At 45.5% G+C, this 121,896-nt stretch overlaps 1 long non-coding RNA gene across 2 annotated transcripts; it reads right to left on the bottom strand.

The window, feature by feature from the left end:
* Positions 1–55,753: 55,753 nt before the first annotated feature.
* On the bottom strand, positions 55,754–118,972 carry LOC136624725 (uncharacterized). 2 transcript variants are annotated; one of them, XR_010792405.1, is made up of 4 exons: positions 118,952–118,966; positions 118,799–118,859; positions 68,675–68,755; positions 55,754–55,923 (listed from the first exon to the last, which is right to left on the bottom strand). It is a non-coding gene; the product is annotated as an uncharacterized lncRNA (long non-coding RNA). The 2 variants fall into 2 exon arrangements; XR_010792406.1 differs by lacking the exon at positions 118,799–118,859 and having other exon boundaries at positions 118,952–118,972.
* Positions 118,973–121,896: the final 2,924 nt, after the last annotated feature.

The following is a 121,896-nucleotide window of genomic DNA, read 5'->3' on the forward strand; positions in this document are numbered from 1 at the left end:
AGATGTTTAGGGCTGCCCACACAACTGCCCGATTGATAGGGTAGAATGCTGTTGAAGCTCTCTGTCCAATCATTGCAGCTATATAGTACTGCGCACTCCTCTCTGTTGTCCCTGCAGTCTTCTCTATGATCAGAGAAGAAAATAGGCAGCTGAATCATCATATTTCACCTTCCTGCTATGGATCAGGGAAGGTAGGGATGAATAAGGAGCAGTCTGGGAAAGTAGAGGGAGCAGCCTGTGAGAGGGGGGAAGACCAGTAGCCCTATTTATAGGCTGAAACACTAGATCCACATGAGGAACATGGCAGCCCCATGATCATGCACTCTCATGCTTTTAGAATCAATATCCGTATAGCTCCCCAAGAGGGGTGTAACTATAGTGAATGCAGGGATGTGGTTGCACCCGAGCCCAGGAGTCTAACGGAGCCTATGAAGCCTCTCCACTCCATATAGAGAGCCAAGTACTATGAATAAAGCATTATGGTTGTGGGCCCTGTTACAGATTTTTCATTGGGGCCCAGAAGCTTCAAGTTACACATCTGCTCCCCACCATTCATGGTGCTTGGGACAGTACATCCTCAGTGCCATATTGGATTAGGTATGACCAAATTAACACCAATACCCATCCCAGGGCCTCTGCCAGGGTGTGTACCAAGGAGAGCACTTTGATTTCTTTTTCACAAGCCTCTGCTTCAGTGCTGTCATGTTCTTTGGCATATTTAGCATAAATTGTTTGCTCCTCACCAAGCAACTGATCAAACTTCCTTGGTTTCTTCTCCAAGTTGGACATAATCTGACATTGGAGATCAAGGTCCACAATAATGTCTAATTCTGCTCCCAGTTGTCTCCTCAATTTTTTTTCATATCTGACACCCGAGCCTAAAGTGTTGAAATCTGATTTGATAGGATTTTCTTGGTTTCTCCCTCTTCTTTTAGTTGCTTAGGGAACACATTCCTCTCATCTTTCATTCTATTCAGGTGTGCACTAACGCCAAGCCTCTGGCATGTTTCTTCTTGCAACAGTTTCTGAGACTCTTGGATCTGAGATTCCATTTCCATTTGAAGTCTATTTGCCTTCTCAGACAGCTCTGTCTGTAACCTGTCGCCTTCTGCGATTTTTACTTGTATCTCTTGAAGCTGCATCTCTACCGTGTTTATCTTGCATTCAGAGTCACACTTGTCCTGCAATAGCACCTATACCTCATTGATCAACCCAGTACATTTACTTTCCAGTCTGTTTGATGTTTTCCAAGGTTTCTTTCATGTTTTCAGTTTGCTCTAGCTGTTCAGTCAGCTCCTTGATTTGGGCTTCATATACTTCGGCTTCCTCATTCAAGCTTACCTGTAGCTGGTTTGCCACTTGCTTATGGAGTGCTTACTGTGCGTTGTTGTGAAGTCCAGTATATCTTCCAAGAACTCTGATTGTTTTTTTTTTTTTGCCTGGCCGCAAGCAGCTTTCTCCAATTCCAGGTGTTCCTTAAGTTCACTTATCTGAGACTCTAGTTCACCATTTTTCTTAAAAGTGATAGTCTGGTGTGCAGATAATTCCTTTACTCTTACCAGAGCAGTATGCAATTCTCCTTTCTTCTTAACTAACTGCATTTTCAACTCTGCCATTTGTGCTTGCAACTCTCTAATTTTATTATGCAAATATGTAGAATCTCCCCCTAACTTGTAATTCATGATCTCTAACTATTGGGCTCTCATTTGCATTTTGGGATCTTGCATTCTTTCATGGGCTTTTGAAAGATATTCCTCAAACGTCTTTTTCTAATTTTTTTTTTTCAAAGTCCTATTCATATTGAGCAGCACTTCCAGACATAATCTGCAATCAGCTTCATCTTTGGCTACATTTCTGAGGTTCTCATTTTCTTTCCTGACAATCTCAATTTCTGTTTTGAGTGGCTTCTTTGAGAGCACCAATTCATTCTGGAGTAGAGATGAGCGAGCACCAAAATGCTCGAGTGCTCGTTACTCGAGTCGAACTTTCAGTGATGCTCGAGAGTTCGTTTCAAGTAACGAACCCCATTGAAGTCAATGGGCGACTCGAGCATTTTTGTATATGACTGGTGCTCCGCTAAGGTTTTCATTTGTGAAAATCTTAGCAAATCACCAAAGTCATGTAAAAAAACACAGAAATAGATAGGGCAGGCGAGGAGCAACATGCAGGGCTGCATTTCGGGCTCCGAGGTCTCACTATTAAGCCACAATAGTGGCAAGAGTGAGACACCCTCCCCCCCCCCCCCCCGCATTGTCAGCATAAAGATCGTTCTCCTCTGCCACAGCTCACAGCTGTAACAGCTGTGCCAGAGAAGAACGATGTTATCCCATTGAATTCAATGGAGCCGGCAATACAGCCGGCTCCATTAAAAGCAATGGGCTGCCGGCGAGCGCGGGATGAATTTTCGGGAAGGGCTTAAAAATATAAGCCCTTCCCTGAAATTCATCCAGACATGTGTAAAAAGTAAAAAAAAAAATACTCACCCTGTCCCGGCAGACGGAGTTCAGCCGCGGCTGGCAGTTCTCCTGAACTGCTGTGAGTAGTATTCAGCAGCCAGGGATTTAAAATCCCCACCTGCTGAATGAGCTGCCTCTGATTGGTCACAGCCTCACCAATCAGAGGCAGCTCTCACTCACCCATTCATGAATTCATGAATGGGTGAGTGAGTGCTGCCTCTGATTGGCTGAGCGCAGGGACCAATCAGGGGCAGCTCTCAGCTGTCATTCAATAGCTGAGAGCTGCCCCTGATTGGTCCCTGCACTGAGCCAATCAGAGGCAGCACTCACTCACTCATACATGAATTCATGAATGGGTGAGTGAGAGCTGCCTCTGATTGGTGAGAGCTGTGACCAATCAGAGGCAGCCCATTCAGCAGGCGGGGATTTTAAATCCCCACATGCTGAATACTACAGAAAGCAGTTCAGGAGAACTGCCGGCCAGACGCGGCTGAACTCCAGCTGCAGGGAAAGGTGAGTATAAATTTTATTTTATTTTTTTACACATTTTAGGATGATTTTCAGGTAAGGGCTTATATTTTTAAGCCCTTCCCGAAAATTCATCCCGCGCTCACTGGCAGCCCATTGCTTTTAATGGAGCTGGCTGTATTGCCGGCTCCATTGAATTCAATGATCAGTGCTCGTTTAATCGAGACGAGTACCGCGTGGTGCTCGTCTCGAGTAACGAGCATCTCGAGCACCCTAATACTCGAACGAGCATCAAGCTCGGAGGAGTATGCTCGCTCATCTCTATTCTGGAGTCTTCCTGTTTCCTCTTCTACCTCTAGAGCAGAGGTGTTTCTTGGCCTCTCTTGTAGACATAAGCTAGCAAATTCCTTTTTCAACTGCATGTCATATTTTTCTTTTGCAATGTGACATGCTTCTTCTGCAAACATCTTAGCCTTGAAAATAATATCTATGCATGCTTGCATCTGTACAAAGCCCCTTTTGAACTCTGAACAACTGTTCACTTACTTTCTCATCTTGGGCCTCAGGGTCTGCACTGACTACATCTACTACAATCAGACAATCAATCTCTCTTTTTCTTCTTCTTCTTTCCCTTTGCAATTTATCGGTAGTTCCTGGAGATAGTGGGCTGCTACTAGCAACTGCCTCAGTTTCACAGGAAACTACACTATCCATAACCCTCTCTAGTTTGCTTTTAGGACTACATGCCTTCACAGTTCCTATGCTCTAACACCAGGGATACGCTTGGGCTAATCCCCACTTGGGCTGTAACTGAGCTTTTTGTATCACAAAGTTCATACTTGGAAAACACCTGTGCAAACTGTGAAATACTTTCACATATCAATGACATTTCATGCACAGAACAAAACATTTCATCACATAATGATAGTGTCAGTTTCAGCAGAAAACATTTCAATCACATTCTGGTCAGTGCACTCTCCAGACATGTCTCTCCTGTACACCAGTGCACACTTGCCAGTTTCCATCACACCAACCTACATTTCCCATGATTTTGGCTTAACATTAACCTCTTGTCTCTTGGTGTTGTTTTCAGTATAAGCACTTGCAGCTGACACCACCTGCAAGATGCTTGCAGCTTTGTCTTTTTCTGCAGTTTTTAGGTTCCGACTGCACCCCTTAGGCCTCGTGTCCACGGGGAAAATCAGGCCCGCAGCGGATTCTTCATGGAGAATCTGTAGCGGGTCCCTCCTGCCCCGCGGACATGAGGCCAAAAAATAAGAATAAACTCACCTTTCCGGACGCTGCGGTTCTTCCTTCCCGGACGGATCTTCTTTCTTTGGCCCGGCTGATGTGCTCAGCATGCCCGCAGCATGCCACGCGCATGCGCCAGGCACATCCGCCGGGCTGAGGAAAGAAGATCCATCCGGGAAGGAAGGGAGACCTGCAGCGTCCAGGACAGGTGAGTTTTAATTATGGTACGGGTGTTCCACGGATCCGGATGGCTTCCATAGGCTTCAATAGAAGCCTGCAGGAGCCGTGCCCGCAGGAGACCCGCACTAAAATCGAGCATGTCCGGATTCTTTCCCGCACGCGGATCCGCGCTTGAAGGGAAAAATTACATTCGCAGGTATTTAACTATGAGGCCTTAATGAATCCTTTTAACACTTCCAAGGCTGCCTATGTAGCACTGTAGCTCCTCCAGACTTGGACACAGTTCACTAACCTTTTCCAGGCTCTGCTGGCCTCCAGGCCGGAGGACGACCAGGTGTATATGCCTCCAGGCTGTAGCACTAACACAAAAAAAGTCCATGACTTGTTTGCAACTGTCTTCCTCTGCACAATACATCCATTGCCCATAGCAACCACACTTTCTGGCCTACTAGTCCTTTAAATTTCCACAGACTTCTCAACAGCAACTTTTATCCTTGCTGTTTTCATCACATTCAGCATTTCTGGCTCTTTAACTGCAACACAGCAACTTTATCAGTGGAAACAATTACATTCCACACTTCCAGCATCTTTCTGTGCCATTTTCTGCCAGTGCATCCTCCACCAACTGTGGTAGTTTGGGGATTAGTCACTCTTGGACCGTCATTTTTCCTTCTTAAGATGGGTGGCAACACATTAGAAATTCCCTTCCACACCATATCTTTAGTACAAAACTGGATTTACCAACCTATTATTCCAGCAGTTCAGCAGTATTCACACTGCTGTAACAGACATCACAGTGCACTTGTCAAAGTACACACCATCATCAGCAGTGTCATTAACTCATGTCAGCATAGTGGTTGTCAGGCACATGGCAGTCACAGCCCGGTCCGCACCGGACTCCAGGCCCGCAGCTCTTTTTGAGCTATGACTAATGGAGACATCTTTCTGATCTGCTAAAAAAAAACTCCCTTTTGTAGCATTGTGGCTGGGAATTTTAACTCCTCCAACCACATCCCTACAGCTTTCCTAGCTAATTAGCATTCAGTCTGCCTGTTCTTCATCCCCGTACAGGCTAACTCTGTGTACTGCATTACCCCAATATATACACTCATTGTCCAAAAAATTCCATCCACTAGGAATTGTCGGAATCGAATGAAATTAGTAATTATAGTAGCCACAGGAGTAATAGTGCCCCCCCCCCCATAGTGACCCCAGTAGTAACAGTGACCCCCATGGTGGCACCAGTAGTAACATTGAACCCTGCGGTGGCCCCAGTAGTAATAGTCAAACCCTAAGTGACCCCAGTAGTAAGCGTCTCCTATATTGGTGGCCACAGTATTAATAGTGACTTCTACAGTGGCCTCAGTAGTAATAGTATCCACTATATTGGCTCAAGTAGTAATAAGTGACCCCCATAGTTGCCACAGTAGTAATAGTGACCCCTTATTGGCCTCTGGCCGGGCAGCATCCCTAAAGGCATTCCACTCACCCAGCCTGCAGCTCTGGTCTGACAGCAGCAGTGCAGAGTCTGTAACCACTGACCTCTCCCCTCTGCGTCTGCGCTGTGTATAGGACGACAGATACAGATGCCAGGGGGAAGAGGTCAGCGGTCACAGACTGTGCTCTGCCACCATCTGACCAGAGCAGCAGGCTGGTTGAGTGAAATCCCTGTTAAGTCGCTGCATAGTCAGTGAGCCACATAAAATGAGGTTGCAGGCTGGATTTGGCCCATGGGCCTTATGTTTGCCATGTGTGCTCTAGATTGTGCAAACCCATAGGGTGTCAAAGTTGTCATCCGAAATTGTCCTATACATGTTCTATTGACCATAAACCAAGAAACTGGACAGGCCACGGAAGTGTGACAATGTTGTGGAGGCATTCACGTGACACTCCTGCTGTGTGCGGATGAGCATTATCCTGCTGGAAAATGCCTTTTGGAAGCCCACGTTTGGCTGCAGGATATCCTGAACATATCACTGCGCTGTCATTGTCTCTCATACCATTACTAGAGGTTCCACTTCATAACAGTCCAGTTTCCTTGTTCACAACACCATTGTAAACAGAGGCAATAGTGGGTGAGTGTCAAAGACAGTACATGTAATGAGCGCTGTTAGACCAAATATTCTTCAGCCAAGCACCTGAAAAGGGTTCTCACAGACACAGGGGCCTGAAACTGTGGTAACACCAGTCTCTGGATGGCGGACAACAAAACAGCTGATGCTGCGAGTGCTTGTTGGATAATAATAATAATATTTATTTGCATAGCACCAACTTATTCCGCAGAGCCTTCAAAATCAGATGACCCTCTCTACTGCTGGTCTGTCGAAGGCATACTCAGCCCTGTCACCTTGTGTGTGTACCCTCACGCATCCACTGGTCACAACACTTTCTAAATGTCTATTCAGAAGAGTCCAAGTGGCAGGCAATTTGTGGATACAACTATCAAGCTTCTTGCATTCCAATGATGCGCCCCTCTCAGACTCTTGTAATGGTGTGAAATCTCTTTGCTTGCATCGTAGAGGCGTCTAGTGCTCGACAAGCTCTACACAAGCAGAAGAGGTCACTACATACAAGGAGCCTTTGAGAGCCTTTTTGTAAGCCAAGATTGGAACCACTTTCAGGGCCTCAAGTGACACGATCGTTCATCTAATCTCACCACAACTCTAATCATTTGCATATCTGCCTAAGATGTAACTGCATGCCGAGTTTTGCAGCCAAATGACAATTCCTTTTAGGGTCTTGTATATACAGATAGTCCCCGACTTGCGAACGTTCGAGTTACGAACTTCACAAGATGCGAACTATCTGTCCTGCACAGTATGATGTAATGCTATGACATAACATAATACTATGCAGGGACCGGACAGGCTTCTATCAAGCCTGATAGAAGCCTCTCTGGTCAGATCGGGGGACACTGTGCGGTTGCTAGGCTGCCTGCGGCCTTCTGAAAGGCCCTAGGGCTGCCTATGCAGAGTGCCTATCAAGCTTTCAGAAGGCCTCAGGCTGCCTAGCAACTGCACAGCGTCCCGCGATCTTATCGCAGGACACTGTACGGGCCCCCTGATCATCATGTGTGGGCTGTTCTTACAGCTGGCACCCGGCGGCAGCAGTTCCGACGAGCCACGCCGCTTGTCGGAACTGTTAACACTTTAAATACCACTCTGACAACGGTATTTAAGTTGCTAAACGTTCTGATGAGAGGCGCGGCTTGACGGAACTGCAGCCACCGGGTGTCTGCTATAAGAACAGCCGGCACCCAACATTGTATAGAGGGGGATCCACCCGCGAACCCACTCCATACAGACATTTGTTCGGACTTGCGAACAGGTTCCTGCAACGGAACCTGTTCGCAAGCAGGGGAGCATCTGTATATATATACTGTACATAGTATATGAATACCGTATTCCTTCTTTAGCTTAGCTAAACCAGAGTCAGAGTGTGGTAGTAGCCCTAGTAATTGTGAGACATTTTCTGTTACTAGCTAGTACTACTACTCTTCACTGATGACTCCACTCTTGGGGTACGTTCACACATAGTGGAAATGTTGCAGATTTTCAGCAGGGAAAACTCTACATCAAAATCTGCATCATTTCCACTACCTGTGAATATACTCTTAGGCCAATTTTTGAAAAGCCTATTACGAATGCATTTGTGTACCTATAATATAGGATTAGTGTCCTGGACGAAGTTCAGGTGTACTGACCAGAACTTACAGCATCATAGAGATCTATGATGCTGTGGGTTTTGGTCAGTATACCCGTGGTTAGGACAGGACATTCATCCATGTTATAGGCACACAAATGCATCTGTAATATAGAGTTGTCAAGTCACTCATATATCGTGGGAGACACCCAGATTTAGGAACTCTTCTGTAGTCTTCACCTGGTCCCCTCTTCCTGTAACCCAATTTGCTACCTTATCCCCCATCAGCTGTCAAAAAAGTATGTTTACCTCTCTCTCCCAGTTGCTTTAGTCACTGTCCAACTGGGGAGAGGCTGGAGTGGAGTGGGCTGAAGGAGGTTCGAAGTCAGAAGGTTAGCTGACAGTCCCCAGTCACATGACTCTAGGAGAAGCTGGCCCTGAGGAGACCAGTATTTCCAGAGATCTCTGTAGAAGATGCAGCCTATGGTGAGCAGGTCTGGAGGTGCAGGGGCTGGAAAAGATGGTGGCATTCAAAATGGCTGTCATGTTGGTGACATGGCCTAACAGGTTTTCCTCCTTCTCCACAACTTGTATGCAAAATTGGATCACCGTTGATGGACCCTTTGTATTCCTGTAATACAGGGTGTCGCAAAAGTTTTTCCACTTTTGAGATACCCTGTATTACAAAAATACAAAGGAAGCATTAGAAATACCTGCGAACGATCATCTGTGAATAGGATTGTTGGAAATAGAGACTGTATATGTGTGTTTGCCTGTTTCTAACATTCCCATTCAACTCTATAAAGACCGTCTTCACATACCTGTCCTGCTCTCCAACTGGGAATCAGGAATGAAGACCATTAGTTCTTTGAAACAGTGAAGGTCCGAGTGCCTGACCTATCAGACTGGAGGGTCATAAAAGTAAAGAACTTGCCATGGCTCAACCCTTTTTAGACCATAAAATAGCTGCAATCACTGCATTAAAGCAATATATCCTATATATAGAGCCTCATGTGGCGCAGAGTGCTAAGGCAGCAGAAATGCATTCCTAAGCTCTTGCTCATGACCTGAAAGTTGCAAGTTCATCCCCGCATGTTTCAGGTAGCCGGCTCAAGGTCAACTCAGCCTTACATCCTTCTGAGGTCGGTAAAATAAGCACCCAGCTTGGTGGGGGGTAATAAATAAATTACTTGAAAGCGCTGCGGAATAAGATGCTGCTATACAAATAACAAGATTTATTTCTATTTTATGTATCTTAAAACTACAAGGGCTTCTGTTAGAAAAGATTCACAACTGTATGAAAATCTTATTGATTCTTAAAGATCACTTAAATGTCCATTATAATGAACATTCAAGTGATCGTTAAGAATCAATAAAGATTTGAAGATATGAATCAATAATGGATATTCTACACTCGTGAATGAACATCATAGAGATCAAATAAAAGCACTGATTTGCTTTTCTGCTACTAAATATGCTTCCCTCACCACCTTGGCTGTTGCAAAGAAATAAATAGCATGTAGCTTGGTGGGGGAAGCAGTTGTCAAACAGAGTCTGGGCCGAAATCAATCTAAACAGAATGGGAAAGCTAGCTAGAAAACACTTGTTAGAAGACTTTAATTAAAATGCCAACAAAGCCTGGCTTCAGAGAATAGATGAAATAGATTACGAAGGTTATAGCAAAGCGGGAACATATTTTGCCTCCATGAACCCCTTCAATACCAGATAAATAAGTGATGGGGAGAAGAGTAAAGTGTTTTTATGACTCAAAGTATACTGCACTCACCTGAAATGTGTAAATTCTATTAAAAATGTACACTGTGATAAATGTACTCATTCTCCTTCCCTGATTTCAAGGTAAGCTATGCTACCAATACATGCTGCTACAACTGTTTTCAGTAAAAAGACGTTCCTTTCTATATTTAACTTTAACCTAAATTTATTTGACCGGCATGGCTTACATGAAAAGATCAGACTACTAATCTCTACTGTACAAGTAAGCCAAAGAAATATTAAGGGAGCCTCTTTCTATAATTAGTGATGAGGTCTTATTGAATTAATCAAGTCTGGATCAGCCCAATTTTCTAAAAATAATCAAAAATCCAGATGACCCGATTCCGAATTCTTTTTTTTGCTGTACTACTATTTTTTTTCCAATGATACAGTATTTAATTCCTTTTAATTATTTTCTGCCAACATCTTCTGACAGCCATAGCTTTTTTATTTTTCCATCTACATAGTTGAGCAATGGCTCATTGTTTGTGTGACATTCTTTAGTTTCTACTGGCACCATTTTAGAGTACAACTTTTTGATCACTTTTTTTACATTTTTGCTTGGAGATGGGCTGACCAAAAAAAATGCAATTCGGGCGTTCTTTTTGCCTGACGACGTTCACCATGCATGGTAAATGATGCAGTACTTTCACAGACCTGACTTTTACGGTCACAGCAATGCTAAATGTGTTTCTGGGTTTTATTATATGGATTCTTTCTTTAGTTCCCTGTTAAGTTCTTTTGCAGCTAGTTGTATTTTTCAATGACGTCGTTTTGGGATATATATATATATATATATATATATATATATATATATATATAATGAAATTTATTATTTTTTTTCTTTTGGAAAAAAAAAACATAGTTTACGTTTTATGGATGTCATTTTTTTTATGCTCAGGGCTCAGTCACACGGGCGTTTTGACAGCTGCAGCAGGGGATTCTCTGGATGTGAAACCCCTGGATGCTGTCACATCCAGGGGTTTAACTTTTGGTCAATGGAGCCAGTGGTAGCAGCGTCGGCCCCATTAACAATACAAAGAACATTGCGATCCTCTGCCAGAGCTGTGACAGCTGTGGCAGAGGATTTCTTCATCTACGCGGGAGTCCCCTTGTCACTGAACACTGTGACAGCAGCGCCAACCCCATTGAGAACATACAGTGATCTCGAACCTCTGGCACAGCTGTGGCAGAGGAGCGGGATGTTCTCCCATTGAATTCAATGAAGCTGGCACTACAGCCGGCTCCATTGAAAGCAATGGGCTGCCAGCAAGCCCTGCAGTGATTTTCAGGGAAGGGCTTCAATTATAAGCCCTTCCCTGAAAATCATCCCTAAAATTTGTGAAAAATAAAATATATATATTTTCCTCTGTGCAGCTGCTGGGGCTCAGGCGCATCCAGCCGGGTCTTCTCCTGAACTGCTATGAAGAGCTTTCAGCAAGTGGGGATTTAAAATCCTCGCCTGCTATAAGGGATGCCTCTGATTGGCTGAGCACTGTGACCAATCAGAGGCAGCTCTCAGTTATTGAATGACAGCTGAGAGCTGCCTATGATTGGTCCCTGTGCTCAGCCAATCAGAGGCAGCAGTCACCCATTCATGAATTCAATAACTATAAGTAAATGTGAGCGGAACAGTGATAATTAATTAACTTCAATTGCTGCTATGTACAGCATATTATGCAGGCGTACAACGCATGCATGATGTGGGGTGAAATTACGCTTGTAGGAATCAGCCCTTAAGAAAAGAATTGCACTTTCATGATACCGTTATGCAAGCCTGACTATGACTAACTAAGAATGATCACTACTATTATGTGCATACTAGGAAATAATAATATTTCATACTTTGTATTAGATAATAACAATGCTAGCCACACACTGAAAGTAAGATAAATTAAACTTCCACACAACCTATTATAGCAGCAATGGTGGCTAATGTGCATAATTCATAAATAACATGGGCCTAAACGAATTTGTGTAAAAAATGTCAATCTCACCCCATGCATTGTATTGATGTGTTTTGCAACGGGCAAATCAGCTCTTGTCCAAATGTAGCTCTGATGTTTGCAAATCCTTTTTCCTGAGCTTCTGTATCATTTTTCCAACATATACTTAAGGATAGGGGCATACAGCCGAATATATTACCACATGGTTTCTACATTTAATAAGTTGTTTGATGGCATACAACGTTTTGTCCAAGGGGTTTTGAAAAGTTGTTGTATCCATCACTACAGGGCAAAAAGAGCAATTGCCACAAGGGTGACAGTCCACAGCAGATGCTTGTGAATTAGAACCTGATTATTATGCTAATTGGTAGGGGGTGTCTGAGACTCCAGGTTAAAGGGGTTGTCCCGCGCCGAAACGGGTTTTTTTTTTTTTCAACCCCCCCCCCCCCCCCCCGTTCGGCGCGAGACAACCCCGATGCAGGGACGTACAGAAAGCTTACCGGAGCGCTTACCTTAATCCCCGCGCTCCGGTGACTTCTATACTTACCTGTGAAGATGGCCGCCGGGAACCTCTTCCTCCGTGGACCGCAGCTCTTCTGTGCGGTCCATTGCCGATTCCAGCCTCCTGATTGGCTGGAATCGGCACGTGATGGGGCGGAGCTACACGGAGCTACACGGAGCCCCATAGAGAACAGGAGAAGACCTGGACTGCGCAAGCGCGGCTAATTTGGCCATCGGAGGGCGAAAATTAGTCGGCTCCATGGGAACGAGGACGCTAGCAACGGAGCAGGTAAGTAAAAAACTTTTTATAACTTCTGTATGGCTCATAATTAATGCACAATGTATATTACAAAGTGCATTATTATGGCCATACAGAAGTGTATAGACCCACTTGCTGCCGCGGGACAACCCCTTTAAGGCTTCCAGGAAGTGCGCATTATATAGTTAGTGGTTCTGCGAATCACAATTGCAGCAGGAAAATTCCAAATGAGTGGAATTCAAGATTAACAAAATAAGTTTTTGTTAAGGTATATCATTCGGGAATTATATTTGTGGTTGCAGAACAGGGATGACCCAGTGTAGGTCATGCTCAATTATCTAACCAATTACAGATGCTATGGGAGTGCCAAAAGAGAGACAAGTATGCCAAAGCTGGGATATCTGGATGTGGAAAAATGAAGAAAGTACGAGAGTGAATGTGGAGGCTGTAGAGAAGATGGCAAAAAGTGTATGCTGAAGGTTACAAAGAAGTTGAATTGCAAGAATGTTGTCTGAGACAAAGGAGGAGAATGGGGCAGCTTTGGTGGGTATTGCCTAGGCTTCATCTCTCTATCTTCCACTGACTACTCACAACGGATGATGCAGCAGAGCTGAACTTGTACTAGAGCCCTGTTGTCTGAATATGTGGAGAAGAATAATGTAAGGACCCCATAGCTAGCTGGGATTTAAGATTCTCTCTTAGCCCAACATATTCCCTAAAAATACTTGCAAGTTCTCTTATTCCTAAAATTATGTGCTGTCATGCATCTCCTGTATATATACTTCTCCGACCCTCAGATCTCAGTACATGCCAGGGATGGCTGTGTTTTAAATACGGGGGAACTATAGTGGTCTGGTAGGTCCTACAGGGTAGTCACCCAATCTCCAATCCTGTATCACCTAGCTATGTGCTCCTAGGAGACATAGAGGGTGTCGTACGCCAGAAAGACCCTATCTTTCCCCTTTCTTCACAAGCTTAAGCTAACTACATGGTATCAGCTGGCTGCTGATTGTCTGCTTGTCATTCTATCTCTGATTGGTAGAGAGGGAAGGGTCAGAGCCAAGAGCGGGGAAGTGATCAAGGCGAGGCAGGATGTTGGGAGGAGTTTTGGAGAAAGTGTGGGGGAGAGAAAGGAGGTGAAGGAGGAGTTAGGGCAGTAGTGAGGAGGTTACATGAACCCCTGGTAAAAGTAAAAGTCAGGGAAAGTGAAATTGCCCATATTTAATCTAACTTCAGCAAAAAAGAAAAATATGGGCTCACCTCACCAGCAGTATCTTCCAATGTTGCAGGGAGATCTGAATTTCAACGGGAGCTCCGTCCTCAAACAGCCGACGGCAGACGGCTAAATTCCATATGCAGAAAAATAGAAGTGGAGAGGAGCTACTACCGTTAAAAAAAATTTTTCATACTTTATTGAATAAAAAGCATACAGCTCACAGGTTTTTAATCTAACTTCGTCAACTGCATAATCGTCTCCTAGAAGTCAACCCTCAGATAACTAGGACTGTGGGGATGCTACTGAGTAACCTTTCAATGCACAGAAAGAGAGAGAGAGTGTGTTGAAGTTTAACTTGTACTAGACTGAAGACTTGGAGCAACGTTATTTAACCCCTTAGTGACCAAGCCTGTTTGCGCCTTAATGACCAGGCCAAATTTTGCAAATCTGACACATGTCACTTTAGCATGGAAAAACACCAGAAAGGTTTTGCATATCCAAGCGATTCTGACAATGTTTTTTCGCCACATATTGTACTTCATTTAGGTGGAAAAAAAAGACCGATAGAATTTGTGTTTATTTATTAAAAGCGCCAAGATTGGGAAAATTTTGAAAAAATCGTCATTTTTTCACATTTCCAACTGCAATATCTCAAATATGTGCAAACATAATATAGAAATTTTTGCTAAGATTTATATTTCCATCCGTTTACTTTATTTTGGGCACACATTGGAAACACTTTCTTTTTTTTTTTAACCATTTAGGAGACGTACAAATGTAACATTACTTTTCAGCATTTTGAGGAACACTTTGTTTTCCTACACCAATCCAAGATTGGAAAGGCTCATAGGAGTCAAAATGATAGATACCCCCACAAGTGACCCCATTTTAAAAACTACACCCTTTAACGTATTCACTGAGGGGTGTCATGAGTATTTTAACCCCACAGTTTTTTTTCAGGAGTCAATGCAATTTAGAAAAGAAAAACAAAAATTTCATATTTTTGCAAATATGTCATTTTAAAGACAGGACTTTTTTCTATAGTACACATGAAAATTAGGATTTGCACCCCAGAATAGATACCCCTGTTTGTCCCGTGCTCAGAAACATACCCATTGTGGCCCTAATCTTACGTTTAGATGCACAATGGGGCCCAAAATGAAAGGAGCAATCGGTGGCTTTCGGAACAGAAATTTTGCTTGAAGGAGATTTAGGCCCCATTGCCCACTTGTAGAGCCATTGAGTGACCAAAACGATGGAGAACGCCCACAAGTGACCCCATTTTGAAAAGTAGACCCCCTAACGAATTTATCTAGGGGTATGATGACTTTTGTGACTTCACAGTTTTTGAATGAATCTAAGCCAAGCCGAAGGAAAAAAATTACAATTTTCATTTTTTTGGTAATTCTGTCATTTTAAAAGCAGTTTTTCTGTACAGCACATATATGAATGAAGACTTGCACCCCAAAATGGATACCCCTGTTTCTCCTGTGCTCAGAAACATACCCATTGTGGCCCTAATCCTATGTCTGGATGCACAATGGGGCCCAAAATGAAAGGAGCAATCGGTGGCTTTCGGAACAGAAATTTTGCTTGAAGGAGATTTAGTCCCCATTGCCCACTTGTAGAGCCCTTGAGTGACCAAAACGATGGAGAACGCCCACTAGTGACCCCATTTTGAAAAGTAGACCCCTTAACGAATTTATCTAGGGGTACGATGACTTTTTTGACTTCACAGTTTTTGAATGAATCTAAGGCAAGCCGAAGGAAAAAAATTACGATTTTCATTTTTTTGGTAATTCTGTCATTTTAAAAGCAGTTTTTTTGTACAGCACATATATGAATGAAGACTTGCACACCAAAATGGATACCCCTGTTTCTCCCGTGCTCAGAAACATACCCATTGTGGCCCTAATCATACGTCTGGATGCACAATGGGGCCCAAAATGAAAGGAGCAAGCGGTGGCTTTCGGAACAGAAATTTTGCTTGAAGGAGATTTAGTCCCCATTGCCCACTTGTAGAGCCCTTGAGTGACCAAAACTATGGAGAACGCCCACAAGTTACCCCATTTTGAAAAGTAGACCCCTTAACGAATTTATCTAGGGGTACGATGACTTTTTTGACTTCACAGTTTTTGAATGAATCTAAGCCAAGCCGAAGGAAAAAAAATACAATTTTCATTTTTTTGGTAATTCCATCATTTCAAAAGCAGTTTTTTTTGTACCGCACATATATGAATGAAGACTTGCACCCCAAAATGGATACCCCTGTTTGTCCTGTGCTCAGAAACATACCCATTGGGGCCCTAGTATTACGTCTATATGCACAATGGGGCCCAAAATGAAAGGAGCAACCGGTGGCTTTCGGAACAGAAATTTTGCTTGAAGGAGATTTAGTCCCCATTGCCCACTTGTAGAGCCATTGAGTGACCAAAACGATGGAGAACCCCCACAAGTGACCCTATTTTGAAAAGTAGACCCCCTAACGAATTTATCTAGGGGTATGATGACTTTTGACTTCACAGTATTTGAATGAATCTAAGCCAAGCAGAAGGAAAAAATTATGATTTTAATTTTTTTGGCAATTGTGTCAATTTAAAAACTGTTTTTTTTGGAAAGTGTACATAGGAATGAAGACTTTCACCCCAAAATGGATACCCCCATTTGTCCCGTGTTCAGAAACATACCCATTGTGGCCCTAATCTACTTAAAGGAAACATAGCTAGGCCTATAATGGAAGGAGCACCCGTTGGATTTCAGGGTACAACGGAATAAATTCCAGTCCCCATTGCCCACATGTAGAGCCATTGAGCGTCCAAAACGATAAAGAACCCCCACAAATGACCCCATTTTAAAAACCAGACCCCTTAACAAATTCATCTAGGTGTGTACTGCATATTTTGACTCCAAAGTATTTGAATGAATCTAAGCAAAGCAAAAGGAAAAAATTACGATTTTCATTTGTTTGGCAATTTTGTCAATTTAAAAACTGTTTTTTTGTACAGTGTACATACCGTAGGAATGAAGACGTTCACCCCAAAATGGATCCCCCTGTTTGTCCCGTGTTCAGAAACATACCCATTGTGGCCCTAATCTACTTACAGGACACATGGCTAGGCCCATAATGGAGAGAATGCCCGCTGGATTTCAGGGCAGAACTGAATAAATTCCAGGCCCCATTGCCCACTTATACAGAAAAAAATTTGACTTCCTAAAAATAATCCCCCCCCCCCATCCCCCGGCCATCCCCATTTTTTGGCATTCCCTAAATATTAGATAAAGGCAATAATATAAACTGCGTTTTATGTCCGAAGACAGGGGTAATTACGGAGGCTGGTTGGGTTGGGCACATGGGGCAAAAAAAACGGGTATCCCCCCCCCTCCTCTCATGTATTTTGGGGGGTATTTCGTAACCTCAGCGGCGGGGATGGGGTGTAGAAAGTGGCGCTGTGAGGCTTTGTAATCTTGCTGCGGTGCAGCGGTCTCACAGAGAAGGCGCTCAACAAGCTGCTCCTAGAACTGCAGGAAGACGAACGTTCCCGGGGCTTCTTGTAAATTACGGATTACAGGTAGCGGTCTGAATAACGCCGGGCTCACGTAGCCGTAGGCGGAATCTGCTTGCGGAGGCCCGCAGCGGATTCCAGCTGTGAGCCCGGCTGTGACCCTGCGTACGGTTGCGTAATGTACTGCGCATAACTGCCTACTCACACAGGCAGTTTTTTGTTTGCATTTCCCGTGCCGTCGCTTAGAGATGACCCGGGTACCCGCAGCCCGTACACAATGTATTTGCATATGGGCTGCGAGTATATCCACGGTCATAGAGCACAAAGGGCTCTAGGTCGCAGATATTCGTGGTAAAATATAGCATGCTGTGTTCTGTTTCTGCGAGTGGATTACGTAATTCCGACCCGCTAATTGGGGGGAATTGTGTAATCCAATGCATGCGATTGATCCGTGGATTACCACTGATCAAGCGCATGCAGAACCTGTAATTCCTCTCCGGTCACGCGTGACCGGCCTAATGTTAGATCGCTACTTTATCACGTGACCGGGGACCGCTCAGCGAGACCACCGTTCACTGCTCCAAGCACTCAGTGACCATTGGATCCGATCCATGAGGGGAGGTGAAACTTTTCTTTTTTTTACACTTTTTTTCACTTTTCCGCGATCGTCGTTATCCATTGTATAACGGCGATCGCGGTACCGGGGACCGCTCACCGCGGTCCCCGCTGACATCTCCTGCCTCCCGGCTACCTACAGGAGCCGGGAGCCAGGAGATTTAAAGTCTCCCGCGCCGCCGGGCCTTCTGCGCATGCGGCTGACGTAATGCCGCCTGGCGCGCATGCGCAGAAGGACGGCTACGGCGCCCGGAGCATCGGGACAGCGGGGAGTCGTGCGGAGGACCTCCGTGAGTAATTTCAGCTGCTCCAATGGATCCGATCCATCAGAGCAGCTGAATCTTTAACTTTTATTGCACTTTTATTTACTTTTTTGCGATCGGCGCTATCCATTGCATAGCGCCGATCGCAATGTCGGGGGGGCTCCGAACAGCCCGGGATGACAGCTCCATGCTGTCAGCTACCTGCGGACACCGACAGCATGGAGCTGTCCCGTCCACAGCCCGAGGGGCATTATTCTCTGCAGGACACATGTTTTTACGTCCTCAGAGAATAAAGCCCACTTCGGGAGGACGTAAAAACACTATGGGCTGGTCTTTAAGGGGTTAATGTAAAGCAATACTTCTGCACATTGATGAACTGTACCTGTTGTTGTCTCGAATGTTACAAAAGCTGAAGTAAACTGAGTACCTCCAGTTTGCAAACCAAAGCTACCAGAACTTGTGTTAGTTATTTCTTCACTAACTCTGTGAGTCCCTTAAAGAAGAGGTATTGGTGTCACGTGACAAACCACCGTTGATAATTGCTAACCATAGTAATCCCTTTTGCTACTGTGTGTGACTGAGCCACACACTTTGCCACCATTGCAGGGACAGATCACAGAGCCACCCATGACATCTATCTTGTTTACCTGTGGTCCCCCCCCCCCCCCCCCCCCACATTGGCATACCCCACTCGGACGCTGCGTATACTGTGTATTTTTTCACTTGACCAAAAATCACTTGAAAAATACTCAGATGTATGAAATTCCACCCATGAGGATGAGCCCTGAGAAGAAAATGTTACTACATTTAATTATTACTTATGCATCTCCAACATATTCAGCCGTACGGAGCTCATCATCATACACATCAGTCCCGCACCGTACTAGGCTCACAGTCCTGTCTCAGACATAGATAGGGAGAATATCAAAATTCTGGAACATTTCTTTTGAGAATTCTGAATTGTTCTTTTCCTTTGTTGTTCTACTAGGAATTTATGAATACATTGACAACTGAGGGTGAAAGGGGTTTTATGGGTAATATCTTTTGATGACCCATCCTGATGATAGGTCAGCAGTTAATCACTGGGGACACGCTGCTCAGAATTTGCAGCAATCACCTGATTACCCAACCCACTGTCATAGGGGACGGGAGAGGGAGTGCCCTAGCTTTGTTCACTCCCATTGAAGTTAGTGGGAGCTGAAGCGATAATTACACCTCTGCATCCCTACACAGTGTTGGAAGTGCTGAAAGTATAATAGCCGCTTCAACGTCTGTTGATTTCAATGGGACTGAAGTTAACTAAGACACTTACACTTCTGTCCCTTATAGCACATGTCCCACCCGCTGCACTGACAGCAGGTCATGCAATCAGCTAGAATAATTCGTTTTTGCCTGGAATACCCTTTAGGCAGTTGGGGCCAGGACTCATGTAACTAGCAGTCAGTCACTGTCCAGTAAGTGTTGACATAGGACCTCTGTATATGGACCCACACCTTTGACAATGAGATACATAAAATAAAAGTAAAAAGTGTTTAGCATATGATGGTACAATACATGTGATTCAGTAAGTACTGAGTGCAGAATACCGCAGAATCATTGACTTCTTGGGATGGACATGCTAGTTAATATAGCAGCTACTTGGGGGTGGAATCATACATCTACAATAATGACTACACTGCAGGGAAGAGCACTCTGTTACTACTTCTCAACCACTTCTTTGTATTGTGTGTCACATTTTTGAAGACCTTTTCTCATAATTTAGAATTGAAAGACATATTTTAATATATTGAGAACATATGACAAATGTCAGCTGAGCTAGCAAACAACATTTGTCAAGAGTTCATTAACCCCTTCCTGCTGCAGCCCTTTATGTTTTCTTCTTTACCATTTTTGCTACTTTACTTATTTTCCATCATTACTATTTTACCTTTTTAGGGCTCAGTCAGACAGGCCATTTTTGTTGCGCATTTAGTTTAGTGAAAAAAACACAAACCACATGCGTCAACAAAGTCGCGTGACCGAAGCAGGTGGCACAGTTTAAAAATCGCACTTGGGTGCATTCGAAATTCGCACATAAAGTGCGGTGTCATCGCTATCCCCTGCTGTGGCTGTGACAGCCCACAGCAGGGGATTCCTTGGATGGGAAACACCTGGATGCTATCACATCCAGGGATTTCACCTTGTGGTCAAGGATTTCTTCATCACCGTGGGGATTCCCCTCATTACTGAACACTGTGACAGCACTGTCACAGTGTTTAGTGACAAGGGGCTCCCCACGGAAATGAAGAATTACCCTGCTACAGCTGTCACAGCTGTGGCAGAGGAGCATGATGTTCTCCCATTGCTTTCAATGGGGCCAGCGCTTCTGTAGCCCCATTGAAAGCAATGGGCTACTGGCAACCCCTGCAGTGATTTTCAGAGAAGGGCTTTAAATATAAGCCCTTCCCTGAAAATCATCCCTAACTGTAGAAAAAGAAAAAAAACAAAAGGAAACTCACCTAGAAGAGCTAACCGACTCTTCACTCCTTCACCAGCAGTGTTCTTCTCTCTTCTGGTGGCCAGGGATTGAAAATCCCCACCTCCAGAAAACACAGCCTCTGATTAGCTGAGCGCTGTGACCAATCAGAGGCAGTGCTCAGCCACTGAATGACAGCTGAGCGCTGTCTGTGATTGGCCCCTGCACTTAGCCAATCAGAGGCGATGCGCAGCCATTTATTGATTTCAGCCATTCATTGAATTCAATCAATGACTGAGTGCTGCCTGTTATTGGCTGAGCGCAGTTACCAATCATAGGCAGCGCTCAGCTGTCATTTAATGAATGGCTGAGCACTGCCTGTGATTGGCTGAACGTTTAGCCAATCAGACACAGCCCTTTCAGCAGGTTGGATTTTAAATTCCCGCCTGCTGAAAGAACTTCAGAGGAGTTCAGGAAAACCAAGTGGCTAGACACGCCTGAGCCCCAGCAGCGGCGGAGAGGTGAGTATGTATTTTTTTACACATTCTAGGGATGATTTTTAGGGAAGGACTTATATTTAAAGCCCTTCCCCGAAGATCACTGCAGGTGTTGCCGGCAGCCGATTGTTTTCAATGGGTCTGCAAAAGCGCCGTCCCCATTGAAAGCAATGGGAGAACATTGCGCTCCTGTGCCACAGCTGTGACTCCACTGGCAGGGGGATTCTTTATCCCCGTGGGGAATCCCCTTGTCACTAAACACTGTAACAGTGCAGTCACAGTGTTCAGTGATGAAGGGACTCCCTGAGGAGATGAAGAAATTCTCGGGCCACAGCTGTCACAGCTGTGGCAGAGGATCGTGATTTTCTCTGTTTGTTGTCAATGGGGCCGCCACTGCTGCTGTTGGCCCCATTGACCACAAGGTGAAACCTCTGGATGTGACAGCATCCAGGGATTTCACATTCAAAGAATCCTGATGCCGCTGTTAGTTACATTTTGCAATTCGCTGTCCTATTTTTTTACCGGTGAGTATTTTTTGCACAGGTAAGGGCTCCCACACACTTGCGATCGCGTTTTTTGTTAACGTGATTGTCAATGGGACTTTCTAATGTTAAAAATGCAACGCAATGCACCAAAAACGCAGTTGCGTTGCGTTGCATTTTTTACATTAGGAAGTCACATTGACAATCGCGTTAACAAAAAACTCAAACGCCAGTGTGTGGGAGCCCTTAGGCAACATGTCTACACGAAGGCTTGTTTTTACGGAAGAAGTTGTATTTTCCAATGGTATCATTTAACCCCTTGAGTGGCACGCCTGGAAATTTTCCGGGACGAGCTCCACTGCTCATAGCGATATAGCCGGGAAGATTTACGGGCTATGTATCACTATGGGAGCTGCAGAGCACAATGCCACAAGCTGTAGCATTGTGCTCTGCCTGCACAGACCCACACAGAACAAAGCAGGACACTGAGAAGCAGGAAAATATTGCCGATATGCCGGCAATCTCCTGCTTCTAATGTCCTGCTTTGTTTACAGGTTGCTATAGAAACCATCAGCTTGTCAGAAGCAAGCCGAAGGTCTCCGTTGCAGGGAGAGCTGGTGCTTGGCTGTCAGAGGACAGCTAGGTACCAGCTCTTACAGCAGAGATCAGAGATAACCTCTGCTCTTTGCTGTGTTAACCCTTTACATGCTGCAGTCTATGTGACTGCAGCATGTAAAGGGCTGTCACCATGGGACCCCCCAGAATGTGATCAGGGAGTCCTGAAGAGTCTCTGTGGAAGTCCCCTAAAGGGGCAAAAATGTAAAAAAAGTAAAAAATTATTTAAAAAAATAAAATAAATAAAATTAAAAACACTTGTCTCTCTTTACTTTGTGAAAAATTAAAAATAAAATCACACATGTGGTATCCCTGCATCGTAATGACCCAGAGAAGGAAGTTGGTACATTATTTAACCCCTTAATGACACGGTCCCTTTTTTTCTTCTTTCCCCATTTCTTTTTTTCCCCGCCCTATTTAAAAAATCATAACTCCTTTACTTATCCATCAACGTCGCTGTATAAGGGCTTTTTTTTTGCGGAATGAGTTATATTTTTCAATGGTGTCATTTAAAGTACCGTATAATGTACTGAAAAACTTTTACAAAAATCTAAGTGGAGTAAAATGAAAGAAAAATGACATTCCACCATCCTTCAGTGCGTTTTGTTTCTATGGCACACAAACTGCAACAAAAATGACCTGATAACTTTATTCTACGATTACTACGATACCAAATGTGTATACTTTTTTTTACTATAGCACTTGTATTTTTTTTAAAGACATTTAATTTTTTAAAATTATTTTCTGCTGCATCTTCTCTGCGCAATAACTTTTTTATTTTTCCATCGACGTACTTGAGCAAGGGCTCATTTTTTGCAGGACGTCCTGTAGTTAACGTTGGTACCATTTTGGAATACATACGACTTTTTGATCGCTTTTTATTGCATTTTTTCTGGGAGATAGGGTGACTGAAAAAGTGCATTTCTGGCGTTCTTTATTTTTTTTTCGGACTACGTTCACCGTGGGGGGTAAAAAATGCACTATTTTGATAGATCAGACATTTATGGACGTGGCGATACCAAATATGTATTTTTCTTTTATGATTTATATTTTTTTTATTATAGATATGGCAAAAGGAGGGTGATTTAAACTTGTATTACTTTTTTTCCCCTGATCTCCCTACAAATTTTTTTTACAAAAGTTATGCAATACATTATATATACCCAAAGATGCCATCAAAAAGTACAACTTCTCCAGCAAAAAACAAGCCCTCACATGGCCGTGTCAATGGAAAAATGAAAAAGTTATGGCTCTTGGAACGCGACTGCAAAATTAGTTGAAACTAAATGATTGGCCCATTTAAAAAACCTGCCCTGATGGGCACGACAGGGGGGTAAGAAACCCGCCACTCAAGGGGTTAATGTACCACATAATGTTTTAGAAAATGTACAAATTTCTAAGTGGGGCCAAATGGAGAAAAATGCAATTGCACCATATTTTGAGGGGTTTGTTGTTACAGCATTCATGGTGTATTTTTCAGGGATACCATAAAAGCACAACTTTTACATTGTGTATTTTTTTTTTCAAAGTAAGCAGGAATAATAATGAATTATAATAAATTGAACTTTTATATGTGCAGCAATTCCAATTTTTAGAATTTTCAAAAGCTTTTTTTGATTCTTTTGACACAACAACTGAGAAAGGGGTAGGGTTAAAAGTAATATTTTTTTAAATTTTTTTGCAATACTTAAAAGGTGTTTATTTTACTAATATTTAGGTTTTTGTTTTTTCAGTCGCTTGGGGACTTATGATAGTTTGGGAAATCCTGCTGCTATGGCAGCCAGAATAATGTCAGATGCTGATCGGCCTTATACAGACCAGCTAGGGGGAACTTCCTCTATTTCTTCTCCCTCATCAGCTTCCACAAGTCCAGAAAAACAGCAGCCCAGGTTGTCACCACCTCTCTCCACACAAAAGAACACCCCTATTCAGGAAGATCCCATAACAAATGTCCTTGCATCCAGTCCCCCAGCTACAGAACATCAGGAACATGATATTGGCACTGAGTGGTTCTTTACAAAGTGACTTAAACCCCTTTTCCTCAATATTCAATTCCTCCTTACATGAAATAGGAGAGCAAACCAACCATATAGAAAACAAAATGGAGGACCTCACTACGTCGCATAATAATCTGATAGATGAGCATTACGCTCTAGAAGAGGAAGTGGCCTCCATGAAAAATAAGATCTCGAAGATAGGAGCATGAGGAATAATGTAAAGTTTAGAGGGATTCCTGAAAACGTTGCCTAATCCAACTTAACAGACTTTTCAATGAAACTTATAGCAACTCTATTATCAAACAGCTCAGAATAGGAACATACAAATGATAGAGCGCATAAACTGCCCAAACTGTGTTTTCTTTCAGAGGCAATTCCACGATATGTTATTGCGAGAATTCATTTCTTTCACATAAGCAAAGCCTTAATGTACTCTGCCCGCAAACTTGCCAATTTGCCTAGTCCATATTCTACCATACATCTATATGCTGACTTATCTCCAACCACTATCCAAACCAGAAAGACCTTCTCATCCACTATTCAAGCTCTAAGATCAGCGGGAACTCCATATAGATGGGGTTTCCCCACAAAGCTGCATATACAAAAGGACAATACACTCCATATCATTACAACTCCTGAACAAGGTGAAAAAATGTCAAAAACATGGAACATCCCTATTCCAGATAAAGCACAATTTGTAAACTCGACATGGCCTAAAAACACCCCAAAGAGTGGGTCATGCAATGTTACCACATAAAAAGTTTCCAGATGAAGTATTTGATTTTTGATCTAAACAACATTCAGCTGCTAATTTTAAGTAAATGCAACTGAATAAGAGGCTGTCTTCTGCCAGGCGAACTCTTTTTGATACACCCAAAAATATGCAGGTGTTAATACCAGATCTTCTAACCATCTGTTTTGTGTGTTCTGTTTTTCAGGCTTCTATGCATATTTACCTACCGTCTCTAGCAACTTCAGTGATAGATAATTGCCTTATCTTGTGTTCATTGATTGTTAATATTGTTTTTCTGTGTTCCTTAAGCACCACCAGGTACCTGATTCCTGCTTCAACTCATTCTGCTCCAGTTAAACATGTTGATTAAAATCTTATCGCAAAACACGAAGGGGCTCAATTCCCCTTTTAAAAGAGTCTAAAGTGGACGTGCTTAGTTTGGAAGAGACCCACTTCACAACATCAGAATGCCAGAAATTTATTAATAAAAAATTCCCTTAAATTTCTATGTCATGTGCTTAAAAAAAGAAGCAGGAGTTCTAATAGCAATTAGGGGGAATCTTAATTTTGTGATGTTAGAACAAGTTTTAAACCTGAAGGGAAGATACATTATTTTAGTGGGGACTCTGAATAGGAACCCAATAACATTAGTATACTTATATGCTCCAAATAACGTCCAAAACTACTTCCTAAATAAATTATTTAAAAAATCCAAAAAGGGAAATTAGTAATATGTGGAGATTTCAATATTATACCAGATAAAATGGTGGACTCCACCACCAGCAACAGAACCTCCCCTAATTAGAGATGAGCAAGCACCAAAATGCTCGGGTGCTCGTTACTCGGGACGAAATTATCGTGATGCTCGAGGGTTCGTTTCGAGTAACGAACCCCATTGAAGTCAATGGGCGACCCGAGCATTTTTGTATATCACCGATGCTTGCTAAGGTTTTCATTTGTGAAAATCTGGGCAATTCAAGAAAGTGATGGGAACGACACAGCAACGGATAGGGCAGGCGAGGGGCTACATGTTGGGCTGCATCTCAAGTTCCCAGGCCCCACTATTAAGCCACAATAGCGGCAAGAGTGGCCCCCCCCCCCCTCCCAACAACTTTTACTTCTGAAAAGCCCTCATTAGCAATGCATACCTTAGCTAAGCACCACACTACCTCCAACAAAGCACAATCACTGCCTGCATGACACTCCGCTGCCACTTCTCCTGGGTTACATGCTGCCCAACCTCCCCGCACGACCCAGTGTCCACAGCGCACACCAAAGTGTCCCTGCGCAGCCTTCAGCTGCACTCATGCCACAGCACCCTCATGTCTATTTATAAATGCGTCTGCCATGAGGAGGAACCGCAGGCACACACTGCAGAGGGTTGGCACGGCTAGGCAGTGACCCTCTTTAAAAGGGGCGGGGCGATAGCCCACAATGCTGTACAGAAGCAATGAGAAATATAATCCTGTGCCACCGCCATCAGGAGGTGCACACGTGGGCATAGCAATGGGGAACCTATGTGCCACACACTATTCATTCTGTCAAGGTGTCTGCATGCCCCAGTCAGACCGTGTTTTTTTATAAATAGTCAGAGGCAGGTACAACTCCGCAATGGGAATTCCGTGTGCACCCACAGCGTGGGTGGCTCCCTGGGACACACCGGCTGTACATAAATGTATCCCATTGAAGTGCCCTGGACAGCAGAGCTAACGTCAGATTAAATGCAGGTGGGCTTCGGCCCACACTGCATGCCCCAACCTGACCGTGGTTTTTAATTCATAGACACAGGCAGGTACAACTCCCTATTGTGAAGTCCCTGTGGACCCACAGCATGGGAGGCTCCCTAGAACCCACCGGCGGTACATAAATATATCCCATTGCATTGCCCATCACAGCTGAGGTAATGTCATGTTAAATGCAGGTGGGCTTCGGCCCACACTGCATGCCCCAGTCAGACTGGGGTTCTTTAGAAGTGGACACATGTAGGTTAAACTCCGTGTGCACCTACAGCATGGGTGGCTCCCTGGAACCCACCGGCGATACACAAAAATATCCCATTGCATTGCCCAACACAGCTGAGGTAGTAATGTCGTGCTTAATGCAGGTGGGCTTCGGCCCACACTGCATGCCCCAGTCAGACTGGGGTTCTTTAGAAGTGGAAACAGATGCATTTACAACTCCCTGTGGACCCACAGCATGGGTGGCTCCCTGGAACCCACCGGCGGTACATAAAAATATCCCATTGCATTGCCCAACACAGCTGAGGTAGTAATGTCGTGCTTAATGCAGGTGGGCTTCGGCCCACACTGCATGCCCCAGTCAGACTGGGGTTCTTTACAAGTGGAAACAGATGCATTTATAATTCCCTGTGGACCCACAGCATGGGTGGGTGCCAGGAAGCCACCGGCGGTACATAGAAATATCCCATTGCATTGCCCAACACAGCTGAGGTAGTAATGTCGTGCTTAATGCAGGTGGGCTTCGGCCCACACTGCATGCCCCAGTCAGACTGGGGTTCTTTAAATGTGGTTTCAGATGCATTTATAATTCTCTGTGGACCCACAGCATGGGTGGGTGCCAGGAAGTCACCGGCGGTACATAAATATATCCCATTGCATTGCCCAACACAGCGGATGTAACGTCAGCTGTAATGCAGGTGGGCTAAAAATTCATTTGATTACACTGTAGGCGAGGGCCCACAAAAATTGCTGTATCAACAGTACTAATGTACATCAGAAAAATTGGCCATGGCCAACCAAGAGGGTAGGTGAAACCCATTAATCGCTTTGGTTAATGTGGCTTAAGTGGTAACTAGGCCTGGAGGCAGCCCAGTTTAACGAAAAATTGGTTGAAGTTAAAGTTTCAACGCTTTTAAGAGCATTGAAACGTATAAAAATTGTTTAGAAAAATTATATGAGTGAGCCTTGTGGCCCTAAGAAAAATTGCCCGTTCGGCGTGATTACGTGAGGTTTCAGGAGGAGGAGCAGGAGGAGGAGGAGGAGGAATATTATACACAGATTGATGAAGCAGAAATGTCCCCGTTTTGGATGGTGAGAGAGAACGATGCTTCCATACACGGGTGCAGCCTACGTATTGCTTAGGTATCGCTGCTGTCCGCTGCTGGAGAAGAGAAGTCTGGGGAAATCCAGGCTTTGTTCATCTTGATGAGTGTAAGCCTGTCGGCACTCTCTGACAAGACACTAGCCGCAGGACAAGCAAGCACCTCCAGGGCATACAGCGCGAGTTCAGGCCACGTGTCCAGCTTCGACACCCAGTAGTTGTAGGTGGCAGAGGCGTCACGGAGGACGGTCGTGCGATCGGCTACGTACTCCCTCACCATCCTTTTACAGTGCTCCCGCCGACTCAGCCTTGACTGGGGAGCGGTGACACAGTCTTGCTGGGGAGCCATAAAGCTGGCAAAGGCCTTGGAGAATGTTTCCCTGCCTGCGCTGTACATGCTGCCTGATCTCTGCGCCTCCCCTGCTACCTGGCCCTCGGAACTGCGCCTTCTGCCACTAGCGCTGTCGGATGGGAAGTTTACCATCAGTTTGTCCACCAGCGCCCTGTGGTATAGCATCATTCTCGAACCCCTTTCCTCTTCGGGAATGAGAGTGCAAAGGCTCTCCTTATACCGTGGGTCGAGCAGTGTGTACACCCAGTAATCCGTAGTGGCCAGAATGCGTGTAACGCGAGGGTCATGAGAAAGGCATCCTAACATGAAGTCAGCCATGTGTGCCAGGGTACCTGTACGCAACACATGGCTGTCTTCACTAGGAAGATCACTTTCAGGATCCTCCTCCTCTTCCTCCTCCTCAGGCCATACACGCTGAAAGAATGACAGGCAAGCAACATGGGTACCATCAGCAGTGGGCCAAGATGTCTCTTCCCCCTCCTCCTCATCTTCTTCCTCCTCCTCCTCCTCCTCCTCCTCCTCACCGCGCTGAGATATAGACAGGAGGGTGCTCTGACTATCCAGCGACATACTGTCTTCCACCGGCTCTGTTTCCGAGCGCAAAGCGTCTGCCTTTATGCTTTGCAGGGAACTTCTCAAGATGCATAGCAGAGGAATGGTGACGCTAATGATTGCAGCATCGCCGCTCACCACCTGGGTAGACTCCTCAAATTTTCCAAGGACCTGGCAGATGGCTGCCAACCAGGGCCACTCTTCTGTAAATAATTGAGGAGGCTGACTCCCACTGCCCCGCGCAAGTTGGAGTTGGTATTCCACTATAGCTCTACGCTGCTCATAGAGTCTGGCCAACATGTGGAGCGTAGAGTTCCACCGTGTGGGCACGTCGCACAACAGTCGGTGCACTGGCAGATGAAACCGGTGTTGCAGGGTGCGCAGGGTGGCAGCGTGCGTGTGGGATTTGCGGAAATGTGCGCAGAGCTGGCGCACCTTTCCGAGCAGGTATGACAAGTGGGGGTAGCTTTTCAGAAAGCGCTGAACCACCAAATTAAAGACGTGGGCCAGGCATGGCACGTGCGTGAGGCTGCCGAGCTGCAGAGCCGCCACCAGGTTACGGCCGTTGTCACACACGACCATGTCCGGTTGGAGGCTCAGCGGCGCAAGCCAGCGGTCGGTCTGCTCTGTCAGACCCTGCAGCAGTTCGTGGGCCGTGTGCCTCTTCTTTCCTAAGCTGAGTAGTTTCAGCACGGCCTGCTGACGCTTGCCCACCGCTGTGCTGCCGTGCCGCGCGACACCGACTGCTGGCGACGTGCTGCTGACACATCTTGATTGCGAGACAGAGGTTGCGTTGGAGGAGGAGGAGGAGGAGGAAGGTGCTTTAGTGGAGGAAGCATACACCGCCGCAGATACCACCACCGAGCTGTGGCCCGCAATTCTGGGGGTGGGTAGGACGTGAGCGGTCCCAGGCTCTGACTCTGGCCCAGCCTCCACTAAATTCACCCAATGTGCCGTCAGGGAGATATAGTGGCCCTGCCCGCCTGTGCTTGTCCACGTGTCCGTTGTTAAGTGGAGCTTGGCAGTAACCGCGTTGGTGAGGGCGCGTACAATGTTGCGGGAGACGTGGTCGTGCAGGCCTGGGACGGCACATCGGGAAAAGTAGTGGCGACTGGGAACCGAGTAGCGCGGGGCAGCCGCCGCCATCATGCTTTTGAAAGCCTCCTTTTCCACAAGCCTATACGGCAGCATCTCTAGGCTGATCAATTTTGCAATGTGCACGGTTAACGCTTGAGCGTGCGGGTGCGTGGCGTCGTAATTGCGCTTGCGCTCAAACTGTGGCACTAGCGACGTCTGGACGCTACGCTGAGAGACAATGCTGGATGGGGCCGAGGACAGCGGAGGTGATGGTGTGGGTGCAGGCCAGGAGACGGTAGTGCCTGTGTCCTCAGAGGGGGGTTGGATCTCAGTGGCAGGTTGGGGCACAGGGGGAGAGGCAGTGGTGCAAACCGGAGGCGGTGAACGGGCATCGTCCCACCTTGTGGGGTGCTTGGCCATCATATGCCTGCGCATGCTGTTGGTGGTGCCTCCCCAGCTGATCTTGGCGCGACAAAGGTTGCACACCACAGTTCGTCGGTCGTCAGGCGTCTCTGTGAAAAACTGCCACACCGTAGAGCACCTTGACCTGTGCAGGGTGGCATGGCGCGAGGGGGCGCTTTGGGAAACAGTTGGTGGATTATTCGGTCTGGCCCTGCCTCTACCCCTGGACACCGCACTGGCTCGGCCTGTGCCCACACCCTCACTTGGCCCTCCGCGTCCTCGGCCGCGTCCACGTCCTCTAGGCCTACCCCTACCCCTCAGCATGCTGGATTAGCAGTGATTTGATTTCACAGGCAGGAAAGAAATTGGCGCAAGCCTGCAGGCCAAATATAATTTTTTAACTTTTTTTTAAAAAGGAAAGGCCCACTGCCTCTAGTGAATGAATAATAAGTTTAATAACTGTGTTGCGGCCCTGCAAAAGTGTCACAGAACTTTACTGTTGCAGAGTTATTAACTGTGGCAGAGCAGGTATTTCCCAGGCAGGAAAGAAATTGGCGCAAGGCTGCACTCAACCGTAGCTGGTTGCGTCTGATTTTTTTACGTTCTCCACGCAGCACACACGTACCCAGAGCCCTTAGGACTGACAGAGGCAGGGCAAATATACTTTTTTCCCTTTTGTTTAAAAGGATAGGCCCACTGCGTCTATTCACTGAATAATAAGTTTAATAACTGACACTGTGTTGCGGCCCTGCAAAAGTGTCACAGAACTTTACTGTTGCAGAGTTATTAACTGTGGCAGAGCAGGTATTTCCCAGGCAGGAAAGAAATTGGCGCAAGGCTGCACTCAACCGTAGCTGGTTGCGTCTGATTTTTTTACGTTCTCCACGCAGCACACACGTACCCAGAGCCCTTAGGACTGACAGAGGCAGGGCAAATATACTTTTTTCCCTTTTGTTTAAAAGGATAGGCCCACTGCGTCTATTCACTGAATAATAAGTTTAATAACTGACACTGTGTTGCGGCCCTGCAAAAGTGTCACAGAACTTTACTGTTGCAGAGTTATTAACTGTGGCAGAGCAGGTATTTCCCAGGCAGGAAAGAAATTGGCGCAAGGCTGCACTCAACCGTAGCTGGTTGCGTCTGATTTTTTTACGTTCTCCACGCAGCACACACGTACCCAGAGCCCTTAGGACTGACAGAGGCAGGGCAAATATACTTTTTTCCCTTTTGTTTAAAAGGATAGGCCCACTGCGTCTATTCACTGAATAATAAGTTTAATAACTGACACTGTGTTGCAGCCCTGCAAAAGTGTCACAGAACTTTACTGTTGCAGAGTTATTAACTGTGGCAGAGCAGGTATTTCCCAGGCAGGAAAGAAATTGGCGCAAGGCTGCACTCAACCGTAGCTGGTTGCGTCTGATTTTTTTACGTTCTCCACGCAGCACACACGTACCCAGAGCCCTTAGGACTGACAGAGGCAGGGCAAATATACTTTTTTCCCTTTTGTTAAAAAAGAAAAGGCCCACTGCGTCTATTCAATGACTAATAACTGTGTTGTGGCCCTGCCTACACAATTCTGTGCCTGTAGTATCAATGGAGGGTGCAATGCTCTGCACCGCCGATTTTGAGGAAAAAAAAAAAAGCAACACAGCTAACAGCAGCCTGCACAGTACTCCACACAGTTAAATGTGGCCCTAGAAAGGACTGTTGAGGTTCTTGAAGGCTACACTCACTCCTAACATTCTCCCTGCCTAAGCACCACTTCTGTCCCTAATACCGGGTGCAATGCTCTGCACTGCCGATTTTGAGGAAAAAAAAAAATTTCTCCACTGCTAACAGCAGCCTGCACACACGTTGATGTGGCCCTAAGAAGGACCGTTGGGGTTCTTGAAGCCTACACTCACTACAAACACTCTCCCTACAGCAACTCCAATAGAACAGCACTTTCCCTCAGCTAACTCACAAGACATCTGAGGCGAGCCGCGGGAGGGGCCGACTTTTATACTCGGGTGACATCTGATCGCCCCAGCCACTCACAGCAGGGGGGTGGTATAGGGCTTGAACGTCACAGGGGGAAGTTGTAATGCCTTCCCTGTCTTTCAATTGGCCAGAAAAGCGCGCTAACGTCTCAGAGAGGAAACTGAAAGTAACCGGAACACCGCGTGGTACTCGTTACGAGTAACGAGCATCCCGAACACCGTAATATTCGCACGAATATCAAGCTCGGACGAGTACGTTCGCTCATCTCTAGCCACAACCACTTGGTCAGACTATTCACTGATTTATTTGAAACTTGAGCTAGGCATTCCCCAGGGATTTACTAAAATTTGGCGTAACAACTAGAGATGAGCAAGCACCAAAATGCTCGGGTGCTCGTTACTCGGGACGAAATTTTCGCAATGCTCGAGGGTTCGTTTCGAGTAACGAACCCCATTGAAGTCAATGGGCGACCCGAGCATTTTTGTATATCGCCGATGCTCGCTAAAGTTTTCATTTGTGAAAATCTGGGAAATTCAAGAAAGTGATGGGAACGACACAGAAACGGATAGGGCAGGCGAGGGGCTACATGTTGGGCTGCATCTCAAGTTCCCAGGTCCCACTATTAAGCCACAATAGCGGCAAGAGTGGGCCCTGTCAGCGTAAAGATCGTTCTCCTCTGCCATAGCTGTAACAGCTGTGGCAGAGAAGAACGATGTTTGCCCATTGAATTCAATGGAGCAAGCAATACAGCAGGTTCCACTGAAAGCAATGGGCTGCCGGCGTGCGCGGGGATGAATTGTCGGGAAGGGCTTAAATATATAAGCCCTTCCCTGCAATTCATCCAGAAATGTGTTACAATAAAAATATATACCGGCGTATAAGGCGACGGGGCGTATAAGACGACCCCCCAACTGTCACCTTATACGCCGGCAATACAGTGGAGCAAAAAATAAAAATCATTACTCACTTCTTCTGACGTTCTGCGGTGCTCCTGCAGGCTGTCGCTCCCTCCTGGTTCCCGGCAGAGCATTGCTTTCTGGACGCAGGGCTTGAAATCCCCGCCTCCAGAAACACAGCCAATCACAGCCATTCAATGACATCATTGTCATTGGCTGTGATTGGCTGAAGGCACATGTGTTTCTGGAAAGGTAGCGATCTACCTTTGGCCGGTCTCACATGACCGGATAGGAATTACAGATTCTGCATGCGTCTGATCCGCGGTATTACGCAGATCAATCGCATTGGATTACACAATTGCGCTCACATTAGTGGGTTGGAATTACATAATCCACTCGCAGAAAAGAGAACGCAGCAGGTTCTATTTTACCGCAGATATTCGCAACATAGAGCCCATTGTGCTCCATTGTCATAGATATACCCGCTGCCCATACGCGACTACATTGTATACGGGCTGCGGGTACCCACGTCATCGCTAAGCGACGGTGCGGAAAATACAAACAAAAAGAGAAAAGTACTGCGAATGACCACCTGTGAGAGTAGGCAGTTATGCGCAGTACATTATGCGGCCGTACGCAGGGTCACAGCCGGGCTCACAGATGGGATCCGCTGCGGGCCTCCGGAAGCGGATTCCGCCTACGGCTGCATGAGCCCGGCGCTATTCAGACCGCTACCTATAATCCATAGTTTACAAGAAGCCCCGGGAACGTTCGCCTTTCTGCAGTTCCAGGAGCACCTTGTTGAGCGTCTTCTGTGCGAGACCACCGCACCTCATCAAGCTTACGGAGACTCACAGTGCACCACTTTTTACACCCCATACCTGCACTGAGGTCAAGAAATGACCCCCAAAAAGCATGAGAGGAGGAGGTATACACGGTTTTATTGCCCCATGTACCCATCCCAACCAGCCTCCGTAATTACCCCTGTCTTCAGAAATACCACACAGTTCACATTATTACTAGAGATGAGCGAGCACCAAAATGCTCGGGTGCTCGTTACTCGGGACGAACTTTTCGCGATGCTCGAGGGTTCGTTTCGAGTAACGAACCCCATTGAAGTCAATGGGCAACCCGAGCATTTTTGTATTTCGCCGATGCTCGCTAAGGTTTCCTTGTGTGAAAATCTGGGCAATTCAAGAAAGTGATGGGAACGACACAGCAACGGATAGGGCAGGCGAGGGGCTACATGTTGGGCTGCATCTCAAGTTCACAGGTCCCACTATTAAGCCACAATAGCGGCAAGAGTGGGCCCCCCCCCCCTCCCAAAAACTTTTACTTCTGAAAAGCCCTCATTAGCATGGCATACCTTTGCTAAGCACCACACTACCTCCAACAAAGCACAATCACTGCCTGCATGACACTCCACTGCCACTTCTCCTGGTTTACATGCTGCCCAACCGCCCCCCTCCCCCCCATAGCGCACACCAAAGTGTCCCTGCGCAGCCTTCAGCTGCCCTCATGCCACACCACCCTCATGTCTATTTAGAAGTGCGTCTGCCATGACGAGGAACCGCAGGCACACACTGCAGAGGGTTGGCACGGCTAGGCAGCGACCCTCTTTAAAAGGGGCTGGGCGATAGCCCACAATGCTGTACAGAAGCAATGAGAAATAGAATCCTGTGCAACCGCCATCAGGAGCTGCACACGTGGGCATAGCAATGGGGAACCTATGTGCCACACACTATTCATTCTGTCAAGGTGTCTGCATGCCCCAGTCAGACCGCGGTTTTTAATTCATAGACACAGGCAGGTACAACTCCCTATTGTGAAGTCCCTGTGGACCGACAGCATGGGTGGCTGCCTGGAACCCACCGGCGGTACATAAAAATATCCCATTGCATTGCCCAACACAGCTGAGGTAGTAATGTCGTGCTTAATGCAGGTGGGCTTCGGCCCACACTGCATGCCCCAGTCAGACTGGGGTTCTTTACAAGTGGACACATGTAGGTTAAACTCCGTGTGCACCTACAGCATGGGTGGCTACCTGGAACCCACCGGCGATACACAAAAATATCCCATTGCATTGCCCAACACAGCTGAGGTAGTAATGTCGTGCTTAATGCAGGTGGGCTTCGGCCCACACTGCATGCCCCAGTCTGACTATGGTTCTTTACAAGTGGAAACAGATGCATTCATAACTCCCTGTGGACCCACAGCATGGGTGGGTGCCAGGAAGCCACCGGCGGTACATAGAAATATCCCATTGCATTGCCCAACACAGCTGAGGTAGTAATGTCGTGCTTAATGCAGGTGGGCTTCGGCCCACACTGCATGCCCCAGTCAGACTGGGGTTCTTTACAAGTGGACACATGTAGGTTAAACTCCGTGTGCACCTACAGCATGGGTGGCTCCCTGGAACCCACCGGCGGTACATAGATATATCCCATTGCAGTGCCCAACACAGCTGATGTAGTAATGTCGTGCTTAATGCAGGTGGGCTTCGGCCCACACTGCATGCCCCAGTCTGACTGTGGTTCTTTACAAGTGGAAACAGATGCATTTATAATTCCCTGTGGACCCACAGCATGGGTGGGTGCCAGGAAGCCACCGGCGGTACATAGAAATATCCCATTACATTGCCCAACACAGCTGAGGTAGTAATGTCGTGCTTAATGCAGGTGGGCTTCGGCCCACACTGCATGCCCCAGTCTAACTGTGATTCTTTACAATTGGAAACAGATGCATTTATAATTCCCTGTGGACCCACAGCATGGGTGGGTGCCAGGAAGCCACCGGCGGTACATAGAAATATCCCATTGCATTGCCCAACACAGCTGAGGTAGTAATGTCGTGCTTAATGCAGGTGGGCTTCGGCCCACACTGCATGCCCCAGTCAGACTGGGGTTCTTTACAAGTGGACACATGCAGGTTAAACTCCGTGTGCACCTACAGCATGGGTGGCTCCCTGGAACCCACCGGCGATACACAAAAATATCCCATTGCATTGCCCAACACAGCTGAGGTAGTAATGTCGTGCTTAATGCAGGTGGGCTCCGGCCAACACTGCATGCCCCAGTCAGACTGGTAATATGTACCTTAACAGTAACCGCGTTGGTGGGAAATGGCCTCGCCGCCATCATGTCTTTGGGAAGCCTCTGTTTCCACACCCCAGAGACATACCATTAGCAGCGGTATAGGCAGAGCCCAGAATTAGTAACATTTCAGCCGTAGCATTAGCGACAGGCCCCACTAACATATCACTAGCAGCATTATAGGGGGAGCACACTCTTAGTTCCATTTAAGTCATTGTAGCAGCCTACACAGGCCCCAGGAACAATTCCGAAGCAGCAGTATAGTGGGAACGCAGTCTTAGTTCCATTTCAGTAGCTGCAGTATAGCCAAGGCCCAAGTTACATTTATGTGACTAAAGTGTAGGCCAACCCCACACACACTTCTGTACCATGAGTGCAGGCGAAGAACATACAAATTGCTATGATTACACTGTAGGTGAGGGCCCCAAAACATTGGTGTACCAACAGTACTAATGTACCTCAGTAAAAATTGGCCATGCCCAACCAAGATGGCAGGTGAAACCCATTAATCGCTTTGGTTAATGTGGCTTAAGTGGTAACTAGGCCTGGAGGCAGCCCAGTTTAACTAAAAATTGGTTCAAGTTAAAGTTTCAACGCTTTTAAGAGCATTGAAACATATGAAAATTGTTTAGACAAATTAGATGAGTGAGCCTTGTGGCCCTAAGAAAAATTGCCCGTTCAGCGTGATTACGTGAGGTTTCAGGAGGAGGAGCAGGAGGAGGAGGAGGAATATTAGACACAGATTGATGAAGCAGAAATGTCCCCGTTTTGGATGGTGAGAGAGAACGTAGCTTCCCTCTGCGGGTGCAGCCTACGTATTGCTTACGTATCGCTGCTGTCCGCTGGTGGAGAAGAGAAGTCTGGGGAAATCCAGGCTTTGTTCATCTTGATGAGTGTTAGCCTGTCGGCACTGTCGGTTGACAGGCGGGTACGCTTATCTATGATGATTCCCCCAGCCGCACTAAACACCCTTTCCGACAAGACGCTAGCCGCAGGACAAGCAAGCACCTCCAGGGCATACAGCGCTAGTTCAGGCCACGTGTCCAGCTTCGACACCCAGTAGTTGTAGGTGGCAGAGGCGTCACGGAGGACGGTCGTGCGATCGGCTACGTACTCCCTCACCATCCTTTTACAGTGCTCCCGCCGACTCAGCCTTGACTGGGCAGCGGTGACACAGTCTTGCTGGGGAGCCATAAAGCTGTCCAGGCCCTTAATGACTGTTGCACTGCCTGGGCTGTACATGCTGCTCGATCTCCGCACCTCCCCTGCTACCTGGCCCTCGGAACTGCGCCTTCTGCCACTAGCGCTGTCGGATGGGAATTTTACCATCAGCTTGTCCGCCAGGGTCCTGTGGTATAGCAACACTCTCGAACCCCTTTCCTCTTCGGGAATGAGAGTGGGAAGGTTCTCCCTATAGCGTGGGTCGAGCAGTGTGTACACCCAGTAATCCGTAGTGGCTAGAATGCGTGTAACGCGAGGGTCACGAGAAAGGCATCCTAACATGAAGTCAGCCATGTGTGCCAGGGTACCTGTACGCAACACATGGCTGTCCGCACTAGGAAGATCACTTTCAGGATCCTCCTCCTCCTCAGGCCATAAACGCTGAAATGATGACAGCCAAGCAGCATGGGTACCGTCAGCAGTGGGCCAAGCTGTCTCTTCCCCCTCCTCCTCATCCTCCTCATGCTTCTCCTCCTCCTCCTGAATGCGCTGAGATATAGACAGGAGGGTGCTCTGACTATCCAGCGACATACTGTCTTCCCCCGGCTCTGTTTCCGAGCGCAAAGCGGCTGCCTTTATGGTTTGCAGGGAACTTCTCAAGATGCATAGCAGAGGAATGGTGACGCTAATGATTGCAGCATTGCCGCTCACCACATGGGTAGACTGCTCAAAGTTTCCAAGGACCTGGCAGATGTCTGCCAACCAGGCCCACTCTTCTGAAAAGAATTGAGGAGGCTGACTCCCACTGCGCCGCCCATGTTGGAGTTGGTATTCCACTAGAGCTCTACGCTGCTCATAGAGCCTAGCCAACATGTGGAGCGTAGAGTTCCACCGTGTGGGCACGTCGCACAGCAGTCGGTGCACTGGCAGATTAAACCGATGTTGGAGGGTGCGCAGGGTGGCAGCGTCCGTGTGGGACTTGCGGAAATGTGCGCAGAGCCGGCGCACCTTTACGAGCAGGTCTGACAAGCGTGGGTAGCTTTTCAGAAAGCGCTGAACCACCAAATTAAAGACGTGGGCCAGGCATGGCACGTGCGTGAGGCTGCCGAGCTGCAGAGCCGCCACCAGGTTACGGCCGTTGTCACACACGACCATGCCCGGTTGGAGGCTCAGCGGCGCAAGCCAACGGTCGGTCTGCTCTGTCAGACCCTGCAGCAGTTCGTGGGCCGTGTGCCTCCTATCTCCTAAGCTGAGTAGTTTCAGCACGGCCTGCTGACGCTTGCCCACCGCTGTGCTGCCACGCCGCGCGACACCGACTGCTGGCGACGTCCTGCTGCTGCTGACACATCTAGATTGCGAGACAGAGGTTGAGGAGGAGGAGGAGGAGGAGGGTGCTTTAGTGGAGGAAGCATACACCGCCGAACATACCACCACCGAGCTGGGGCCCGCAATTCTGGGGGTGGGTAGGACGTGAGCGGTCCCAGGCTCTGACTCTGTCCCAGCCTCCACTAAATTCACCCAATGTGCCGTCAGGGAGATGTAGTGGCCCTGCCCGCCTGTGCTTGTCCACGTATCCGTAGTTAAGTGGACCTTGCCACTAACCGCATTGGTGAGGGCGCGTACAATGTTGCGGGAGACGTGGTCGTGCAGGGCTGGGACGGCACATCGGGAAAAGTAGTGGCGACTGGGAACTGAGTAGCGCAGGGCCGCCGCCGCCATCATAGCTTTGAAAGCCTCCGTTTCCACAACCCTATACGGCAGCATCTCAAGGCTGATAAATTTGGCTATGTTGATGGTTAACGATTGAGCGTGCGGGTGCGTGGCGGCGTACTTGCGCTTGCACTCCAACACTTGCGCTAGTGACGGCTGGACTGTGCGGTGCGAGACATTGGTGGATGGGGCCGAGGACAGCGGAGGTGAGGGTGTGGGTGCAGGCCAGGAGACGGTAGTGCCTGTGTCCTGAGAGGGGGGTTGAATCTCAGTGGCAGGTTGGGGCACAGGGGGAGAGGCAGCGGTGCAAACCGGAGGCGGTGAATGGCCTTCGTCCCACCTTGTGGGGTGCTTGGCCATCATATGTCTGCGCATGCTGGTGGTGGTGAGGCTGTTGGTGGTGGCTCCCCGGCTGATCTTGGCGCGACAAAGGTTGCACACCACTGTTCGTCGGTCGTCCGGCGTCTCTGTGAAAAACTGCCAGACCTTAGAGCACCTCGGCCTCTGCAGGGTGGCATGGCGCGAGGGTGCGCTTTGGGAAACAGTTGGTGGATTATTCGGTCTGGCCCTGCCTCTACCCCTGGACACCGCACTGCCTCTTGCAACCTGCCCTGCTGCTGCCCTTGCCTCCCCCTCTGAAGACCTGTCCTGAGTAGGCGTTGCACACCAGGTGAGGTCAGTCACCTCATCGTCCTGCTGCTCTTCCTCCGAATCCTCTGTGCGCTCCTCCCTCGCACTTACTGCCCTTACTACTACCTCACTGCAAGACAACTGTGTCTCATCGTCATCGTCCTCCTCACCCACTGAAAGGTCTTGAGACAGTTGCCGGAAGTCCCCAGCCTCATCCCCCGGACCCCGGGAACTTTCCAATGGTTGTGCATCAGTGACGATAAACTCCTCTGGTGGGAGAGGAACCACTGCTGCCCAATCTGAGCAGGGGCCCGAGAACAGTTCCTGGGAGTCTGCCCGCTCCTGAGCATGTGTCATTGTAGTGGAGTGAGGAGGCTGGGAGGAAGGAGGAGCAGCAGACAGAGGATTCGGATTTGCAGCACTGGACGGCGCAGAACTCTGGGTGGATGATAGCTTGCTCGAAGCACTTTCTGCCATCCACGACAGGACCTGCTCACACTGCTCATTTTCTAATAAAGGTCTCCCGCGTGGACCCATTAATTGGGCGATGAATGTGGGGACGCCAGAAACGTGCCTCTCTCCTAATCGCGCAGCAGTCGGCTGCGACACACCTGGATCAGGAGCTCGGCCTGTGCCCACACCCTCACTTGGGCTTACGCGTCCACGGCCGCGTCCACGTCCTCTAGGCCTACCCCTACCCCTCAGCATGCTGTATTACCAGTGATTTCCAAGCCAGGAAAAAAATTGGCGCAAGCCTGCAGCCAAAATAGTATTTTTTCCCTTGTTTTTCAAAAGGACAAGCCACACTGCGTGTATTCAATGAATACTACTACGTTTAATAACTGTGTTGTGGCCCTGCAAATGTGTCAGAGAACTGCAGTGATGCAAAGTTATTCGCTACAGAAGATCAGGGATTTCCCATGCAGCAAAAAAATTGGCGCAAGCCTGCAGCCAAAATAGTATTTTTTCCCTTGTTTTTCAAAAGGACAAGCCACACTGCGTGTATTCAATGAATACTACTACGTTTAATAACTGTGTTGTGGCCCTACAAATGTGTCAGAGAACTGCAGTGATGCAAAGTTATTCACTACAGAAGTACAGGGATTTCCCATGCAGCAAAAAAATTGGCGCAAGCCTGCAGCCAAAATAGAATTTTTTCACTTGTTTTTCAAAAGGACAAGCCACACTGCGTGTATTCCATGAATACTACTACGTTTAATAACTGTGTTGTGGCCCTACAAATGTGTCAGAGAACTGCAGTGATGCAAAGTTATTCACTACAGAAGATCAGGGATTTCCCATGCAGCAAAAAAATAGGCGCAAGCCTGCAGCCAAAATAGAATTTTTTCACTTGTTTTTCAAAAGGACAAGCCACACTGCGTGTATTCCATGAATACTACTACGTTTAATAACTGTGTTGTGGCCCTGCAAATGTGTCAGAGAACTGAAGTGATGCAAAGTTATTCACTACAGAAGATCAGGGATTTCCCATGCAGCAAAAAAATTGGCGCAAGCCTGCAGCCAAAATAGTATTTTTTCCCTTGTTTTTCAAAAGGACAAGCCACACTGCGTGTATTCAATGAATACTACTAAGTGTAATAACTGTGTTGTGGCCCTGCAAATGTGTCAGAGAACTGCAGTGATGCAAAGTTATTCGCTACAGAAGATCAGGGATTTCCCATGCAGCAAAAAAATTGGCGCAAGCCTGCAGCCAAAATAGAATTTTTTCCCTTGTTTTTCAAAAGGACAAGCCACACTGCGTGTATTCAATGAATACTACTACGTTTAATAACTGTGTTGTGGCCCTGCAAATGTGTCAGAGAACTGCAGTGATGCAAAGTTATTCACTACAGAAGATCAGGGATTTCCCATGCAGCAAAAAAATTGGCGCAAGCCTGCAGTAAAACGTAGCTGGCTGCGTCTGATTATTTTTAACGTTCTGCACGCAGCACACACGTACCCAGAGCCCTGAGGACTGTCAGAGGCAGGCAAAATAGAATTTTTTCCCTTGTTTTTCAAAGGACAAGCCACACTGCGTGTATTCAATGAATAATGTATGTCTTCTGGCCCTGCCTACACAATTCTATCCCTGTAGTATTAATGCCGGGTGCAATGGTCTGCACAGCCCGTTTTGAGAAAAAAAAAAAAAATGCAACACTGCTAACAGCAGCCTGGACAGTACTGCACACGGATAGATGTGGCCCTAGAAAGGACCGTTGGGGTTCTTGAAGCCTACACTCACTGCTAACACTCTCCCTGCCTAACCACCACTTCTGTCCCTATTGCAGGGCGCAATGCTCTGCAGATCCAATTTTGAAAAAAAAAAAAAATTACAGTGCTAACACAGTACTGCACACTATTAGATGTGGCCCTGAGAAGGACCGTTGGGGTTCTTGAAGCCTACACTAACTCCTAACGCTCTCCCTACAGCAGCTCCAGCACGATACCACTGTCCCTCAGCTAACTCACACGGCATCTGAGCCGAGCCGCGGGAGGAAAAAGAAAAAAACAAACACATTCACTGAAACAGCCAAAAATACCTGAAGGTCTGCAAAGCAGACACGGTCGCCATAGGCACGATCGCCATAAGGCAGGCACAATCGCCATGGCGATTGTGCCTGCCTTATGGCGATCGTGCCTATGGCGACCGTGTCTGCTTTGCAGACCTTCAGGTATTTTTGGCTGTTTCAGTGAATGTGAGCCGCGGGAGGGGCCGATTTTTATACTCGGGTGACATCTGATCGCCCCAGCCACTCACAGCAGGGGGGTGGTATAGGGCTTGAACGTCACAGGGGGAAGTTGTAATGCCTTCCCTGTCTTTCAATTGGCCAGAAAAGCGCGCTAACGTCTCAGAGAGGAAACTGAAAGTAACCGGAACACCGCGTGGTACTCGTTACGAGTAATGAGCATCCCGAACACCCTGATATTTGCACGAATATCAAGCTCGGACGAGTACGTTCGCTCATCTCTAATTATTACATTTATCTAAGATTTGAGGAACGCCGAAAAGGGCGCAGAGTGTGTGGGGGGGGAAGAATATTTTTAGGGAGTCAGTTTTTATTCCGTACAAATGAACAATGGGGCCTGGAATTTATTCAGTTGTGCCCTGCCATCCAACAGGTGTTCCCTGCATTTCAGGCCTAACCATGTGTCCTATAAGCAGATTAGGGCCACAATGGGTATGTTTTTGAACACGGGACAAACAGGGGTATCTATTTTGGGGTGAAGGTCTTCATTCCTATGTACACTGTACAAAAAAAACAGTTTTTAAATTGACAAAATTTCCAAAAAAATGAAAATCGTAATTTTTTCCTTCTGCTTTGCTTAGACTTATTCAAATACTGTGGGGTCAAAATATGCAGTACACCCCTAGATGAATTCATTAAGGGGTCTATTTTTTAAAATGGGGTCATTCGTGGGGGTTCTTTATCGTTTTGGCGGCTCAATGGCTCTATAAGTGGGCGATGGGGCCTGGAATTTATTCCGTTGTACCCTGAAATCCAACAGGTGCTCCTTCTATTATAGGCCTAGCCATGTGTCCTTTAAGTAGATTAGGGCCACAAGGGGTATGGTTCTGAACACAGGACAAACAGGAGTATCCGTTTTGTGGTGAAAGTCTTCATTCCTATGTGTGCTGTACAAAAAAAATTAGTTTTTAAATTGATACAACTGCCCAAAAAATGAAAATTGTAATTTTTTTCCTACTGCTTTGCTTAGATTTATTCAAAAATTGTACGGTAAAATACACAGTACACCCCTAGATGAATTCGTTAAGGGGTCTAGTTTTCAAAATTGGGTCATTTGTGGGGGTTCTCTGTCGCTTTGGCCGCTCAAGGGCTCTACAAGTGGGCAATGGGGCCTAAATCACCTTCATGCTAAATTTCTGTTCTGAAAGCCACCGACTACTTCTTTCATTTTGGGCCCCGTTGTGCATCCAGACAAAAGATTAGGGCCACAATGGGTATGTCTCTGAACATGGGACAAACAGGGGTATCTATTTTGGGGTGCAAGTCTTCATTCATGTGTGTGCTGTCCAAAAAAAGCAGTTTTTAAAACGACAGAATTGCCAAAAAAATGAAAATCACATTTTTTTCCTACTGCTTTGCTTGAATTCATTCAAAAACTGTGGGGTCAAAATTGGCAGTACACCCCTAGATAAATTCGGTAAGGGGTCTAGTTTTCAAAATGGGGTCATTTGTGGGGGTTCTCTTTGGTTTTGGCCGCTCAAGAGCTCTACAAAAGTGCTATGGGCCTAAAACGCCTTCAAGCAAAATTTATGTTCTGAAAGCCACCGACTACTCCTTTCATTTTGGGTCCCGTTGTGCATCCAGACATAAGATTAGGGCCACAATGGGTATGTTTCTAAACACGGGAGAAACGGGGGTATCCATTTTGGGGTGTAAATCCTCATTTTCATGAGCACTAAAGGAAAAAAATATGTATTTAAAATGACATATTTGCAAAAATATGAAATTTTATTTTTTCTCCTCTAAATTGAATTAATTCCTGAAAAAACTGTGGGGTCAAAATACTCATGACACCCCTCAGTGAATACACTAAGGGGTGTAGTTTTTAAAATGGGGTCATTTTGGGGGGTATCTATTATTCTGACACTTATGAGCCTTTGCAAACTTGGCTTGGTGCAGGAAAGCAAAGTGTTCCTCAAAATGCTGAAAAGTAATGTTAAATTTGTACATCCTCTAAATTAAAAAAAAAAAAAACACAAAAGTTTTTCAAGTGTGCATTCAGAATAAAGTAAACAGATGGTAATATATATCTTATCAAAAATTTGTACAGTATGTTTGGACATATTTGAGATATTACAGTTGAAAATGTGGAAAAATGATAATTTTTTCAAAATTTTTCCAATATTGGTACTTTTAATATATATATAAACAAATTATATCAGTCTCTTTTTACAACCAAAATGAAGTACAACATGTGGCGAAAAAACAATGTCAGAATCACTTGGATATGCAAAACCTTTATGGAGTTATGCTATGTTCAACGATGCATGTCAGATTTCCAAAATTTGGCTCCGTCACTAAGGCGCAAACAGGCTTCGTCACTAAGGGGTTAATAGGTCTTTTAATTTGCTTCTGAGGACCTTAAGATCCGCTAGCGTATCATCTTGCATTGATAACACAGGTCTACAAAAAAAAAAATTAGATCCAATAACTGATTTTGTATATACAGAGTGTATGAATTACAGAAATTATTTTCATTTTCCTGTATCACATCAAGTTTTTAAAATATCTTTCGCTCACGCCATATCATTGGAACCCCAAAACTAACTGCCTTTATCTTTCCCTTTGACCAGTTTCTCAGCTCTGCAACACAAGCACGGCACACTTTGAGGGGCCCACGGTTTATCTTAATCCCCCAGCTTCATTCCAAAATAAGCGAAATAAACACTTTTAACAAATGAGGTTATGCTATGCCTCTGTGTTCCGATCATAAAACGTCCACAAATATAGCAAAATATATTTGGATCATTCACACACTTCCTTCTTTGCATGTTTATACCACAACAAATATACTAAAACAGATGAAATAGTCCACTGAAACACTCTTCTAGACATGCATTACGATTAGAGATGAGCGAACGTACTCGTCCGAGCTTGATACTCGTTCGAGTATTAGCGTGTTCGAGATGCTCGTTACTCGTAACGAGTACCACGCGATGTTCGGGTTACTTTCACTTTCCTCTCTGAGACGTTAGCGCGCTTTTTCTGGCCAATTGAAAGACAGGGAAGGCATTACAACTTCCCCCTGCGACGTTCAAGCCCTATACCACCCCCCTGCAGTGAGTGGCTGGGGAGATCAGGTGTCACCCGAGTATAAAAATCGGCCCCTCCCGCGGCTCGCCTCAGATGCGTTGTGAGATAGCTGAGGGACAGTGGTATCGTGTTGGAGCTGCTGTAGGGAGAGTGTTAGGAGTTAGTGTAGGCTTCAAGAACCCCAACGGTCCTTCTTAGGGCCACATCTAACCGTGTGCAGTAGTGTGGAGGCTGCTTTTAGCAGTGTTGCACATTTTTTATTTTTTGGTATATCGGCCGTGCAGAGCATTGCGCCCTGCAGTAATACTCCAGGGAGAGAATTGTGTAGGCAGGGCCAGAATACATATATTATAGATTGAATATACGCAGTGGTCCTTTTGAAAAAAATATTTGGAAAAAATCTATTTGGCCTGCCTGTCACTCTGCTCAGTGTTCTGGGTCCGTGTCTGCTGCGGGTAGTAGTTCTCCAAATAAATACGCAGCCAGCTAAGTGTTACAGAAGGCTTGCGCCAAATTATTTCCTGGCTCTGAAATCACTGGTCTGTTGCAGTTAATAACAGTGCAACACTGCAGTTCCGTGACACACACATCAGGGAGAGAATTGTGTAGGCAGGGACAGAAGACATATATTATAGATTGAATATACGCAGTGGTCCTTTTGAAAAAAATATTTGAAAAAAATCTATTTGGCCTGCCTGTCACTCTGCTCAGTGTTCTGGGTCCGTGTCTGCTGGGGGTAGTAGTTCTCCAAATAAATACGCAGCCAGCTAAGTGTTACAGCAGGCTTGCGCCAAATTATTTCCTGGCTCTGAAATCACCGGTCTATTGCAGTTAATAACTGCAACACTGCAGTTCCGTGACACACACATCAGGGACAGAATTGTGTAGGCAGGGACAGAAGACATATATTATAGATTGAATATACGCAGTGGTCCTTTTGAAAAAAATATTTGAAAAAAATCTATTTGGCCTGCCTGTCACTCTGCTCAGTGTTCTGGGTCCGTGTCTGCTGGGGGTAGTAGTTCTCCAAATAAATACGCAGCCAGCTAAGTGTTACAGCAGGCTTGCGCCAAATTATTTCCTGGGGTTCCGTAAACGAAGTCAGCCTCCAACCACAGGCCAATAAACGGCACATTTAATTACAGCGTTCTGTTTCTGCACTACTGCTAATACACCATGCTGAGGGGTAGGGGTAGGCCTATAGGACGTGGACGCGGGTGAGGACGCGGAGGCCCAAGTCAGGGTGTGGGCACAGGCCGAGCCAGTGCAGTGTCCAGGGGTAGAGGCAGGGCCAGACCGAATAATCCACCAACTGGTTCCCAAAGCGCCCCCTCGCGCCATGCCACCCTGCAGAGGTCAAGGTGCTCTACGGTGTGGCAGTTTTTCACAGAGACGCCTGACGACCGACGAACAGTGGTGTGCAACCTTTGTCGCGCCAAGATCAGCTGGGGAGGCACCACCACCAGCATGCGCAGGCATATGATGGCCAAGCACCCCACAAGGTGGGACAATGCCCGTTCACCGCCTCCGGTTTGCACCACTGCCTCTCCCCCTGTGCCCCAACCTGCCACTGAGATCCAACCCCCCTCTGAGGACACAGGCACTACCGTCTCCTGGCCTGCACCCACACCCTCACCTCCGCTGTCCTCGGCCCCATCCAGCAATGTCTTCCAGCATAGCGTCCAGACGTCGCTAGCGCCACAGTTTGAGCGCAAGCGAAAGTACGACGCCACGCACCCGCACGCTCAAGCGTTAAACGTGCACATTGCAAAATTGATCAGCCTAGAGATGCTGCCGTATACGCTTGTGGAAACGGAGGCTTTCAAAAGCATGATGGCGGCGGCGGCCCGGCGCTACTCGGTTCCCAGTCGCCACTACTTTTCCCGATGTGCCGTCCCAGGCCTGCACGACCACGTCTCCCGCAACATTGTAAGCGCCCTCACCAACGTGGTTACTGCCAAGGTCCACTTAACAACAGACACGTGGACAAGCACAGGCGGGCAGGGCCACTATATCTCCCTGACGGCACATTGGGTGAATTTAGTGGAGGCTGGGACAGAGTCAGAGCCTGGGACCGCTCACGTCCTACCCACCCCCGAAATTGCGTCCCCCAGCTCGGTGGTGGTATCTGGTGGTATCAACCTCCTCCTACGCAACCTCTGTCTCGCAATCAAGATATGTCAGCAGCAGCAGCACGTCACCAGCAGTCGGTGTCACGCGGCGTGGCAGCACAGCGGTGGGCAAGCGTCAGCAGGCCGTGCTGAAACTACTCAGCTTAGGAGAGAAGAGCCACACGGCCCACGAACTGCTGCAGGGTCTGACAGAGCAGACCGACCGCTGGCTTGCGCCGCTGAGCCTCCAACCGGGCATGGTCGTGTGTGACAACGGCCGTAACCTGGTGGCGGCTCGGCAGCTCGGCAGCCTCACGCACGTGCCATGCCTGGCCCATGTCTTTAATTTGGTGGTTCAGCGCTTTCTGAAAAGCTACCCCCACTTGTCATACCTGCTCGGAAAGGTGCGCCAGCTCTGCGCACATTTCCGCAAATCCCACACGCACGCTGCCACCCTGCGGACCCTGCAACATCGGTTTAATCTGCCAGTGCACCGACTGCTGTGTGACGTGCCCACACAGTGGAACTCTACGCTCCACATGTTGGCCAGACTCTATGAGCAGCGTAGAGCTATAGTGGAATACCAACTCCAACTTGCGCGGCGCAGTGGGAGTCAGCCTCCTCAATTATTTACAGAAGAGTGGGCCTGGTTGGCAGCCATCTGCCAGGTCCTTGGAAAATTTGAGGAGTCTACCCAGATGGTGAGCGGGGATGCTGCAATCATTAGCGTCATCATTCCTCTGCTATGCCTCTTGAGAAGTTCCCTGCAAAGCATAAAGGCAGACGCTTTGCGCTCGGAAATGGAGGCGGGGGAAGACAGTATGTCGCTGGATAGTCAGAGCAACCTCATGTCTATATCTCAGCGCGTTGAGGAGGAGGGGGAGGAGCATGAGGAGGAGGGGGAAGAGACAGCTTGGCCCACTGCTGAGGGGACAGATGCTGCTTGCCTGTCATGCTTTCAGCGTGTATGGCCAGAGGAGGAGGAGGAGGAGGGGGAGGAGCATGAGGAGGAGGGGGAAGAGACAGCTTGGCCTACTGCTGAGGGTACAGATGCAGCTTGCCTGTCATCCTTTCAGCGTGTATGGCCAGAGGAGGAGGAGGAGGAGGATCCTGAAAGTGATCTTCCGAGTGAGGACAACCATGTGTTGCGTACAGGTACCCTGGCACACATGGCTGACTTCATGTTAGGATGCCTTTCTCGTGACCCTCGCGTTACACGCATTCTGGCCACTACGGATTACTGGGTGTACACACTGCTCGATCCACGGTATAAGGAGAGCCTTTGCACTCTCATTCCCGAAGAGGAAAGGGGTTCGAGAATGATGCTATACCACAGGGCGCTGGCGGACAAACTGATGGTAAACTTCCCATCCGACAGCGCTAGTGGCCGAAGGCGCATTTCCGCGGCCCAGGTAGCAGGGGAGGCGCAGAGATCAGGCAGCATGTACAGCACAGGCAGGGGAACACTCTCTAAGGCCTTTGACAGCTTTATGGCTCACCAGCAAGACTGTGTCACCGGTCCCCAGTCAAGGCTGAGTTGGCGGGAGCACTGTAAAAGGATGGTGAGGGAGTACGTAGCCGATTGCAGCACCGTCCTCGGTGACGCCTCTGCCCCCTACAACTACTGGGTGTTGAAGCTGGACACGTGGCCTGAACTCGCGCTGTATGCCCTGGAGGTGCTTGCTTGACCTGCGGCTAGCGTCTTGTCAGAGAGTGTGTTTAGTGTGGCTGGGGGAATCATCACGGATAAGCGTACCCACCTGTCAACCGACAGTGCCGACAGGCTTACACTCATCAAGATGAACAAAGCCTGGATTTCCCCAGACTTCTCTTCTCCACCAGCGGACAGCAGCGATACCTAAGCAATACGTAGGCTGCACCCGCGGATGGAAGCATCGTTCTCTATCACCATCCAAAACGGGGACCTTTTTGCTTCATCAATCTGTGTATAATATTCATCCTCCTCCTCCTGCTCCTCCTCCTGAAACCTCACGTAATCACGCCGAACGTGCAATTTTTCTTAGGCCCACAAGGCTCAGTCATATAATTTTTCAAAACAATTTTTATACGTTTCAATGCTCATTAAAGCGTTGAAACTTTCACCTCAACCAATTTTTATTTTAACTGGGCTGCCTCCAGGCCTAGTTACCAATTAAGCCACATTAACCAAAGCCATTAATGGGTTTCACCTGCCCTCTCGGTTGGGCATGGGCAATTTTTCTCAGGTACATTAGTACTGTTGGTACACCAATTTTTGTGGGCCCTCGCCTACAGTGTAATCCAATAAATTTTTGGCCCACCTGCATTACAGCTGACGTTACATCAGCTGTGCTGGGCACTGCAATGGGATATATTTATGTACCGCCGGTGGGTTCCAGGGAGCCACCCATGCTGTGGGTCCACAGGGAGTTGTAACTACATGTGTCCACTTCTAAAGAACCCCAGTCTGACTGGGGCATGCAGTGTGGGCCGAAGCCCACCTGCATTAAACATGACAATACTACCTCAGCTGTGATGGGCAATGCAATGGGATATTGTTATGTACCGCCGGTGGCTTCCTGGCACCCACCCATGCTGTGGGTCCAGAGGGAGTTGTAAATGCATCTGTTTCCACTTCTAAAGAACCCCAGTCTGACTGGGGCATGCAGTGTGGGCCGAAGCCCACCTGCATTAAACTTGACAATACTACCTCAGCTGTGATGGGCAATTCAATGGGATATTGTTATGTACCGCCGGTGGCTTCCTGGCACCCACCCATGCTGTGGGTCCACAGGGAGTTGTAAATGCATCTGTTTCCACTTCTAAAGAACCCCAGTCTGACTGGGGCATGCAGTGTGGGCCGAAGCCCACCTGCATTAAACATGACATTACTACCTCAGCTGTGATGGGCACTCCAATGGGATATATTTATGTACCGCCGGTGGGTTCCAGAGAGCCACCCATGCTGTGGGTCCACAGGGAGTTGTAACTACATGTGTCCACTTCTAAAGAACCCCAGTCTGACTGGGGCATGCAGTATGGGCTGAAGCCCACCTGCATTAAGCACGACATTACATCAGCTGTGTTGGGCACTGCAATGGGATATATTTATGTACCGCCGGTAGGTTCCAGGGAGCCACCCATGCTGTGGGTGCACACGGAATTCCCATTGCGGAGTTGTACCTGCCTGTAACTATATATAAAAAACCGCGGTCTGACTGGGGCATGCAGACACCTTGACAGAATGAATAGTGTGTGGCACATAGGTTCCCCATTGCTATGCCCACGTGTGCAGCTCCAGATGGAGGTGGCACAGGATTGGATTTCTCATTGCTTCTGTACAGCATTGTGGGCTATCGCCCCGCCCCTTTTAAAGAGGGTCGCTGCCTAGCCGTGCCAACCCTCTGCAGTGTGTGCCTGCTTTTCCTGTGGCAGACGCACTTATAAATAGACATGAGGGTGGCGTGGCATGAGGGCAGCTGAAGGCTGGGCAGGGACAGTTTGGTGTGCTCTGTGGACACTGGGTCGTGGGGGGGGGGGACTTGGCAGCATGTAACCCAGGAGATGTGGCAGCGGAGTGTCATGCAGGCAGTGATTGTGCTTTGTTGGAGGTAATGTGGTGCTTAGCTAAGGTATGCATTGCTAATGAGGGCTTTTCAGATGTAAAAGTTGTTGGGGGGGGGGGCCCACTCTTGCTGCTATTGTGGCTTAATAGTGGGACCTGGGAACTTGAGATGCAGCCCAACATGTAGCCCCTCGCCTGCCCTATCCGTTTCTGTGTCGTTCTCATCACTTTCTTGAATTGCCCCGATTTTCACAAATGAAAACCTTAGCGAGCATCGGCGATATACAAAAATGCTCAAGTCGCCCATTGACTTCAATGGGGTTCGTTACTCGAAACGAACCCTCGAGCATCGCGAAAAATTTGTCTCGAGTAACGAGCACCCGAGCATTTTGGTGCTCGCTCATCTCTAATTACGATATCTTGTTTAGTACTGGTTGATGTAGCTTCTACCCAAAGACCACCATTACAACAGTGGAACATGCTGCCGTCTGATGAAATAATGTCGTCTGCTGTAAAAAATGATGCAAAATGAAATAAATTAGAGAGAATGTTTACTTTCAAATACATATTTGTGTTCCTATTTCATTGGAGATATTGTTTATTTTTTAATATCTTGTTAATCATAGTTACTGAAATGATAAAAAAAATTGGTATGTAATATTTTCTATATTTATTTTTTCCTCCTCCCTTTTAAAAAATCGTAACTCCTTTGTTTATTCATCGGCGTAGCTGCATGAGGGCTTGTTTTTTTGTGGAACGAGTTGTATTTTTCAATGGTGCTATTTAATATACCATGTAATGTACTGAAAAACTTTTAAAAAATTCTAAGTGGAGAGAAATGGAAAAAAAATGACATTCCACCATCTTTTGGTGCGTCTTGTTTTTACGGCGCAGAAACTCCAATAAAAATGACATGATAACTTTATTCTATGGGTCATTTTTGCTGTATTAATTATATGTTTTTAAAGATATTTAATTTTTAAAAAAAAATTTCTGTCTCCATCTTCTGCGCACAATAACTTTTTTATTTTTCCATCAACATAGTTGTTCAAGGGCTCATTTGGCGTGGTACGTTCTGTAGTTTCTGTTGGTACCATGTTTGAATATATAAGACTTTTTAATCACTTTTTATTAGATTTTTCCCGGGAACAGGGTGACCAAAAAAGCGCAATTCTGGTGTTCGCCATGCATGGTAAATAATGCATTACTTTGATAGATCGGACTTTTACAGACACAGTGATGCCAAATATGTATTTTTGGTGTATTATTTTTATTTTGTTTTTGTAAATATGGGAAAAGGGTTTTTTTTAACGTTTAGAACTTTTTTTTTAATAATTAATAAAACTTTATTTTTATTTTTACATTTTCTTTTAGTCCCCATTGGCTGAGTGCTGTGAGCAATCACAGACTGGACTCTGCTGTCATTCAATGAATGGCTGAGTGCTGCCTGTGATTGGCTAAGTGCTCAGCCAATCAGATACAGCCCTTTCAGCAGGCGGGGATTTTAAATCCCTGCCTGCTGAGACAGATTCAAAGCAATGCAGAGAGAAGACAGGCTGGAGGTGCCTGAGCCCCAGCAGCTGAGGAGAGGTGAGTATATATTTTTTTTATTTTTAACACATTCTAGGGATGATTTTTAGGGAAAGGCTTATATTTAAAGCACTTCCCTAAAAAATCCCTACAGGGTTTGCAGGCAGCCCATTGCTTTCAATGGGGCTGCAGAAGCGCCAACTGTGACAACTGTGGCAGGGGAATTCTTCAGCCTCACTGGGGGTCCCCTTGTCACTTAAAAATGTGACAGTGCTGTCACAGTGTTCAGTGACTAGGAGACTCCCCGCAGAGATCAAGAAATCGTCTGCTACAGCGGTCACAGCTGTGACCGCTGTGGCAGGGAATTCTGTACTCCCTGTAGGGATCAAGAAATCCTCTACTACAGCTGTGACTGCTTTGGCAGGGGATTCTTTACTCCCCGCGGGGAATATTTACACGGCAGTGGCAGAGAGGTTAATATATATATATATATATATATATATATATATATATATATATATATATACTGGTACCTCAGGATGCGAGTGCCTCTGCTTACAAGTTTTTTGACTTAGAAGCAGGCTCTCTCCCAAATTTTTGCTCTGATTTACAAGCAAAAACTCAGGGTATGAGCCTACTTGCAAGTCAAAAAACTCATAAGCTGAGGCTCAGGGGGGATCAATCTTCACCTGTTGCCAGCATTTGGTCCTCGGGATGGTCTGCGGCGTTGCTGCAGGCTGTTGCTCCCTCCTCCATGCCGACACAGAGCATTGGTTTCTGGATGCAGGGCTTGAATGCCCCGCCTACAGCAAGCTAAGCTCTTATTGATTAGCTCAGCACCACGTCAGCCAATGAAAGCCAACAGTGAGTTAACCAATCACAACCATTCAATGATGTCAGGTGAGAACCTGGGGAAGCCTAAGCTTTGCATGTCATACATTGCAGCAATAGACATAAAGGTAAAAGTGGTAAATGAAGGTGTGAACTGGGAATCCACCAAGTGCCCACCCCCACAGCCGGCCATGAGCAATCTGCCCATATGCAAGGGGCCAACCATGCGGGCGCAGCCAGGAGGACCCTCAGCCATGAAAGCAATACACTGTATAGAGCAAAATGTGGGGAGTGAGGGTGTGTGCTGGAAATCCACCCACGGCGCACCCCCAAAGCTGGTCACGAGCAACCGCTCACATGCAAGGGGCCAGCAGTACCGGCAAGAGCTGGGAGGAGCCCCAGCTGCACATGCCTTAAACTGCATTTTTAGTGGCATGTGGGTAGATTGCATATATAATTCACGATTACAGTACTTTTGCTTAAGGACCAATTTCTGCTCAAGTTCAAGAATAGAAGAATACATTTAACAGGAAATGTTCTTGAGTTGTAGTTGACTATTTGAAATCTTGAATTATCATTCCTGGCAGTGTTTACACAGAGCGATTATCTCTGAATTTTGCACCATTCAGCAATAAACGGAACAATAATTAATCATTCATTGTAAGAAGGCCCTTATCTCTCCTCTCCTGCACTTTTAGCAACTAATTACAGATAAACGTCTGGTTATAAATCAGCTGATAAGAGGGTGCAGGAGAGGAGAGAGCAGAGGAAAACTAAGCCGTCAGTCCAACCTCACTGACAGATCTCCCATTCAGACTAACACTGCACTCTCTATATACAGTCATATGTAGAAGCTACAGAAAACAAATGCTGCAACATTTTAATTAGACTCTATTAGAAAAATAACGGTCAGCCCAAAATACATGCATTTAAGTGAAAAGAAAAACGGCCCCTACAAAAGGTCTCCATAGCCTTTAATTTTTCCCCAGCAGTTTGCTAGAAAATAAACATTCCGGTTGCTATAGACTAGAAGAGCAGTTTTTCTCCGTCATGGCTCTGATAACTGAGGTCCTAGTCAACAGATTATACAGTGATGAAAACAGTTTTAGGCCTTAGTCACACAGGCGCATCAGCACCCGTACACCGGCGCCGATGCGCCCGCCTGACTGTCAGTGAGAAGATGGACGTACCTGCAGACGGCCGTCTCTCTGAAGCGCTGGAGGAAAGAACAAGTGACCGGCAATGGAGCCGGTCACATGTTCTTTCCTCCAGCGCTGCAGAGAGACGGCCGTCTGCAGGTACGTCCGTCTTCTCACTGACAGTCAGACGGGCGCATCGGCGCCGGTGTACGGGTGCCGATGCGCCCGTGTGACTAAGGCCTTAGGTGAATTTGTATAACACACTTGGTGTCATATTAAGCCACAACTGAAAAAACCTGTGTAGTATTTGAGCCGTGTTGGCTTCCTATTTTTCTGTTATCAAAGATACTGGGATTCTGGTAAAACTGGACATATGTTGGGATGATTGGCTGGTTCTCTATGGTTCTCTGGTATTTAGTTGTGAATATTTCAGCAATGGGTATTTGTAGACTTTCTTGCTTTATTTTGTTGATCATCTCACCTATAAAATAGTAATGAATCCCTAGTAGAGATGAGCAAGCATACTCGTAAGGGCAATTGCTCGAGCGAGCATTGCCCTTAGCGAGTACCTGCCCGCTCGAGACAAAAGGTTCAGGTGCCGGCGCGGGGGAGCGGTGAGTAGCGGCAGTCAGCAGGGGGAAGCGTGGGGGGAGAGGGAGAGAGAGATCTCCCCTCCGTTCCTCCCCGCTCTCCCCCGCAGCTCCCTGCCCGCCGCCGGCACCCGAACCTTTTGTCTCGAGCAGGCAGGTACTCGCTAAGGGCAATGCTCGCTCGAGCAATTGCCCTTAGCGAGTATGCTCGCTCATCACTAATCCCTAGTTCTTCCAGAAACTATTTTGGCAGCCCAGTTCAAGGTCGGCCATAGTTACCCTTCTCTGACCATATCCGGACCTTCATGACGTCTACACAGGAAGACATGACTGCTTAATTACTGAGTTTTATACTTATCTGTAAACCCCTTCCATAATGTCCATGCTTGAAATGGACGCTTAAATAATACATATTACAATGAGGATTAGACATGGTGTACCGAGAATAAAAAGACTGACCAGCATTTCAGTTAAGCATGCTTTAATATATTTTGGCACAACTAATAATAATTATTCACTTTAGAGTTACGGAGCACTTTTTTTTGGTACTTCCCCATTTACAGATCTTTTTTCTTTGCTTTCCTCCCTTTTTTCCTTATTTTCTTTGTTGTTCTCCTCTTCTTCCTCGCTTTTCCTGTTGGGAGACAGTGTACATTCAATAATGAATTATGCTGATTGTTCCTACATTGTCAATCAATAATATATTGGTATTTATTTGACTTCTATTCTTCTGGTGCTGCTGTGAAGTGCAGCGATCTCTGTAGGCCCTGATCTGGTGACAATAGAGATAAGTAGCAAGTAGCAGTCAGGGGAGATTTAGTAAAATCCTGCAAAGGAAGCAATAGCGTTGCTCAGGATTACAGAGGTCTTATTTTGTAGACTGGAGTGTCCATTTCTGGAGAAAAAAAGCATATTGAATACTAAAAAATCCCTTTGGAGTGCTACTTTTAACATGCCATGGTTAACTTTTCTGTTTTCTCTACCAGAGGTGTAGATAGGTTTTTCCTCACCTGGGGTAAAAATGTTGTTCATTTGCCACCCCTCGCTTTCCAATACTATTTTTGCCAAACAACGTTTAAAAAAACAGTAACGATTCAAATGCGTTCCACCCCTCGTGCCTGTGCAGGGAAGTAGAGGCGGGTGCGAGGGGTGGAACGCATTTGCATTCTATATGGAAGCCATTGCTTTCCTGGGCACCATGAAGTCCCTCCCCTTTGAGTGTGTCACTAAACTGCACCATTAGCGGCGTTCAGTGACGTTAGCTACCTCTCCAGCGTCTTGCAGACACACATGGAGGAGAAGGAATAAGTAAATGTATATACATTTTATGTACATACTGTATGTTTATCTGCTTGAAAAAGGCACCATGCAGAGTGCCAAAACGCGTTGCGTGAACTCGTTTTGTCTTGGACTTAAGTATATGTTACATTTCTGGTATCATCTTCTTACTTCCCTATACTGAGTGTATGGGTAAGTTTTGTTGACAAGGGCTGTCTGGGAACAGCGCCTTATTTAATATATATTTTCCTCTATACCACTTTAAGTGAATAGAGAAGGATTGTTCCTACCACTATACTCTTTAGCAGACTGTTCTACAAGAGCGCAAAAGAACTTGTGTTTTTGTGCTCATCTTATGCACCTTTTTGGCTATATATATATATATATATATATATATATATATATATATATATATATACATACATACATACATACATACATATACATATACACACACACACACACGCCCATTTCTCCGGTGGAGCTATTGGGCTGAGTTCGTATGCAGCTCTCCGGATCTACGGATATACTGTGGAACTGAGAATCAAGGCTTATCTGGACTTCAGGTGCCAGAGGGTGGTCTAATTTCATTGGGACACATTTTTCTGGTGCCAGGTGAGTCTGAATATTACTTTTTGTCTTCTCTCATATTTGAAATATTAAAGGGGTTGTCCCGCGGCAGCAAGTGGGTCTGTACACTTCTGCATGGCCATAATAATGCACTTTGTAATGTACATTGTGCATTAATTATGAGCCATGCAGAAGTTATAAAAAGTTTTATACTTACCTGTTCCGTTGCTGGCGTCCTCGTCTCCATGGTGCCGACTAATTTTCGCCCTCCGATGGCCAAATTAGCCGCGCTTGCGCAGTCCGGGTCTTCTGCAGTCTTCTATGGGGCTCCGTGTAGCTCCGTGTAGCTCCGCCCCGTCACGTGCCGATTCCAGCCAATCAGGAGGCTGGAATCGGCAGTGGACCGCACAGAAGAGCTGCGGTCCACGGAGGAAGAGGCCATCTTCAGCGGTGAGTAGAGAAGTCACCGGAGCGCGGGGATTCAGGTAAGCGCTCCGGTGAGCTTTCTTTACCTCCCTGCATCGGGGTTGTCTCGCGCCGAACGGGGGGGGGGTTGAAAAAAAAAAAAACCCGTTTCGGCGCGGGACAACCCCTTTAAGGCTATGCCCTCCTGATTTGTGTTCTGTTTTCCTTGCTATCTCGTCAGTGCGGGGTTAAGTCTCTTGTTTATGCAAGGCACTGGCCAGATAGCAGATAGTAAATAGCACATAGTCTCTACATTGCCCTAACTCTCTCCCCCCCCCCCCCCCATCACTGTTTTGTCCTCCCTCCTTCCACACAGACTGCTTGTTTCCCTACCAATTCTTCTCCTTCACCTACAGACAGCTACTCCAGCTCCATGGTCACTCCTTAATCACACCCAGTTCATTCAGAGTTCAGAGTCAATAAGACTGATCAAACAGACACAACTCTGCCTATTGAGTGCTCTCATCCTATTTCAGAGTAGAGGGATTAGTAGTGCCTCCTTTTCTACCTGCAGTGTGTGTTTAAGGTGTACAGACAGGCACCTCCAACCCCTGCTGCACCCAGAGCACATGCTCCACTTACCTTTCCTCCAGCTACACTAGCCGTCTTTTCACTAGTTTGGACAAATATCCCCTATTTCTACAAAAGCTATAAATCTATGAGTAAGGCCACTCCAATTTATTGAAAAATGATAGCAGAGAAAAATAAACAGATAAGCAGTGAGATTGTACTAGGTGTAAAACTTTTTGGATTACGTGCTGGATTATAGACAGTTTTGCTACTTTTGTTGTCAGCTCTGACCTGCTTGTTCATTGTTTTTGCTGCATAAACGATGGACGGTCAGCTGATCGTTCAGTGTAAATAGCAGCCGTTCAGTACTGAATGGCCGCTATGTTACGTCAATGGAGAGGGCGGGGGGAGAGCGAGGAGAGAAATCTCCTACAGCCTCCCTACTGTAAGCCAGCGATACTAGCTCTCGTGCAGCAGCCCAACATCGTTTGCCCAACATTCGTCCCGTGTAATGTCCCTTAAGACTTTCTATCTCGGTGGAACTCATGGGGTATTGGAACAGTCAAGAGTCCAAGTGATCTGCAGGTCCTTTTACTCTCGGCAATTACTTTCTCCATCGGCAAAACACTCACACTTGCTTTCTTCTTTTCGCTGATAACCAGTTCCATTCTCCCAGTGCTCAGCAGTAGTACAGAGGATTCCTGGGTTTAACGGGCCCAGGCTGAGCATCAGGCAATCGCTCGTAAACTCCTCCATACTCCACGCACACACCGATCTCTCTCCCTAGTATGTGTCTGACTCACAGAACTCAAAGACTGTCTGACTGACTGACATGCATTGCATCCTTTGCAAACACATATATATAACACCATCACATGACCACAAACAATACACACAAAACAATACATTTTCCAGACAGAACAGAACATACCAGACATTAACTCTTTAGTCCTGCAAACATCCAATACACATAAATCTAATAGACTCCACAAACAAGGAACCGACAAGACAGTGACATGAGACAGACATAGAACACGCTGGAGGGGACTCCATTAACTCTGGGCCAGTTTTGCGAATCTTTTGGTCCGGGAAACAAATTGCAACATGCATCCATTGCAGTGCGGGTCCCACATGGATGGCTTCCATTGAAGTTAATGGAAGCCGTTTGATCCGCGGCCCACCCACAGCTGACACTGCGGATGGGCCGCGGGTCCCACGGGAAAGCAGGAAATTAAAAAAAAAAAACCTGTACTGCGCATGTCTGACGGGTAGCCGTGTGGACCATCCACGGTACAGATGTCCCAGAAGAAGAGAGGTCCACGTAGATGCCGTCTGCCCGCACAGGAACACAGGCTCTTTGGCCACGTGCCGGGTGGGATTTCAACTCGCCCGTGGACATGAGGTCTTACTCTTACATCTGTGTTGAGGTATATTTATTTTGGGGTCCAAAATTATATTATTCTGAGGTTAGAGTCTAAATACACTGTGGGGTCTGTAATCATTAGGGTTTGATATAAAAGAGTCATATACACTATTTGTGGAGGTATTTGGTTACTGCTGGCATGTCCTATGTAAATATAGTAAATTCTATATTCCCTGATGTAACTGTTTTAAAGTAGGACTGTATGGTCACTAATTTTGTGTGACGTGACACCTGCAAATGATGCTTCTTTTATGCTCTCATTACTCTGGCCATTTTTTTTAATGGAATGAGTAGTAACCTTACTTGTGAGCATATTTATGCAATATTAACATTTTGACAAGATTAAATGGAGTCTGTCAGTTTGAACACGCTGTCCAAACTGCAGGCAGTAAGTTATAGAGCAGGAGGAGCTGAGCAGACTGATATATAGTTCTATGGGGAAAGATTCAGTATAAGGGCGTCCACCCACTGGCGTTTTTTTTCACTGCGAAATTCGCAAGTTTTTTTTTTCTGCAGGGGTCTATGGGACTTGTAATGTTAAAATCGCGATCGCGCAAAATCGCGATTTACCGCGATATCGCGATTTTGCGCGATCGCGATTTTAGCTTTGCATGTCCCATAGCCCACAGACCCCTGCAGAAAAAAAAAAACGCTGCGAATTTCGCAGTAAAAAAACGCTAGTGGGTGGGCACCCTAAGGGCGGCATCGTACGGCCATATATGCAACTATGCTCGCCGCTACAGAGCATAGTTGCGCATGAACATTTTTTTTTTTCCTCTGGCCGTTCAAACTCTGCGCCACAGAGCAGGAGTTTGAAAAAAACTGCTGCAAGATAGGTCGTGCCCTATCTTTGCTATGCGTAGTATATACTATGTGCAAGAAAGATAAGGCAAGTCTTATCTTTTCTCACCCAGACAATTACCAGGCAAGAAGTCGGATAGTAAAAACAAAACCACTGAAATCAATTGTTTCATTTTGTCCCATGATTATAACGGCTACATAATGGGACAAAAATATGCCCCTGTGTATAAAGCCCTAATGTATTTTATACATTTATATCTCTGCTCATTCTGAGCTGAACAGTCCAGTGGGTGGAGCTATCAGTGATTGATAGCTATTTCTGCTTACACACTCATACACAGATAACTGATGGCTCCACCCACTGGACTGTTCAGCTCAGAAACAGCAGAGATATAAATATATAAAATACGAGTTCTGCTGAGTCTTTTCCCATAAAACTATATATCAGTCTGCACAGTTCCGCCTGCTCTATAACTTGCTGCCTGCAGTTTGGACAGCGTGTTCAAGCAAACAGACTCACTTTAGGTTTATCAGAATATTAACACCTTAATGTCACAGAATGTAAGTTCTGTCCTGCATGTTTGGGATTTGTATGGAGGGGCATGGGGGGACAATCTCGCTCCATACAACGCAGGTGCCGGCTGTTTCTTACAGCTAGTACCCACACACAATAGCTGCGATAAGCCGCACGAGTTATCTGAGCTGTTAACCCTTTAAATTCTGCAGTAAAATCTGACAGTGTAGTGGCCCAGAACATCATCCTGGTCATCCTGCTTAGGAGTGTGAGAGAGTTAGCTCTTTCATCTTGCCTGCTACAGAGTGCTAACACAGAGCCACATGGAAGCACCTTCAGCTTCCATGTAGGTGAAGATGGAAGAAGAGGAGCGATATTCCGTACCATTTGGAGTGTGGATGTGAAGGAGTGAGTCCCGTGATCAGAGAGAGAGAGAGAGAGAGAGAGAGACCTACAAAGAGTTCTGAAAACAGGTACCCGTTCACACTACAGGCTTTTTCTGTGTGGCCATCCACAGTTAGGATCACCATACAGAGGTACTTTAATGTGACACCCATGCGCATGTCGTAGGGGCTGTGTATTGGCTAAGCCTTCTTTACTAATTGTCTGCCAGAGTGTCTGTGGAGTGACCCCCTAACCCCCTTCCTCCTCTGGAGTGTTCCCAATCCAGGACTGGTGAGATACAGATAATGAGGACTGTAGGACCGTATTCATCCTGTGTATTCTCCCCACCTCTGAGCAATAGCCTGCTAACTTGTTACCATGAATTGTACCTGCATTACCTGTTATACAGGTTTTTAACCAAGTAAAAGTTATACCTAGCCCTAACTGCTCCTGGGGACCCGAGGTACTATACACAAGTTTCTGTGTTCATTTATCCACCGTGTAGCATACTGGTATGTGGGAATGATGGTGTCATGAGTGATAAGTACTATAACTCCCCCCATCCCGTTTATTGGCATTCCCTATCCTAAGGGTACCGAAGCTGGCCTGCAATCCTGCACTGGCCTTGGCTGTATGTCATCCCTCTGGGACCAGAGCCTGCTAAGTGCCGCTGTGACTAGTCGGCACTTATCCCTCCCAGCTCTTCACATTAGCCAGGTGCCCAGGGTCAATGTAAGGTTATGCACATGGGCAGGAGAAACGGTTGTCACAAATATGCACTAAATAGGGTACAGCTAGGGAAAACTAAAATGAAAAAAGACCTGAGGGTACTAGTGGATTGTACATTTAACTGGAGCAACCAATGCCAGTCAGTTGCTGCAAAAGCAAATAAAGTCTTGGTGTGTATTAAAAAAGGTATAGGGGCGAAGGATGAGAACATTATTCTTCCACTATATAAGGCACTTGTCAGGCCCAACATGGAACACTGTGTACAGTTCTGGACACCAGTGCTCAGGAAAGATGTTGCAGTGCTTGAGGGGGTTCAAAGAAAGGCAACTAAACTAATAAATGGAATAAGAGGACTGGAATATCCAGAGAGGCTATCAAATTTAGGACTATTCACCCTGGAAAAAAGACGGCTAACGGGCGATCAAATAACTATGCATAAATACATGAGGAGACAATACAAGGATCTCTCCCATGATCTGTTTATACCAATGACTGCATCGGTAACAAGAGGGCATCCGCTACGTCTATAAGAAAGCAGGTTTCATCACCAACACAGAATCGGGTTCTTTACTGTAAGAGCAGTGAGACTGTGGAACTCTCTGCCTGAGGACGTGGTGATGGCAAAATCCATTGAGGAGTTTAAGAGAGGACTAGACATCTTTCTCGAGAGGAAGGATATCACAGGATATAGACATTAGGTGACCAGCGGGTTTGTAGTTCTGGGTCTTACAGTCAGGAAGGAACTATCAAAGGTTGATCCAGGGACTATTCTGATTGCTATTATGGACTCGGAAAGGAATTTTCCCCCAAATGGGCTAATTGGCTTCTGCCTCTTGGGGTTTTTGTCTTCCTCTGGATCAACTAGGGGGTGGAAATAGGCTGAACTAGATGGACATTGTCTTCATTCAGTCCAACATACTATGTCACCACTCTGGGGTGTTGCAACAGCAGTATTTAAATGCACTGACCTATGTTCGGGGGTCCCATCTGGGGCCCCCGTGATGAGATCGCGGGTTGCCATGCAATTCTCATGGCAGATAGAGCCTTCGAAAAGGCCCCATGGCTGCCATTGCAGAATGCCTTTTAAGCCATGCCTGTGGCGTGGCTTGATAGAATGCCTGTAAGATCGCAGTATAATGTAATGCAGGAGCAATCGCAGCATTGCAAGTTCTTCTTCCTTATGTGGACTAAGAAGGAAGTAGACTTTTCAAAAAGTTTTACTAATTATTAAAAAAGGTAATAAAAAAAGTTAAAGAAAAAACCTTTTGCCATGTTTATAATAAAATAATCAAAATAATAAAACAAAAAAAAATATTTTGGTATAGTTGTGTTTGTAAAAGTCTGATCAATGAAAGCAATGCATTATTTACCCCGCACGGTGAATGTTGTCGGGGGGGGGGGGGGGGGGGGGGGAGGGACACACCAGAATTGTTCTTTTTTTGGTCACCCAGTCACCAATAAAAAATGTAATAAACCGCGATCAAAAAGTCGCATGTGGTACCAATAGAAACTACAGGAAGTCCCACAAAAAATGAGCCCTCACAAAACTATGTTGACAGAAAAGTAAAAAAGTTATGGCTGTCAGAAGATGGTGGTAGAAAACATTTTTAAAACAAAATAAAAGTGGTACAGCAAAAAAAAAACTACACATTTGGTATATTAGTAATCATACTGACCCATAGTATATAGTTATCATGTCATTTTTGTTGCACTGTGTATGCCGTAGAAACAAGATGCACCCAAAGATGGCGGAATTCCGTTCTTTTTCCATTTAACTCCACTAAGATTTTTTATCTTAAGTTTTTCAGTACATTACATGGTATATAGTACCATTGAAAAATACAACAGCAAAAACAAGCCCTCAGACATCTACATCGATGGATAAATAAAAGAGTTATGATTTTTTAAAAGGGGGAAGGAAAAAAAAAATCGTAAATGGAAAAAAAGAGGGCTGCGTCCTGAGGCCTTGTTCACACGAGCATTGTTTTGCACGTGCGTGTGTATGTACAAATCTGTATGTCTACGCATGTGCCAAACGAGTGAACAAAGCTGCATTCCTATGGCCGTCGATGCGGCCGCCGGCGGCCCCATTGAAAGTGATGGGATGTCGACACCCCCGCAGTGGTTTTCAGCGAAGGGCTTTAAATATAAGCCCTTCTCTAAAAAAAATCATTTCTAGCTGTAGTAAAAAATAGAAATAAAAAATTATTTATATATATATATATATATATATATATATATATATATATATATATATATATATACATACTCACACGTCCGCTGCTGCCAGGGCTCAGGCGCATCTAGCTGCTTGTCTCCCTGCACTGTAATGAGGTTTTTTCAGCAGGCGGGGATTTAAAATCCCCGCCTGCTGAAAGGGCTACGTCTGATTGGCTGAGCGCCCAGCCAATCACAGCCAGCTCTCAGCCATTCAATGAATTTACAGCTCAGCGCTGCCTGTGATTGATCACAGCACTCAGCCAATCACAGGCAGTGCTCAGCAATTTATTGAATTCATTGAATGGTGGAGTTCTGCCTGTGATTGGCTGAGCGTTCTGCCTGTGATTGGCTGAGCGCTCAGCCAATCAGACGCAGCCCTTTCAGCAGGCAGGGATTTTAAATCCCTGGCTGCTGTAAGAGCTTTAGAGCAGTGCAGGGAGAAGACAGGCTAGACGAGCCTGAGCCCCGGCAGCGGTAAAGAGATTAGTATATACTTTTTTTATTTTTTACGCATGCTAGGGATAATTTTCAGGGAAGGGCTGTTATTTAAAGCCCTTCCCCAAAAATCACTGCAGGTGTTGCTGCTGACCGCCCCATTGAAAGCAATGGCAAAACATTGCGATTCTCTGCCACAGCTGTGACAGCTGTGGCAGGGGATCCTTTACTCCCCTCGGGGAGTCCCCTTGTCACTGAACACAGTGCTGTCACAGTGTTCAGTGACAAGGGGACTCACTGTGGGGAATATTGATGTGCAGTACGGACCTATACGGTGCACGCATGTACTATATTTTGCAGTTGTGCGCGCTTGCGCGCCTGTAAAACACACAGGCATGTAAACACATCATAGGAAACCAATGGTTCTAATACGTGTGTGCATATGTGCACGCGTATATACGCTTGTGTAAACGAAGCCTTAAGGGGTTAATATGCTCCAATATGCTCATAAGTAAGGTTGCCACTCATTCGATCAACAAATACAAGCAGGTTAATGAGACCATGAAAGAAGCACGATTTGGGGATTTCACTTCACATTGAATTAGGCCTCATGTTCACAGCAAAATGTCATTTTAAAAATCCTCGCGGGTCTCCCACATGTGCAATCCGTGCCCATAGAGCACCCGCAGGTAATTAAATACTTGCAGATGTCATTTTTCCCCGGCAAGTGAATCGCACACGTGGGAAAGCAACAGCAGCATGCTCCATTTTCTGCAGTTTTTTTGCATCGATGGCTTCCTCGGCTTCCATTGAAGTCAATAGAAGCCGTCCGATGTGGATGACACTGTGGCTGTGCGTGGATCCGCGGGAAAGCAGAAGATTTGAAAATAAATAACGCTGCATATACATGGCACACCTGGTCGCATCCGCCGTGCGGAAGAAAGAGGTTCTGGATGCAATAGAGGAGACCTGAGCCGGGTCCGGATAGGTGAGTAAATGTCTTTTTTGGCCTCATGCCTGTGGGCAAGGCAGGAAACCGCTGCAGGATTCTGCACTGGGAATCCATGCGTGCCCGTGGACATGAGGCCTTAGTGATCATACATTCCGACTTTACAGTTGCATCAGGAAATACAGATTTTACTAGATTTACCAGTAGCATAATGCCTCCACAAATAGGGGAAATGATTTCCTTCAACCAAACCCCTAATGATTACATACCCCACCATGTATTTAAACTTTAGGCCTGTTTCACACAGGCGACAAATTCAAACGATTTTTTTTCGCATTACGACAATGCTACAAATCATATGTATGTGAAGCCCATGCCTTCCTATGGGTTCCTTCACATTTGCGATGTTTTGTAGCCTGTGACATTGCGAATCTAAAACCTAGTGGGTTTCGCTAGGTACGCACGCAATATGTGAGGTTTTATAGCCCATGTTTCCCTATGGAGCCTTCCTCTCTGTTGCATCGCATCACACGAAAATGCGACTTTGTAGCACCACTTGCGACTTTGCAGTGCCACAAAATTGCAGTATCGCCGATGTGATATCGTTGTGATTTTCTTGTGGTAATATTGTATCGCCCATGTGAAACAAGCCTTAAGCTCAGAATAAATACAAACCCCCCAAAATTATAGACCCTAAAATAGATACAGACCCCAGACCAGAACACAAAACAAATGCAGAAACCAGACCCTAAAATATGGAATAAACATCCCAAAATAAAATCAGACCTCAGAATAAATATACCTCAACACAGATGTCAGAGTAAGTACAGACTGCAGACTAGACCCCAGAATAAGTACAAACCCATATCAGAACCAAAAGGAAATTGATCAGTGGGAGTCCGACCTCTGGGACCCCGAGAATGACTCTGGTTCATAGGCGTACCATCAGGGGTTACAACGACAACCCAGCCTCTGCGCTTAAGGGGACCCAGAGGCCGCCCTCCGCCATATACAAAAACACATTCAGGTCGCGATGTCGGCGGCCGCGTGATAAGTGAGGTCCCGCTGACAGCACATGTGAGTGAAGAGAAGAAAAGGGCGGAGGAAGGACTCAGAGGGAGGATGCAGACACAGACGCACGGCATGGCAAGGCATAGCGTGGAGCAGGCATAATGTCAGCTCCCTGCTGAGACTGTGTACAGCTGCTCTCCTCACACAGATAAGTGGTCCGGGCCCTGGGGTATGTATCTATCTGCTTGTCTGTCTATCTGATACCTATTTCTCTCTTCTATCTATCTATCTAATAATTATCTCTCTCATATCTATCTTTCTGTCTCTCAAAATTATCTCTCTCATAATCTCTCTCTCTCATAATTATCTCTCTCATCTATTTATTGATGTATCTCTCACTCTCTCTCATATCTATCTTTCATATCTATTCATATATATCTATCTCTCATATTTATCACTCTCTAATATTTATCTAATCTATTTCAATCTATCTCTCTCATATCTCTATCTATCTATCTTTCACTCTAATATCTATCTATCTTTCTCTCTCATGTCTATCTGTCTATCTATCTCTCTCATATCTATCTATCTCATACCTATTTCTGTCTATCTATTTATCTATCTGTCTACCTCTCATATCTATCTATCTATCTATCTCTCTCTCTCATATATCTACCTCTCATATCTATCTATCTATCTATCTATCTATCTATCTATCTATCTATCTATCTATCTATCTATCTATCTATCTATCTATCTATCTATCTATCTATCTATCTCTCTCATATATCTATTTATCTCTCTGTCATATCAATCTATGGCTAGTATAAGTTATACATCTCCCTGTATGTACTGCATATAATTGCACACTTTACACACAATTAAAAAATGCATCAAAACACATGCGCTTTTTAATAGTGTATGCAGTTTCTTAAAACTGTATGTGGTCTTTGAATACCGCATGCAGTTTTTTAAAATGCACTTTTCTTTATTGTGGTTCAAAAGTACAACAAGAACAGGAATACGTCCTGAGGCCTTAGTCACACGGGCGTAAATACGCGCGTATATACGCGCGTATACGCGCGTAAAAAAAACGCGTGACCATGTCCATTGCCACCAATATGTTCTATCTTTTGTAGGTGTGTTTTTACGCGCGTATTTACGCCCGTGGGGTTTTATGCGCGTATATACGCGCGTATTTACGCCCGTGTGACTAAGGCCTGAGGCCACTCACACATTCGTTCAGAAAACGCAGCTCGAAATCGTGGCATTTTTACCCCAATTTTGAGCGGCGTTTTTGATCGCATAGTACGTTTCACAGCGCTTTTTAATGCACCATCATTGTGGTGGGTGAGGAGGTGCGTTAAAAACCATGAAAACGCAAAAATAGAACAGACAGCTCTCGAAGATCGCACCGTTAGAAACATTGCGTTCGAGCTCAGGTCTGAGTAACCCCATTAAAATCAATGGGAGCATTGTACTGCTGTTAGTACGGTGCTCGGGACGCCATGGTAATAACGGCAAAAAGTGTTGTGTGTGTGAGAGCGGCCCAAGGGTCTGTAAACTAATTTTCATGTAGTGTAGGAAATTAGTCATGTGTGGAGAGATTACACAGAAGGGCTACTTCGTCTATGGAAAGTCGTTTTGCAGCTGTATGCATCACAATTTAGGTATGGGCAGGGGGGTAAAGGGGGTAGAGTGGAGGGGGGCCCAAGCTGAATTTTTGCACTCAGGCCCCTGAGCCTTTAGATACACCCCTGCTCTGGTTTATTGCTGCAGATACTTCCAAGTTCTTCCGGCACAGTGCTGCTGCCTCATCACACTGAGCAGGAACTGCAGCGTGGCCCATTTACTTAAATGGAGCTGTTCTGCAATTACCAACCTAGGAGCTTTCGGAAGCATATCTGTGCAGGAACAAACAGAGAAGAGGCTGCAAAATTACCCCAGTGTAGCTGCCCCTTAATGCTCAGGATCTGTGGGTGTCTCGTCAGTTTGACCCCATGAAGCAGTATGTGATAGCATATCCTAGTGATATACCATCACTGTATGACATGGGAATAACCCTCTAATATGCTGTATACCATATGAGTACTTACTCTTCCTCGCAGATGGAAAGTGAGACTAATCCAAGGAAGAGAACAAGGAGAAGAGATTTCTTCAGGAAAGCCATGTTTTATCTGTAAAAATACATTTATATTGAAAAGGTAAAAAAATTAAAAAAATATTTCACACTGGGCTTACTTTATTTACTGTATTACTGTCAGTGTTAGGGCTCGTTTACATGAACATAAACGTTTTTCAGTCTGTAAGTATGCATGTATTCATGGACTGGAAATCACCTGTTCCCTACATATTTCTGCCTTTCCGCAGTTTTTTTTGTGTACATAAATTTGCAGCGTATTTATTTGTGCAACACAAAATACAGAGGAGCACGTTGTTTTGATGCGCAAATATGCAATGAATACACAGGCTTGCTGCATATTCACTGAGTATTTGCGCTGGCCCATTCACTTCTATGACCTATCTTGATGCATAATACGCACCTAAATAGGACATGCTGCGTAATTTTTTTACGTGACTGAAAATCACTTGAAAAATACACAGACGTCTGCAATTACACCCGTGAGAATGAACCCTAAGTAGAACATTTTTATACATTTATTCATATTACTTATGTATCTCCAACATATTCTGCTGTACAGAGCTTATCATCATATACATCAGTCCCGCGCGGCACTGGGCTCACAGTCCTACATTAGACATTTCTCCTAAGAACTCTGCATTGTTCTGTTCCTCTGTTGTTCTGCTAGGACTTTATGAATATATTGACAACTGGGGGAGAAAGGGGTTTTCTGGGCAAAAACTTTTGATGATCTGTCCTCAGAATAGGACAACAGTTAATCATTGGTGACCCACAGCTTGGAATCCCTGGTGATCAGGGATCGGTTCAGCAGGCCAGACATGCATAGGGGACGGGAGAGGAAGCGCCCCAGCTGGCTTCACTTCCAATAAAATCAATGGGAACTGAAGCGACTATTACACCTTCGCGTCCTTCTCGGAGTTGAAGTCAGAAGTGCTGGAAATGTAATGGATGTTTCAACTTCTATTGATTTCAGTAGGACTGAAGCCCACTAAGATACTTCTTCCCCCGTCCCTTATGACATATGTACAGCCCGCTGTACTGACAGCAGGCAAGGCAATTGGCTGATTGCCAGGGATCTTGTTACGCCCATGCGGCGCACTAAAGCGCCACTTCTCAGAATGGACGCAGGATTGTGTTAATTTAAAAGTGCAACAGTTCTCATCATATGCTGCATAGACCAATTGCACCTCTCCAGGCATGATGGAAGGACCCCTGTCTTTTACTAACCAGGGAAAATGGGGACCCCTGCCTAAAAGCGAGGTAATTGTCCTGATAAGGTCAGCCCCACTTCATTTGGGAGCTAGCTATCCCTGATCAGAAACCTGGAGAGATGCACTAGACACACATAGGACATGACACCGTTGACACACACTGAACACAGAACAGGACTGCATATAAAGCACATGTATGGCCACCTGCTCTGTTCACACCAACATACAGCGTAACACAAACCACATAGAATAGGACTGCACATGTCTGGCCATCTGCACAGTCATACCACACGTCACTGTTCACACCAACATACATGGCTGTGCATACAACGGGAACCCCACCCAGAGCTCGCATGCATATAGATGGTAAACCATAGTCAGTCCAAGTGTCCTCACACCAGGGTAATAGAGAGTCAGCCACCATGCTGACATAGGGAACAGTGTCAGGCATCACACCTCTGACACACACATAGGACATCAGATGTCTGGAGGCCGCACCTGCCCAGGGATAGGGAGAAACCTGAGGGCTGCCTGCACCTGTGTGGTCACCGTATTACACAGTACACAATGCATGAACCCCAGAACACAAGGAGGGAAGGGACAGCAGATGCTTAGACGATCGTCATGGGAGGAGAGAGGGACACTACAGACAAACATGCACCACACCAGCTCTGAGTGGGCTCAACACAGGGTACACCAGTAAAGCACTACAATGACCAGCAATCTCTCACCAGAGTTTGCTGGTATTTATCTGCAGCAGACAAGGGGGATTGGCTGGTGAAGAATACTACACCCAGCCAGCTCAATTAACCCCTACCTGTGAAGGTGTGCACAAAGAAGCCTGTAGAACCACAGATCCCAGATGCACAACCTTAACAGATTCCGAGCGATGGGTCCCCAGCGATAAACTAGTTTTTGCCTGGAAAATCCTTTTAGCAGCTGAGGTCTAGACTCATGTAACTAACAGTCTGTCACTGTTCAGTTAGTGTTGACAGGGGAGATCTGTATAGGGACCCCCAACTTTGACAATGAGATACATAAGGTAAAAGTAAACCATAATGCAAATATAAAGCCACAATACATACCGTGTGATTCAGGAAGTACTGAGTGCAGAATACCGCAGAATTATTGATTTCTTGGGATGGACATGCTAGTTAATATAGCAGCTACTTGGGGGTTGTATTATAAACCTACAATAATGACTACACTGCAGGGAAGAGAACTCTGTTTGTTCTTCTCATCCACTTCTTTGTATTGCGGGTCACATTTTTGAAGAACTGTTCTCATGGTTTAGAATTGAAAGACATATTTAAATAGGTTGAGAACATATGACAAATGTCATCTGAGCTAGCAAACAACACTTTCAAGAGTTCATTAACCCCTTCCCGCTGCAGCCCTTTATGTTTTTCTTCTTTTCATTTTTAATTCCCCCACTTTCAAAAATCATAACTTTATTACTAGAGATGAGCGAGCACCAAAATGCTCGGGTGCTCGTTGCTCGAGTCGAACTTTCCGCGATGCTTGAGAGTTCGTTTCGAGTAACGAACCCCATTGAAGTCAATGGGCCACTCGAGCATTTTTGTATATGACCCATGCTCCGCTAAGGTTTTCATTTGTGAAAATCTGGAAAACCCAAGAAAGTGATGGAAACGACACAGAAACGGATAGGGCAGGCGAGGGGCTACATGCTGGGCTGCATCTCAGGCTCCCAGGTCCCACTATTAAGCCACAATAGCGGCAAGAGTGAGACCCCCCCTCCCTAACAATTTTTACTTCGGATAAAACCCTCATTAGCAAGGCATACCTTAGCTAAGCACCACACTACCTCCAACAAAGCACAATCACTGCCTGCGGGACACACCGCTGCCTCTTCTCCTGGGTAACATGCTGTCCAACCCTCCCGCACAACCCTGTGTCCACAGCGCACACCAAAGTGTCCCTGCGCAGCCTTCAGTTGACCTCATGCCACACGCTGGCCCCATAGCCACACCACCCTCATGTCTATTTATAAGTGTGTCTGCCATGAGAAGGAACCGGAGGCACACACTGCAGAGGGTTGACAGGGCCAGGTAGCGACCCTCTTTAAAAGGGGCGGGGCGATAGCTCACAATGCTGTAGAGAATCGATGAGAAATTGACGTTCGATCTTCATTCCAATCCTGTGCCACCTCCGTCAGGAGCTGCAAACGTGGGCATGAGTTACATAGCTATGGGGAATCCATGTGCCCACACAGTATTCATTTTGTCTAGGTGTCGCATAGCTCAATCGACACCGCAAGGGGAAAGCCATCTGCACTCTGCCCCCTACCCAAGTCAGTCAGTGTCTTTGTGACAGACAGGTCAAACACTGCAATGGGAACTAAGTGTGTACCAACAGCATAGGTGGGTCCTAGGCAACCCAAGACATGAACAATAAATAAATCAGAGCGGACAAACATGGCAGACTTGCACCACGCCGACAACATAGGCCTCGGCCCACAGCTTCAGCAATCACAGGCATGAAGCGGACTTCGATGCTAGTTCATCTGCGACGGGCTCATTAAATCAATTAGCTTTCCATTCACCGCTCCAATGACTGGATTAGCAGGAAAGAGCTCCACAGCCCCAACCTGGCATACTTGCACTTCCCCCGTGACATAGGCCTCAGGCCCACACCCTCAGCAAAAGCAGGCATGAAGCGGACTTCAATGCTAGTTTATCTGCGACGGGCTCAGTAAATCAGTTATGTTTTCTTTCCCCGCTCCAATGACTGGATTAGCCAGAAAAAAGTTGCACAGCCCCAACCTGGTGCAGTTGCAGTTTCCCCGGGACATAGGCCTCGGCCAACAGCTTCAGCAATCCTAGGCAGGAAGCGGACTTTCACTGCATCCAGGACATGAGCCTCTGCACAAACCCTCAGCAATCATTGGCCTAAAGTGGACTCCAATGCTAGTGTAGCTGTGAACGTCTCATTAGCACTGTATCGCTCCTCTTGTTTGTCCCAATGCAGTGCCCCGGATAGCTGAGGTAACGTGAGATAAAATACAGGTTTGCTTCGGCCCACACTGCATGCCCTAGTCAGGCTGGGTTTTTTTCATAGTCACAGGCAGGTACAACTCCGCTATGGGAAGTCTGTATGCACGCACAGCATGGGTGACTCCCTGGCACTACCGACGGTACATAAATAAATCCCATTGCAGTGCCCTGGATAGCTGAGGTAACATAAGATAAAATACAGGTTGGCTTCTGCCCACACTGCATGCCCTAGTCAGGCTGGGTTTTTTTCATAGTCACAGGCAGGTACAACTCCGCTATGGTAAGTCTGTGTGCACCCACAGCATGGGTGGGTCCCAGGAAGCCACCGACGGTACATTAAAGGGGTTGTCCCGCGAAAGCAAGTGGGTCTATACACTTCTGTATGGCCATATTAATGCACTTTGTAATGAACATTGTGCATTAATTATGAGCCATACAGAAGTTATCAGAAGTTATTCACTTATCTGTTCCGTTGCTAGCGTCCTCGTCTCCATGGTGCCGTCTAATTTTCAGCGTCTAATCGCCAGATTAGACGCGCTTGCGCAGTCCGGTCTTCTTCTTTTCTGAATGGGGCCGCTCGTGCCGGAGAGCGGCTCCGTGTAGCTCCGCCCCGTCACGTGCCGATTCCAGCCAATCAGGAGGCTGGAATCGGCAATGGACCGCACAGAAGCCCTGCGGTCCACCGAGGGAGAAGATCCCGGCGGCCATCTTCAACCGGTAAGTAAGAAGTCACCGGAGTGCGGGGATTCAGGTAAGCGCTGTGCGGTTTTTTTTTAAAGTCCCTGCATCGGGTTTGTCTCGCGCCGAACGGGGGGGCTATTGAAAAAACAAAAAAACCCGTTTCGGCGCGGGACAACCCCTTTAATAAATCCCATTGCAGTGCCCCGGATAGCTTAGGTAACGTGAGATAAAATACAGGTTGGCTTCTGCCCACACTGCATGCCCTAGTCAGGCTGTGGTTTTTTCATAGTGCCAGGCAGGTAAAACTCCGCTATGGGAAGTCTGTGTGCACCCACAGCATGGATGGCTCCCTGGAACCCACCGACGGAACATAAATAAATCCCATTGCAGTGCCCCGGATAGCTGAGGTAACGTGAGATAAAATACAGGTTGGCTTCGGGCCACACTGAATGCCCTAGTCAGGCTGGTTTTTTTTTTTCATAGTGCCAGGCAGGTACAACTTCGCTATGGGAAGTCTGTGTGGACCCACAGGATTGGTGGGTCCCAGGAAGCCACCGACAGTACATTAATAAATCCCATTGCAGTGCCCCAGATAGCTGAGGTAACATGAGATAAAATACAGGTTAGCTTCGGCCCACACTGCATGCCCTAGTTAGTCTGGCCTTTTTTCATAGTCACAGGCAAGTAGAACTCCGCTATGGGCAGTCTGTGTGCACCCACAGCATGGGTGGCTCCCTGGAACCCACCAACGGTACATAAATAAATCCCATTGCAGTGCCCCGGATAGCTGAGCTAACGTTAGATAAAGTACAGGTTGGCTTCGGCCCACACTGCAGCAGTATAGGCAGAGCCCAGTAACATTTCAGTAGTAATAGTATGGACAGAGCCCAGTAACATTTCAGTTGCAGCAGTATAGGCAGAGCCCAGTAGAATTTCAGTAGCAGCAGTATAGGCAGAGCCCAGTATTAGTAACATTTCAGTAGTAACAGTATAGACAGACCCCAGTAACATTTCAGTTGCAGGAGTATAGGCAGAGCCCAGTAACATTTCAGTAGCAGCAGTATAGGCAGAGCCCAGTATTAGTAACATTTCAGCAGTAACAGTATAGACAGACCCCAGTAACATTTCAGTTGCAGCAGTATAGGCAGAGCCCAGTAACATTTCAGTAGTAACAGTATAGACAGACGCCAGTAACATTTAAGTAGTAACAGTATAGGCATAGCCTAGTATTAGTAACATTTCAGTAGTAAGAGTATAGACAGACCCCAGTAACATTTCAGTTGCAGCAGTATAGGAAGAGCCCAGTAACATTTCAGTAGTAAGAGTATAGACAGACCCCAGTAACATTTCAGTTGCAGCAGTATAGGCAGAGCCCAGTAACATTTCAGTAGTAACAGTATAGACAGACCCCAGTAACATTTCAGTTGCAACAGTATAGGCAGAGACCAGTAACATTTCAGTAGTAGCAGTATAGACAGACCCCAGTAACATTTCAGTAGTAACAGTATAGGCAGAACCCAGTAACATTTCAGTAGTAACAGTATAGACAGGCCCCAGTAACATTTAAGTAGCAGCAGTATAGGCATAGCCCAGTATTAGTAACATTTCAGTAGTAACAGTATAGACAGACCCCAGTAACATTTCAGTTGCAGCAGTATAGGCAGACCCCAGTAACATTTCAGTAGCAGCAGTATAGGCAGAGCCCAGTATTAGTAACATTTCAGTAGTAACAGTATAGACAGAGCCCAGTAACATTTCAGTTGCAGCAGTATAGGCAGAGCCCAGTAACATTTCAGTAGTAGCAGTATAGGCAGAGACCAGTATTAGTAACATTTCAGTAGTAACAGTATAGACAGACCCCAGTAACATTTCAGGAGCAGCAGTATAGGCAGAGCCCAGTATTAGTAACATTTCAGTAGTAACAGTATAGATAGACCACAGTAACATTTCAGGAGCAGAAGTATAAGCAGACCGAAGTAACATTTCTGTTGCAGAAGTATAGGCAGACCCCTGTAGCATTACTGTGGCAGAAGTATAGGCAGGCAGACCCGAGTTACATTTCTGTAGCAAGAGTGTAGGCCAACCCCTGACACATTGGTGTACCATGAGTGCAGGCGAAGGCCAGAAAAATTACTTGGATTACAGTGTAGGCGAAGGCCCAAAAAATTAGTGTACCAACAGTACAAATGTACCCCAGAAAAATTGCTCAACCGAGAGGGCAGGTGAAACCCATTAATATTTTAGCTTACTGTGGCTTAATTTGTAACAGAGCCTGGAGGCAGCCCTGTTAAAAAATTGGTTCATGTTGAAGTTTCAATGCTTTAGTTAGAAACATAGAAATATTGTTTTAAAAAGTTATATGAGCCTTTTGGGCCGCAGAAAAATTGACAGTTCAGTGTGATGATATGATGTTTCAGGAGGAGGAGCAGGAGGAGGAGGACTAATATCGTACACAGATTGACAAAGGTAAATGTCCCTTTTTTGTACGGTGATAGAGAACAATGCTTGCATCCACAGTTGCAGCTAAAAGAATCTTTAGGTAACACTGCTCTCCGCTGGTGGAGAAGAGAAGTCTGGGGAAATCCAGGCTTTGTTCATCTTTATGAGTGTAAGCATGTCGGCACTGGCAGTTGACAGGCGGGTACGCTTATCCGTGATGATTCCCCCATCTGCACTAAACACCCTCTCTGACAAGACGCTAGCGGCAGAGCAAGCAAGCACCTCCAGGGCATACAGCACGAGTTCGTGCCACGTGTCCAGCTTTGACACCCAGTAGTTGTACGGAGCAGAGGCGTCACGGAGGACGGTGGTATGATTGGCTATGTACTCCCTCATCATCTTTTTACAGTGCTCCCTCCGACTCAGCCTTGACTGGGGAGTGGTGACACAGTCTTGCTGGGGAGCCATAAAGCTGGCAAAGGCCTTGGAGAGTGTTCCCGTGCCTGCACTGTACATGCTGCCTGATCTCCGCGCCTCCCCTGCTACCTGGCCCTCGGAACTGCACCTTCTGCCACTAGTGCTGTCAGATGGGAAGTTTACCATCAGTTTGTCCACCAGGGCCCTGTGGTATTGCATCATTCTCGAACCCCTTTCCTCTTCGGGAATGAGAGTCGAAAGGTTCTCCTTATACCGTGGGTTGAGCAGTGTGTCCAGTAATCCGTAGTGGCCAGAATGCGACTAACGCGAGGGTCACGAGAAAGGCATCCTAACATGAAGTCAGCCATGTGTGTCAGGGTACCTGTACGCAACACATGGCTGTCCTCACTAGGAAGATCACTTTCAGGATCCTCCTCCTCCACAGGCCATACACGCTGAACAGATGACAGGCAAGCAGCATGGGTACCCTCTGCAGTGGGCCCAGCTGTCTCTTCCCCCTCCTCCTCCTCAGGCTCCTCCCCCTCCTCCTCCTCCAAAACGCGCTGAGATATAGACAGGAGGTTGCTCTGACTATCCAGCAACATACTGTCTTCCCCCGTCTCCTGTTCCGACCGCAAAGCGTCAGCGTTTATGTTTTGCAGGGAACTTCTCAACAGGCATAGCAGAGGAATGGTGATGCTAATGATTGCAGCATCGCCGCTCACCATCTGGGTAGACTCCTCAAAGTTTTCACGGAACTGGCAGATATCTGCCATCCACGCCCACTCCTCTGTAAAGAATTGAGGAGGCTGACTCCCACTACGCCGCCCATGTTGGAGTTGGTATTCCACTATAGCTCTACGCTGCTCATACAGCCTGGCCAAAATGTGGAGTGTAGAGTTCCACCGTGTGGGCACGTCGCACAGCAGTCAGTGCACTGGCAGATTAAACCGATGTTGCAGGGTCCACAGGTTGGCAGTGTCCATGTTGGACTTGTGGAAATGTGCGCTGACCCTGCGAACCTTGCCGAGGAGGTCTGACAAGTGCAGGTAGCTTTTCAGAAACCGCTGAACCACCAAATTAAAGACGTGGGCCAGGCATGGCACATGCGTGAGGCTGCCGAGCTGCATAGCCGCCACCAGGTTACGGCCATTGTCACACACGACAATGCCCGGTTGGAAGCTCAGCGGCGAAAGCCAGCGGTCGGTCTGCTCTGTCAGACCATGCAGCAGTTCGTGGGCCATGTGCCTCTTCTCTCCTAAGCTGATTAGTTTCAGCACGGCCTGCTGACGCTTGCCCACCACTGTGCTGCCGCACCGCGCGACACTGACTGCTGGCGACGTGCTGCTGACACATCTTATTTGCGAGGTAGAGGTTGCGTAGGAGGAGGAGGAGGAGGGGGAAGGTTTAGTGGAGGTGGCATACACTGCCGCAGATACCAGCACCGAGCTGGGCCCGCTATTCTGGGGGTGGGTAGGACGTGAGTGGTCCCAGGCTCTGACTCGGTCCCAGCCTCCACTAAATTCACCCAATATGCTGTCAGGGAGATATAGTGGCCCTACCCACCTGTGCTTGTCCACGTGTCCGTTGTTAAGTGGACCTTCCCAGTAACCGTGTTGGTGAGGACGTGTACAATGTTGCGGGAGACGTGGTCGCGCAGGGCTGAGACGGCACACCGTGAAAAATAGTGGCGACTCGGGACCGAGTAGCGCAGGGCCGCCGCCATCATGTTTTTGAAAGCCTCCGTTTCCACAAGCCTGTACGGCAGCATCTCCAGGCTGATCAATTTGGCAATGTGCATGTTTAAAGCTTGAGCGTGCGGGTGCGTGGCGGCGTACTTGCGCTTTCGCTCCAACGCTTGTGCTAGCGACAGCTGGACGCTGCGCTGAGAGACATTGCTGGATGGGGCCGAGGACAGCGGAGGTGAGGGTGTGGGTGCAGGCCGGGAGACACTCGTGCCTGTGTCCTGAGAGGGGGGTTGGATCTCAGTGGCAGGTTGGGGCACAGGGGGAGAGGCAGTGGTGCAACCCGGAGGCGGTGAACGGCTTTCGTCCCACCTTGTGGGGTGCTTGGCCATCATATGCCTGCGCATGCTGGTGGTGGTGAGGCTGGTAGTAGTGGCTCCCAGGCTGATCTTGGCGTGACACAGGTTGCACACCACTGTTCGTCGGTTGTCCACGCTCTCAGTGAAAAAATGCCACACCTTTGAGCACCTTGGCCTCTGCACGGTGGCTTGGCGTGAGGGGGTGCTTTGGGAAACAGTTGGTGGATTATTCGGTCTGGCCCTGCCTCTACCCCTGGCCACCCCACTGCCTCTTCCAACCTGTCCTGCGGCTGCAATTGCCTCCCCCTCTGAAGACCGGTCCTCAGTTGGCTTATCACACCAGGTGGGGTCAGCCACCTCATCGTCCAGCGGCTCCTCCGAATCCTCTGTGCGCTCCTCCCTCGGACTTACTGCCCTTACTACTACCTCACTAATAGACAACTGTGTCTCATCATCATTGTCCTCCTCACCCACTGAAAGCTCTTGAGACAGTTGCCGGAAGTCCCCAGCCTCATCCCCCGGACCCTGGGAACTTTCCAAAGGCTGGGCATTGGTCACGACAAACTCCTCCGGTGGGAGAGGAAGCATTGCTGCCCAATCTGGGCAAGGGCCCGAGAACAGTTCCTGGGAGTCTGCCTGCTCATCAGAATGTGTCATTTTCATGGAGTGAGGAGGCTGGGAGGAAGGAGGAGCAGTAGCGAGAGGATTCAGAGTTGCAGCTGTGGACAGCGTAGAAGACTGGGTGGTCGATACATTTCTGGATGCACTTTCTGCTATCCACGACAGGACCTGCTTACACTGCTCATTTTGTAATAAAGGTTTATGACATGGACCCAAAAATTGTGATATGAAGCTGGGGACCCCAGAAACTTTCCTCTCTCCTAATCCCGTAGCAGCCGGCTGCGATTCACCTGGACTACTAACACGGCCTATGCCCACACCCTCCCTTGGAACTCCGCGTCCTCGCCCACGTCCACGTCCACGTCCTCTAGCCCTACCCCTCAGCATGGTGGATTATGAATAGAGCAGACACTGAGCGGTGTAAAAAATTTTGTGAATTATTGGCGTACAGTTGGTGGCTAACAGCGGTTATGTAACGCAAACTGCAGCCAGAAATAAATTATACGGAAGGCTGCAAGCAGGCCGAGCTGTGCAATAGTGATGCACATCAACTCCCAGCAGCCACGCAGTTAAATGCACACAGTCACAGGTAGCCCTAAGAATGATGTTTTTTTTGTTTTGTTTTTTTAAATGCAGTGCAGGCTATATAGCGTGTATCTGACTTTCCCTCTATCAGGGGCTGTCGCCGTACGCTGTGTGTGCAGTTGACGGCAGACGCCGAGCAGTATAAAAAATGTTTGAATTATTGGCGTGCAGTTGGAGGCAGACAGCGGTTATGTAACGCAAACTGCAGCCAGAAAAAAATTATACGGAAGGATGCAAGCAGGCCTAGCTGTGCAATATGCAATAGTGATGCACTTCAACTCCCAGCAGCCACGCAGTGAAATGCACACGGTCACAGTTAGCTGTAAGAAGGAGTTTTTGGTTTTTTTTGGAAATGCAATGCAGGCTATATAGCATGTATCTGACTTTCCCTCTATCAGGGGCTGTCGCCGTACGCTGTGCGTGCAGTTGATGGCAGACACAGAGCGGTGTAAAAATTGTTTGAATTATTGGCGTGCAGTTGGAGGCTGACAGCACTTATGTTACGCAAACTACAGCCAGAAAAAAATTATACGGAAGGATGCAAGCAGGCCTAGCTGTGCAATAATGAGGTACTGCAACTCCCAGCAGCCACGGAGTTAAATGCACACGGTCACAGATAGCCCTAAGAAGGACCGTTGGGGTTTTTATAGACAGGATTCCACACTAGCACTGTCCCTGCCTGACCAATACTGCCCCTATACTATGTAGTACAGACTGCAGCCTGAGAACGCTATAGCCTGCATGTCTGATATTAAAAAAAAATGTGCAAAACTGCTACCAGCAGCCACAACAGTAATGCACATGGTCAGATGTGGCCGTAAGAAGGACCGTTGGGGTTCTTGAAGATGCTAACACTATGCCTGTATGAGCAACAGCACCTTCCCTAATCTCTGCCAACGTGTGTCTGAGGCGAGCAGCGGGCGGGACTGCTTTATATACTCGGCGGTCACTTGATCCCGCCAGCCACTCACTGCAGTGGGGTGGAATAGGGCTGGAACGTCACAGGAGGACGTTGTAATGCCTTACCTGCATGTCTATTGGCCAGAAAATGGCGCAAAACTTTCAGGGAAGGAAATGGAATTGACTCGAGTACCGTGTGGTGTTCGTCTCGAGTAACGATCATCTCGAGTACCCTAATACTCGAACGAGCATCAAGCTGGGACGAGTACGCTCGCTCATCTCTATTCATTACGTTTCAGGCAACATCTCTGCAAGAAGGCTTGTTTCTTTGCAGAAGTTGCATGTTTCAATGATACCATTTAATCTACCATATAACATCATGGAAAAAGCAAAAATTTGTAAGTGGGGCAAAATGGATTTTTTGAGTGGTTTGCTTTTACAGCATTCATGGTGCATTTTTTTCAGGGAGACCATAAAAGGGCAACTATACCATTGTGTATTTTTTCTGATGGTCTTTACTGTGCAGTAAGTATATTGTGATATTATGATAAACTGAACTTTTATGAGTGTAGCAATACCAATTTTTACATTTTTCAAATCTGTTTTTTGACAACTGGGAAAAGTGAAGAGGTGGTGTTAAAATTATTATTTTGTTAATACTTAAAAGGTCTTTATTTTACTAATATTTAGTTTTTTTGTAGTTTGCCAGGGAACCTGTACTTGCATTTGTTTGATTAATAATATAATATAATGGCAATACTATAGTATTGCATTATACTGTATTCGGACCAGTTTTTCAATAGGCAATTACTCATGGCAGCCCTGCAGGCCTCAAAAAGCCCCCACTGCCATGACAGTTGGATGACATACCACAATCTCATTACAGGGGCGGCTTTTCAAGACTTTTCTATTCCCTTCAGAACACTTATGCATTGGATAGGAGGTGATTTGATATTAAAGGGGTTGTCCAGTTGTAAACTATTGACAATCTATCCCTCTAGTTACAATTGACTAAGGATATTTTCATCATACAATGATTTTTCCTTTGCCATTGGAACTTGAAACCAGATTCAACATACAACTTCACAAGCATTGTACTGTCCTTTTACCTGTGCAAGGGTGAGCTGCTCCTTAGAACACCAGGTCTATGGGAGAGGGCACACACAGCAGTCTAAAAAGAGTCAGATTTTCAGATGTCAGGTGTCCTGCAACATTGTACCGGTCTGTGTGATGCCGACTGAGACCGTGTATGGGCAGCGAATGTACCACGCAGGACCTCATATCTCACGCACGGTCATGCACAGTGTGACTGTATTTTTTTTATTCCCCGCTCTGTTTCATAGCGGGATTGCATATGTATTGCCAGCCATACGCAATGTATTGCATATGGACGCCGTTGCATACGCTGGCCATACAAAAATATAGGGCTCACACTGTGTGGTACATGGAGAAACAGAGCATGCTGCAATCTTTTTCTCGCTCGTATCTGCACGCTGTGTTTACACGCTAATGTGAATAGGTAAAAAAAAGTCCATTTACTTTCATTGGCTCTATACGCCGCGTGTCATGCGGCTATGCATTGGGGGTGTAATACGCGCCCAAATCATGATCATGCAAACGAGTCCATCATATGTAAAAATGAGAACAAAACCGTGTACAAAATTGGTAATACTGTATCTCTAGTAGAAAAACAAGAAACTGCTCCAACATTCATAAATGAATAAAACCCAACTTTATGAACAGCAGATATGCACACGGCCCTGGATGCCTAAATGTTTTAGCTTAAACTGTTTGCTATTTCTTATATTGCTAAGGTAAAATAAAAGCTGCGCTGTGATTGGTTGCTAGAGCTCAGCTTTAATTTCTCACACAGCTGAGGTAAAATGAAAGCTGTGCTGTGATTGCTGCTATGGGGAACACGGATTTTCTTTTGGACAGCTTTCATGAGGGTGCATTCAGACGACCGTATATCGTCCGGGTATTCACGCCGGCCGATATACAGCGTCTCTCTCTGCAGGGGGAGGAGGCTGGAAGAGCCGGGAGCAGTGCACTGAGCTCCCGCCCCGCAGTGTTGTCTTTCAGTGCTAGGATCCTAGGTTCAAAAGTCATCTGAATGGACTCCGTTCAGATGTTCCCCGGGACAAATTTAACCCCTTAGTGACGAAGCCTGTTTGCGCCTTAGTGACGGAGCCAAATTTTGGAAATCTGACATGTGTCGTTCAACATATCATAACTCCGTAAAGGATTTGCATATCCCAGTGATTCTGACATTGTTTTTTCGCCACATGTTGTACTTCATTTAGGTTGTAAAAATAGACTGATATAATTTGTGTATATTTATTAAAAGTACCAAGATTGGAAAAATTTTGAAAAAATTGTCATTTTTTCACATTTTCAACTGTAATATCTCAAATATGTGCAAACATACTGTACAAATTTTTGATGGGATATATATTTCCATCTGTTTACTTTATCCTGAATGCACATTTGAAAAACTTTTGTGTTTTTTTTAACCATTTAAATGACGTACAAATTTAACATTACTTTTCAGCATTTTGAGGAACACTTTGTTTTCCTACACCAAGCCAAGTTTGCAAAGGCTCATGAGTGTCCAAATAATAGATACCCCCCCCCCCAAAATGACCCCATTTTAAAAACTACACCCCTTAATGTATTCACTGAGCGGTGTCATGAGTATTTTGACCCCACATTTGTTTTTCAGGAATTAATTCAATTTAGAGGAGAAAAAAAAATATTCATATTTTTGCAAATATGTCATTTTAAAGACATATTTTTTTCCTATAGTGCCCATGAAAATGAGGATTGACAGCCCAAAATGGATCCCCCTGTTTCTCCCATGTTCAGAGACATACCCATTGTGGCCTTAATCTTATGTCTGGATGCACAACGGGGCCCAAAATGAAAGGAGTAGTCAGTGGCTTTCAGAACATAAATTTTGCTTGAAGTCCTTTTAGGCCCTATAGCACTTTTGTAGAGCTCTTGAGTGGCCAAAACCAGAGAGAACCCCCACAAATGACCCCATTTTAAAAACTAGACCCCTTAGCGAATTCATCTAGGAGTGTACTGCCCATTTTGAACCCACAGTTTTTGAATGAATTCAAGCAAAGCAAAAGGAAAAAATTGTGATTTTCGTTTTTTTGGCAATTCTGTCATTTTAAAAACAGCTTTTTTTGTACAGCAAACATTAATGAAGACTTGCCACCCAAAATAGATGCCCCTGTTTGTCCCGTGTTCACAGACATACCCATTGTGGCCCTAATATTATGTCTGGATGCACAAAGGGGCCCAAAATGAAAGGAGAAGTCGGTGGTTTTCAGAATATAAATTTTGCTTGAAGGTGTTTTAGGCCCCATAGCACTTTTGTAGAGCTCTTGAACGGCCAAAACCAGAGAGAACCCCCACAAATGACCCCTTTTTTGAAAACTAGACCCCCTTAACGAATTTATCTAGGGTTGTATGCCCATTTTGACCCCACAGTTTTTGAATGAATTCAAGCAAAGCAAAATGAAAAAATTGTGATTTTTGTTTTTTGGCAATTCTGTCATTTTAAAAACAGCTTTTTTTGTACAGCACACACATGAAAGAAGACTTTCACCCCAAAATGGATACCCCTGTTTGTTTCGTGTTCAGAGACATACCCATTGTGGCCCTAATCTTATGTCTGGATGCACAATGGGGCCCAAAATGAAAGGAGTAGTCGGTAGCTTTCAGAACAGAAATTTAGCATGAAGGTGATTTAGGCCCCATTGCCCACTTGTAGAGCCCTTGAGTGGCCAAAACGACAGAGAACCCCAACAAATGATCCCATTTTGAAAACTAGACCCCTTACCGAATTTATCTAGGGGTGTACTGTGTATTTTTACCCTACAATTTTTGAATAAATCTAAGCAAAGCAGTAGGAAAAAAATTACAATTTTCATTTTTTTGGCAGTTGTTTCAATTTAAAAACTGTTTTGTTTTTTTTACAGCGTACATAGGAATGAAGACATTCACGCCAAAATGGATAGCCCTGTCTGTCCCGTGTTCAGAAACATAACCCTTGTGGCCCTAATCTACGTAAAGGACACATGGCTAGACCTATAATGGAAGGAACACCCGTTGGATTTCAGGGTACAACGGAATAAATTCCAGGCCCCATTAACCACTTGTAGAGCCATTGAGCATCCAAAACGATCAAGAACCCCCACAAATGACCCCATTTTGAGTACTAGACCCCTTAACGAATTCATCTAGGGGTGTACTGCGTATTTTGACCCCACAGTATTTGAATGAATCTAAGCAAAGCAAAAGGAAAAAATTGTGATTTTTGTTTTTTTTGGCAATTCTGTCATTTTAAAAACAGCTTTTTTTGTACAGCAAACATTAATGAAGACTTTCCGCCCAAAATTGATACCCCTGTTTGTCCCGTGTTCACAGACATACCCATTGTGGCCCTAATATTATGTCTGGATGCACAAAGGGGCCCAAAATGAAAGGAATAGTCGGTGGTTTTCAGAATATAAATTTTGCTTGAAGGTGTTTTATGTCCCATAGCACCTTTGTAGAGCTCTTGAACGGCCAAAACCAGAGAGAACCCCCACAAATGACCCCTTTTTTGAAAACTAGACCCCCTTAACGAATTTATCTAGGGTTGTATGCCCATTTTGACCCCACAGTTTTTGAATGAATTCAAGCAAAGCAAAATGAAAAAATTGTGATTTTTGTTTTTTGGCAATTCTGTCATTTTAAAAACAGCTTTTTTTGTACAGCACACACATAAAAGAAGACTTTCACCCCAAAATGGATACCCCTGTTTGTTTCGTGTTCAGAGACATACCCATTGTGGCCCTAATCTTATGTCTGGATGCACAATGGGGCCCAAAATGAAAGGAGTAGTCGGTGGCTTTCAGAACAGAAATTTAGCATGAAGGTGATTTAGGCCCCATTGCCCACTTGTAGAGCCCTTGAGTGGCCAAAACGACAGAGAACCCCAACAAATGATCCCATTTTGAAAACTAGACCCCTTACCGAATTTATCTAGGGGTGTACTGTGTATTTTTACCCTACAATTTTTGAATAAATCTAAGCAAAGCAGTAGGAAAAAATTACAATTTTCATTTTTTTGGCAGTTGTTTCAATTTAAAAACTGTTTTGTTTTTTTTACAGCGTACATAGGAATGAAGACATTCACGCCAAAATGGATAGCCCTGTCTGTCCCGTGTTCAGAAACATAACCCTTGTGGCCCTAATCTACGTAAAGGACACATGGCTAGACCTATAATGGAACTAACACCCGTTGGATTTCAGGGTACAACGGAATAAATTCCAGGCCCCATTAACCACTTGTAGAGCCATTGAGCATCCAAAACGATCAAGAACCCCCACAAATGACCCCATTTTGAGTACTAGACCCCTTAACGAATTCATCTAGGGGTGTACTGCGTATTTTGACCCCACAGTATTTGAATGAATCTAAGCAAAGCAAAAGGAAAAAATTGTGATTTTTGTTTTTTTTGGCAATTCTGTCATTTTAAAAACAGCTTTTTTTGTACAGCAAACATTAATGAAGACTTGCCACCCAAAATTGATACCCCTGTTTGTCCCGTGTTCACAGACATACCCATTGTGGCCCTAATATTATGTCTGGATGCACAAAGGGGCCCAAAATGAAAGGAATAGTCGGTGGTTTTCAGAATATAAATTTTGCTTGAAGGTGTTTTATGTCCCATAGCACCTTTGTAGAGCTCTTGAACGGCCAAAACCAGAGAGAACCCCCACAAATGACCCCTTTTTTGAAAACTAGACCCCTTAACGAATTTATCTAGGGTTGTATGCCCATTTTGACCCCACAGTTTTTGAATGAATTCAAGCAAAGCAAAATGAAAAAATTGTGATTTTTGTTTTTTGGCAATTCTATCATTTTAAAAACAGCTTTTTTTGTACAGCACACACATGAAAGAGGACTTGCACCCCAAAATGGATACCCCTGTTTGTTTCGTGTTCAGAGACATACCCATTGTGGCCCTAATCTTATGTCTGGATGCACAATGGGGCCCAAAATGAAAGGAGTAGTCGGTGGCTTTCAGAACAGAAATTTAGCATGAAGGTGATTTAGGCCCCATTGCCCACTTGTAGAGCCCTTGAGTGGCCAAAACGACAGGGAACCCCAACAAATGATCCCATTTTGAAAACTAGACCCCTTACCGAATTTATCTAGGGGTGTACTGTGTATTTTTACCCTACAATTTTTGAATAAATCTAAGCAAAGCAGTAGGAAAAAAATTACAATTTTCATTTTTTTGGCAGTTGTTTCAATTTAAAAACTGTTTTGTTTTTTTTACAGCGTACATAGGAATGAAGACATTCACGCCAAAATGGATAGCCCTGTCTGTCCCGTGTTCAGAAACATAACCCTTGTGGCCCTAATCTACGTAAAGGACACATGGCTAGACCTATAATGGAAGGAACACCCGTTGGATTTCAGGGTACAACGGAATAAATTCCAGGCCCCATTGCCCACTTGTAGAGCCATTGAGCATCCAAAACGATCAAGAACCCCCACAAATGTCCCCATGTTGAATACTAGACCCCTTAACGAATTCATCTAGGGGTGTACTGCGTATTTTGACCCCACAGTATTTGAATGAATCTAAGCAAAGCAAAAGGAAAAAATTACGATTTCCATTTTTTTTGGCAATTTTGTCAATTTAAAAACAGGGTTTTTTTTGTACAATGTAAAATGGATACCCCCGTTTGTCCCGTGTTCAAAAACATTTCCGTTGTGGCCCTAATCTACTTATAGGAAACATGGCAAGGCCTGTAATGGTGGGAACACCCGTTGGATTGCAGGGCACAACTGAATAAATTCCAGGCCTCATCATGCACTTGTACGGAATAAAAATTGACACGTTAAAAAAATCCCCCCCCCCCCCATCCTCTGCACCCTTTTCGGCGTTCCCCAAATCTTAGATAAAAGTAATAATGTGAACTGTGTGGTATTTAAAAAGACAGGGGTAATTACGGGGGCTGGTTGGGATGGGTACATAGGGCAACAAAACCAGGTATCCCCCCTCCTCTCATGCTTTTTGGGGGCTATTTCGTGACCTCAGCGGCAGGGACTGGGTGTAAAAAGTGGCGCTCTGTGAGTCTTCATAAGCTTGCCGAGGTCCGGCGGTCACACACAGAAGAGTCTCAACAAGCTGCTCCTGGAACTGCATGAAGGCGAACGTTCCCGGGACTTCTTGTAAATTACATATTACAGGTAGCGGTCTGAATAATGCCGGGCTCACACGGCCGGATGTGGAATCCGCTTGTGGAGGCCCGCTGCGGATCCCAGCTGTGAGCCCTGCGTACGGCCGCATAATGTACTGCGCATAACTGCCTACTCACACAGGCGGTCATTCGCAGTACACTTGTATTTCCTGCACCGTCGTTTATGTAGTTGTGTATGGGCTGCGGGTATATCCGCGACCATAGAGCACAATGGGCTCTATGTTGCGAATATTTGCAGTAAAATAGAACCTGCTGCATTCTCTTTTCTGCGAGTGGATTACGCAATTCCAACCCACTAATGTGTGCGGAATTGTGTAAACCAATGCGATTGATCTGTGTATAACCGCGGTTCAGACGCATGCAGAATCCGTAATTCCTATCCGGTCATGTGAGACCGGCCTAAGGTAGATCGCTACCTTTTTATCACGTGACCGGCAACCGCTCAACAAGGTCACTGCTCCGGGCTCTCGGCGACCATTGGTCGCTGCGAGTAAGGATATTTTAAGTTTCCTGGGCTCCCCAACTCCTGCGCATGTGTCCGGTGTTTTGCCAGTGGTCGCATGTGCAGAATCCGGGAAAGTTCATGGAGGAAGATCACGTCGGGGTTCAAATACGGAGGCCTCCGGTAAAAAGTTTAATCTCCTCTCACCTATCGCATCGGTGAGGGGAGATGAAACTTTACCTTTTTTTACTTTTATGTGATCGCCATTATCCATTGGATAACGGCGAACACATGATCAGGAACCGCTCACCGCGGCCTCCCGTGAAATCTCCAGGCTCTTGGCAAAGTTTTGTAGCCAGAAGCAGGGAGATTTTTAAATTACCCTGGCAATCCACGGCTTTTGCGCACGCGTCTGCCATTTTGGCGACGGGCGCGTGTGCAGAAGCTGGGGTAAGGTCCGCAAGTAAATCCGGGGGCCTTAGGTACGTCATTTCCTCCAACCCATGTCTCCAGCCATACTTCGAGTGAAGTCATGGTACACTAATACCGAGGAGGACAACAACAAGAAAAACACAAAGCAAACTTAAAAACTCAATTGAAATGTAGTCCTTAATCAAATTTAAACCTACAAATCCAGCCCTGCAAAGCAGCAGTGCTGACAACTGAGCCATCACCACACTTATCTCTTCTGCTCCAGATGAGGAGAAGGCTAACAAGAATAAAAACAAGGAGAACAAAAAAAAACTCCAATGCACTAGTTGACCCTGCTCAGGTGCTCATAGCACAGCTGCAGCTTAGGTGGCAATTGCCTTCCTATTTATGGTAGCTGGGGACACCCCACCCTTGCCTCAGAAAGAATGTAACAGGATACAAAACATGTGAAAGAACCAATTGGAAAGCATGGGCTTCACATACATGCGATTTGTAGCGCTTTCACATTGCAAGGAAATTGCATGATTTTGTCGTCTGTGTGAAAGCGGCCTTATGGATAGCTTGTCAAAAAAAATTGCTACATCAGGAGATGTCCTGGATCTTCTGCCTTAGCAGTAGGAGTCCTTTGGGCCTGAATGAGGGATTTTCTTTTTCAGCATTCATTGAGAACCAACTTTTTGGAAACGATATTTAGTCACATCTATGAATTGTATAACTATTGATAAGGCTTTTGCTTTGTAATATAGCACCCCTATAATCACCTACCAGCTCTTCATGTGGCCAGTGTAGGGTACCGAGACCCCATGACAGGAGAGCGTAGTACACACTAGTGTTTCTTAGGAGTCACTCAATATAAATACACGCATAGCCTATGAACTAGTGATGACATTTGTGCTTGGACTAGAAGGCATTCAAACTGATAATTATATTGTCCTAATTATGGGGTCCCATCTAGATGTCTGTGGGAAACATCAGAATTACTACACTCGGTTAGGCCTCATGCACATGGGCACGTATGGATTCCACTGCTGAATCCCACAGTGGAATCTGCCCGTGCCCGCAGACATGGGCATTAAAAGACAAGTTCATACCTCTCCGGATCCAGCGCGAATCTCCTCCATAACGGCTGGATTTTCTTTCTTCAGCTCGGCGGATGCACAGTGCCTATCTTTTTTTTTCTGAATCTCCTGCTTTCCTGCGAATCAGCGGCATGTCCACAGTGACAGCTGCAGGTGTGCCGTGGATCGGACGGCTTCCATTGCCATGAATGGAAGCCGTCCCAGCAGTATCCGCAGGAAAATAGAGCATGCTGCGATTTCTTCCCGTGCGTGCGATCCACACGCTGGGGGAAAAAAATCACATTCACATGCTTTAAAGTTGCTCTGCAGGCACCCATATCTCCCTATGGCTTTATTTGCGGATCTCACGCATACAGAATATCCTCAGGAATTGCTACACTAGGGTCTGTGCCACTTGCAGTGCTGTTGGTACATATTGACATCATTTTTAGCCATAGGTATAAGTTGGAGGGTGTGTGCTGACATTTGGAGAAACAAAAATTTTATATATATATATATATATATATATATATATATATATATATATATATGTATTAGTGCAACATGCTTCTCTCCATTTAACTAAATATAAGAACTTCATCTACAGATTCAACGTCTTGAATATCCAATCAGTAACCCACGGCACTCCTTAAATGGTGAGCATTGTAGCATTTCTATTCGCAGCCCTGAGACCACAAGAATGTTTTTTAAAGTGTGGACTCCTGCAAACTGGATATGCTCTATAAATCATAGTATCTTGCTCAAAGTCCTAGAAGGGACACACTGAGCATGCTCAGAAGGGCCGAACTGCCATGTACTGGGCTGATCACATCATCACACATAGGAATTGGCCGTGTATGAGCCAGGCACTCTGTACGATTGATTTAAGGACCTATCCTACATGATCAGCTTTCTCTCCATTGGCCGCTCAGCATGCAGTGTCTCTCACTGGTCAGTCACAAGGGAGAATCCCTCCCTCATGTTATATGTTAGCTTTCATTTAGGTGGGTGCACCTCTAGTAAACCCCGACCCCTGAGGACACCACTACGTTAGCAAAACATGTTGGGCGGTGGGGGGTTCTATGTTTCTTTTAGCTCAAAGTCGAGGACCTGATGATATTATTTAGGCAGACTCATTAGTTTGCAGCAGTGACCTACATGATATCTTATATAGCTACTAACTATTTAATAGAGCTCTTTAAAGCACAGTATACAACATATTCCACCCTGAATGATATATATTATTGGCGGCTTACTGCTCCCAAGTTTGCTCAGCAGGTGTTTGTATTTTTAATTCCTATGCTTATTAGTATTCTAATTTAGTTCAATAAAAGTTAGAATTTAATGAGGATATTCAACCAGGGTGCTTCTTGCCTTTGGGCAATTTTGGTGTTAATTATCAACACTGGAAATTTAGCACAAGTTATTGATTTAGCACAACGTTTTGTGTATTGCTGTGCACTGGCATGACAACCATTTAACTCTTAAAACTGATTCTTTGTCTCCCTTTTCTGCCCTTCTCCTTCTGCTTCATTGTTTTGTTGTTTTTTTTTTTGCCTTCCTCTGGATCAACTAAGGGGGTGGAAACAGGAGACAGGATGAACTGGATGGACATTGTCTTCTTTCAGCCTAACATACTATGTAGGCAGTGAGATTACTTGTCTGTGTGAGCTTTTCCTTCACAGTGTAGGTTTCCTGTTTCGATTTCTCATTAGAATGAATATAAAACCTTGCAATTTCACTCTACTGTAGTGTCTCCTCAGGTACGGTGTCCCTCTTTCACATACATACACACTAACTACGTCCCCCTACACACTGCTACTACTTCCTGTGGTAGGGGTGAGTCTCTGCTTCCCCCGTAGCTCCAATTCCTCCCTCTTGTCTAAACTAAGCTAGTGGTTGCTGAATGACTGCAGACTGCATGCTGGTTGAACCACTTATGTATAACGTAGTAGTCACAAAACAATATAAAACAATATCCAGTCACTAATATTCACAATTAGCATATCATTAGGGCATAGTGATACAGAATGCCCATTTCTGGGTACGGTACCACATATTATAAGCTGTATCATCCCTGACCCATACAGAACCTTTAATGAGGGGGACAACGAGCAAACATATATTCACATATTAGCGTATCCAATGCAATTCATAGCTATCCCTGTAAATAAAACATTAAAGACATGACTTTCAATATAAGGTACTCCTTTCATCAACAACAATAAAACATGTTATCTAGCATAGTCCAACTCTTGGTTGAAACTTCATATTGGCGTTTAGCAAAGAGCTGTATATAATAAATAGTTTCTAAACTGGTACACAGAGCTCACTGTTCATTATTCTCAGTTTAACTTAGTCAACAGATACTACAGGCGCGATAAACAGTAGTGCAGATAAAAGTCTATTTGCAAGCCTTTTACTTTTAATGACATCTCTGATCTCCTAAGGGAATCACTGACAGCAGGCGGCTGACAGTCACCAGGCACACTTTGGCTATGAACAAGTTGCAAGATACTTAGCTGCATGGAAGGACTTAAAGACCAGCCAAATGGGAACATATTGCCCGCGTTTTCCTTAGGTGGTGCCAACCTCTCTTCAGGGAGAGGATTCTTTGGAACCGTTTCTTTAAGATGACTATGGTCTACCACTTTATTCTAATCTTCATTTTTTTTTGCAAATCTTATAGATTACTCGTTGCAGATTATTGGTTGTAGAATGTCTTTCATGGTGTATGGGATGGGTTCCCATCTATCATCCAGTTTGCTCATTCTGTGATGGTTCTTCTGCAAACACAACATTCTACCTTTAAGGTTTCAGGTCTAGCATTGGAGTTGTAGTTCTGCTCTTGTCTTTGGCGAACTGTGTTCATCTGGTTCCCAATTATTTTGTTAGCCGCACTCAAGCAATGCTGATGATTTGCTACCCCATCTGTTTGTAACAATAAGTTAAGAGCATCACTAAATTGAACTTCCATGGTTAGATCAGATGGTAACTTACCTTGATGACCAAATATCAGGAAGTATGGAATTTGGCTAGTGGAGTAGTGGACTGTATTGTTGTATAGTTACGTTAATTCTGGCATTGGAGAAAATCTTTTCTCTAATGCATTGTGTATGGTAAGCAGTGGTTCTCTGTCAGTCAGAATCTTTTCAGGGTAACTATAGGGTTGAACTAAGGCCTTCCAGAAGACTTCAGCTGTTGGCTTGGCTGTTAAATCCTTCAAGGGCATGGCTGCCACAGACTTTGTCTAATGTTGGATGATGTTTAGAGCATAAATGAATCTAGTTCTGCCAGGGTCTAGCTTTACATGATCAATGGCAACCAGCTCTAACATGTTGTAGCTGATAATGGCATACGGATTGATCTCTTTGGCTTAGAGTACAAGAAACATACTCTCTGCAGTACTTTGTGCATTTCCTGTGTGGATGAAAGCTGGGTGCCTCTCCTTGTCATGAGAGCATTTTGGTTGGCGAAATAACAGATAAAAGGCAGATATTTCTACTTCCTCCCAGTCTTCCCATGTCTGTCATCTCCTTCCTTTGTAGGCAGCTGAGACAGTGCATCCCTATTTATATTGCATTTTCCTGATCTATACTTGATGGTGAATTTGAGGTTGGTTAACAGAGATGCCCACCTATACTCTAAGGCTCCTAGCTTAGTGGTATTTAGATGAGACATAGTAAAGGCTACAAAAGGAAGAGGCAGCAAGATTGTCTGAACCTTTCAGTAACAGCCCACACCAGTGCAAGAATTTCCAACTTGAAAGAGGTGTAATTTTTGTCATTTCTTTTGGTAGGTTTAAGAGCTTAATTTGCATATGCTATCACCTGTTTTCTGTCATGTTCACAATCTGCTCCAACAAGAATAATAGTTGCAGAGGAGAGGCAGAGGAGAGGTGGGAGCACTGCTGGTCTTCCATTCTCTCTTCTGCTGTGCCACCCATGCTCCCATCCCCAGTTTTAATAAATACAGCCATGTATATAAGTGATTGTCGGGAAAACAATATTTTGCAACTGTATTTGTGTCCAGATAAGGTTTTTAGTAACCCATATGTGTAACATTTCAGGTGTAGGGAGCTGCTAGGCCAACGTCCTTGGGATAGCTGATGGTTGGCCCATGCTTCTGCCCCTAAGGGCTGGCAGTAGAGACCCCAGGTTTAGCTCTGGGAATCTCAGAGCACACATGCTAGCAGAGGGGGCTGCAGCACTGGATTATTACTCTATGGAAATATCAACATACAAGGAAAGTGATCTGTCAAGTTTTCGACAACTGAAGTGGGGGGATAGATATGCATACAGAGAAATACTAGCTCATAGTAAAATTGTCTCCCTTCCTCTCTCCTTATAAAGTTATTGTTATAGTCTTATTTATTTGGTATTTCTGTACATCTACTAATGCCATGTAATCTGAATAGTGGTTCTTGGTATATTTGTTCATTATTCATATTTAATTCTCAGGAAGGGACCCTTTATTATATTAGGTGTCTCTATCTTGGTTTGAGGCACTGATAAAACAGATGCCCACTCTTTCATTCAGCGATATCGTTCTTGGTCTCCTTGCTCAATACAGGTTAATTTAAAGTTCTGTTTTGGGAGGGCTAGTGTTCATACAACCACCACCACCCCTACCCCAAAGAGGATTAAGGCCCATTTTGACACAACGATTATCGCTCAAAATTTGCTCAAAGGCTGTCTTTTGAGCGATAATCGTTGTGTGTAACTGCACTTACATCGTGCAGTTTTCGTTAAGCCATCGCTCATTGTTGCCTTTCAGCGTGCTAAAAGACAACGATGAGCCTTATCAGGGATTTACAGCAGGAAACAGCTGATTCTATTGTTTCAGCTGTATCCCATTCCCTGATGACAGGCTGGGTATGAAGAACAGAGCGGTCAAGCCGAGCGCTCGGAGAGGAGGATGCAGAAGACAAGCGGGGTGTCCCCGCTTGCCTTCTGCATCTAGCTCTTTTCCATCCGGGCACTCCGTGCAGAAAACATCTGGATGCAGAAGACAAGTGGGGACACCCCGCTTGTCTTCTGCATCCTCTGCAAGGAGCGCCCGGCTGTTATACAGCCGAGCTCTCCGTGTAGAAAACAGCTGGATGCAGAAGGTAAGGGATAGATATAGATGGATATATGGATAGATATACATAGATATTAGATAGATAGATAAATTGATATGAGATAAATTGATAGATAGATAGATAGCGATATGAGAGATAAATAAATAGATATGAGATAGATAGATAGATAGATAGATAGATAGATAGATAGATAGATAGGTAGGAGATAGATAGATAGATAGATAGATATATGGATAGAGATAGAGATGAGAGATAGATAGATATGAGAGAGAGATATGAGAGATAGATCTGATAGATACCATTGCACATTCATTGCTATGCACATTCCAACAAAATTTTCAATTTTGATGTAAAAAATCCTTTGTACAGTTTCACCATATATGGATAAACCATATCAATAGTTTGAATCCAAAAGAATTATTTGCCAGCTTTGACTTCTTTATAGTTGATTATTGAATTCTACAAGAAGCGTCTATTCCTTTGATTAAGGTCATTGAGCACTTTTCTTTTCTACAACAGCACTGTCAGGCCACCTGCACTCAATCTACACAGGTCATTCCCAATTTACACTGCCTGCACATGATTCAATATCAATTCCTCACAGCAATGCTTGTGAGACATTATATCCCTTTTACAAGGTAGGAGAACAAAGTTATTTTATGCAACATGGTTCTACTTGATATAGGACTGACACACTACATTAACTATGAAATTGGAATATAACAATTCATATTTTGTACAACAAACATTGCTTTCATTTCACAATGGGAAACTTCAGATAATTCAAGAGAACTTCAAAGTTATGCTGCATTAAATAACCAATTCCCTTTCCTATATTTAATTGTGAGTGCTTTGCATTGTCAGCTGAAGAAAAAAAAAGAGTTCCCAAGATTCATATGCAGTACACATTTTAAGGGGCTGATGTACAATTATGAATACAAAATCATGCTAAATGCCAACTACCAGCAAGTCGCTTAAAGGGTATCTCCTCATGCAGATGGATTTGGGAATGACATGCCTTTATTTTCTATGGTCTATGATGTATATAAATTAATCAAGCTTGGCAGGAAACAGACTGGTAGAACATTATAGGACTTGAGGACACCGCCACTGCAAAAAAGATATGTATCACACAGGGCCAAAGACAAAATAAGGTTTTAGTGTGCATGCACTGTATTACACATCAATGCACCATTGGATGATTGCTGATGTAGGCAAGGGCTTGGGATATAAATACCACGGCGTCTGCATGGTAAGTTAGCATTTATCATCCCAATGTCCATATCCGTTGGGGACTGGATTATCAGATGGCTCTATGATCCCATATTGTTTTCGAATCCCCTGATGACACAAGGGGTTACTTGCCTGGAAGAAACACACCTGTCAGATTTAGGTGTTGTAGACTTTACGGTTTTATAGGAGGACAACAGGGTTTAGCCACCATGTAGTAGGGGTGCTCTTTTCAGGGCAGTAACTCCACAGACAGGCAGGGTGATTGAAGGGCCATTATAAGGATATCAGCTACCATTTGGCCATCTTAACCCCTTAAAGACCAGCCCATAGTGTTTTTACGTCCTGCCCAAGTGGGCTTTATTCTCTGAGGATGTAAAAACACGTCTCCTGCAGAGAATAAAGCCCCGTGGGCTCTGGACGTGACAGCTCCATGCTGTCGCTGCCCGCAGGTAGCCGACAGCTTGGAGCTGTCATCCCGGGCTGTGGGTCCCCCCCCCCCCCCCCCCCCCCGACATTGCGATCGGCGCTATCCAATCACAAAAAAGTAAATAAACCTGTGAAAAAAGATAGATATTCAGCTGCCATGATGGATCGGATCCATCAAGGCAGCTAAAAATACTCACCCGCCTTCTTCACGCTGCCGGCTGAAGATCTGGTCCTCCCGGATCCGCAGGCGGACTTCTGCGCATGCGCGCCAGATGATTACGTCACGCGCATGCGCAGAAGCCGGGAGGCCCCGGCAAATTCAAAACCTCCTGGCTCCCGGCTCCTGAAGGTAGCTGGGAACCAGGAGGTGTTACCGGGGACCGCGGTGAGCGGTCCCCGGGCCCACGATCGCCGCTATCCATTGGATAGCGGCGATCGCGGAAAAGTTTAAAAAGTAAAAAAAAAAGTGCTAGTTTCACCTCCCCTCATGGATCGGATCCATGAGGGGAGGTGAAAATACTCACCTAAGTCCTCCCTGATGTCCCGATGGTCTGGGACCCGAAGTCCCCCTCTGCGCATGCGTGCCCGATGATTGACATCGAGCGCGTGCACAGAGGGGCTCGAGCCCCGGGAAATTCAAAATCCCTCTGCTCCTGGCTGCCATGTGTAGCCCAGAGCAGATGGATGTCACCAGGGACATGATCACTGTTACCCAATGGATGACAGTGATCATGTAAAGTAAAAAAAAAGTTTTAAAAAGTTTTTTAAAAGTTTTAAAAACGTACGTTTCATCTCCCCTCACGGATCAAATCCGTGAGGGAGGATGAATGTACGCACATAAGGCCCCCAGATTTATCCGCGGACCTTACCCCAGCTTCTGCGCACACGCCTGTCGCCAAAATGGCGGACGCATGCGCAAAAGCTGTGGATTGCCAGGATAATTGAAAATCTCCCTGCCCCTGGCTACAAAACTGAGCCAAGAGCCTGGAGATTTCCCGGGGGGCCACGGTGAGCGGTTCCTGATTGCGTGTTCGCCGTTATACAATAGATAATGGCGACCACGTAAAAGTTTAAAAAAAAAATTGAAGTTTCATCTCCCCTCATCGATGCGATCGGTGAGAGGAGATGAAACTTTTTACCGGAGGCCTCCGTATTTGCACCCTGACGCGAACCTCATCCGTGAACTTACCCGGATTCTGCACATGCGACCGCCGGCAAAACACCGGACACATGCGCAGGAGTCGGGGAGCCCAGGAAACTTAAAATCTCCTTGCTCCCAGCGACCAACGGTCGCCGAGAGCCTGGAGCAGTGACCTTGTTGAGCGGCCCCCGGTCACGTGATAAAAAGGTAGCGATCTACCTTAGGCCGGTCTCACATGACCGGATAGGAATTACGGATTCCGCATGCATCTGATCCGCAGTAATACGCAGATCAATCGCACTGGGTTACACAATTCTGCTCACATTAGCGGGTCAGAATGACGTAATCCACTCGCAGAAAAGAGAACGCAGCAGGCTCTATTTTACCGCGGATATCCGCAACATAGAGCCCATTGTGCTCCATGGTCGCGGATATACCCGCAGCCCATACGCAACTACGTTGTATACGGGCTGTGGGTACCCGCGTCATCGCTAAGCAACGGTGTGGGAAATACAAACAAAAAAAAGGTACTGCGCATGACCGCCTGTGTGAGTAGGCAGTTATGCGCAGTACATTACGTGGCCATACGCAGGGTCACAGCCGGGCTCACAGATGGGATCCGCTGCGGGCCTCCGCAAGCAGATTCCGCCTATGGCTGCGTGAGCCCGGCATTATTCAGACCGCTACCTGTAATACGTATTTTACAAGAAGCCCCGGGAACGCTCGCCTTCCTGCAGTTCCAGGAGCGGCTTGTTGAGCGCCTTCTATGTGAGACCGCCGCACCTCATCAAGCTTACGGAGACTCATGGAACGCCACTTTTTACACCCCATACCCACCACTGAGGTCAAGAAATGACCCCCAAAAAGCATGAGAGGAGGGGGGATACCCGGTTTTATTGCCCCATGTGCCCATTCCAACCAGCCTCCGTAATTACCTCTGTCTTCGGAAATACCACACAGTTCACATTATTACTTTTATCTAAGATTTGCGAACGCCAAAAAGGGCGCAGAGTGTGTGTGGGCGGGGGGGGGGGGATTTTTAGGGAGTCAATTTTTATTCCGTACAAATAAGCAATGGGGCCTGGGATTTATTCAGTTGTGCCCTGAAATCCAATGGGTGTTCCCTCCTTCATAGGCCTTGCCATGGGCCCTCTAAGTAAATTAGGGCCACAATGGGTATGTTTCTGAACACGGGACAAACGGGGGGATCCATTTGGGGGTGAATGTCTTCATTCCTATGTGCACTGTACAAAAAAACCTGTTTTTAAATTTTAAAAATTGCCAAAAAAATTGAAAATCGTAACTTTTTCCTTCTGCTTTGCTTAGATTCATTCAAATACTGTGGGGTCAAAATATGCAGTACACCCCTAGATGAATTTGTTAAGGGGTCTAGTTTTCAAAATGGGGTCATTTGTGGGGGTTCTTTATAGTTTTGGCCGCTCAATGGCTCTATAAGTGGGCAATGGGGCCTGGAATTTATTCAGTTGTACCCTGAAATCCAACGGGTATTCCTTTCATTGTAGGCCTAGCTATGTGTCCTGTAAGTCTATTAGGGCCACAATGGGTATGTTTCTGAACACGGGATAAACAGGGGTATCCATTTTGGGGTGAAAGTCTTCATTTATACATGTGCTGTACAAAAAAAACTGTTTTTAAATTGACGCAATAGCCCAAAAAATGAAAATCGTAATTTTTTCTTACTGCTTTGCTTAGATCTATTCAAAAATTGTAGGGTTAAAATACACAGTACACCCCTAGATAAATTCGTTAAGGGGTCTAGTTTTCAAAATGGGGTCATTTGTGGGGGTTCTCTATGGTTTTAGCCACTCAAGAACTCTACAAGTGGGCAATGGGGCCTAAAAGGACTTCAAGCAAAATCTATGTTCTGAAAGACACCGATTACTCCTTTCATTTTGGGCCCCGTTGTGCAAGCGGACATAAGATTAGGGCCACAATGGGTATATTTCTGAAAACAGCACAAATAAGGGTATCCATTTTGGGGTGCAAGTCTTCCTTCATATGTGTGCTGTACAAAAAAAGCTGTTTTTAAAATGACAGAATTGCCAAAAAAATGAAAATCCAAATTTTTTCCTTTTGCTTGGCTTAAATTCATTCAAAAACTGTGGGGTCAAAATATGCAGTACACCCCTAGATAAATTCCTTAAGGGGTCTAGTTTAAAGATGAGCGAACGTGTCCGTTACGGACACATCCGCACCCGGACACCGGCTTTGCCGAACACTGCAGTGTTCGCGCGTAAAGGTCCGGGTGCCGCCGGGGGGCGGGGAGATGCGCGGCGGCGCGGGCGGCAGTAGCGGAGAACAGGGGGGAGCCCTCTCTCTCTCCCTCTCCCCCCCACTCCCCGCCGCACCCCCCCGCGCTGCCACGGCGGCCCCCGAACTTTTTCGCCCGAACACTGAAGTGTTCGCAAAGTTCGGTGTTCGGGCGAAAAAGGGGCGGGGCCGAACGTGTTCGCTCATCTCTAGTCTAGTTTTCAAAATGGGGTAATTTGTGTGGGTTTTCTATGGTTTTGGGTGCTCAAGAACTCTACATGTGTGCTATGGGGTCTAAAAGGACTTCAAGCAAAATTTCTGTTCTGAAAGACACTGACTACTCCTTTCATTTTGGGCCCCGTTGTGGACTCAGATATAATATTAGGGCCACAATGGGTATATTTCTGAACACGGGAGAAACAGGGGTATCCATTTTGGGGTGTAAATCCTCATTTTCATGTAAACTATAGGAAAAAAATATGTCTTTAAAATGATAGATTTGCAAAAATATGAAATTTTACTTTTTCTCCTCTAAATTAAATTAAACGGGTTGTCCCGCGAAACAAAGTGGGGTTATACACTTCTGTATGGCCATATTAATGCACTTTGTAATGTACATTGTGCATTAATTATAAGCCATACAGAAGTTATTCACTTACCTGTTCCGTTGCTGGCGTCCCCGTCTCCATGGTGCTGTCTAATCTTCAGCGTCTAATCGCCCGATTAGACGCGCTTGCGCAGTCCGGTCTTCTCCCTTCTGAATGGGGCCGCTCGTACCAGAGAGCGGCGCCTCGTAGCTCCGCCCCGTCACGTGTGCCGATTCCAGCCAATCAGGAGGCTGGAATCGGCAATGGACCGCACAGAAGACCTGCGGTCCACCGAGGGTGAAGATCCCGGTGGCCATCTTCACAAGGTAAGTAAGAAGTCACCGGAGCGCGGGGATTCGGGTAAGTACTACCCGTTTTTTTTTTTGTTATCCCTGCATCGGGCTTGTCTCGCGCCGAACGGGGGGGCTATTGAAAAAAAAAAAAACAGTTTCGGCGCTGGACAACCCCTTTAATTCTTGAAAAAAAACTGTGGGGTCAAAATACTCATGACACCCCTCAGTGAATACACTAAGGGGTGTAGTTTTTTAAATGGGGTCACTTGTGGGGGTATCTATCATTTTGACTCCTATGAGCCTTTCCAATCTAGGCTTGGTGTAGGAAAACAAAATGTTCCTCAAAATGCTAAAAAGTAATGTTAAATTTGTACGTCTCCTAAATGGTTAAAAAAAAGTTTTTCCAATGTGCACCCAAAATAAAGTAAACGGGTGGAAATATAAATCTTAGCAAACATTCTATATTATGTTTGCACATATTTAACATATTGCAGTTGGAAATGTGAAAAAATGACGATTTTTTCAAAATTTTCCCAATTTTGGCGCTTTTAATAAATAAAGACAAATTCTATCGGTCTATTTTCTCTGCCTAAATGAAGTACAACATGTGGCGAAAAAACAATGTCAGAATCGCTTGGATATGCAAAACCTTTCTGGTGTTTTTCCATGTTAAAGTGACACATGTCAGATTTGCAAAATTTGGCCTGGTCATTAAGGCGCAAACAGGCTTGGTCACTAAGGGGTTAAACCTGTGCTGATCTCACCTGCCTCTGCTCCGAGGAATTATTTGTATACATCTGTATTATGAATATTAAACATGATTCTCTTACCCATGATTCTCCTACCCATGATAACGATGATGATTATTCGTTCAGTCAAGGCCAACTTTCGGTCACTTTATCTATCATTGTTCTCCATGCTTTCCTATCCTTGACCACTTCTTTCGGTTCTTCCATGTGCATGTTTGTATCCGCCTTGCTGGCGTCCAGTCAGAGTGTTTTTTGGCGTCCCCGCGTATATAATAAACACCTGTTGTTCTACCTTATACCCTCTGCTGATTCATCACAAGTACATACACACTTTATATTTATTTTTCATGTTTGTTTGTATGTTAATCTGGTTATGTTTTAAGGAATGTTAGAATAAAGTATTGGTTTTAATAGGCGGGAATGCTTTTGCAGTGATATCAACTTAAGGAAGGACTAGATCATCTTGCTTGAATCCTAAGCTCTCTTTAATTAACCCATTTCTTTCCCATGACATACATGTAATGCTGATAAAAATTACTCTCTAAAATCTTTCAGAATGTTGAACAAGATTGCCCAAAGTATTTAAAAGCCCAGACTATTTTTTCCCATTTTCCCTCCTCTACATCCAATGACATTATCTGTCTCAAAAGTCTAAGATCCTCTCCAATGGAGGCCGTGAGTAACCTCACAAGTCAGTTGCAGGGTTTAGTGGGCCATCTAAGACCTGCCCGGTCGTATGCTGGCCCAGGAGCAGCGTGAGTTAGTGCATGTTTCTGCCGAACCTTCCAGCCCTGAGCCTAAGTGTCCTCTCCCCGGAAAACACCTCAGGGAGAGAAGTAAGTTTTTTGTTTTTCAGCAGGCATGTAGACTATATTTCTGAATGCGGCCCGGATCCTCCGGTTCAGAGTCCCAGAAGATGGGATTGATTATGTCCCTACTGTGGGAACCCCCCCTAGACATGGGCCTACTCCATACCCGAGAGTTCAGCTTGCCTGCAGTCTGTTGATTCATTTCTGCAGGAACTAGGAGGTATTTTTGATGAGCCGGACCGGGCGGGGTTAGCAGTATCTCATCTCATGGCGTTACATCAGGGACAGCAGTGTGCTGAAGACTATTGCTCTAAGTTTTGACAATATGCCAATGAAACCTCCTGGAATGATAGTGCCCTCAAAGATGTGTTTTTGATGGGCCTTTCTGATGCTGTCAAGGATCTACTTATTTCCCATCCCGCTCCTGCAAACTTATTGAGACGATGGAATTTGCAGTAAAAGCTGACAGGAGGCTGAGATCTAGACAAAAGGAATGACAGCCCTGTAAAACTAGGGAGTCCTACAGACCTGCTCCTACTTCTCCCATACCAACTCCTGGAGCCGAGTCTATGGAAGTGGACCAGCTAAGTCCCAAGGAATGGCGACGGTTCCGGATGACTCACCATCTTTGCCCCTACTGAGCGGCAACATCAGTCTGAACCGGCAGAAAACTACAGATCCTAGGCGATTGTCAGGAGGATCGCCTAGGATCACAGGTACTCGCTAAGTTGTTGGTGCCTTATCGGGTTGGCTTCCAGGATTTTATTCGGTCCGCTCAAGCCCTTATTGATTCGGGTGCTGCCACCAATCTGATTAATTTAAATTTTGTCAGACCCCTGATAACCGAATTCTCCACGCTAAAGTCAGCCATACGCTTTACCAGTATTGATTCAACTCCTCTGTCCGCAGTTGTTGTCCAATGGAGGACTCCCATTCTACAGTTCACTGTGGGTGTTCTCCATTCGGAGATTCTGTCCTTCCTGGTTATGGAAAGGATGTCTGTTGATGTGGTGCTTGCCCTGGTTGGCACTGCACAACTCCCAATTTGATTGGTTCACCCGGGAATTGACACATTGAGGGTCGTCTTGTCATAATCACTTAACTACTATATCCCTGTGCTCAGCGGATACCGTGCTTGTCCTGGAATATTTGTCTGATTTTTAGAACTGTCAGCAGAACGCTCCTTTGGGGGTGCCGGAGGCAGATGGTTTGCGCCAGAGACCTTACGTCTCAAAGTCATTGAAGAATCTCACTCTTCAGTTTTTGCGGGCCATCGGGGATACAGGGGACTCTGGATCTTTGTTCCAGACACTTCTGTTGGTCAGGCATGGCTCAGGAGATCCACGACTTTGTTAAGGGATGCTTTATCTGTGTTCACAATAAAAGTCGGCGGCGTCCTCCAGAGGGGCTTCTGAGACCATTACCAGTAACTTTGCGCCCGTGGTCGCAGGTATCGATTTTATCACCGACCTACCGGAATCTCAGAAGTTCACTATTTTAGTGGTTGTTGATCGGTTCTCGAAGATGGCACATTTTGTGGCGTTAAAGAAGCTACCTTCGGCAATAGAATTTTCTAGGATTTTTGTAAAAGAAATCATTTTCCTACATGGGGTTCCCGAAAACATTGTATCTGATCGCGGGGTTCAGTTTGTTGCACAGTTTTGGCGAGCCTTCTGCAGAAACCTAGGAATGTCGCTTTCCTTCTCGTCAGCGTTCCACCCGCAAACCAATGGTCAGACTGAGCAGAAGAACCAAGATTTAGTGCAATAACTACAGTTGTTTGTTAGCGAAAGGGCTCATCAGTGGGCAGAGCTCCTGCCGTTGGCAGAGTTTGCGCTGAACAACTGCACTTGTTCTTCCACTGGGGTGTCTCCATTCTTTTGTGTATACGGGCAGCATCCTCGCTTTCCTACAACGATTCCTACTCCGTCTGTCTGCCCTGCAGCTGACGTCACGACAGATACACTGCAAGGTGTATGGAAAGAAGTACAGAAAAATTTGGAAGCAACGGGGGCTTGTATGCAGTTGCGTAGTGAGAGGAGTCTGTTAGTGTCTGGACCTTACAGCATAGGGCAGAAGGTATACCTGTCTTCTAAAAATCTCAAATTAAAGGTCCAGACTTTGAAGCTGGTGCCGTGTTACGCGGGGCCCTTTGTTGTCTCACGTGTAGTGTATCCTCTCGCTTATGAACTGGACTTGCCAGCTACACGGAGGGTTCACGGGGTCTTTTATAAGTCTTTATTGAAACCTTTTGTCCCTTCAGTGATGCCAACCTCTGGTCCCCGACCACTCACCCTGGTTCGGGATTAAGTGGAATATGAGATCCAGGGGATCCTGGATTCTCGTCTGTTTCCGAGGACCTTGCAATATTTGGTAGCCTGGAAGGGTTTTGGTCCGGAAGATCATTCCTGGGTGGCCGCACGTTATGTTCATGCTCCAGTTTTGGTGCGTCATTTCTACTGTCTGTTTACTGATAAGCATGTACAGTCTGGCGGGGTCCTGGAGGTCCCCCGTCAGAGGGGGAAAATGTTACCATGCGGCAGCTGCACGTCCTCCCGGGGTGGCCAGGCACTGGGTCCCGCGGTCGTTCCCCCAGCTTGTCGTCCGGCTGCCGAGGGGGGGGCTGGTCTGTGCGGTGCGCGCACTCGTGGGTCCGCACAGTGCCACGCGCGCACCTGTAATTGTGGATCCATGCACGAGCTCTTGTATATTAGATCCTGCTGGGAGGTAGCGCCTCCCTCTCTCCACCCCTGGGCGGAAGCTTCTCTTTATAAGGCTGGCAGTGAGGTGCATTCACTGACAGTTATTGGTTTCTGTCGTGCTTGCATCCTGCCTCTGTCAGTCTCCTGTTTGTCAGCTTGTTTGCTAGTTCTGCCAGGTCATCCCATCTGCCTCGGTCTGCGGTTATTTTCTGTTGCATTAGTTCATCTGCCCTTCCTGTCGGTATTCTACCCTGCTCCATCTTGGTACGCCAGTCCTCCCTCTCGGTCCCTAGTGAGTGTAGGGACCACCGCCCAGTTGCCCACCTGGGGTTAGCCAGAGGTGGAGGCAAGTAGGCAGTGACAGGGGTTGCGGGTAAGTTCCAGGGCAACCCGCGCTGGCGTATCATCGGGTAGGATACCGTAACAAGTCACTCTCGCTGATGCACAGGGGTCAACATGCACAATACAAAAGAGAGGAAAAAAAAGAAAAACAATAGCTTACCAAACAATGTCATCCCAGAATGGAAGCACGGACATGCTTGACCAGGCAAAGTAAGTATGCAAAAAAGAAAGGAGGAGGTCCTGCTCATCCAATAGGAAAAATTTATAAAAAGTTAAAAGATTAAACTTTAATTTGACATACGTAAAAAAAAAGTATTAAGGTTGTGTCGACTAGAAATGACCATAACGCACAAAAAATGCTCTAAATGCGCCAACTGTAGCTACAAGTAAGGGTGCTAAATAGCGCCAGAAATGTGACAGTGGGTTTTAGGCATTTTATTCGTATGTTATGGTAATATTTGGTCTACACGACCTTAATATTTTTTTTATTTAAATTATGTCAAATAATAGTTAAGTATTTTTAGACATTTTTCCCATTTGATGAGCTGGACCTCCTTTTTTCTTGGCATGGATCTGTTTGCAGCACTGAAGCCAGTGATTGGCAACATCTGTCTCCTTCCCTGCTAATGTAGTGTCCCAGAGTTAACGGGGCCCCTCCATAAATATGAATGTGTTCGTCTTGTGCAACTGTATTGTCAATGTCTTCTATGTGGATGCATGTGTGATGTGTATTGCATATCTGCAGCACTGACATCTGGGTTATGTCTAAGAAAAATGTATCTTGTATGCCATGTGACTTTATTTTTTATATATAATTATATATACATATGCAATGATGCTGTGGAAGAGAGATTCTAGCTAGTCTTGCAAGAGTTAAGTCTAGGCCTGAGCCTGCCTGGAAGAGAACTTTCATTGAGGAGGAGAAAGTGTGCCTCGTCTTACAATGATCCCCAAGATGAAAGAGGCTGAGTGATAGCCTGGGCTTAATTCACTCAGGCCCTCTCGGTGCTACCGTAGAATGGAGTACTGAGAGAGTGAGAGGAACCGCCGGGCAATGCAGAGTGCAACGCTAATCGTGAGTGTGGATTGGTAGAGAGCAAGTAAGTGAGAAAGAGCATTGAGTCGACGGGAGCAGAACCCCACAGATAATTGGGACTGTGGCTTCCTCTGACATCCTGAGTATCCTCCCTGGCACACCGTTATCTCTTGTTGCATCTGTGTCAGCCTGATGTTGTAAAGTTTGGACTATATTCAAGTTTATTCAAGCTCTACCGACTGTTCCCGATTTTGCTCAGATAGTTATCCCTGTGTGTGGACTCTTTATTCCAACTTCTGGATTCACCGCAGAATCACAGAATGAATGGTTAATTGAACTTTTGCAAAGTGTTTTGTTTTTTCTAAATTAGGTGGAACTGATCCAGAAGTTTACCTAAACCCCTAAAACTGGTGTAGAACACTAAGAGCCATAAAATCTCTGTACAACATTCTAAGAGTGTTATACAGGGCTTTTATTGCTCTTTTACAGTGTTATACATCTGTGTTCAGGACTAGTGTTGAGTGAACTAAACCAGTTGAACTCTGTTTTGGGTAGGGCTTTGTAAAAAGCTCAGTTCGGCTTGGTGAAACAAAACTTTTAGCAAAGTTTGACCGGAGACAGGGTTCTACTGGTTTGGTTCGCTCAACATTATTCTCTGCCCTTAGTTTCTTTTTGTTTTGTTTTTTTTTAGGTCCTGGAAATCCTCTCTGAAGGGGTTATTTGTGATGAGACAACTCTTCTCACATTTTCATCACATTATGAAACCATTAATACAACATGGATGTAACGCTTCCATAAGCAATGAATGCATGATGGCCAAGAGACATCCCAGAGATATTACACCAGAAGAAAGTAGTTATTATAAAAGATTTTAAGAAACAATTTCATGCTAACCATGGCTTGACAAACAGCTGCTCCCTATTCAATTACAAGGTGCCTGAAGGGAAGAGATTTAAAAAAAAAAAATCAAATTAAAAAGCTAGTTTCCAAAGTCAGATGATTCGTTTAGTCTGATTAGGTAAGTTAAAAATCAGAACATCATTAGTTTACAAAACACTTTAGATTGTAGCAGCTTTGCAGTGACAGTTCATGCTTTGCATTGGCTCTATTAGATTTTAGAAGTACTTTCTAAAAAAAAACATGTATTTGTATTGGCTTTTTGAACTGTGTCTCCACAACCCATTTAGTGTGAGCACTTGTGTAACCTTAATTAATGGAGTTTCATGGATGTGTTGATAACACAGCGGGGGGAATCAGGTTTTCTCAGTGTGAAGACAATGATTATACATAATTTTGCTATACAAGCAAATGGTCTGGAAATGCAAAACAGCACCTGAACAGGAACGTACATAGAACTCAGTGGGTCCGATAGCAAAACTTGGAATTGGGCCCCTTGAGGAAAAAATAAATATAAATCTATGTTTTATTACCCAACTTTCGTAATACGAAAGGTTTACTGGCTCAGCTCTAGTGTAAATTTAAATATTGCAGCAATTAATGTGGCAACCTTGGGGGTTACTTGCTCTCTGGGATCACCATCTTCTTCATTCAAGAGGGTTAGCATGCATAAAGGGTCAGGACCAGCGAAGTACTTTAAATGCTAGCCTCCACCAGTTTTATTTCACACACAGTAAACACGTATTGGAACATAATATGGTTTCAGGGTTTCCAAATGCAGGGTCCTTGTCACTATGCCCCACCTGGGGTGTTTAGAGGGCATCCTCCCCTGTCAGACACGTGACAGGCTCTAGTTTGGTCCACATCAGACCTCAGGCTCCCAGTTCCTGATGCTACAACTGCAGCCTCTCACTCTGGCTTTCAGCCTGGGACTGAGTGTGTCTGCAGAGTTTAGCTCCTCAAGACACACCCGTACAGCTGTCCCTGCTGATTAGCCAACCTTACAGTACACAGAAGGCCTGTTTACAGCCCCCTGCAGGCCATTCTGTGCATCGCCTTACCACACCATATAAAAGTTAGACACCAGCTATACTCAGTGATTACAATATAGTTGTCTCCAGTGTTCACAGGTGATGTCTCTGCCATCTGAGCCCAGACCGTCATGAATTTTCCACCATGGCTGATTTTTGCACACTCTCCACACCCACAATACCCATCTCAGTGCCTCCATAGTACTAGTGCAGACTCATTGCCCCCTCTGTGCCCCCAAATTTGACCCCTCTGTAGCCCCTAAAAAAGGGACAGTGACCATTCTGTGGCCCTATAAAGTAACATTGTCCCCCTTTGTTGCTCAGCTTAGTAATGATGCCCTTGTGCCCCACAATGATCCTCTAGCCATCAGTAAGAACTTTCTTAGTGAGTCACACTTCCAAGTCTGATGACAGCCATGTACTCTACACACCATAACACTTTTTCCCCAGTCTCCTGCACACTGTATGCAGACAGCAAAAGGGGGAGAAATTCGATGAAGGACAAAGTACATGGCTGGCATCATTCTTGGAAGTGTGACTGATTGTGTGAGTCTGAAAAAAATTCTTGCTGTGATGAGAAGTTCAATAACAAGGATTAGAGGTACATCATATGGGACGGCCATTCATCCCTGACCCCCCTCCATGCCCTGTGGACCCTGTAGTAGTTGTGTGGTCTGCCTCTTTTGGCAACATGCCATGGATCAGGCTTCTCTAACGTCCTGTACACATTTTTCCTGCATTAACTTAGTATTACATCCAGGCCATCAATTGCAATCCATGTCATGCATGGATGTGTCAAGTATGCCAGGAGTGGGATCCACTCTTACAGATTAGCCCTCTATATGTGATAAGACAACTCTATGAATGTATGTTAACTAGAGATGAGCGAGCATACTTGTCCGAGCTTGATGCTCGTTCGAGTATTAGGGTGCTCGAGATGCTCGTTACTCGAGACGAGCACCACGCAGTACTCGTCTCGATTAAACGAGCACTGACCATTGAATTCAATGGAGCTAGCAATACAGCCAGCTCCATTGAAAGCAATGGGCTGCCGGCGATCGCGGGATGAATTGCTGGGAAGGGCTTAAATATATAAGCCCTTCCCTGCAATTCATCCAGAAATGTGTAAAAATAAAAAATAAATATACTCACCTTGTCCCGGCAGAACAATATTAGCCCATTGAATTCAATTGAGCCGGCAATACAGCCGGCTCCATTGAAAGCAATGGGCTGCTGGCGATCGCGGGATGAATTGTCGGGAAGGGCTTAAATATATAAGCCCTTCCCTGCAATTCATCCAGAAATGTGTAAAAATAAAATATATATATATATACTCACCTTGTCCCGGCAGATGGAGTTCAGCGCGGCTGGCCTGCAGTGGGTGTGAAGGGGGTGTGAGTCAGACCTGCCCCCTGATTGGCTCAGCGCTGAGCCAATCAGAGGCAGATCTCACTCACACCCATTCATGAATTCATGAATGGGTGAGTGAGTGTTGCCTCTGATTGGCTCAGCACAGCTCTCAGCTGAATGACAGCAGTTCAGCACCACAGTGCAGGGGACAGCAGGAGAACACGCGGCTGTGCCCTGGCAGCTGAAGGGAGGTGAGTATCTTTTTTTTTTGTTTTTTAAATCATTTTTAATTCATTTCCAGGGAATTGCTTATATGTAAAGCCCTTCCCTGAAAAAGAATTCAGGTGTGCCAGTGGACCATTGTCTTCAATGGAGTTGCAGGCAGCAGCAGGCTCCATTGAAGAGAATGCCTGCATTTTTATTCTTTTTTACACTAAAATCTTTCTTTTTCAGGTAAGGGCTTATATTTTTAAGCCCTTCCCGAAAATTCATCCCGCGCTCGCCGGCAGCCTATTGCTTTCAATGGAGCCGGCTGTATTGCCGACTCCATTGAATTCAATGGGCTAACATCGTTCTTCTCTGCCACAGCTGTTACAGAGGAGAACGATCGTTATGCTGACAGTGTGGGGGGGTCTCACTCTTGCCACTATTGTGGCTTAATAGTCAGACCTCGAAGCTCGAAATGCAGCCCTGCATGTTGCTCCTCGCCTGCCCTATCCATTTCTGTGTTTTTTACATGACTTTGGTGATTTGCTATGATTTTCACAAATGAAAACCTTAGCGGAGCACCAGTCATATACAAAAATGCTCGAGTCGCCCATTGACTTCAATGGGGTTCGTTACTCGAAACGAACTCTCGAGCATCACTGAAAGTTCGACTTGAGTAACGAGCACCCGAGCATTTTGGTGCTCGCTCATCTCTAATGTTAACCCTTCTCATGTTGTGATGTACATTTACATCACAGGGGTGCAGGGTGGGTATGAACTTTATACTCAGCGGGTGGCAGATGTATGAAACAGCGGATACTGCCTCTCAGTGGCCACAACCAGAGCTAGCTCTGATCATACTTAGGTGACATGGTCAGTGCTGACCATGGCATAAGCGGAGGTTGTGGGAGGAGGAGGGGAAAGTATGATCATAGTAGGCTGATGGCTCTAATTAGCCCTGCCTATGGCTGACTTTAACCCTTTTCAATCCACTGTCTGACCTCTGAAGACATTATGATTTAAGGCTGTACAGCTCCGATGTTGGAAGACGTCCATTGGGGTACCCTTACTGTATATTGCCAGCCTCTCTGCTGCTGGAGCCTATCCAATGTGTCACCTCATGCAGTACTGGCTTTAGCCAGCATATAGCACCGTTGTATAACGGCAGAAAAAGACTAAGACCCCTAGGAAAAACAGGATACAAATTGGATTGGAAAGGGTTAAAAGTACAATATACTGTTAAACAGAAGTATTGCAGTATATTATACAAGCAATCAAGTCAAAGCCTGGACTATTTAAATATTGCCTAACAGGCTATCTCAACAAAAAAATATGTGCCTTGAAAGGCGGCCATAAAAAAAAAAAACACTGAAAAACTGTAGTTTAAAAATGTCATGAAAAGATAGATATTAATGTAACTTAGGCCACTTTATGACGAGCCCAAGTGATTAGCCCTAAATAATGTTAATATACAGGGCTAATCACATGGCCGCATTTTTACAGCTGATTTTTGAAAACGGCACAGTCTATTTTTCGCATATCTACTTTCTTATTTGCATTCTTTTTTATTGAGAAAAATTTGTTTGTGCATTACGCAGTGAATAACTGTATTTTGCGAACGCATTTTATTTGTGCAAAACAAGGTTCTCAGATGCGCACTTCGTCCACACAAAGTCGTGCACTGAACTGCGAGAATTGATAACATCAGGGACTAATCGTGACACACCTGCACAGCCAGTTCAAGAACAGTGCGGGGGTGTCACATGCCAATGTGATCCGGCCTGGCAGCTTGAAAAAAGTACAGTAAAATGCACGGATCCACGTGCGAATGCACGTGATAGCGCTGCAATCAGGGTGCAATCACGTCATCCTCTCACAAGCTTTTATATGGATACACTCGTGTACAAGAGCCCTAAAACACGCACTTGTGCACGCAAATAAGCAACGTTCATTGCACAAATGCGCTTATGGCCATTTGACACCGGCCTTACAAGCAGCTTCTTCTTGAATATAGTCACAGGGACTGATGTGGTTGCATTGTAAACAGCACTGCGGAAAATATTTGTACTATACAAATAATTGAAATAAGTCTTTCTGGCATAATTTCACAGTTTTGATTAATTAGAACTACTTTTGGGGTAAAGTTGATGAGTAAAAAAAGCACGTGTATTTTACGATATGTGTGTAGTAGGAGTAGTAGTTCTATTGCTGTTATAAACAATTTGTCCACTAGATGGCACTAACTGAATGAAATTTGATAATTCATTCGAAGCATTTAAGATGTGGATTGTCACAGATATTCATGTATAAGAAAAGCCATCCAAGTACGGACATTGTGATACATCTTATAAGGGCTTCCACTTTGCAATCTATAGGGGAACAGCAGAACTTGATCTGACTTAACCATACTATAATGTTCCATGCCTGCTACACAAAAACCAATGTAGAAATGTACATTCTGATGCATAGATGTGACGGGTCTGTGCGCCAAGTCATTGTGTCACTGAGCATTCATGTGTGTTGCTTTTCCAAACATTTCTGCCATTACCTAATTCTTTTTATTTTCCCCAAAAACTTAGTCCAAACTTAAAAAAAAGCCTTTCTACTTTATTCCTACTGGATAAGACTGAAATGTAAGTAGAGCCGGGCCCAGGAATGAGCGTAGAAACAAAAGTGTTTGCGAAGCTTAAGTGCTTTTGGATACCGCGACACACAGAGGAGTGTTCTGCTGTTAGGGACTGTGTGCAGAAATCCGCAGCTTGGTTATCTACAGACTGGAGTTTGAACCCAAGTTACTTCGTTCATATCGTCAGTCACTAGTTGACATGCAAGTATTGCGCATTGTTATGATATGGGCGCATGCGCAAATATGCTCTGTCTTCACCAGTGATTTTAACGTTTTTTTGCGTATTCAAACTCGCGTCCCTCGGAACGCATCACCCATTGCTTTCAATACGACAGTCACACATATTAATGAGAAACATTTCCAATCCTCAGACGCGCATGAAACAAGCACCAGAGAATCGGAATGTCACTGAAATGATGCTGGGTGTTTTTACATGAAAAACGCCTCGCTTCCGTGGGTAAAACACATGTTGAAAAGTGTGATATCGGGCCATGGTTCTTGTGCCCACACTGTGCTCATCTGTATGAAGGTAGCCTAAATGTGCATTCATACGGGCGGATTGCATATATAATACATATACCTGCGTCACACACCACCACCTGCTATACTCCAATTTTCTGTATTCCCACTCAACAGCCTCAGGGCATTTACCCACTAGCCTTTTTTTACGCTGCGATATCGCTGCGTTTTTTTCAATGGGACTTTCTAATGTTAAAATCGCATCGCCCAAAAATCACAAGAGCCCAAACTTGTGATTTTTGTGCAATGCGATTTTAACATTAGAAAGACCCATTGAAAAAAACGCTGCAATATCGCAGTGTAAGGGCTCCCACCCATTGGCGATTTTTTTTCCTTTGCGTTTTGCGTTTTTTCTGAAGAGCAATTAGTATTGAATGTGTTCCTGCCCACTTGCGTTTTTTTTTTTCAGTCTGTTGCAATTTTTAACATAGGAACTGTCAGTTGCATATGTGTCCTTATTTTTCTCTTAATGCACCCATGAATGTCAATGGAAATTAACGGAAAAGGCGCGAAAATGCCGCGAAAAACGCGCGGAAAATGCGCCAAAAACGCGCGGAAAACGCTGCGTTTTTCACGCACGAAAATCGCAAACGCCAGTGGGTGGGCGCCCTAAAAAAAACGCTAGTGGGTAAAAGCCCCCAAGCAGACTTCAACTGTTAGGTGAGTTGCAGTGCCATGATGAAGAAGGAAGGGGCGAAGAAATCAAGCAGTCAAGATCTGCAAATCACGCCACCCGTAGGGAAACATGGGCATCCGCACTGAAATTAAAGCATGCAGATTCCAGATGTGGAAGTATGTTCCCATAGATGATCTAGTATCATGCAGGTAGAGTTATGCTGCTTGTCTGGAGTCCATGAATCTGTGAGAGGAGTTCATCCTAACTAGTAATGAATTGTAACGAATATTCAATCTATTTCCAGTATTTGCAGAAGAGCCTTAAGCCTTATGTCCACGGGTGGGTGGGATTTGTGGAATCCACAAATCAAGCCGCCTATAGGGCAGAATGGGTGTCCGCAAATTAAATAAAGCATGCGGACTTGCTTTGCAAACCTTTTGGTCCAGAAAGCAAATCGCAGCATGCTCCATTTCAGTGCAGATCCCGCATAGACGGCATCCATTGAAGTCAATGGAAGCCCTCTAATACGCGGCCTGTCCGCAAATGATATGGATTCTGTGGGAAAGCAGGAGTTTAAAAAAAAAAAGCTCCACAGCGCATGTGCAGCAGTCGATACTTCCGCAGTGAAGAAAAAAGATGACCCGCAGAAGACCAGGACGGGTAAGTAGAATCCTGCAGTGTTCTCGGCCGTGGGCAGGGTCGGCTTCCGCTGCAAGCTCCCACATGCAGAATCCGATCAGCCCGTGGACATGAGGCCTAAAGTTATTGCTGATGTATTTAGTTCGTAGAGCATTGAATTGTGCAGAGCAAAACGCATTCGTCACAAGGTGGCCTCTTTTCTATTCTATAGACGGCCATTGCAGATGACACATCTTTTTTCTGATGCATTACTGAACCTAAATAATTGTAATATTGATGATAATTCATCCATTACGCCAGATCCCCTTAATAATGTTTTTATGTATAAATGGTGTATGTACTGTCCTGTTAATAAAGGCAAATGCACTTACAAGAAAAAGTAAGTAAACCCTTTGAAACCACCTTGATTTCTGCATTGTTTGCCAATAACATATGTTCTGATTGTATCTAAAGGCCCATTTAGACACAACGATTATCGCTTGAAAGCAATCTTTTGAGCGATAACCATTGTGTGCATTACTCGGCAAGATGATCACTCAAAATTCGCTCAAATAGCAGTTTGAGTGACAGTTTTGAGCATTAACGTTGCAGAAGCTCTTAAGAGCTTATTAGTGTGGAAATGAAGGCTCTTGCAGTATACAGAAGACAGCGGGAGTGCTGTCTTCTGTATACAGCTGCTGTGTTCTAAGAGCGGGATACCAGCTAAAACAATACTATCAGCGGTATCAGGCTGAGAACTCAGTTTTTTAGTCCTGATAAGGTTCATCACTGATTTTTAACTTACTATGAGAGAATAGTGCACGAAAAGTGCACGATGGCCATGCGTCCAGACACAAATGGCTTTTGAGCGATAATCATTTGGCTAAATGGGCCTTAAGTCACAATTACAGACAAACACAATCGAATATTGATACAATGTATCATTTTGGAGTCCAGTTTGTTCACCTGGACAGCAAATAAGCTTTGAATAGGCCCCCATATCAACAGCCACAGCTGCCTGATCACAGTCATGATGCTCGTAATGACAGCTACAATGTGCCCAAACTAGTCCCCTAGAGAAGTGCACCTTCATTTTCCTCTTCAGCTGCTTCTACACATACATGGCAGGTGACGTGGCATGGTCATTTCATTAACATTGATACGTCAGCCGTTAAGATCATGCGATGTTCTCCCATGGAGTCACACTCCTATAGTATTATATAGAAAAACTTGCAGAGGTTGGATTCACAATTTCAGCTTTCAAAGGGGTTGTACGAAGATTAAAGATTCTTCCCTATCGACAGGATATGGGATAATTTGCTGATCAGTGGGGGTCTCACCGCTGAAACCCCAGCCAAGCTCCAGAATAGTCACTTCTCCACCTTCAGAAAAAATTGCGTGATGCCTGGAAATTAGCGGTTGGTACTCCATTTATTTCAATGGGGATGATGGAAATACCCAAGCACTTGCCCCTTGGGCAGGCCCATTGAAAGTGAATGAAGCGATAATACACTTGTGCAACCAATGCTGCATTCAGTCTCCTCCTCACTGAGGGGGTTGCATTAATCTCACAGTGAAGAGGATGGGAGACATGGGATTCCCATTCTCAGTGGTGAGACCCCTATTGATCAGAAAGTCGTCCCTTACCCTTTAGATAGGAGATAACTTGTAATCTTTGTATAACCTCTTTAATGAAGTTTTTGGCACAAAATTTGTAATTTATTTTCCAAAGTCAGGAGTGGATGTAAAAGAGGAGATAATCCTACATCTCCCTCTTAATATACTGCCTTTACATTCTGCTCTTGGCTTTAGGAGCTCCTCCTTGCATAACTGGATAAGGATATTTCTCTAACAGAAGTCTGTAACATATGAACATATCTTAAGGCTCCCATCACATGAGCGCACGCGTATTTGTGTAATGAACAATGCTTTTTTTGTGGACACATCGTTGTATTTTTTCCACGCATGAAGCATGTGCATTTACGTGCAAGAAGAAAATACACATTGAAATGGTTACTCAGCTAATGAGTTCCAGATATGTTAGTTTTCCTGCGCAATTATGTATTGTTTCATGCATCCGCATTTGCATATCATCATTGACTTCTATGCGGACAGGAAAATAGAGCATGCTGTTTTTTTGCGCTACCAAAATGCGCAGAAAAATTACAAACATATGAAGGAACGTATTGAAATCGATAGGTTCTATTCTCTGCATATTGTATTGTATATGCCCCTTTGAAGCGGCCTAAAGATGCTATTGAACAGAACGATTATTTTTAAAGAATCGTTTAAACTTCTGAAAGCATTTGTCCGCTCAGCTGATTGGTCGGGATCCTGCGCAACAGACTCCAGCCAATCAACTAATGATGAGCTATCCTAATGATAGGTCATCAGTAATATTTCCCTGGAAACCCCCTTTAATCTTTATTTATATATACGGCATCACCATATTCCGCAGGACTTTCGGTTTTGTTGAGGAAGAGGAGCCAACAATGAACTGGAGACAATGACTTTTTATAATGTTTTCTGCATAGACAGGTCTATCTTTTGGGCTTACTTTCCTGTTTTCCTTTATGTGGATCTCTCTGGATCTCTGTTGCATCTGATTTGCTTTTAGTTTCTATTGGATATTGAGAATAACTGCATCCACACTTTTAGCCACTAGATGTCGCCAACTAATAAAGTAAAATAAATGTCTTGTGGCAGTAAGGCTATTATGAAAAAGTTTGGTATGGTGTAAGCAGTAGAGCAAAATGTGATTGTTCTCAGTAAGAGAAACCAAGTAATCTTGTAGATATGATACCTTGTAATGGCTAACAAAAATACATGATGTTATAGGAGCTTTCAAACCTACTCAGGGTTCTTCCTCAGGCTTAAATGGAATGGATCAGAAGAGGCATATATATACATACATACGGTAAGGCTGCTTTTACATCTACAACAGCTATTGTATCCCTTGGCCGAACTGATCCGTCTTATGATGGAACTGAACAACCCCGAATGGTCCCCATTGACTATAATGGAGTCTGTTCACTTTCCGCTCAGCTGCCTGGCATTTTACCGGAAGACAAAGAGCTGCATGCAACAGCTATTTATGACTTCTTTATTACAATAGATGTCAAGTAATTATTAAAAGTGACTCAACCCTCAGTTATTCACAACGTTCATGCGTCCTTCACCACATGACCTGTGTTTGTGAATACCAAACGTTTCAGAGATGCATCAGCGAACACAATCACTGAAGCAAGGTTAACTTAATATTGTTATTTCAGACCATTTTATTTTATTGTGAGGGAATACATCTATTAGAAACATAAAGTTTGTACAGCGGTTCCCCTCAAATGGTTTTGCTCACACCAAAAAGGAGGAACAGGACAATTTTGAACTTGAGCACAAAAAAGAAGATTTAAATTGCATTCCAACGGTTACAGCATTTTTATTGTTGGGTTGATGTAGCTTTAATAGGGCCTTGATTTTCACAGGTTGCTACAGTTTTGGGGATATGTTTGCAGTTGCAAGAAAAAGTAATTTACTTTTTAGAACTACCTGGATTACTGCATTGATTACTAATATAATTTTGTCCGATTGTTATCCAAGTCACTGTTATAGACAAACACAATCAGTTTTACCGTTCATGTTTTTTTATAGAACACATTGAGTAAATATCCGGTACAGGAAGAAAAAGTAAAGGGATTTTGTCACCAGGTTCTTGACGATCAACTCGGAGCTGATCTCCGAATCACAGAGGTAGAGCATGACAGTCTCTCCTTGCCTGCCGCATACAGAGAATGACAGTTTTATATCTGTATGTAAAAGTGGAGAGAGCTGTCAGTCTGAATAAAACGGGGAGATAAGCTGGGAGGCCAGCCTCCATGACTGTGCTCTGAGTCCAACTTCATGAACCTGATTATGGAATCCCTTTAAGTTAACTTCTATTAATGGCTTTTTGAAGAGCTAGCTGGCAAAGGATCCTTCAGTTAACAGAGATGAGATTGGATGTGTGGGTTTCACAGGTGCTATGCCCATTAAATAAAGGCTACTGACAAATCTATTCTTCTTAGACAAGATTGGTGAGTGTGTTGATGTTAACCATGCCTTCATGCAAGCAACCTTTAGTAGATGTGTTATAAATACACATTACTAAAGTCCTAGGGGAGATAAATCCACAGTCAGACAAATTACTGATGGAGAGAACGCAAGACTACTCTCCCTAGGAGTGGGCATCCTGTCAAAGTCAATCCAAGAGTACACCAGATAATCTTGAAAGAGGTGTGAAAGAACCCAAGGGAACCAACAAAGGACCTACATAAGACTCTACAAACTGGAAAGACTTATGTCTATGTGTTTACTATTAGAAGAACATAGAAGAATAGGAAAGACACAATGAAGGAAGCTACTGCTCTCCAAAAAAGCATTGCAGCCTACCTTAATTTTTTCAGAGACTACCTAGACGTCCTGCAATTTTTCTGGGAAAATGTTCTATGAACTGGTTAGACAATAGTTGAAAATTACTAGCACAAATGCACAAAGCTATGTTTAGAGAAAAAAGAATGCTGTACACCCAAAGCAAAACCTCACCCAAACTGTGAAGTACGGTGGAGAAAGTGCCATGATTTGGAGCTGCCTTGCTGTCTTGGGGTCTGCAGTTTTGCGATCATTGAAGGAATCCATAGAGAAAGCCTGGTAGATCCAGCAAAGGAAGAGTTACAGTTTGTGCTGCCAAATCTTTAGGTAGAATAGGGAGTGCAGTGATTCACCACACTTAGCAACAGATGAAGCCAGGTCATATATTTGGATCTAAAAGCTACATGACTAATTTAGCGTTAAAATTAGTATATAGTTTTATGTGTTTTAATATGTCAGTAAAGTTTGATAATGATACATTACCATATTGCATTTCTGCTATTAAGCAACTACGATGAGTAACAGTGTTGCTGCAGCACAACAGGTGAGAAACACTATGGACATTCAGTTCTGTAAGAGGTTTGCTGCTTTTACTGTATGTATCTAAGAACCAATGATTGTAGAACCCCTTTTCCATATTCGTTATCCCCTCTGCAAGTTATTACAAGATCTGCTATAGGGACCTCTCACGAGGGACAGTGCAGACATTTCTGCGTCACAAGGCTTCCTGCTGTGGAATAAAGGACATCTTGTGGAATTGTTGTTGATATCTAACATATAGGATATATAATTCCACAAGAAATTCTGCAAGACGTGTTGTGGGTAGAACCGAAACTAAATCCATGCTAATTCACAAAACCCGCATCTGTGCTGCGTCATACCAACAATTCTGTCCAGTGTGAAAGGTCTCATATAAGGTTTTTATGTGTATGTGAGGTGGCAGGAGTGAGGGGATTAGAAGATTTAAGGTCACCTGCACATGGGTGGATTAGCATTGTGGAGTCCAGAGTTGGCGTCCGCACGGCAAATCCACAGCAAATAGCATTCATTACATTCTATGAGGAACCGCTGCTTCCTGCACACGATAGGAAATTGATGATTTCTGCTTGCGGAGGAAAGATCGCAGCATGTTCTATTTTTGCGCAGATTACGAGCAGACAGCTTACTTTGAAGTCAATGGAAGTTGTCCAGCCTGCGGCCCTTCTGCAATGGACATTGTGGAAAGGCGCGGGAGCAATAAACATTTGAAAAAGAAATCTGTACTGCGCATGTCCAATGGTTCGTCATCCAGACCATCCGCAGTACAGAGGAAGACTACAGAAGACAGGTATGTGGGGTCGCCAGCCGAGGTCAGAGACGGATTCCGATGCTCCGCCGTGTGCAGGCAGTTTTTTTTTTATGGTTTGCTATTAATTTTATTATCTATTTAATGTTTTTGGATACATTTCTATATATTGAACTTCAAAGAAATGGGCAGAGTCCACCGCTTACATCACCTTGTGGGGCAAATGAACATAGAGTAAGCATATCTTGCCACAAATAAAAAAGATAGCGTCTTCCAGGTCCAGACATAGAAGTGTAGTGGTCCGAAGTTGTAGTGTTAATGAGTGTGAATAACCATTGTGAGTAAATCGTGTGTGTGCCCCTTTAACTGTGTAAGTGACATTGGTTGTAAGTGTTGGATAGATAAGGGGGTGGAGCTTAAGAGAGTAGAGGAGAGAATGTAGTCGGAGGAGGTGGATGTCTCAGCGTGAGGCTGAGGCATTGAGTAACAATTCTCCTGCTACCACAAAGAGAAGAAAAGTAATTTAAGAAGTCTGAGAAAAGAGAAGCATGAGTGAATGCTTTTACTGTCTCAGGAGTACAAACTTCATGGACGGTCTATCAGATAACTGGGACTGGGGACGTCTGGAGTTCAGAGGGAAAAGTGTCTCCTAGTGAGTATGTGAAGCTGAAGGTGTGAAAAAAGCAATGAAAACTTGTAAAGGAAACGTTATATCTAAGAAGTGTACTATTCAAGTGTTTTGTTGGAGAACCAAAGCTGGAAAAGTACCCATTGTACTCTCTGATCGCGGATATACCCACAGCCCATATGCAACTACATTGTGTACTGGATGTGGATACCCGCATCATCGCTAAGCGATGGCGTGGGAAATGCAAACAAAAAAAGGTGTACTGCGCATGGCTGCCTGTTTGAGTACACAGTTATGCGCAGTACATTACGAGGGGCGTACACAGGGTCATGGCTGGGCTCACAGCTGGGATCCGCTGCGGCCCACCGCAAGTGAATTCCACATCGGCCGTGTAAGCCAGATAGGGTATCTATTTTGGGGTGCAATACTTCATTCATATGGATGCTGTACAAAAAAACTGTTTTTAGAATGACACAATTGGCAAAAAACAAAAATTGCTTAGATTCATTCAAAAACTGTGGTGTTAAAATACGCATTACACCCCTAGAAGAATTCGTTAAGGGGTCTAGTTTACAAAATGGGGTAATTTGTGGGGGTTCTCCGTCATTTTGGCCGCTCAAGGGCTCTACAAGTGGGCAATGGGGCCTAAATCACCTTCAAGCAAAATGTCTGTTCTGAAAGCCACTGGTTACTCCTTTCAGTTTGGGCCACATTGTGCATACAGACATAATATTAGGGCCACAACAGGTATGTTTCTGAACACAGAACAAACAGGGGTATCCATTTCGGTGTGTAAATCCTCATTTTCGTGTGCACTATAGAAAAAAAAATGCCTTTAAAATGACATATTTGCAAAAATATTGAAGTCCCTGCGCTGAGCCAATCAGAGGCAGCTCTCACTCACACCCATTCATGAATTCATGAATGGGTGTGAGTGAGAGCTGCCTCTGATTGGTGAGGCTGTGACCAATCAGAGGCAGCTCATTCAGCAGGCGGGGATTTTAAATCCCCGGCTGCTGAATACTACACAGAGCAGTTCAGGAGAACTGCCGCCGGCCGCGGCTGAACTCTGTATATTTTTTTGTTCTTACACATTTCTGGATGAATTTCAGGGAAGGGCTTATATATTTAAGCTCTTCCCGAAAATTCATCCCGCGATCGCCGGCAGCCCATTGCTTTCAATGGAGCCGGCTGTATTGCCGGCTC

The sequence above is a fragment of the Eleutherodactylus coqui genome, chromosome 4, assembly GCF_035609145.1.
Source record: "Eleutherodactylus coqui strain aEleCoq1 chromosome 4, aEleCoq1.hap1, whole genome shotgun sequence".
In the NCBI taxonomy this organism is placed as follows: Eukaryota; Metazoa; Chordata; class Amphibia; order Anura; family Eleutherodactylidae; genus Eleutherodactylus; species Eleutherodactylus coqui.